Source organism: Pyrus communis, chromosome 2, assembly GCF_963583255.1.
Source record: "Pyrus communis chromosome 2, drPyrComm1.1, whole genome shotgun sequence".
In the NCBI taxonomy this organism is placed as follows: Eukaryota; Viridiplantae; Streptophyta; class Magnoliopsida; order Rosales; family Rosaceae; genus Pyrus; species Pyrus communis.
In genome coordinates this window covers 13268342-13409556 of record NC_084804.1, presented here as the reverse complement: position 1 = coordinate 13409556, position 141215 = coordinate 13268342, and the positions used below count along the sequence as shown (strand labels likewise).

General features: G+C 37.7%; 15 protein-coding genes and 7 pseudogenes across 16 annotated transcripts; 10 read left to right on the top strand and 12 right to left on the bottom strand.

The window, feature by feature from the left end:
* The first annotated feature begins 2870 nt into the window (after window positions 1-2870).
* LOC137726004 (probable xyloglucan glycosyltransferase 6) lies at window positions 2871-6650 on the top strand. Its single transcript, XM_068464854.1, has 5 exons — window positions 2871-3776; window positions 4101-4409; window positions 4943-5233; window positions 5313-5426; window positions 5616-6650. The coding sequence occupies exons 1-5, from the start codon at window positions 3051-3053 to the stop codon at window positions 6249-6251; spliced, it is 2076 nt and encodes a 691-aa protein (XP_068320955.1). The 5' UTR covers window positions 2871-3050; the 3' UTR covers window positions 6252-6650.
* Window positions 6651-8727: 2077 nt separating this feature from the next.
* Window positions 8728-15380, top strand: LOC137727096 (ankyrin repeat-containing protein NPR4-like). The gene is made up of 7 exons (XM_068466029.1): window positions 8728-8823; window positions 10014-10389; window positions 10519-10677; window positions 10997-11473; window positions 13518-13667; window positions 13745-14190; window positions 14644-15380. The coding sequence occupies exons 2-7, from the start codon at window positions 10053-10055 to the stop codon at window positions 15250-15252; spliced, it is 2178 nt and encodes a 725-aa protein (XP_068322130.1). The 5' UTR covers window positions 8728-8823; window positions 10014-10052; the 3' UTR covers window positions 15253-15380.
* A 1338-nt stretch (window positions 15381-16718) lies between these two features.
* LOC137725473 (peptidyl-prolyl cis-trans isomerase FKBP62-like) lies at window positions 16719-20209 on the bottom strand. Its single transcript, XM_068464165.1, has 13 exons — window positions 19886-20209; window positions 19687-19773; window positions 18990-19250; window positions 18825-18899; window positions 18653-18733; window positions 18368-18562; window positions 18183-18275; window positions 17926-18101; window positions 17689-17811; window positions 17456-17602; window positions 17244-17371; window positions 17034-17154; window positions 16719-16936 (listed from the first exon to the last, which is right to left on the bottom strand). The coding sequence occupies exons 1-13, from the start codon at window positions 20064-20066 to the stop codon at window positions 16886-16888; spliced, it is 1719 nt and encodes a 572-aa protein (XP_068320266.1). The 5' UTR covers window positions 20067-20209; the 3' UTR covers window positions 16719-16885.
* Window positions 20210-24188: 3979 nt separating this feature from the next.
* LOC137725371 (peptidyl-prolyl cis-trans isomerase FKBP15-2-like) lies at window positions 24189-27206 on the bottom strand. Its single transcript, XM_068464032.1, has 6 exons — window positions 27071-27206; window positions 26920-26963; window positions 26260-26322; window positions 25419-25509; window positions 24627-24731; window positions 24189-24510 (listed from the first exon to the last, which is right to left on the bottom strand). The coding sequence occupies exons 1-6, from the start codon at window positions 27117-27119 to the stop codon at window positions 24431-24433; spliced, it is 432 nt and encodes a 143-aa protein (XP_068320133.1). The 5' UTR covers window positions 27120-27206; the 3' UTR covers window positions 24189-24430.
* Window positions 27207-28732: 1526 nt separating this feature from the next.
* LOC137726807 (pentatricopeptide repeat-containing protein At3g25210, mitochondrial-like) lies at window positions 28733-30430 on the bottom strand. The gene has a single exon (XM_068465769.1). It carries the CDS (start codon window positions 30342-30344, stop codon window positions 29157-29159), a length of 1188 nt encoding a protein of 395 aa, XP_068321870.1. The 5' UTR covers window positions 30345-30430; the 3' UTR covers window positions 28733-29156.
* A 3248-nt stretch (window positions 30431-33678) lies between these two features.
* Window positions 33679-36089, top strand: LOC137725788 (probable glucan endo-1,3-beta-glucosidase A6). Its single transcript, XM_068464575.1, has 3 exons — window positions 33679-33977; window positions 34063-35361; window positions 35668-36089. The coding sequence occupies exons 1-3, from the start codon at window positions 33776-33778 to the stop codon at window positions 35703-35705; spliced, it is 1539 nt and encodes a 512-aa protein (XP_068320676.1). The 5' UTR covers window positions 33679-33775; the 3' UTR covers window positions 35706-36089.
* Window positions 36090-45473: 9384 nt separating this feature from the next.
* On the top strand, window positions 45474-47954 carry LOC137725720 (UV-B-induced protein At3g17800, chloroplastic-like). Its single transcript, XM_068464488.1, has 2 exons — window positions 45474-45858; window positions 46966-47954. Exons 1-2 carry the CDS (start codon window positions 45518-45520, stop codon window positions 47762-47764), a joined length of 1140 nt encoding a protein of 379 aa, XP_068320589.1. The 5' UTR covers window positions 45474-45517; the 3' UTR covers window positions 47765-47954.
* A 1900-nt stretch (window positions 47955-49854) lies between these two features.
* Window positions 49855-50835, top strand: LOC137724802 (chloroplast envelope quinone oxidoreductase homolog). The gene is made up of 2 exons (XM_068463490.1): window positions 49855-49954; window positions 50135-50835. Exons 1-2 carry the CDS (start codon window positions 49855-49857, stop codon window positions 50833-50835), a joined length of 801 nt encoding a protein of 266 aa, XP_068319591.1.
* An 8249-nt stretch (window positions 50836-59084) lies between these two features.
* Window positions 59085-60546, top strand: LOC137726901 (chloroplast envelope quinone oxidoreductase homolog; annotated as a pseudogene).
* Window positions 60547-64396: 3850 nt separating this feature from the next.
* LOC137724800 (uncharacterized) lies at window positions 64397-64849 on the bottom strand. The gene has a single exon (XM_068463489.1). It carries the CDS (start codon window positions 64847-64849, stop codon window positions 64397-64399), a length of 453 nt encoding a protein of 150 aa, XP_068319590.1.
* Window positions 64850-69168: 4319 nt separating this feature from the next.
* Window positions 69169-69864, top strand: LOC137724799 (chloroplast envelope quinone oxidoreductase homolog; annotated as a pseudogene).
* A 919-nt stretch (window positions 69865-70783) lies between these two features.
* Window positions 70784-77712, top strand: LOC137724798 (uncharacterized; annotated as a pseudogene).
* A 981-nt stretch (window positions 77713-78693) lies between these two features.
* On the bottom strand, window positions 78694-83364 carry LOC137727141 (chloroplast envelope quinone oxidoreductase homolog; annotated as a pseudogene).
* Window positions 83365-85260: 1896 nt separating this feature from the next.
* On the bottom strand, window positions 85261-87832 carry LOC137726414 (chloroplast envelope quinone oxidoreductase homolog). The gene is made up of 4 exons (XM_068465341.1): window positions 87719-87832; window positions 87411-87552; window positions 86144-86235; window positions 85261-86006 (listed from the first exon to the last, which is right to left on the bottom strand). The coding sequence occupies exons 1-4, from the start codon at window positions 87791-87793 to the stop codon at window positions 85311-85313; spliced, it is 1005 nt and encodes a 334-aa protein (XP_068321442.1). The 5' UTR covers window positions 87794-87832; the 3' UTR covers window positions 85261-85310.
* Window positions 87833-88210: 378 nt separating this feature from the next.
* LOC137724797 (chloroplast envelope quinone oxidoreductase homolog) lies at window positions 88211-90262 on the bottom strand (annotated as a pseudogene).
* A 10583-nt stretch (window positions 90263-100845) lies between these two features.
* On the bottom strand, window positions 100846-103527 carry LOC137726707 (chloroplast envelope quinone oxidoreductase homolog). Its single transcript, XM_068465642.1, has 4 exons — window positions 103428-103527; window positions 103108-103249; window positions 101888-101979; window positions 100846-101750 (listed from the first exon to the last, which is right to left on the bottom strand). Exons 1-4 carry the CDS (start codon window positions 103500-103502, stop codon window positions 101055-101057), a joined length of 1005 nt encoding a protein of 334 aa, XP_068321743.1. The 5' UTR covers window positions 103503-103527; the 3' UTR covers window positions 100846-101054.
* Window positions 103528-106874: 3347 nt separating this feature from the next.
* On the bottom strand, window positions 106875-107815 carry LOC137724796 (quinone-oxidoreductase homolog, chloroplastic-like; annotated as a pseudogene).
* Window positions 107816-108199: 384 nt separating this feature from the next.
* Window positions 108200-110082, bottom strand: LOC137725356 (chloroplast envelope quinone oxidoreductase homolog). The gene is made up of 4 exons (XM_068464013.1): window positions 109930-110082; window positions 109430-109571; window positions 109117-109208; window positions 108200-109020 (listed from the first exon to the last, which is right to left on the bottom strand). The coding sequence occupies exons 1-4, from the start codon at window positions 110002-110004 to the stop codon at window positions 108334-108336; spliced, it is 996 nt and encodes a 331-aa protein (XP_068320114.1). The 5' UTR covers window positions 110005-110082; the 3' UTR covers window positions 108200-108333.
* An 884-nt stretch (window positions 110083-110966) lies between these two features.
* On the bottom strand, window positions 110967-113761 carry LOC137725507 (quinone-oxidoreductase homolog, chloroplastic-like). Its single transcript, XM_068464222.1, has 4 exons — window positions 113602-113761; window positions 113300-113441; window positions 112076-112167; window positions 110967-111939 (listed from the first exon to the last, which is right to left on the bottom strand). The coding sequence occupies exons 1-4, from the start codon at window positions 113665-113667 to the stop codon at window positions 111250-111252; spliced, it is 990 nt and encodes a 329-aa protein (XP_068320323.1). The 5' UTR covers window positions 113668-113761; the 3' UTR covers window positions 110967-111249.
* A 1381-nt stretch (window positions 113762-115142) lies between these two features.
* Window positions 115143-128571, bottom strand: LOC137724795 (quinone-oxidoreductase homolog, chloroplastic-like; annotated as a pseudogene).
* Window positions 128572-129994: 1423 nt separating this feature from the next.
* On the top strand, window positions 129995-135834 carry LOC137725180 (serine/threonine-protein kinase MHK-like). Of its 2 annotated transcripts, XR_011067472.1 has the most exons (19): window positions 129995-130272; window positions 131014-131338; window positions 131442-131520; window positions 131821-131889; window positions 132034-132123; window positions 132261-132399; window positions 132484-132586; window positions 132753-132805; window positions 133012-133078; window positions 133304-133415; window positions 133493-133558; window positions 133650-133718; window positions 133813-133870; window positions 133992-134096; window positions 134587-134627; window positions 134821-134855; window positions 134966-135008; window positions 135167-135242; window positions 135522-135634. XR_011067472.1 is itself a non-coding variant. In XM_068463778.1 (18 exons), exons 2-18 carry the CDS (start codon window positions 131331-131333, stop codon window positions 135649-135651), a joined length of 1302 nt encoding a protein of 433 aa, XP_068319879.1. In that variant the 5' UTR covers window positions 129998-130272; window positions 131014-131330; the 3' UTR covers window positions 135652-135834. The 2 variants fall into 2 exon arrangements, 1 of the variants encoding a protein (XP_068319879.1); XM_068463778.1 differs by lacking the exon at window positions 134587-134627 and having other exon boundaries at window positions 129998-130272; window positions 135522-135834.
* Window positions 135835-140034: 4200 nt separating this feature from the next.
* Window positions 140035-140802, top strand: LOC137724794 (uncharacterized). The gene has a single exon (XM_068463487.1). The coding sequence runs from the start codon at window positions 140035-140037 to the stop codon at window positions 140800-140802; it is 768 nt and encodes a 255-aa protein (XP_068319588.1).
* The last annotated feature ends 413 nt before the right edge of the window (window positions 140803-141215 follow it).

Genomic DNA, 141215 nt, shown 5'->3' with positions numbered 1-141215 from the left:
CTGGCAGAAAAGGCCGGCTTTTTGACTGATTTTTCCAATTCGCATGTGATTTTCCGGGTCCGCATGTGAGTGTGCAAGAGCTTGAGTTTTCATCTTTGGGTATGGCGGCTATGGAATCTTTTTTTTTTTTTTTGAAAGCTGCGGCATATATTTCAAAAGGACAAAGTCCATGGGAAGCAGTACAAAAGAGCTGGGAGTTAACACCGGCAGCGAGTTCAAAACCAAAACAAAAGGCTGGAAAAAGAAACCAGCACAAAACACCATTAATTACTACTTTCAGACTGTAGGACATCAAGAATAACATCTGATGGTTCCTCGAACCATGCATGATCACATGAGGATGAGAGAGCAGAACATGCAAGACGGTGAGCAGCCTCGTTTCGTTGGCAACAAGCGTGGGCAATGAAGCTCCAGTGATCTCGATCAATATAACCTTCGAATCTTCGACGATATGCCGAATAAAAGACATGTAGGGGAAGATCGAATTTAATGCTGATGTGATATGGAGTGAATCAAACTCAAGGATAAAATTTTGTAATTTGGATGTGATTAATCATCTTCAATTGGGTGATGGACAACAATCATCAACTTCAAACGATAAAATTGGTTGATAACAGTGGAATGACTAAATTAGCTTGTGCCTGACGAAGACCTTGACGAAAATTTTAATCTTAAGCTCAATTGCTAACTCACTCTGCCAAAAGGATTTAAATTTTAGCTTTTTTTGCCACATGGTTATCATCGATGACTCTATCACCATGGGGACTAATTGTCCAATTTGGCCTCCAAATGAATAACTCAAAACAAATCAAAATTATCATCAACTTTGAATGATAAAATGGGTTGATAACGTTGAAATGATTAAATTAGCTTGTGCCTAAATAAGACTTTGACAAAAATTTTAATTTTGAGCTCAATTGCTAACAAACTCTACCAAAAGGATATAAATTCTGGTTTGTTTTGCCACAGAGCTATCATCCGATCCGATGACGCTATCACCACAAAGACTATTTGTTCAATTTGTCCCCCAAATGAATAACTCAAAAACAAATCAGAAGTTTGGGCCCTATCAGAAGTTGGGTTATAAGATTGCAACTGGTGTCTAGTTAGGCCGAGAAACCCAAACAAGTTTGGGTTGGAGTAGTTCAGATCTGCCATAAAAAGGCCTTTGGATTCATTAATCCTTAGTCTTCTATAGGCGGTGCTATTATTAACCACTCAGCTAGTTCGTTTTCGGATTCAGCCCCAATTTGATCAGAGACTTGGGCATTGTAAGATGCAAGAAGAAACAAACCCACTGTGGGTCTTGGCCTTAGCTTAGTTACTTGTGCTTTATTGCCAAGGCAGATTTTGTAAACCAAGCCGATATTCAAAACTACTATAATCACGTAGAAATGAGATCATTGAAACCAAATCTTGATGAAGAATCGAAAGAAAGATGGGAGCTCGGACCCAATGAGAGGCTTAACAAATCCACCTCCTCTTCATTTCATCCAGATGAGAGATGTTTCATCTGTGCATATTCATCTCTATTCGTTTCCCGTCCTATCAAGTGGATCAATTGTTTTAGGAATTATGTCCTTCATTGCAAAGTATTCGATTCCCAACTAATCAATTCTGAACATAAGCAATCGGTTGAATGAAGCTCGTTTACAAGAGTAGGTATGACAAAATTCAAAGTGGGATTGGAGGGGGGTTGAGCACATCAAATTCCCAACTAATCTATTTCAAGCATAAGCAATCAATCAAATGAAGCTAACTTATAAAAGAGGTCCAATAAAGTTCAAAATGAAGTGCAATGAGACGGCCATAACCAACTAATTTAATCTGATACTTATAATTTCCGCACATTAAGACAAAGCTATTATTGTAAAAGAGAACAATAAAAAAACGAACACAAAATTCATAGGTAAGACATAAGTTGGTAAATTAGTGAATCGAACCAAAAGGACAATTAGACAAATGATTGAAATTTTACTTTCCAACAACATCGTAAAATTTGAAAGTGAAAAAGCAGAACATGATTTCATAGTAGATAAATCATAATAACAACCACCACCAAATAAACTTGGGGGAAGAAAAGCACAAACACAAACAACTATATATATATATATATATATATATATATATATATATATATATATATAGAGTAAGAAGAAGACATTTTTGTACCATCTTTCCACTGCAAATGAAACTTACATGAACAATAAGCTTCACTTAATCACTTACATTTCATTTGATAGTTGCTACAAACTTGGTATAAAAATGTAGTGTCACTAGCCTAACAAGAATAGACTAATGACTTATTTTTAGTTCACCAAAATTTCACATTACTCCCATACTCTATCCTTATCACAAGCATTTTTCCTTGGTGTCCCAATTTTTTCCTACACTCTATATTATCACATTTTGTCACATGCACTCTTCCATCAACTAAGAAGAAGAGAAAATTGAATTTCAAGATTCAGAGTCAATTTTAAGTTTTCAGATCTCTTTGCAAAGATTGTTCAAAATACTAAAATTAACGACTTTTTTAACTTATTTGACGATAAAGTGTAAAGTAAATATTGCGGAAAAATGTATGTGAACATTCAGGAGTCATTCGATACTAAATTGGTAAAAATAAGTTTAAATTAATTATACAAAGTGACAGTGTTTACGAATTAGTCATTCGATTATACATTGGTACGCATGCCGCAGAAGGAAATATGAAAACGAAGGTGAAATGTCACTCACAACAAACTATACACCACAAACTTTTATGCAATATAAAATACCAAAAAAAAAAAAAAGAAAAAAAAAAAGGGAAAGTATTAAAAATGAAGGTGAAAAGTCACATTGGCCCACTTACTAAATTTAGCGCAAAAAAAAGCCCCCGCTCCTCTTTCGGCGACGCGCACAACAGAGTCATAGTTTTACACAGAAAATTTACAGAGATCTGGGAAGAAGAAGGAGACGACGACGACGACGACGACGAACTATTTATCTATGCCCATGCCAACTATTATTTAATTTAGTTTAATTCAATTCAATTTAAATTAATTAATTTAATGTCTCGAGCTCAAAACCACGAGTTTCAAGAATGGTGGAACAAGCAGAGAAAGTCCAACCACGACCTCCTCCTCTCCTCCGACGAATCCAGCCACCTCCTCACCGTCGATGTCCACAGCCCCGGCCCCGATCGGACTGTAGGAAAAGACCGCTCCCACAGCGCCCGCCAGCTGTCCTGGGTCTGCCTCCTCAAGTTCCAGCAAATCGCCGCATCCCTGACCTCCCTCGCCAACTCCTTCCTCGTCCTCCTCCGGACCGCCAATCGCCGCGTCACCTCCCCTGATTCGCCCGCTGACTCGGCCTCCTCGCGCCTTTACCGCGCCATTAAGGTTTTTCTGATTGTCGTGCTGCTGCTGCTCTGCTTCGAGCTCGTGGCTTACTTCAAGGGATGGCATTTCAGTCCGCCGTCGGTGAGATCGGGGGAGCTGGCGGAGCTCGTGTACGCCAATTGGCTCCACGTTCGAGTCAATTACTTGGCTCCGCCGCTGCAGAGCTTCACGAATGTCTGCATTGTGCTGTTCCTGATTCAGTCGGTGGATCGCGTTGTTTTGGTGCTCGGATGCTTCTGGATCAAGTTCCGTAGAATCAAGCCCAAGGCGGTCATGGAGTACAAAGCGACGTCGTCGTCTTCCTCGAACAATGTGGAGGAGGGGAATGCTGAGAATGTGAATTTGGAGGATTATCCGATGGTGCTGCTGCAGATTCCTATGTGCAATGAGAGGGAGGTAAGCTGATGTAGGTTTCTCCTCCTAACGACACCGTTTAGATGTTTCAGTTGCGCTTTAGTTATACAAGCTTCAATCTTTCATCTTTTTGGATAAAATGGTAGAATGGTATTAGATGAGCTTGAAATTTGAATGGCATTTCATATGTTCTAGATTTTAGTTGCGAAAACAAATGAGAAGTGATAAGTTAGAATCCGGCTTCATTCGTTATTCTTTTGGATATACTGATAGAATGATGGGTGAAAAGTGTTCCGCTTGCACTTTCTAGCTACTTCTTGTCACTCATTTGAGTGTTGATATGGTCTCGTATTGGGTGTTGAGCAGGTTTACCATCAATCGATTGCCGCAGTTTGTGTTCAGGACTGGCCGAAGGAGAGAATGCTTGTACAGGTTTTGGACGATTCTGATGATAGAGAGGTTCAACAACTTATTAAGGCAGAAGTAAACAAGTGGCAACAACGGGGCGTTCCCATATTGTACAGACATCGGCTGATACGCACAGGGTATAAGGCAGGGAATCTGAAATCTGCTATGAGCTGCGATTATGTTAAAAATTACGAGTTTGTAGCCATATTTGATTCGGATTTTCAGCCGGAACCTGAATTCTTGAAGAAAACTGTTCCTTATTTTAAGGTAACTTTTCAATCCCTACTAGAACACTCTATTCTGGTTAAACAGTTGAATGTTTTGGATAAATATATGTTGCATAGAATGGGACCATTCATTACACTCCGCTTGTGTAAGTGATTATGTTCACAATACTTCAAGGACTGGATATGTCTATTTTCCGCAAACACTAAGTCATGGTTCACAAATCACAATCTTCTCTGATGATGTCTAAAGTGCGACAATTAGGAGCTCACCCTCCCTCTCAATCTCACCCATCCGGATTGCCTGAAAATTTCAATCACACTCATTGACAATTTGGTATATGGATATCATATGTTTTATTCTAAACTTAATCCGTATCTCGTTTTTATACACTAGAACTGTGAGCTCAAATGTCAGTTTATGTTCAACTTAGCTCTTTTTGTAGTAATGTCACCAATGTGGTGCAGTGGGAAATACTAACTACCTCTTGACCTGGCGTTACGTAGTAATTGAATTTCATTGCTTGGGCTTCTTGTTTACTGGACTGAAAGTTGGTTTTATATTTTGTCTTGAAGGGGAATGATGATCTAGGCTTGGTTCAGACAAGGTGGACTTTTGTAAACAAGGATGAGAACTTGCTTACTAGACTGCAGAACATAAACTTATCGTTCCACTTTGAGGTTGAACAACAAGTCAACGGTGTGTTTATCAACTTCTTTGGTTTTAACGGTACAGCTGGTGTGTGGAGGATTAAGGCTCTTGAGGAATGTGGTGGTTGGTTGGAACGAACTACAGTCGAGGACATGGATGTTGCAGTTCGCGCTCATCTTTGTGGGTGGAAGTTCATATATCTGAATGATGTTAAGGTGTGCGTAGTGTCCGTGGTCAGAGTTTCTTTGTACAATTTGAAACTTGTATTGTTTGCTGACTTGCTGCTTTTTGCAGTGCCTTTGTGAACTTCCAGAGTCCTACGGGGCATACAAGAAACAGCAACATCGCTGGCATTCTGGTCCAATGCAGTTATTCCGCATGTGTTTCTTTGACATACTCCGTTCGAAGGTATAGAAGTTCTTTTCTGTTCATTAAATTATTAGAACAGTATGACAAAAAGAGACATCGGAATTATAACAAAAAGAGACTCGCGTGGTCATCTAAATCTCAAGTCAGGAATTATTTGGCTGTTTAATATAAGGGTTCTTTCCAATTTAAGTAAACATGAATGTAACCTTTGTTGTTTTCATATTCCAGGTGAGTGTGACTAAGAAAGCGAATTTGATATTCCTCTTCTTCCTCCTGCGAAAGCTCATACTGCCGTTTTATTCGTTCACTCTCTTTTGCATCATTCTTCCACTGACAATGTTCCTGCAAGAAGCTCAACTACCAGCATGGGTTGTTTGCTATGTTCCTGGAATTATGTCTGTCTTGAATATCCTTCCTGCACCACGTTCTTTCCCATTTATCGTCCCCTACCTTCTGTTTGAGAATACCATGTCGGTGACCAAATTTAATGCCATGATATCAGGATTGTTTCAATTTGGGAGTTCTTATGAGTGGATAGTTACAAAGAAATTGGGAAGATCATCAGAGACAGATCTAATTGCTTTTGAAAGGGAGTCTGAGCCTCTGGTGCCAACTACCGGTCTTCATAGGTCGGCCTCAGAATCGGGCCTTGAGGAGCTGAATAAGCTCAAGACAACTAAAAAAACCGGGAAAAAGAGAAGAAATCGTTTATACAGGAAGGAACTTGTAATTGCCTTTGTACTGTTGACTGCTTCAGCAAGAAGCTTGCTTTCTGCCCAAGGAATTCACTTCTACTTCCTACTATTTCAAGGGATCACCTTTCTTGTTGTTGGTCTTGATTTGATAGGAGAGCAGGTGAGCTAACCTCTGAGAAATGCTTTCGAGTAGTGTTGAGCTCTTCTCCGGAATGTTCCATGGGGTGCAGGTTATTATGACCGGAGCATTGAAGTCCATATCAGCGAGCTGATGACCGAGCTGTAATTGGCGGCCGATCCCCCTAACCGAAGCAATTCCGTTGTGCTTGTCAGTGCAAAACTGTATGTATCATTGTTTCCGTTGCCAAGCGACATTTTGTGAAATTTTTGTCATCAATTTAGACTAGGGAAAAGGGTTCCTAGAAATAGTTTGTAGGATTGGATTCATTAGCATATCCGATTTGTTTGTCCAGTATAATACCAATGCAGAACTGGGTGGCATTGTTTGATCATCACATTTGTTATTCTTTGTCGTTGCCATTAACAAATTGTGTATGATAAGTTTGCAGAAAGCTTTTGCAATTCGATATTTTGAAAGCATCATCGACCACGTCGTTTTGAAAAACCTAACCAGCACGACGTCGTTCCCTCTTGTCTAGTTGTGGAATATTGATCAAAGACCCATGCATATTCGTCTCCCGCATACGTCCTTATTCTTCTAGTTATGGATGTATTGGGATGGAAGCAGATCCTCTCCGGATCTACACATCCGGGGCTAAATGATCAATTAATTTTGATCCTTAAATTTGATTCTACGGTAAAAAAATCATTGTAGCTTTCAAAAGTTTTCCCTTCTCTTCTCTCTCCTTTTTCGATCATTTCCCTCAGTTTCCCTTGTCTCGCACTCCGGATTCTCTCTCTCTTTGTTTTCTCTCCTCTCTCCCTTTCTTTCGGTATTCTCTCTTCTCTCTCCCTTTCTTTCGATATTCTCTCTTCTCTCTTTTTTTTTTCTTTAATTGTTAAGATATAAAAATAATTGTAAATTTCATATCAACCAAGTTTTTAAATCTTATAAAACGCTACTCAAATCAAAATGCGGTCAACTCCACTCTCGTATCATTTCGATTTCAATTTTCTAAAGTTTGATAACGCCCTCCCCATCATTTCGTATAGTCTGAGTCCAGGAACACACCCGGCAGCTGCTCCCAAGATTACATGGTCACCAATTGTGTCCAACTTTGAAATGCTTTTATTTTTGTTTGTATCACAAATTGCCACACCAATGTTGCGTACAAATGCAATCTACAAGCTTTGACTTTAGGCCTTCCGGCACAATCCATTCTCACACTGGAAGTCTAAAGTCAGATTTATTTTATTTCATTTTATTTCATATATTAGCACACGCATGAATCTAGACGTTTTTGGCTTTATGGACTTCTGGCACCATCCAAGGTCATATTGGTAGTCGAACGTCGCTCACAGTCGGATCAACATTATAGTAATTGAAAACGTTTTTAGAGAAAATGTTTTAGATTTCAAAAGTACTTTAAGTGCTTTCTACAAGAAACATCAGTTATGCACTTTAAGTGATTTTCTAATATTTATTAGCATTTTTACTAAGGATTGTTTCCAAAAATATTTTTACAAAAAACGTTTTCAGTCATTTTAAAAACACATCTAAACGAGCTAACTATTTACATTTCTTAAACTATTAAGTTTTATCATAAGATATTTCGATACAACTAAAAGTAGAAACATTCAATATAAATTATAATTTATTATACTTCTCATATGAGATTGCATTCTTTAACCACTCATTATATTAAAAATTAGAAAAATGAGCAATGACTTTAGACAGAATCTCTTTGATGCTTCATCTTTTACCTTTCTGTGGGTATGAATACGATGTGTGTGTGTGTGTGTGTCTAGTATTAACTAATTAATAATTTGGTAAACTTGAACACTCTACTCTTTATTTTACTGATTATTAACGGTATACATGTATATATACCTTTGAAATTGTTAGTGTAAATGTAGAAATATAGAGAATAAACCGAACGATGACCTTGAGGTACAACTTGAATTGCTTCCTTAAAGTATTATTTGACCTCACTCGAATGAATTTGCTAAAGAGTTCTTGGCAAATTACTTTCAAGATACAATGAAGTATGAAATATTCGATTAGCAAAACCAAATTGTATTCCCTTAGAAATAACTAAAAAGAAATTGTATGAATGCGATGGAGAGAAGAAAGAGCAAGGAAATTGTGCAAACAACAAATTTCTCAATGAAATTTCTCTTCTACCAATTTACTAATATATAGGAGAGATCGCACCCGTTAGACATATCCTTTGATTTTGGATATGCCTTCTCGGCATGAGATACATCCTTTGATTTGTGTATGCCTTCTCACCATAAGATACAATTGAATTAATATTATAGCAATATGTCCAATACGCAAGTTCGATGCAAATACCAAAGGTTACGTCTGTTAGTAAACTGTGCACTAGTCAAATACCCAACTTTTTCCACGCAACAGAAATGAGGATATTATCCTTTTCCTTGCAATACCCACGAAACTTCCAGATTCTTTCGCGAATATATATATATACACACACGCACACACAGCATATGATTGTGCTTCAGCATTCCCATAGGACTGGGTTGTTAGTACTCCCTCCAAAGCTAGGGAAATCGCTTTTCTAGTTGGCTTGTGGTATCTAGTAGTTCATCCTTGAAAGGTGCGTAAATTTTGTAAAATTCACATCGCATTTATAACTAAATATATATATATATAGGTAATTGTTATTAGCATTTCAAAAATCTCATTCTACACTCTAAACTTTCTATATTAGAAAACAAAAATATACTTATGAGGAGTGTAGAATAAGATTTTTAAAATGTCAATAATATTTTCCTATATATATATATATATATAGGCTTATGAAATCAAGAAAATTATAGGAAATTTTAACGAAAAGCTCCCAATACTTTTCACTTTAACGAAAAATCATATTTTTATACTAAAAAGTCAATCCTGGTACTATTCACTTTATCATTTATTTTGTCCTTATCGTTAAAACTCAAAGTTTTCAAGTCATTTTCATTAATTTTCCTAAAATTTATTAGAAACAAATAACAAGTTAAAAAATAAAAAATAAACCTGTAAATGAGGTTTACACAAAAACAACAAAATTTTGTTTTGTGAAATCATGTTGCTACCCTTAGCTTTTTAATTATGATATATGACTAAATAATCTTTTCATCATCTTGTAATTTACAAAGAAAAATCTATTAACATGTAATTTAAATATTACTTCTTGCTTTAATTAATTGTCCTAACTGCATGGTCCACATGCTTGGAGATAATTCTACAAGCTGCATGGATTGTTTCAAGCCAGTCAAAGTACCCACGCATTCTATTTTTCTCCTGCAACACACCCATGCTTAATCTTCTTTGTTATTATTTGTTTTTTTATATGATGACAAAAAAGTTATTAAAAAAAAAAATGTTGTGAGAGCGGAAAACAAATGGAAAATAATTATCATTTCTCCTCGTCTTGACATATCATTAATTTTTTCGTGTTTCTAAATTGTTGAATTTAAAGCGTTTTTTTTTTAAGTATAAATTTATCGAAGTCTTACGTGTGAAAACAAATAATTTTTTATATGAAGTTATGACATATATTTTGACATCGTTTCAGGCCTCAAAAATCTCAAGACTAACCCTAATTACATGGCCTTGTTTTTGGGATTTTTTTAGATATTTCGGAATATGAAATATTCCAAATATTTTAACCCTTAGATCTTATTTAAAAATACAAAAAATTATCTAAAGGTTAAGCTACCCAGAGTATGACTCTGGAACCGTAATTTTGCTTCACGTCAAATTATTAAAAAACAACTCTAACATTAATATTTTGATACATAGAGGAAGGTAGTACAGGACATCCGATTCGATCGATCGATCATGTCAGAAAATGGTTCAACAGACGTTGTAGGGTCGTCTTCGACCCATCCGGAGCAATCTTCACAAGAAATTGAAGGGAGCACTACAATTGTAAGCTTTGAAGGCTACACTTTTCCAACGAACAAGGGGAGAGGTCGCCATCCATTACCACCTGGCCTCGGAACACCAGTTGTAGCAATCGTACGTAGTCCGAATCTGTCAATTTATAGCCCTCCACGACCTTATAGACCTCCACTATCTCCAGATCACAGACCAGGGGATGAAAATGCTTCAGGATTTACACATATATTTGATCAAGCAAGAAAAGAAAGGCGTGATGATGCTAAAGAAACAGAAAGTAAGCGTGATGCCATCACTACTTCTTGAGTTATTTTTATTTAATACAGGCACAACTTTTTTTTAAAATTTTGATTGACTTTTTTGTTCCTTTTGTTTTTCTTTAATTTTATGGGTTTTTTTTTTTAAGGAGGGAGTAGTTGGCTGCCGAGCAAATTTCTTGAATGGGGAAGGAGTCGAATGCATTTCAATTATGCTACAGTAACAACAAATGGGCGCGAGCCAAGTGACGTTGCTGCAGCTTCCACTCCACCAGCAGCACCTACACCAAATTCAAATACCATTTCATGTATGTGTCTCCTTCCACTGCATCACATATGCCTTATGCATATTTTCTCTTCATTGTTAATCACATCTCTAATACAGATGAGACTCACGTACAGAGGCGGACTAAGTGGTTCAACTCTATTAAGAGGTGCCAAATAGTCAGTATATATGGTACAAATTGTTAAAGAATAGTAACAAAAATCAAATAATCGTTATTTACTGAAGAAAAGGGAAAAAGAAACTCACATACCAAATTGTGTGTTATATACATTACTGCTTGTATATCCCTTCTCATTGTTTAATTAATTACTGATTATTGTTTGATTAAATAATCTTTCCAGCGTTGCCAATTAACGCCAACCTAGTTCCCTATGTCCCACTACATCTTGCTGCTCTCAATGGTGACTGGATTGCTGCAAACAATTTCTTGCTATCAAATCCTGAAGCTGCGAGGGCTAAGATCACAAAGGGTTCGGAAACTGCTCTCCACATTGCTGCCGGGGCCAAACATACATCGTTTGTTGAGGAGCTAGTTAAATGGATGATACCGCCTGACCTAGAACTGAAGAATGATGTTGGAAACACTGCCCTCTTTTTTGCTGCTGTTTCCGGTGTCAAAAGGATCGCCGAGATAATGGTGGATAAGAATCCAAAGTTACCCCAAATCAGATGTAGTAAAGATTCAACACCTCTTCATATGGCTACTTTGTTTGGGCACAGGGAGATGGTATGGTATCTTTACGACAAGACTGATACAATTTTGAAGGACTCCGACCGTGTGGGGCTTCTTATTGCCGCAATAACAGCAGATCTTTATGGTAAGTAAGTACCATTTCGATTTACATTTTCATCCTCAAGACTTATGATCAAGTCCAAGTACACAATTATAATATGATTAGGTCCAAAAACATGATTATACATGTAGGTATACCTTAAAATAATTTATCTGTGAGAATGTATCTACATGTAAGTTTGTACACCTAACAATATACTATGATCCCCTATGTACCTGAATTCGAATTCCTCTCTCCGCATTCCTGCAGTTTAGATTAGTTTTAAGTAGAATATCGCTCTTATAAAATGAGGTAAATTTTTTTTTTTTTTGGGAAAATCAGGTTCACATCCTTCTTTTTGTTACTTCATTGATTAAAATCCTATTCATTTTCAATTTTTTATCAAGGTCCTTGGGTATTAATAACATCATTAATTATTTGAATAATAAAATATTTTTATTTTTAAATATATTCCTTTAGTGTTAAAAATGTTACAATTAGTATATTTATATTTATGGCTAAATTTTTTATCATATATTTTTATTTTTAGTTTGTACCTATTTTTAATTTGCAAATATTTTTTAATTTGTACCAATTTTCTTTTCATTTTTAATTTGTACCCATATATTAGTTTCTTTTTGTGCCCATATTTTTTAAAGTTTTATTTGTGTTTGTACCCATGTGTATACTGTCACATGACATTGTATATTTAATCAATGATAGAAAAATTACGTAAGGTATATTTATGTAGAAAAATTATGTATGGTATATTTATGTTTTATGTGACATCCCACATCGCCCAGGGGAGTGATCCTTAAATGTATATTTCAATCCCTACCTAGCACGAGGCCTTTTGGGAGCTCACTGGCTTCGGGTTCCGTAGGAACTCCGAAGTTAAGCGAGAAGGGGGCTAGAGCAATCCCATGATGGGTGACAATTTGTCACATCCCGGCCTAGGTGGGACCACTGCCCGGGCCCGCTCCACCATCGTAGCACGATATTGTCCGCTTTGGGCTTACCATTCCCTCACGGTTTTGTTTTTGAGAACTCACGAGCAACTTCCCAGTGGGTCACCCATCATGGGATTGCTCTAGCCCCCTTCTCGCTTAACTTCGGAGTTCCTACGGAACCCGAAGCCAGTGAGCTCCCAAAAGGCCTCGTGCTAGGTAGGGATTGAAATATACGTTTAAGGATCACTCCCCTGGGCGATGTGGGATGTCACATTTTATGCCTAAACTTTGTATCATATATTCATATTTTTAGTTTGTAACATTTTTTTAAAATTTTTTTAGATTAAAATGTTCATAAAATTAATTTACGATAGTCTACATATTTATTTATTTTTTTTAAATTTAATTTAACAAAAAAAATAGCCTAAGTTCATTCTTTAATAATCCGGGCTAAAATTTTAGGGTAGAACGGTTGAAGTAGAAAAGTTGTTTTTGGGCTAAAAGCTAAATTTTTCGGGTTAAAAATTTTGACTTTTAGCCCAACCATTGGAGATGGTCTTAGCACCTATATTTTTAAAATTCATTTGTACTCATATTTTTTTAATCTTTTATCTGTACCCTAATTTATTTATAATGTACCCATTCTTCTTTATTAATGTACCACTTTGTTATATGTGAAATGTACCAATTTTTTTAACACTATGGATACACTCCTTTGCCCTTTATTATTTCTTATTTTTACATAGTTTTTATCCATTTATTCAATCAAAATGTTTGAATTTTTTTTATTGTAACCGTTTCTAATAATATTATAATGAGGGATTTTAAATTTATAGGATTATAAATCTCACAAAATATCAAACAATTAATGTCAAAACTATAAAAATAAAAATATTAATAGTAATATAATGAGGTGTACAAAGTCAAGGGACCTTGATCAAACTTTGAATGCTATTAAGATTTTGATCAAAGAATGTTAAGGATTAGGGACCACATCCAAAATATTCCTTCTTTTTTTTTTTTTTTTTTTTTATATCATCAAAATGAGTTATATATTGTAATCAAATTGTCTAGCTAAAATTTGTCTGTATATACACATATTATGAAAATTATTAATTTCATGATATAATTAACTACAGATCTTGCACTGGATATAATTCAAAAGCACCCTGAAATGGCTTTTGCTCGAGATGAAAATCGAGAGACTGCACTTCATGTGATGGCACGAAAACATTCAGCGTATTATAGTGGACGCCAACCGGGTTTTGTGCAACCATGCATATCTTCAGGTTAGGGTTTAGGGTTTAACATGTCATATTTTAACTCAACTCCTTTGCTTAACATGTTAATTTGCTGTTTTATGCAGTTCCTCGTATCAAGGTTTGCTACAACAAAATAGGAATGCAGACGCAAGCCACTGAGCTTGTGAAGCACTTGTGGAAGAAAGTACTTACTTTAGAAAATGATTCAAAAATTAGCGATTTAATCAGAGCACCCTCTCGCTTATTGTTCAGTGCTGCTGAGTTGGGGAACGTTGACTTCCTGGTCATACTTATAAGAACATACCCTAATCTTATTTGGAAAGTTGATGAACAAAATCGAAGCATATTTCACACTGCAGTTGTTCACCGGCAGGAGAAGGTTTTCAATCTCATACATGAATTAGGTGGACTAAAAGATTTAATTGCATCTTACAAAGATGAAGACAATAACAATATGCTCCATTTGGCCGCCAAACTTGCACCGGATGATCGATTAAATACTGATACGGGGGCAGCATTGCAATTCAGAAGAGAGTTACAATGGTTTAAGGTAAGATGTTTCCCTCAATAAACATAGATTTACTGTTTATAATCTTCCTAATCTATGTTGACTAAACTCTTTAGGGTAATTGCAATGAAATGATCTGAAATGAGGATAAAATTTCTCAATTCAATTGAGAGAGTAGTCATTTCTTGAGTCGTGACCTAGAGCAAATGTTTTGCCATTTTGGGGTAAAGGATTCATAGGCTTGAAAAGTTAAAGGTTATAGATGTTTACTAACTAGATCTTGATCCGATGGTATTTTTCTTCTTAATGCCTCTGATGGCCGGTTGTGCCGCATGAGCAGAATATCTAAAGTTCAAATCTCCGTCTCAAATTGATAAGAAAAAAGTGTCTTCTTGTTTACACATGATTTTTATTACTACTAACAATGTTTGTCATTTTACTTTGTTCAATACTTCTAATTAGACTAATTGAGATCACACGTGCATAAAATTTTAGGAAGTGGAGAAGATCGTCCAACCATTGTACAAGGAAATGAGAAACTCAGATGGAAAAACACCTCAAATCCTATTCACTGAAGAGCACAAGGACTTGTTACGAGAAGGAGAAAAGTGGATGAAGGGCACTGCATCATCGTGCATGCTTGTGGCAACGCTCATTGCCACCGTAATGTTTGCCGTTTTCTCCACAGTGCCGGGCGGAAACAACGACAAAGGCATTCCGATTTTTCTCAACTCAAGGGCCTTCATGGTTTTCACCATATCAGACGCACTCTCCCTCGTCTCCTCCACCACATCAATCTTGAGTTTCCTGTCCATTCTTACATCACGTTATGCCGAAGGAGATTTCCTCCATTCACTACCGAATCGGTTAATTGTAGGACTGGCAACCCTTTTCATCTCTATAGTTACCATGATGATCACGTACGTAGCGTCGCTATACATCGTTCTAGGCCATGGATATCAGACGATCAAAGTTCCAATAGCTTTGGCTGCGGGCGTTCCTGTTAGTTTCTATGCTCTGTTACAGTTTCCTCTTCTGGGAGATATGATCAGTCATGCTTATATTTCAAGGGTATCCTTTCGTCCCATGGGAACACTCAACTAATTGTCCAAGGCCAACTGGAAAGTTATGAAGTTTACGCTTTGTAAAATTATTATATTTTCAAGTGGGTTGGATAAATTTTTGGGTGATTTTGTATAAAATGAATAAAAAGTTAACAGTATTAACAATACATCAACAATAGTTATGTTCATTATAAGTAAGTCAATCATGTAATTCCTTTTTCATAATTTTTCTATTTTGGTATAAGTCAACATGAATCTGACACTGCAATGCCGTGTCCATTTCTTGGTTTGGTTTTTCCACCACTCACACATCCTACGTGACCGTTTTTATATTTAAATTTAGACACTACAATGCAATATTCATTTTTTGGTTATGTTTTTACTTTTGAATTCAAACATTGCGTTATAATATCCATTTCCTAATTCGTTTTTTCACCACTCACACGCCTCCTACGTGCTTCATATCTTTCAAAATAAATAGTTTTTACTTTTCTTCGTATATATTATGTCTTGCATTCTTTTATTAGTTTTGAAACTTTAACCGAGTATATCTTAACACTACAGCTTTCCATAAACTGGTTCCAATAATATAGTTTCATATATAATGCTCTTACACTATCTTGTACTAATTTTTGTTACACTATCAATCACTCACAGGTCATTTTATTCATACAGTGGTTCAAAGAATTCCAAAATCTTCATCCATCCAATTTCTGCTTTTCATATATAAATTCTTTAAAAAAGCTCAAACGTCTTTCAGCGTAAATACACGTGAACCTTCTTTAATAATCTCTAATAGCTTTGATTTTTTTTTTTTTTTTGAACAGTTACTAACCCCGCAGCAACGCGCGGGCTATATTTCTAATTAATTACTAGATGTGAAACAACGTTTATAACCCTAATTCTTGACTACGAAAGATTACTTAGAAGAAAATTAGTCCCAACGAACCAAATTTGCCTTTAAGGATAAAGAAGTCTCCAGACGTGGGTTGGCACTTCAGCCCTCAAAGCTCGAGCAATGAAGAAAAGCAATTCCGGCACGATTTAATTTGAAGAGTTAAATGAACACAATGTACAGAACTGAAAACAAGACAGGCTAGACTTTGAGAATGCGTTCACAGGCAGAGACAGATAGAAAACTAAAGTTAAAACTATTTATAATGGCATACAACAGCCCATGTGACATTTCGCATTTGACCCATGTCTAACCAAAAAATATATATATCATTAAAAGTCGAAAACAATAAAATGCCACTGATATTAGTTAAATAGTAAAAAATTTATTAATTTCAGCTAAATTACCTTAATTGTTTTTTTTTCTTAGTATATGGTTAATGCTAGTTTTTTTGTTTTTGTTTTTTTTTTTTTTTTTAAATACATCAATATTTTTCTATTAAGAAGGAAAGTTCAGTTAAATCACACAACGACAATCTAATTTCATATCAAATTCGTCATCCACGAGATTTAAACTTAAAATCTCTCACTTCCAAATGAAGAAGAATACCATTAAACAAACTAGAACTTCATTTCCATAATCCACGCAAAGAAAAATGCAAATCCATTAAACTTCTTTGTGCCAATACCAAGTAGTCCTACAAAATAAGAGAAAAATAGGAATTTACTCCTTAATGACATAAATGGAAGTCAAGGGGCGATGATGCGATGCCGTCCCCTTATGCCTTGCTGTCTACGATCATGGGTTCGGCGTCTTTATCCGCTGCTTTCTGCAAAAGCCAAAAAAATGAACCACCAATCAAAACCAAACGATAAAAACCCAGAACGCATGAGAAAACACCAGTCGATGACCGGAAGGATGCTTACATTGTTATCGGGAGAGTCCGACTTGGTCAATTTGGCAAACATGTTGCCATAGAACTTGGCCTCCTTTTTATTGTATTCTTTCATCTTCTCCTTCAATGTCTTGTGCTCCAGCTTCACATCCCTGTTTTGACAAAAAAACGAGTGTTAACATTTTCACTTCCCTACAAAACTGTGCGAGTGGAAACAAGGATCCAGATAAGAAGCACATACCTGTTGTTAGGGTCTATTTCAAGAGCTTTCTTGATGTCAAGCTCAGCTAAATCCAAATCTGCAAGCTGAATATATGCCTGAGCCCTTCTGTACAGAGCCTTCACATTTCTGCCCTCGAGTTCCAACACCTGTGTACAATTAGATGTTCGGTTAAATAAAAGTCGACAATAAAAAGGGACCTCTCAAGCATTTCTTAGTTCTAAAGTGCAGACCTTGGAACACAATTTTTCAGCCTGTTTATATTCTTTCAGCTTCAGCTTGCAAGCTGCATCGTTAAGATTGCAGGCAACCTTCAACGCCTTGGCTTGTTTTTTCACTTCTTCACTGAAGCTAGAGTCATAGTCGATGTACTTCACAGCCTGCATTGAAGAAGCTACACTTCAGTAAGCATAAAAGCAAAGGCCAAACCATCGGGTTTCACGAGTCCATATGTTCGTCATCCTACCTTCTCGTATCTCTTGGAAGCTCTTACATATTTACCCGCCTTAAACAAAGCATTCCCTTCTTCCTTCTTCTTACCAGCAGCTTCAATTTTTTCCTCAGTATTCATGTCCCACGATTCCTTATCCTGAAGGGTCGAAAAGAATTAAAAATTTGTTTGAAAACAAAACACACAATCTCACTAATTTGATACCAACGGGATACATGATGCAATGTAAACTAAACGGCATTATTGACACACCTTCTCAAAAGATGCAAGCTCAACCTCATAGTTGACAGTTGAGTTAGGAGGTACCACAGCCAACTCCTGCTGGGACTCCAACGAGCCAAATGCATACTCTGGTGCAATAGTCAGGAGTGCTACCTCACCCTTCTTCATTGTCAGTACAGCTCTATCAAGCCCGTCAATCACTTGCTCTGTCCAATACAAGCAATGGCTCAGCACCACTGAAGGCCAAAAACACAAAGAAACGTAAACAAAAGCGCAAGTATTATTACCTTCATCTGTTTTAAACTCAAACAGGTCTTCTCCTTCAGCATGACCTTTCTTCAAAAATTCCTTCCCATCTTGCAGCTTCCCAATCAATTTCACTGCCAGTCACAAAATCAAATAATAATTAATAACATCCAAATGTGCTAAAGATTTCACAGTACTCATCCCATATTAATGAACAAACACTTACATTTAACAACAGCCCCTTCATTTGGACGCTCATACCCCTCCCCTTCTTTCAGGATCTTCTTAATAACCTTCTTGTCATCTGTCACTTCGGATACAGTTCTCCATGATACCAACTCTAAAGTGATATGCAGAGTTGTATTTGGAGGAACTGCACCCTCGGAACCAGATGCAGGTTTGCCTTGATCCCCAAATCCATCTGCAACCACACACAAGTAGAAATACATATTTAATTATTGTTATTTTCAAATTTCAAATAAAATTAGACTGGTGGCTCAAGGCAGCTTACATTGTGGTTTAACCGTTAACAATACCTTCTCCCCCTTCTTCATTGTTTTAACAGCCTTTGAAATTGCAGGACAGAAGTAACCTAATTACATTAATTAGAAGATTACCAGTCAGTTAAAAACCAAAATTCTCTACAAAATTAATGAACTGATATATGACAAGCGAAAGGATACCGTCTTTGACAGTGAATTCCACATCTTGAGATTTTGCAACAAGTGTTTTATCTTCAAGCTGCACCTCAAAATTAACTGCATAACAAACAGGGAGGGAAGGAAGTTAACAGACAAAGGCGACAGTGCACAAGCAAACAATAACACACGTCGAAGAGAAACTTTTACCTATAACTTCGTCGAGGTCTTTTGGGTTCTCCCATTTTTCTCCCTCTTTCAAGATCTTCTTGATTACACCACCATCCTTGGATATGTCATTGACACTGGTCCACGATAGCAATTCAACGTCGAATTGCAATGTGGCACTGGGAGGGATAGTTGGTGGCGATCCAGACTCTCCATAAGCCAACGCAGGAGGAATGGTGAAAAGGGCACTCTCACCTTTCTTCATTGTTCTAATGCCTTCATCCCATCCTTTAATCACTTGCCCTGCACAACCACATCACAAAACTCGCTAAGTGAGAGAGCACTCGCCCGGAAGAAAAATTTAACTACTAAAATTCCCAGTTCAGTAGCACAACAACTAATCTTAACAAGGAACATCATATTCGATATCAATGCAACTACACCAAACACAGTTCCATCTTTTTTAACACATTAAAAAAGAGACAAACTTAACATACGACGGGGATGGCACTGTGTCAGTATCTCAAGCCAATCACGCAATGTCATGTGCTTAGCTTAGGATCCCGCCACAGTCATACTTACAAAAATTGCATCGATACACACTAACAAAGAAATTTAAATACAAAATCAGTGTATTTGTGCAAAACTAGCCTACCAACTAATCCAAATCAACCAGAAACTTAATCAAGTTCATTAATTTGATCAGATTGAAGCTGAAAAAGGAACAAAAAGCCCTCACCTTGTCCGAGAGTGAACTTGAACGGAGTCCCACTGTCGCGGCTCGAATCGAACTGAGTCCCGTCCAGCAATGTCCCGGTATAATGAACTAAACCCACAAACACCGCAAACAAATAATCAATCCTAATCCAGAACCAATCCCAAAAAATCAAAAATTTCCAAACAAAAAAATGAAAAATAAAAGAGATTAAAGCGCGAACCTTCAACTTCGTCGCCATTATTGGGGGTGTCCCAGCCTTCACCTTCCTTGAGTAGCTTCTTCTTCAAGCCCTGGTGGCCGATCTCCTTCTCCTCGCCGACCTTCAGGACCGGCCCCTCGTCGGGGAGATCGAAGTCCTCGTTCATCTCCTCCACCCCGGGCATATCGAAGTCCTCGTCCATTTTTCTCGAGAGCACGAGATGAAAAATTCAACCGATTCGAAAGCGTAGTTCGAGATTCTGAGATTGAAGAAAATTGGCGAAGAGTGAGAGTGAGGAAGACGAGACTTTTATGGTGTTATTTTTTGGAGTTCTAGAGGCTTCTACAAGGCTTTTGGGCTGCAGAGCGAGGTTTGTGACATGATTTGGTGCTTTGTCGATTTGATGTTAATCGTGCTCCGGGGTTTAACCGACGGCTCAGATTAATGATTCAGCAGAGACAACGTGTCCTTCCATTTATAGAACTTGGTACTTGGTAGGCCCGAATTGTTTCGGTTTGGCTCTGTTCGCTTTCATACGGGTTTGATGTCATTTCACAAGTGGATAAAATTTTTATAAAAAATGAATGAGAAAATAAGACAAGTGTAGCAATAAATTAATGAGAGTACTAGTAATTTTTTCATTTCTCTTCATATCACGTGCACTTCATTAGTACTCAAATTTAAAATTAATTATATTAAAATTCTAATCATTTTTTTTTTCCTTTTTAAAGAGAATAAAAATTTAGTTTGTAACTTAAAAAAAAGTAATTAAATTTTAAATTTTCTGTGCTAGGGCAATATACTTGCCATGAGTAGATTGCTAGCACTATCCAAGATCTATTTAACTTCGGTATTGAGATATTTTCAGTTTGAATTGCATATACGAGTTTATGTTTAGAAGAAGAAGAAGAAGAAGAAGAGAAAAAAGAAAAGAAAAAAAGGTGTTTTATTAATTTGGTACATAAAAAACACATAAATTCAAAGTATCTTATAAAATCCCTTGGAGTTAATCATATCCAAACCTTCTGCACGTCGTTTTCTTTGCAACGTTTGTGTTTTTGCCTTTTGATGACGGATTAGGATCTTCTCCTGAGCTTAGAAGGATGAGTAAACCATACTTGGCTATTCCATGATAAGTATAAACTCCTACTTAAAATTCTTAGTGTTTTAATCATAGAGTTTTGTGCTTATGATCAAAATCGTTCATACTATAAATCACACTGTAAAGATCATCTCTGAAAAAAATAAATTAAAATTAAGATCTTTTACTAATTCTTTTGTAGTAAATACAAAGACAGTTTGTAATGTTTTTACCAATTCCGTTCATTTGTTTTTAAACAGTTTGATGACTAAAAATGAGCTTAGTTTTAATTGTTTTTTTTTTTTTTTTTTTTTTTTGCAGAGCAATCTTTATATAATGATTTATAATATGAACAGTTCTGATTATAAACACGAAGCTCTATAAATTGACAACGAACAATTTTGAAATTTTTTGAGTACGAGTTTGTACTCATCTTTGAGTAGCCAAATATTATTCAGGTTGAGCCTCCTGAGAAACTCATCAGATCGTTGAAATTTGATCCAACGGCTACAATTATTATAACTTTAAAAGGGGCCCCTTGTTTGTAGCTATTAGATCAAATTTCAACGGTCTGATGAGTTTGCTCAGAAGGCTCAGTCTCCTAAGCTCAGCAGAGGATCCTGATCCTTTCAGGACATGCAAGGGCTCAATGACTAAGCAGAAGTAGTGTGTTTTTACGTGTAGTACAAATTCTGTAGTTTTAATGACCAGTAGTAATGTTCTAAAAATCGGCCTAGGCACTAGATGGTGAAGGCCTATCCCGATTTTAGGCAAATCATTTCAAAAATTCAGTCTGGAGCTAGCGGCCGCCTAAGTAGTCCTAGGCGGCGCTTATGGAAATGATGTATCTAATTTGCAAATGATGGATTTACTACAAGTTCATCCAATAATGAAACGAATTGGAGCACTTTTTAGGGGATACATACAAAGGAAAGAAATAAACTAGATACAACAAGGTTAAATAATTTAGTCTATGTCCAATCCAATGCAAGGATCATGATTCATCGTTCAATCGAGTATCGTTCAATAATTTAGTGTATTTTTCTACTTCTATTTTTGCATTTTATCATTTTTTTATTTATTATCTATACAAGTATAGTTTTTTTTAGGTGTAAATAGATACTTATTTACAAAATATATAATAAATTTACATAAATCTGCCTAGATGTTATGACCCTACTCGCCGCCCAACTAACGCTTAGTAATTTTTAAAACCTTAGTACTTAATAGCACTATTTACTATGTTCCGGTTCTTGAAAATCTGTTGATGGTGTTACTATCCGCACACACGTTTTGCTTTATTCGGAAGGAAAGCCTCCCCACCGAAATAGGCCAGAGGCTTTAGGTATAAATGCACCCCAAATCTATGAGGACAAACTTGATATTTCATCTATGTGAAAATTGGGCGTGGCTTCAATGTTATAAGTATTTTAACAGTAAGATTTGATTTTTACAATTATTCAGATTTTCTACTTTTAATCGTTCAATCATTCATTTTTTGTATCATTCAATGATACGGATTATTAAAGAAAAATCTGTGATGATACAAAAAATCTATCGAGAAAATTAAAAAGCAAATCAAGAATAATTGCGCTCGTTAGCATGAAATCGTATTGGTCAAACTTGAATGCTTTTCAGTTGTGCAAAGATTTGAACCGTACTGTTTGAGTTTACAACTCATTCAACATTCATAAAAACTCGTTTGCAAGTTGTAACAATAATATAAACTCTTCTGTTTCCGCTGTTTGCACTTTCTAAAACACTCTGCAAATGAAGAAAATCGCTGTTTGAATAAAATTTAAAGGACAAAATCTCGTCTTAATTAATTCGAACTCTCCATGATGAACTGAATCATATCTCGTCTTAATTAATCCGAACTCTTCATTACATGCAGCATACCCATCACAGATCAAAGTAGCTCTTTGGACGACAAATTTAAAACATTCCCAGATTTATTTAAAATTTGACAGGAATCGAAGCTATTAAGATCACACTGCGAACATATTATCATACTGAAGTACATTCAGTAGAGTATAGAATTCCGTCATAGAAAACACATAGTTACTGTACTGTCGGAAGCAGATTAAAGAGTATGTACAAGCTGAAAAACCAGTAAACTCTCATAGCCAGTGGAAACCACTATCAAATGTGAAATTGGTTACTTAGGCATAGGCTTAGGTATATGGCTTTAAATAGTACACAACATACCTTTCATAACTTGACCAGTCCCGAGCTCAAAAGATATTGGATCGCCCCTTTCAAAACTAGAATCGAATACAGTTCCATCAGTGGTTTCACCTGCGAAGGTCGAAGACAAAAACTTATAGTCATTTCAGTCTCATAAGGCCTTCAAGGGTGTAACCAGATGCCTATTTGGTTTCGCTTCGGGTGGATTATGAGCTCCCTTCTAACCATGACATATCAAAAGACGTATAAGATCAGGAGTAACAAATACATATATACATGGACAGCATAAGTCACATATATGTAAGAATATATATTTATTTGTTATTTTTCTAAAAATGGGTCAACTAGTGGCAAGTCACGATTATCCAATTATTCCAGGAGACGGGAAGACTCACAGAGGCATTTCAGCCTCCCTCTGGCCACAAGTTTAGCTTCCACACCAGCAGCAGGTTTTGAATCCGAAATCTCCAGTTCTTAATTTTAAAGAAGCCTCGTAATATGTAGGAATATATTTAAGAAACGATGAAATAACAATTGATTTATCGGGTTTCTTGGGCAACGCTTACATTAAAACCGGGTATGACTCTCATTTCCAAAGTTCATGAACAGTATTACAAGATTTTCAGTTCAAGTAATAACAAATAAACAAAGAATATGCTTTGTTTGGCAATCAAATTTATTTACGATGTGCTTATCTGATTTTGCAAGAATATAAGCTTGAGTTCAATTTGTTTTCATTTAATTTATTCAATTCAACAGCAAATAAAAAAACCATTTAGAATTTATGCGTTTAATTTATTTATGATATGCTTATCTGATTTTGCAAGAATACCTACGACTCCTCTTCACTTGTAAGTGAGAGATCTTAGGTTAGTTAAAAACGAATTTGAATCACATTATTGTTAACACGTTTTCTCTCCTTTAGTGTAAATGATATCGTTTGTTTAAAAAAAAAAAAAAAAAAAAAAACAAAACAAAACAAAAAGGAACGCGTGAGAAGCTATAAATGGTATGCAAAAACCGTCTCCCCAGTAATATGGCAGTGATATATGAAAGAAAAAAAACTCGCCGAAGCTTGCACGAACATTAACAATTTTAACTGTATCATGACATGACAAGTGAAGCCACTATTTTTTGGTCAATGTGAAGCCACAGACAATCGACGCTGATTACAAAGTTAAAAAAGTACACTAGAATGTAGTGTAGTAAAGATACAAAGGAAAATAAGGTTTTGGCTCCACTGGGTTGTGGATACAAGAAATTTCTTGAAGAAAACTAAGAACGGAATCATTCCCCACCTACAGTTCTTCATCTTCAGCTTTTGAATTTTTTCCCAGAATTTCCACCAGCTCGGTCTCGAATATCAGTGTTGCACCACCTACAACGTTCAAATAACAACCTCACTCATTTGATATTCTAATAAATTAGTACTTCTACACCATATGTTTCACGTTAAACGAGGTCTGGACACGCGAGGATGGAATAATTTATTACCTGGGATGGTTGGTGGAGAACCTTGCTCCCCATAACCTAGTTTTGCAGGTATCTTCAACTTACGCTTCTCACCTACGCACGTTCCCAACAATCCTTGGTCCCATCCTGCAAAGAAGAAATCCTTTATTATGTTGACATTCAATTGCGAAGGTAATATACTACTAAGTTTTCAGTAACAATATATATGCCCACCTCTGGAGATCTTAACCAAAGTATTAAGAGTGAAGAACTATATGCATGGTTCTAGTAAAAGGCTACCATGCCATTACATGCAGCATACCCATCACACTTGATCTTTTCCAAAAGTGCATGGCAACATAGATCTTTGGACGACATACTTAAGATTGTCAACGTGGATGGAAACAAAATGCAATGAGGACAATCTAGTAAGCATTCTTTACAAATCCAGCATTGGTTAAAAATTGAAAGGAATCCAAGCTATTAAGACCACGAGTTGAACAAGTATAATACAAAAGTACACTCAGTGAAATTTAGAAAATAGTCTTAATAAACCCATCATTATTAGACGAAGCAGGTTAGAATATTGACAAGCTGAAAAAAAACCATTAAACTCTTATAGCCAGTAGAAACAACTAGTGAATGTAAAGTATCTGAAATTGGTTACTTATGCATAGACTTAGATATGTAGAATGATCAAATGCTTCCTATACGAACAATTGTCAAGCTATGGGTTTGCCTATAACCTGCTATGCATTCCAGCAAAAGGTATTTTTACAAGAGTAAGAAAACTACATTAGAATATGGACACGAATTAAATAGCAAACCCCAAACCTTTTATAACTTGACCAGTGCCAAGCTCAAAAGAGATTGGATCGCCTCTTTCAAAACTAGAATCAAATACAGTTCCATCAGTGAGTTTCCCCTGCAAAGGTCAGAGACAAAAAACTATTAGTCTTTTCAGTCTTCACTATAGGATGAGACATTGGCTCAAAAATCAAACTTACAGTAAGACAACTACATGAATGCAGGTAGAGTTTAGATATTGAACGAAAAAGATTGCAAGCAATTAAGAAGAAGCTTCTGATGAGCTGAAACTGGTTATTAGTTTCTCTCAAATTCCTACATCTTATTGAAGGAGCTTTTTGGGCCTAATAAGCTCACCACATAGGGGCGGGATAGGGGGGATCTGACTGATAGAATAGACTAGCAAAAAATACGAAACCAATACCACAACGTACATTAACATCAGTCTCCACCAGATGCTATTAGTTTCACTTCAGCTGGAGTATGAGCTCTCTTATCACCAGGACATATAAAAAGACGTACAAGACCAGGAGTAACGAATATATAAGCAGCATAATTTACATAAGAAAAGATCCAAGAAATGATTAAATAACAATTGCTTGGTCAGGTTGCTAAAACAACGCTTCCAGTGTCATTAAAACCAGATATTACTCTCATTTTCAGCTCAAGTAATAATGTGGCGATCTAAAAGAATATGAATGCAAAGCTTGAACTTTGTTAAGAAAAACAAAACGTATGCTATGTTTGTAATCACATTTGTTAACAAAATGCTAATCTGTATAAGAAAGTATTTACACGCATATACCATCACACTATCATGACATCCATCGTACATATCACTGTCAACTGTTCCATAGATTCTACTTACCCGATAGTGTACCCTGACCGTATCACCTTTACGAGCCTTAAGTTCACAAGTTTCCGGCTTATACTGCAAAATAAAAGCAAGTTCCAAGTATCAATAATCAATAAAGGTGAATGAAGGATGAGCTCCAAGCCTCCAACCAATTCTAGCAAACCCTCTTCATCCAAGGTTCCATACATGAGCAGGGAACAACAAAGAAATAACAACAATTTCTGAAAAAATCAAACCCAAGAGTCAGCCAAATCAAAAGCACTTCATAGCATAATGATAGGAACAACCAACCCTTTAAAGAAAATGGCCCAAATCCAAAAAGCAAGCTGATCAACGAAAATAACGGGGCGCAAAAATTAACCTAAAGGTCTTAAACGAAATATACTATTCAAAAAGATCATAACTTGCACATGTGAGTTAGGCCATTTGGCCGCGCAAATCTTCGTAAATTGGAGTAGTTTAGAATACCGCTTTGTAAAGCAAAGATCATAATTCAATGAATCATAAAGTAAGAAACTTTAAACTCAACCAAGCAGTAGCCCCACACACAAATCACTGCAAATCAATCAGCTCCAGCAAATCATCCACAATTTCGACATAAACATCGTTTCGGATTACAAATTGGACTTGGAAAACAGAAAAATGAAACACAAAACGAAAAGGGTAACTTACCTTGACGCCAATCTGTAACTCTTTGACCTCCTTGTCCGCAAAAACTAGATTCAGAAACCAAAAAAGTAAACAAGTTAGCAAATGGAAATTGAAATTTTTGTCCAAACGAAATCGGAAATTTATATGATTCGGTGAAAGATTTGAGACCTACCGGAGCTGGAGAGGGACAGGAAGAAGAAGAGGATGGCGACGGCCCTCATTGCAGCAGCAGCGGTGCTAATTTTTTGCGATCTCTCTCGCGCAGTCTGAGTGTGTCCGAGTGCTTTTTCGGTGGGTCTCGGGTTTTAAACGGGTCTCAAATCCAGGATTTCTATTGGTTATCAATACGTCGATATAATTCTTTTTTGCTTACGTGGCAGTCGATTTGCACTTTGCTTTGCAACCCATTTTCTTTTTACTATTATTTTCAAGAGAAAAAGGTGTTAGCTCCCCTCTTCTTTCATGGGTTTTGCCGTTTTGGAATTGGGGCTACCACCATTTTTGAAGATTAATCAACCAATTAAAGCATTTCCAATGAAATTGGCAGCAACTTTAATTGTTGACATATCGGTTAGAGCTTCTTTCTACCTTCAAATTTGAATTGGATGACATTCCACTTAATATTTGATTTTCTTTGTAGATCAAATTAATCCCTTTGGTTGTCATTGACATGCTATTAACAATAACAAAGGTACATGAACTCTTGGAACTCCAATCATTTCAACAGAACTTCATTTGAACTTGCGTGTCTTTTAATGTCCCCAAACCTCAGAAGAGATTCCACCATACAACCAATAGTATAGACAGGGCCAATCTTGAGATTTTGAAGATCTTGTGCGAGGCTCAAATGGAGGCCCTTGCATGGTCTAAAATATTGGTTTCTCTTTTTTCCTTTATATTTTTTATTGTTTATAAATTGATATAACGAAAAAGAAAATAAATAAAAATGAAGCATGGTGTGATGGCTATATACCAATATGCATCCCCTATGTTTTTTGGTTTGAAACTATTTGTTTTTTAATACAAAAAGCTATGTACCTATCATATCACTATACAAATATTGAAATTAGAACCATTCTTACTCGTCCAAAGTTCATATTTTAATTTTTGAAATTCGCATTTTAAATTAATTAAACCAAATTAACCTAATGGTGATCGGTGGGAGGGGGTTACTTTAGGGATATCAGGAAAGTTGCACTATAATTTTCTTTTTGGAAGACTAAATGGATTTCAAATAGAATGAAAATTAAATAATCCTTAAATAGTGACCAAAAAATAAATAATTAAAGATTATATCTTCAAACTTTTAAGAATTTTAATTTATTATGATATTCCTAATTATAAATTTATCAGAAAAAGTTATCTTTTGTAATGAAAGAAATTATCTACATATATTTAAAACAAGAAAAAAAAGTAAAAAATAAAAAAATGGTGTAGCTAAAATGTGCCAGAAATGCCAAAATAAAAAAAGTGCCAGAACGAGCAATCAGGGATTCGAACCCGCTCACACGTAAATGGAAGAACCAGCACCTGCCGACTACGCTACACTACTTTACCGATATTTTTCACGTTTCTTGTATATGTAGAAATTATTGGAAAATGTAAAGATATGTTCAAATTATCCTTTCATCACCATTTTGTGGAAAATCGTTAAGTATGAATATGTTAGACACTTGAAACACGAGTGTTACGTATTTTATTATTAAAAATTGTGATAAGTTGATAAAGGTTTACATGTTTTGACACTACATCATTGTTAACTCATCCAGTCATACAGGAAAACAGATATAAACTTACAAGCATCCTCTTCCGGGATAAATTTATGACCAACAAATTCTTCAAGTCATGCAATATAACCCGCAAATCGCGGTAGCATCAATCTGAAAGCATGGCAAGATGGAAATACTAACAGACGACTGCAAGATCACTTCCTCCGAAAAAGAATTCACTCAGTTCCAACTTCTTGAAATTTGACATGTTTACCATGCACCTCCAGCATACATGTAAACTCTGCTATCCTCCAAATTACACTTCGACTCCAATGTATCCTTGAAAGGCATAAATTAACGTTCTGAGCGATCCCGACTCATCCTCATTAGAACATACATGCTATACATCTTCAAGCCGATAGTGGCATGGTTGGTCGCATTAGTACATCCAATCAGCATCGACCATATAAGATATTGTATCTCATATATGAATCCAACAAAGGAAAAGGCATATACGTCTTGAGCTGAACTCAGAGCACAAGAATTGAACTACTCCCCATTTACAAAATGCAAAGCATTTAACAAAGTCTTGTAAGTCCTTTCATTCATCATACTATCCTTCCTCCGCAAATCCTCTAGTAGATCAAATGCCTCGACGCCCTTCCCATCCCGGCACAATCCTTCCAATAACGTCTTGTAAGTTAACAAATCAGGAGACATGGCATTCCTCAACATATCAAGCACGACCTCAATTGCATCATCATACTTGCGTCCCATAGCGAGACTGCAAATCACAATCATGTATGTACTACTGCTAGGCACCAACCCTTTTCCTCTCATTTCCTTGTAAAACCCTAAACCCTGAGCTACCCTCCCCTTCTCACACAATACTTTAGCAATGTAACCATAAGTATAGGCGTTCGGCTCACATCCGTACAACCCCATTTCGCGAAATACCTGCATTGCATCATCAACCTGCAAACACTTCGAATACGCCTTTATGATCATATTCAACACAAAAGTATCCGGAATCACACCGCAAGCCTTCATCTGCTTCGACAAAGACCGCACGGCGCGCAAGTAGACATAGCAAACATGCATATTATTAAACCTCCTAAGCAAAGAGTTGAGCAGCAATGCATAAGTTTCCAGATTCGGTTTGCAATTCTCGGAATTCAACATTTTCTTATAAACATCAAAAGCACGATTGAAAAGCAGCTTTCTCCCGCAGCAAAATCGAATCATGGAATTGTAAAGGGGCACGCTAATTTCACAGGCGCCGGCGATTACCTCTTCCACCAGGGTTTCGGCGTGGCGGTAGCGTCTGCCGTCGAGCAAGATTCTGATCATGGTGAGGTAGGTGGCGTGGTTGTGCTTGTAGTTCCGCTGCTGGGAGGTCCACCGGAAAATGTCGAGGGCGAGATCCGGGTCCGATTGGGCTTTCAGTGCTTCGTTCACTTCGGGTGGCCCGAACCCGGGTTTGAGCTTCTGAACCCATGTCTCGAATTGTTTTTCTAGCGGGGTTCGGGTTCGGAGCAGGTTTGTTGGGATAAGGTTTTCGGTGGGTGAGGAGGAAAAGAGGCGGTGGTTGAGATAGAGTGACGGGAAGGAGGACGGAAAAGACGGGTGGCCGTGAACGTGGCGATAGGGGATACGTGGGAGTGGAGGAGAGGGAGCATTGGGGTTTCTGATAGTGGCGGTGAGGCCGGTGAGAAGGCGGCGTAAAGTCACCGTCATTGTTCTACAGCGAGGGAGGGAGAGTGTAACGGCGGGGAGTATTCAGTGAGGTGGGAAACAGGGACCAGCTACTGGGTTGGAAAGAGTGCTGTTGGCTGGTCCAATATAATTGGAGGAGTATTGGGCTGAGTCGAATTGGACTTAGGGTCAAATTGTTGACTTGGAGTTGAACCGGGCCGGTCGGTTGTAACCCGAGGTCCGAAGGGCTTGGCCCTATAGGGTCGAGGCGGCTTAATCGGTTAACTTGGAGTCAGAATATCCACTAGCCTAATGTCGAGAAATATTTCCGTTCTCAATATTGAAAGAACTTATAGGTCCGATTATACATTAATTTTGTATTATTAGCCCGTTTAATAATTCTTGAGTTAAATTTTTTTTTTTTCATATATTACTGCCAGTTTTAATTATTGTGGTAATTCTCTTAAAGAAATATATTATGAGCTTAAAGATGAGGACAAAACCGAAAGGGTTGTTCAATAAAAAAGTAGTCTTCATGCCATATTGGAGACCACATAATCGATTGGATTGTGACGTGTTTAACGAGAAGATAGACTTCAAGCTGGTGATGGGATTTTCACATGATGGTGTCCAGATTATGAGGGGATAAAATCTCAGTCGCATGGTGGACTTCTACAACTCGGCAAAATTGGACATCAAGGGATTTATTCCTATAAATACAAGAGGATTGACAACATAGAGAAGGTCTGCAACTTAATGCACAAATCAACGTTCTATGCGAAAACTCTCAAACTTTTGAGAAAAACATAAAGAGCTCACTGACCCCTAACCCAAATTCAATCTGGTTAGATAGGTTTGGGTTGGCATCCAACGGATGGTGATTGTCTAGTTAGACGGGTTTTCCAGAAATAACCAGTAAATGCAACTGTCTAGTTAGACGACGTTAGAGTTGTAGAATTAGTTTGGCTTAGGAGTTTTGGTTGTTTGGTTAGATAGGAAGTCTCCCAAGTTCGATTGATTATTTATTTCAAGTCTTTGTCGACGAAAGAGTCAAACGAGGACACTTTATCAACTTTCTCAGTGAAGTGAGGTGTTACCCAGTTATATCAGTGTTCAGCGCACAGGCAACCAAATCATTATTGAATTCACAGTAATAGGCATAACCTTGTCTTCAGATTATAGAACCCAAAGCCGAGAGTGTTCCTTCATTGCCTGAAGTTTCTCTATTCAAGAGTCAATAACGTGTAGTACCACACCACCACACTCAGACATATTCACCAAACTGAGCTCGTTAGTGAATTGGCAAGTCCACGTCAACAAACAAGTCATTGAAGGACGTAGTTAACTTCTAATTGCTTCGATCTAAGTGCTACATAGGCTATAAAAATTTTAGGACCAACAAGCTCAGATTGTTTTGTCTTATTAATCAAATAAATTTGGACTGGGAGTGTTTAGGGGCAGCATTTAGGTGTTCTTAAAGTTACCTTACTAGACCAGTTAGGTTGGACAATGGTCGATGATATGCCCTAAAAATATGCCTCTAGTATGGAAATATTTTTTCTTATTACAACTTTATATTAAGTGTGTTGGAAATTTAAGCTAAGTCATGTAATAAATCAACATTTATAGAAGTAAAAATCTTTCACTTACAACTTGTATAAAAAGAAGAGAGTTTTAACGAAAAACTCACGGTATTGTTCACTTTAACGAAAAACCACATTTTTACACTAAAAAGTTAATGCTGATACTATTCACTTTACCTTTTATTTTGTTCTTATTATTCAAACCCAAAATTTTCAAACCATTCTCATTAATTTTCCATAAAAAAAAATGCTACTAAATCTGCATACCTAAACTTATAACATAAAATTAGATATTTGACTACTATAGTACATTAGGTTACAAATCCAATGCCCAGTATTCGCGTACGGGTAACATGTTCCGCATTCCCAACGCCTTGACCCACTTTTCTCGCCAAGGCTAGCGGTCTTTTCCAAAGCAATAATCTTTGATTATTTTATGTGTGTTTACTAGTCCATTCGAACCCTAAAAATTAAATAGTAATTGGACATTGGTGACCTAAACGTGGACTCGGGGGCATTCTTTTGGGTCATTGGGAAAATATAAATAGAAAAATAACAAGAGTTAACAAAGGTTCAATAATATTTTTCTTTACTTGTAAGTGAGAAGTTTTAGGTTTGATTTTCGTTAAATGCAAGTTTGAGCTACATTATTATTAATCCATTATGAGGTTAAGTTCAATTTCATTCCTTTTAGTATAGATAATATTATTTGTTTAAGAAAAAAAGTTTTTTTTTTGGGTCCAAAACACATTAAAATGGAACGCATTGATGGACTTGGGTTCGCTTTTCTTAATTCGCTATGTCAATTATTCTATTTCAACACTCAAAATTTATACACTTGCAAATTCTTAAATAGAAATGTGTCTTATATCATATAGGAGACTCACATAATTAGATTGTATGTCAAAAAATGTTTAAGTTTCTTGTGTTACTTTGTTTCCATTGGCTAGCTATCTTGAATTTTTTAGATATAAAAGGAAAAAAACTTGGGGTGTAATTGGAAATTTATCTATTTTTCTATCTCTAAATAACAGAATACGAAAATAATTTTACTAGCGATACGCAAACATTAGGTAGGACTATGTAGAACCGGACAAGACTGAAATATAACAACACTATGTTTTTATAGATGGGGAACAACTTTCGTAGGCAGGGACACTCCTCTTGCCTGGCGCTCTCTCACTCTCACAAACACATGATCTTGATTAATTAACTCATTTCTTGTAATTTGCCTTACATAAATTTTTCTTCATAGGCAGATGCTGGAAATTTACCTACGTGCAACATGAAGGCCTCTGTGCTGGAAGTTTATGAAGCTGCCGACACTAAACGACTAATTGTACTTTTCGTCGGTATCTAATTAGACCCTTTCCTCCACCTTCGTGGAAACCAAGCAGACAAGCAAAAGCCTCATTAACTTTATATTAAACCCCTGAAACGGTAAGACAGACAGGCCCCACTGTTTCCTTCTCTCTGCTCTAAATATCTCAACTTTTCTTGCCCAGTATACTAACAGAGACGGATTGTCTACTTTTCTATTTCCATACTTTTCTTATGTTATTTTGTTTATATGATCACGGTTAAACGACGTTAATATTTTATATTTTTATTACTTTTTATTTTATTATTTTTATTAAAAAAATTAATATAAAAAATTAATTTTGATTTAATCGTAATCATACACCACAGAAAAGAATAGAGACAGAATGAAAATGAAAAGGCGGTCAATCCACCTCCGTCGGTAACTCCAACCATCTGATCTGATATTCCGTCTCCGTACTCTCTCTTTGCCTTTTCCCTCTTTCCTTTTCTCTTTTTTCAATAAAGTTATATTCCCAATCCTCTCTCACTCCTCGAAAACGCTGCAACATCTGATTGCCCTTTAATACAATGGCCAATAGCAGCAGCAGCAGCTCAGTGCTCCAGTTCCTTAATTTTATATCTGATTTTTCCTCAAATGTCCAATCTTTGAGCTCCAAAACTCACACATACAGAAAGTTTCTCTCTTTTTACTCTAGCAGCTCAAAACCTACAAAAATGGAGCTGGGTCTTCTTCCCGTGCTCATCCTCTGCCTCTCAGCTTCCATTTCCAGTAAGTTTCTTCCTGTAAATCTCAAAAATGGTGACATGGGTTTTGTTCATTGGTGTTTTTCTCTAACCCCGTTTGATTTTTTCAGGTGCGGAGCTCGCCGCCAAGGTGGGTGTGAACTACGGCCAGCTGGGCAACAACCTCCCATCTCCGTCGCAGTCGGTGAAGCTCATCCAATCCCTCAATGCGAAGCGCGTCAAGCTCTACGACGCTAACCCCAAAATCCTCACCGCCCTTCGCAACACTGACCTCCAGGTCTCCATCATGGTCCCCAACGAGCTCATCAACAACATCTCCTCCAATCAAACTCTCGCCGATCAATGGGTCCACACCAACGTCGTACCCTTCTACCCGGAGACCCTGATTCGGTACCTCCTCGTCGGAAACGAAATCCTCAGCCAACCCGATAAGCAAATCTGGTTCAATCTCGTACCCGCAATGCGGAAAATCAAAGCTGCTCTGAAGACCCACCGGATTACAAAGGTGAAAGTCGGAACCCCATTGGCTATTGACGTCCTCGAATCGTCGTTTCCGCCTTCGAACGGCACGTTTCGGTCCGATATTTCGGGTTCGGTCATCCAACCCATGTTGAAATTCATCAACAAAACCAAGTCTTTCTTCTTCGTCGACGTGTACCCGTATTTCTCCTGGTCCTCCGACCCGACCCACATCGATTTGGGCTACGCTCTCTTGGAATCCAAGAACATTACGGTCACCGACCCGGCTTCCGGCTTAACCTACCACAATCTCTTCGACCAAATGGTGGACGCTTTGATTTTCGCGATGAAAAGACTCGGGTACCCTGATACCCGCATTTGGATAGCCGAAACTGGTTGGCCCAGCGGCGGCGACTATGACCAGATTGGCGCTAACATCCGCAACGCCGCCACTTACAACCGAAACGTAGTAAAAAAATTCAACGCGAAACCACTGCTGGGGACGCCGGCCCGACCTGGTGCAGTGCTCCCGAGCTTCGTCTTTGCTCTATTCAACGAGAACACCAAACCGGGTCCCAGCACGGAGCGGAATTTCGGCTTTCTATACCCAAACGGGTCGAATGTGTACCCGATTGACTTAAGCGGGAAGACGCCCGATTCGGAGTACGCGCCGTTGCCGGTGGCGACGAATAACGAGCCGTATAAGGGGCCGATTTGGTGCATGGTGGCGAAGGGAGCCAATCAGAGCGCGGTGGCGTCGGCCCTATCGTACGCCTGCTCGCAGGGGAATAAAACTTGTGACCCGATTCAACCCGGAGGGAAGTGCTTTAAACCGGATTCGTTGGCTTGGCACGCGAGCTATGCGTTTAGCGCGTATTGGGCTCAGTTTAGGAAGGCTGGTGGGAGTTGTTACTTTGGCGGGCTCGCTACTCAAACCATCAAGGATCCAAGTAAGCATAAATTTTCTCTTTCTTCTAGTGATACGCTACTCCGATTTAAATTACGGAAAAGAGAATTCGAACTTGTATGCATAGAGGATGTGAGTGGTCAATTAACTGCATTGTACCAATCAACCGGCCACTCACATCTCGGAAAATGCATCATACGTTGTAAAAAAGAAAAAAAAAAAAAAAAAAAAACCTCTGTTTATTAATTATTCCTAGTTGTATGCAAATTTTAGGGCATATTGTTCAAACAAGTCCTTTCAAGTGCAATTGTGTTATGCTTCTTATGCGTATTCTCCTTCTCTGTTTCAGGTTATGGATCCTGCAAGTTCCCCGGTGCCAAACTATGAGCGACGACGGATACAATGGCAGCATGACGGTCTCTTTTCCGTGAATAAGCTGAAATTTTTTTTCTTGGGACAGTTGTTTTGGGTTCCCCCTTCATTCTTGTGATCTAATCTACTTAAGATTTAGATGATTTATAGAGCGTATCATTTAGTTCTTCTCAAAGGAGTGACCTTTTAGTTAGTAGTACAAGTTTTAGATCAAAAAATTGTCACTCACCCAAGTGAGCCACATTTGGATTCTTTTCCATCCAAATGCTATATTTCTGTTCCTACTGTGACCGTTCTTCTTCTTTTTCCTTGTACTTTCCCTTGGCTTTCTTAGTATTATTGCAATATTTATATTGGCTATGGAGATTTCTCTCCATTTTTTACACTTTTTGTTTGCGCTCATTTGCGCATGGTTCTAGTGCTTGTCATTCAATGTTCTGAGCGAGCGAGACCCCCATTGTAAAGGAGAATCTGCGCTGTAACTCAGATATATTTCGTTTGTGTTTACAAAACTACAATATCGCCTTATTCGCATGACTAGTGTTTTAGAGACAAGATAGAATTGTAGTGACAACACATTGTCTCTGTTGCAACCGAGTCTCATCATAGTTTTGTGGGATAATACTCTTATTCTATATACCCATAATCCAATTATATATTAACACATGTTTTACTGTGTTAAACAATAACGAATGTGTTTTTTTGCTTTTTGTTTTTGAACTTTAAAAAACAAGTAACACGTGTCATCTTTTGATTCGGCCAAATAAAAAAGTGAGTACTACTTGACCTAAATATTATGCAATTCTACACTAATATTCCAAATTCAATAAGCACCGCTATACGCAAAAATTAAAGCACATAACGTGCATTATCTGTATTACAACGTGAAAAACTAAAAACACATGTCAAAATGCGTTGTTTGATTTGAGACAGACGCTATCAGTGTTGCGTGCTCGGTCTTTATACATGTTTCTTCCCAACATGATAGCACATCATGAATGCTCACCGAAAGTGTTTCTGCTGCTGCATTTAGTGGACTTCAATTATGTTATTTGCCATTTCAAATCCAATGTTCATTTGACTGTTATTTGGATTATCACATTGGAATTCATTCAAAGATGACGTAACATTATGATTACCACATGATCATCGCTTAATACATTTTGATTAGCATTGACCTTTAGATAATTAAATTAAAAAAAAAGGTAAACAATCTAGGGGTGGAAACTTGTTTTCCTTTTTGGAGGCTCTGTTGAATGCCTTCCCTACTTGGGCTAAATCCTTTTTCCTTGTCTTGCTGGGCCTTTAAGTACACAAAATAGTTTCACAGACTCCAGCTTTCATAAACGAATTCTGGAGAATAAGTCGCAACAAGACTATAAGAGAGATTCTGCCCTAATATCAAAATCGGATAATATTATCCCGACAACATCCGTGATTATGTTTGTTTAAAAAATTTAAAACCCTGTTAGCAAAAAATCGAATCGATAGCTAGATTGTCACTCTAAATACGAATTCGTAAGATAAACCTATATTAAACGTCATGTTTCTCTATTGAAAATTGGATCAATTCTTGATATCATCATAATACGTGTCTCCTATTAGCCAAATTCCGTATAATAAGTCGCAGTAAGAGAGATTGTGCCTTAATATTAAAATCGGCTATATTACCCCGACAACTTCCGTGATTATGTTTGTACTAAGAAATTTTGGTATCTAATATGTACACGTTGGAAGGTGATTCACAAATCTAAACCCTATTAGCCAAAAATCGAATCAATGGCTGGAAAGTTCACATTAAATACAAATTCGTAAGATAAACCCATACGGAATTTTATCCTTTAGTCATAGATGTCCGTGCTTATACTACATTATAGGAAGTAGAATACTTTTTCTTTCAGTTTTCAATAGGGAAGTGTTATTGACACTCCAAAAATTTCATTCTACACTCCTCACTAGTGTATTTTTCTTTCCTATTATAGAAAGTTTGGAGCGTATAATGAGATTTTTGGAGTGCTAATAACAATTCCCTTTCAATAAGGTTTTTTATACAATACACATAATACACCCAAAGGATTTCTCACCAAGAAAGACCCTTATTGTCGTTATAAAAAAGAAACGAAGTACGTGAGAGTTGCTACAAAAATATGCAAATGTTTTCCCACAATCTTCATCCATCTAAATCACTTCCTTTATCGTCATTAACCCTTGTGATTATGCACTAATCCTGACCATGGCGACACCGAAGAATTATTGAGCAACCTCGGTTATAGGGGTTTATGGGTTTGCGTGGACCTTCGGTTTCATGGTAACAACCTGGATGTGGCCCGCCTGGTCTTCTGCATCGGTCGAGGACTCCGGGGTCAATGCGGTTCCTTTCACCTTTGACTTCGGAGTTTAGCACCACCATGCTAACGAGGAGCAAGCAGAGGATGAATGGTTTCATGTTTGAAATGCCCTTGAGTATTAATTGTAAATGTATCTCTAATAGTTTGTATTTGTACGTTCACTCTTGGCAGAAGACTGTCAATTTATATGAGTTTTCGCCATGGTTGAGTTAGAAACAATGGGTTTTAACAGATATTTGTGTTTGTTTCTATGGTTTCAGTTGTTGATCTTGAGAGGTATATGCAGCAGTTACATAACAGACTACTATATAAAGGCCATGGGTTACATGTCAATGGTTGAGCACTTATCTCTGTGTCAACGATATGGTGGAAGCATAGAATGCATGGCAATTACACGTAAAATCTCAATTCCAAACAAAAAAAATTCTCAATTCAAGGACGATTACAATATCGGGAAATATTTTTTTATAAATGAAAGTGCTTTTAGAAAAAAATATTTTGGCTTGTTACAGAAAGTACTTCAAGTGTTTTTCAAGGATTCACTTGCATTTTTACTAAGAATTGGTTCCAAAAACATTTTCACCAAAATCACATTCAGCCATTTTAAAAGCATTTCCAAACAAACCCTAAATTTGTAATAGGATTTTTCGAACCAAACAAACTCAAGTGTGATGTCGTTATAGAATATTGTAACTGAAATAGAAAAAGTAAAAGGAAAGAAAATTGTTGTTAGCACTCTAAAAATCTCATTCTACACTCTTCATAAGTGTATTTTTCTTTTTATAAGTGTATTTTTCTTTCTAAAGATCAATTAATTGTGTGACACACCCCGACCGAGATCAGGGCGTGCTGGCCGTCACACGAAGGTGACGTAACCATGTGCACGTGCGGAAGCTAATAGAGTAGTAATATAAAAGTACGAATAATTAAAAACTAGCATAAGTGAGATACAAATTCAGAGCAAGACTATAACAGTCCAAAAGAAAAGTTGCGACATAAGTACACCCGAAGGTGACCATACGCTGGTGAGTATCTGTCAGAAAAGCCGGAAGAACCCTCTAGGAGACCACCGAAACTACTAAGCAACTAGAACCTGGAGGGGCGCAAAAACAAAAGCGTGAGTGGGCAAAAACAAAGCTCTTTGAAAACCATTAGCAAAAACATTCTAACCCCTCGCCGTAAAACCTGTATACTTCCCAGAAAATAACATATATACGTATGTATACATATGCCAAACATGCTCAAGGGTATATCAATCCTGCTCAAGATATGCCATGTCAAAGCCTCATAATGAAATGCAAGTGCTCAGGTATAAATCACATCAATAGCATAACATCTGGCAGCCGGAGTCACCTAACGTGACCTGTACGGTTGCATATAGAGCTCAAATCTCAACTCAATAACTGAACCTGCCCACGAGTCGGAACCACCTAAAGTGGTCTGTACGACAGGCCTGGGTGTAATACATATATTCGCTATAGTGCTACGATCACGTGAAGACTGTGCGAATAATCGCGGGTCACCTACGAGTCGGAACCACCTAATGTGGTCTGTACGACCGGACTGTGCACCTAACTTGGATCCAAGCTGAGCGTGTGGTGCGAGAGGTGAACATCACGTGAAGGACTGTGCCCTACTCTGGGCGGGAGCACTAACACCGGGGGTGCAGGTTATGAGCTCTCTAAGCATCTCAAACTACTACTGAATATAAACATGCATACCACTTACCTGGCACTTACCTGTGCGTCCACGGCACCCAATACGCATATATAAATGTATGCCACTACTAATGCATGTGATGATGCAAAAACAATAATAATATGGTGCATGGCATAACATAAATAACCCTTTTTTAATCAATTTCTGGGAATATAAATGTATATAGGTATATACGGAAAAACAAAAGCCCACTCACTGATAAGTGGAAGGGTCGTAGCCCTCCTGCCTCGAGTGCGAACGCTCGTCCTCGGGGTACGTGTCACCTATATGCGAAATAACTATAAAAACGTTAACTTTAAAGCACATAACCAACTTCTCGTAATAACTTCTCATACATTGCTCAAAATGGACAAATGAATATACCAACGTGCTCTACACAACCTTAGGATCCCAACCATATTTTTAGAAAAATTTTCCTCCGCCGCACGCGCCCCACGCGCCGGCCAAGGCACGGCCACACGCGCCGGCCACGCGTAGGCACGTGCGGCGCACACTGACGGCGTCAACTGACGCCGTGAGGAATATTCCGTTAGTTCTAACGGATTCCGTCAACGGCGTCAGGAATATTCCATCAGATTTGACGGAATATTCCGTCTCCTTCTCCGGCGAGCCTCCGGCGCCGTCGCCGGCGCCGGAAAACTGGGAAAATTTCAAACTGAGTTTTCTCACTCGTTTCTCAACCATTTTTCATGATTCAAACGCCAAAATGAAGCTTAGGACTAGTAGAATCACGATATACCACATTTAAAGGCTAAAAACCACGGGATCATACCTGTCTCCAAACTCGAAAATCGGCCAACTTCGAACCAAGCTATTCCGACGTCCAAATTTGTCCAACGAAGCACTCTGAGGCTCCTTGGGACCTCACTAAGACATCTACGAGCTTCAAAATTCCAAAAACATGCTAGATTAAGGTTTGCATGAACATTACACAAATCGGAGCTCGTGAAATCGACGTGAAAACGTCGGAGTTCTTACCTGAAAATGGTACGATCGTGCTCTTCTCAGCCTCACGAGTTCAATGGTGTAGTTGGTTCCCTCGATCTACCAAGGTTTGGGTGAGTTGTGTGTTGTCCGTACGTTTATGGTGAATGGGAAGGGAGAGAGAGAGACACGGGACAGAGACAGGAGCAAGGGATAGAGAGACAGAGAAAATGACAGTGTTTGTGTGTGTGGCCCAACACTTGCCACACCACACAAAACCACCAAACGACAAAACGAAACGAACTAGGGGTAGAAAAGTCATTTCACTAGTACGTTTTAAAAATCCCGGGACAGGATGTCACATTGTGTATGTTCATCGTATATCGTGTAGTTAATTTTTATTAGGTACTATTTATATTCAATTTTAAATTTTAAATTTAAATAACTTTTAACCGCACGATGTACGATGAACGAACACGATTGATTGATTCTCTGGATCCCCACAAAGATGATCTGGAGAGGATCCTATTCCTCTGCATAAGACGTGTCTCCTTCTTCATGTTTAATCATCGAAGGGACTGTCATAGTGGCATCCGGTGCTAATGAAATAAAGGCATGTGTAAGTTATTTTTGTCTAAATGTCTTTGTTTTATTGGCTCGTGATGTCACGTGACGGTAAACCCATGATATGTAAGCTGTTGTCCAATAACGTATGTGACAAATGTGAAGAAAACCAAGAAAATGGTTATATTTAATCTTAGGTTAATTTTTATTTTATCAAATCAAATGATACATTTTATATTTAAATATTTCCACCATGTGCAAAAAAACCATCTTATTTAAGATGACAATTTTTGTATATAAACGAAAAGATGACAATGTAATTTCTGAAAGAAAGAATAAAAAGTTTTAAGGGCATGACAATTTCTTATTTCCAATGAATTCATGAAATCTGATGATGGTGGTTCGTGGAATCAACTTCAAACTATATAACTTTCAAGGCTTCATGTCACCATAAAATTGGACCTTCTGGAGAGAGTGGTCTTCCTACATTCGGTCCACCTGTATCAAAGATCCTACGTCAAAATGCATGGCAATGTTTTCCACATATAGGCTCCCTTACTAAAATTTCATTATGTTTGCATAGCTAGCACTAAGATAGAACATAATTAACCTCTCTTATGGCCATGGCGACACTGAAGCATTGTTGAGCAACCACGGGTATAGGGCCTAGAGGGTTTAGGAAGAGTAGGACAACCAGGATGCCACCCTCCTGGTCTTCTACAGGGGTCGGCAGCTTCGATTTCGATGAATTTTTTCCTAGCTTCCACTCCTTTTTTCATCACCACCATGCTGACAAGGAGCAAGCAGAAGATTATTGACTTCATGTTTGAAAAGCCCTTAGTTGTGTTTCTGTATTGGCATAAGACACTGGCCATATATGAACTTTGTCTAGGGTTTTATTTGCTCTTGACCTTGAGAGGTAAGGTAGCAGTTACATAATAGGAGTTACATGTGGAAAGAAGTGAAAACATGAGGATTAAGTTTCAAATTTTAACTTTAATAGTTGAGTAATTATCTCCACAGAAACTGTAAGAAGAAAACATGAGGTTTAAGTTCCAAGTTTTAATTAGGATCTCTATGCATGCACTGCATTATGCTCTTCACCTTGAGATGTAACGTAGCAGTTACAAAATAGTAAATACATGTGGAAAGAAGTGAAAGTGTAACAGGGGGTTTGTGTAGGCAGTGTATTCGAGTTATAAAAATTGCTCTATATCTTACAACTATAATGCCTTTTAGGTCATTTTTGTTGTTATTATTAGAGATCAACATTCTACATACTTTTTAAAAAAAAAAAACATACTACATATTACATATATAACGAAGTTTTTTTTTTTTTGAAAAGAAGAAAGTAGGGATAAACAACATTGCAGTAGCCAACTTAGATGAACACACAAAATAAGGATAAACATTTCTTGATTAGGTGCAATTGACAAAAAACAACAATTTAAAATATGATTAAATGGTTTGGCCAATGTCAAGGGTATGATGGTGTTATAAAATCGAGTAACAAAAATTCACGTTAAATATAAATTCATACATGAAATTATCGTCGATCTCTATGGAATGTTAGGCTTCAGTCATGGATGTCCATACTAGTATATAACAAATGTTAGGCTTCAGTCATGGATGTCCATGTTTATACTACATTATAGGCAGTAGAATACTTTACTTTTTTTTTCCTCAATTTTCAATAACGTTTGTTATACAATACACATAATAGTATTACACCCCAAGGGTTTTCTCACCAAGTAAGACCCTTATTCTCGTTATATAATAGAAACAAAGTACGTAATAGTTGTTAAACTCACCATTCTCTCATTTAGTGTAGATAAAAACGTTTCCTTCAAAAAAAGAAAAAAAAAAAAAAAAAAAAAACCTAATAGTTGCTACATAAATTTGTAAAATAATGTTTCCCCACAATCTTCATCCACCTAAATCAGCTTCTTTATCGTCAATTAACCCTTGTGATTATGACCCTAATCATGACCACCGCGACGCCAAAAAATCTTTGAGCAACCGCGGTTATAGGGGTTCACAGGCTGGGGAGGACTTTTGGCGTTACCATTAGGCCATCTCCAACCGAAGGGTCCAAGTGCCGAAAATAGTCCGAAAATCATCTCCAACCAAGGGTTAGGCCAGAGGACTCGTGGGCCCAACGGAATCTCAAAGGGCCAAAGGGTCAAAGGGCTGGCCATAATTTTTTTTTTTGTCGGATTTCCTGTCGGTTATATCCGACAGGAATCCTTAAACAAAATTTTGAATCCAACGGCTAGCTAACATCAAATAGCCGTTAATTTTGAATTTTTTTTTTATAGTTTTATTTAATTTTTTTCTTTGACAAAAATTTTCCTATAACTTCTATTTTACAAAATTTGTTTCATAGTTTTTTTAAATTCTATTTTTTTCCTATAACTTCTATTTTACAAAATTTGGTTCATATTTTTTTTTTTAAATTCTATGTTTTTCCTATATTTTTTTGACGTCACTTAGCCATTGGATTTGAATTTAAGTTGTCGTAGTTTTTAAATTTAAATAATAAATTATGTTTGGCCCTCTGTTGGAAACAATTTTTTATGACAGGGTTAAAACGAGCCCTTTGACCCTCAGTTGGAGATGGAGGCAAATATGGCCTTGTACTGTTCATTAAAATATTAATATCTTGGAGGGCCAGAGGGCTAAAACAAGCCCTCTGCCCAACCTTCGGTTGGAGATGGCCTTACAACCAAGATGTAGCCCTCCCGGTCTTTTGCATGGGTCAAGGACTTCGAGGTCAATGCGGTTCCTTTCAGCTTCGACTCTAGAGTTTAGCACTACCATGCTAACAGTATCATGTTTGGCCCTCTCACCACATCCTGGGCTCGACTCTACCGTAGCATGATATTGTCTTCTTTGGGCCCCGACTATGCCCTCACGGTTTTGTTCTCTTTGATCTTTCAATAAAGGGAATTTTAATAAAACACTCATGGTATTGTTCACTTTTAACGTTAATGATATTTTTAGCCTAAAAAGTTACTCTTGATACTGTTCATTTACACCTTTATTTTGTCCTTTTGATCAGAAGCTAAAATTTTCAAATTATTTTTGTTAGTTTTCCTTTCAATTAAAACTACCGATTCTTCTTAAAAAAAAAAGAAAACAAAGAAAGCATTACCCGTAGTTGAGTACAACTCCAAAAACACAAAAATGATAAAGAATTGGGTTAGGTCTAACGATTCATCATCCATTGATTATTATACTATTACTTCCCATCTCACAACAACTTTACTACTTAATAAAGCGACTTATCCGAATCTTTATCAAAAATTAATAATTGAGGTTAAGTGAGCGGTCATTGGTCAACGTGGTGGAATCAACATATACAAACACATAGGGTCCACAGCAAACCAATGTGCTTGTGGGCCATACATTATCCTCGATTTGCTTATTCCTCAAACATCAATGAATACCAACCATCTTGTGATATTTGTTCCATTGACCAGTGGAGGTACTAGGGAATATCTCAAATTCGGAAAGTCTTTGCGTTAGCTCTAATATTGTCACGTGATGTTATTATTTTAAGTATTACACTAACGTGAATGATAAATTTGATATGTGTATATTAATTAAAAAAATTACATATGTTTTTAATTGGAATGAAACAAATGATGATATCAAATTATAGTGTTTTGTGCAATTTAGAGTAGTACTTATCAAGTTCGGCTAACATATAGTGAGGATAATATATACTCGTTAAGAAATTGATACTTAGTTATGTATAAATTTTTATGTTTGATAGTCGAACCATTTAGGTTATTTAATTGACTCATATGAACGACACATTTAAATTGAGGTTTGTACGAATAAAATAATGTGTTATACATTTTACTTGCCATGATTGATGGGCGGAAGAATTTCTCTAGTTACAATTAAACCGCATAAAAGTCTTATAAACGCGCTTATCCTTTCTCTACAAAAATTTAATCGAGTTCAAATAACATTGTGAAACCAAATTTTGGCTTGTTAAATATTACTGATTTTTACAATATGAAGTATGAAAAAATAACAACCTAAACCTTCAATCTTTTCTTACATCGGTATAACACGGACGGTTAGGATCGCGCCACGTGTCCCAACGCAACACTACTACCGATCGCAGCCGCCCAATCCCTCTCCCTCTCTGACTCAACCACTCTGACAACCCTATCCAAAGTTTCTATATATTCCTCTCCCCCTTAAAAAAAAAAAACAGCTCTCAACTTTCACTCCCACTCTCAAAATCCGCCATCGTTGATGGACCATTGTCTCTCCCCGCTCTCAACCGTCAAGCTCTGCATAACCCCCGCCTTCGCCCCGCCCCGCTCCGCCGTCCAATCGCCGACCGCAAATCGGTTCTTCAGGCCGTTGACCGTCGTCGCCGGAGCCGGGGCGGGCCACTGCGAGTTCAGCAGCCTCAACTCGCCGCTCGACCCGCGGACCCGACCCGGAAAGGACCTCTGCACCGTCTTGCAGAACCATCCGCGGCTGTTCCACCTTTCCGTGGCTCAGGAGCTGAAGAAGTTGGCCGATGATCGGGAACTCGCTCTCTCTCGTGCGTCTCTCAGCGCCGCCTCTCATGAAGCCTGCCTTCATAGGTATTTGCCCAAATCTCATCGCTTTATTTATTTATTCGTTAATTTTTTCTGGTTAGATATTGAAATATCACTTCTCTGTTTTCTTATGAACATGTAAATGTGCTATTTTTACAGTTATTTTTCCCGATTAATGTGTTTTTTTCCTTCTGATTTTTCTCGTACAGATTGAAACTTTTTAGTTGATACTTTTTTATTTGATGTTTAAGCAATTTAACTGAAAAAATTACTAGAATCTAAATTCTAATCCCTCTAACTGTTCATCTCCTAATGAGTAAAAAAGGGTAACTTTTTATTTTTTTTCGCAAGCATTTGTAATGAACATAATGGGTTTTCGGCGTACTGTAATTTAATGCTCTACCAAGATGATCAAGTGCTGCTTTTTAGTATGCTATGTGATATAAGCTGCGGTAGTGATTTTTGCAATCCCCGTTTCTCCCCATGCACTCCTCCCTGTTTGTCTAGCCTTTGGATTGAATAATTCAAAGGGTGAATTAGGGACGGAAAGAAAGACAGGTGAAGTGCAGAAGGATAAAACCGGAGTGTGAAAGTCACTACCCTAAGAGCTATTCTACAAAGTTTTGTTTTTTGTTTCTTCCTTTTCCTTTTTGCTTTGTTCAAAATTCTGCTTGGACGATAGATGGATAGACTCATAATTGACTATGATTTACGGTGTTGGAGGATGGAGAGGTTCCTTTGCTGTATCTTAGTTAGGAAATCACTATGTTCATATGAAGGGCTCGATTGCCCTGTGGTTTATAATGATATGCGAAAGCTAGTTCATCAATAAGGAAATTGTTGCTTTCTTTGTTGTTACCTTTTAAATTTGTCGTTGTAGGAACGACAATGATGATCTTTGGGTAGGGCATTTGTGAATGCACTTGCTATGCCTAACATGCACTTTTTACCTGTGCACATAGGCAGGCGGTGACTGCAGTAATGTTGCTGGGTGTTCTTGCCTAGCGACCCTTACCCTATTAGCGTAAGTAAATTGGTGAACGAATCCTTGTAAGTTCTTGGTGGGTTGAAGCTCTCGTATGTGGAATTTCCAATTAGATTTCCTTAGAATCATATCTATTTCTTTGACCTAATATATTACTGAAATGCCAGGAGGATTGCACAACTGAAGGAGCAGGAGTGCGAGACTGTTGTGGAAGATTTCATGTACCTCTTAGTCTTTTACAAGTTTTCCGAGATCAAAGTTCATTTGGTTCCTAAGCTCTCTAGATGCATTTACAATAGGAGACTGGAGATATGGCCTTCAAAGGATTGGGAGCTAGAGTCCCTTTACAGCATGGACGTTTTGGAGATGATAAGGGAACATGTAAGCACAGTCATTGGCTTGAGAGCAAAGTCTAGCGTCACAGACAATTGGGCAATGACAAAGATCACGCGTCAAACACTTGGTCAAGCATATGTGGCTTCCATCTTATATGGTTACTTTCTGAAATCTGCCTCATCGAGACATAGCCTGGATCACATTCTAACTCTGGAGAGCCAAGACCTTCCTCTGAATCACAGAACCTCTCTTCAATTTCTGGAAATGTGTCCTAATGGAAACAAAAATCTTCTCTTTGGCCGCATTGGCAACATTCAAACGAAGTTTCAAGGGTCAAGTAGGCAGGAGAAGACTCATGGAGAGTTGAGGTGTTATGTGATGGGGTTTGATCCTGATACACTTCAGAGATGCGCAAAACTGAGATCCAAGGTGGCTGTGAATTTAATTAAGAATCACTGTTGTGCACTCTTCGGCGATGATGAGAGCATGGGTTCGCCCGAGACCGATGAAGTTATCTTAACTTCGTATTCAAGCCTGAAGAGGCTGGTTCTAGAGGCTGTCGCCTTTGGTTCATTCCTCTGGGACACCGAAGAATGCATTGGGACAGTATATAAGCTTAAGGAGAACTGATTAGTAGATATGGTTAGTTGTTTTTTTTTTTTTTCTTTTTCCCCCGAATGTGGTTTGGGTTAATTATCTTTGTAAATAGCAAGGATTTCGTACTCCGCTTTTTGGCTCTGCCATGGAAGCACCCGGTGACTTTCTATTGTATAGTGTATATCATGGTTATAAATAAAACATAGTTTTGATTCCCAGTCAATGTTCACCCTTTCTATGGGATGGTGGTTTGCCATATTTTGCATGAGATTACTTGGTGGAATAAGTAAACTTAGGACCCAAGGCAATGAATTTGATAGGCATTCGCTATGTGTGATAATTTTAGACACAACATGTTACACAATTCGAAAGTCACACGATTATAGGATCTGATGTCTACATGAGTAACTTTGTTCGACGAAAAAATCAATAAAAATGACACGACCTGTTGATACCCCGAACTATTCGCTCTCTAAATTCTGAACCTTTCAATGTTTGACACTCCAGTCAACAATTACAACTTAAAACCATATATAGTATCTTGAACTCTTCCGGTCAACTAATGTCACATCCCGGCCCAGGGGGACCACTTCCTGGGCCCGCTCCACCACCATAGCACGATATTGTCCGCTTTGGGCCCTGACCACGCCTTCACGGTTTTGTTTTTGGGAACTCACACGAGAACTTCCCGATGGGTCACCCATCCTGGGAATGCTCTCGCGCACTACTCGCTTAACTTCGGAGTTCCTACGGAACCCAAAGCCAGTGAGCTCCCAAAAGGTCTCGTGCTAGGTAGGGATGAGAATATACATATAAGGATCACTCTCCTGGGCGATGTGGGCTGTCACAATCCACCCCCCTTAGGGGCCCGACGTCCTCGTCGACACACCACGGCTAGGGTTAGGCTCTGATACCAAATTGTCACATCCCGGCCTGGGGGGGACCACTTCCCGGGCCCGCTTCACCACCGTAGCATGATATTGTCCGCTTTGGGCCCCGACTACGCCCTCACGGTTTTGTTTCTGGGAACTCACACGAGAACTTCCTGATGGGTCATCCATCCTAGGAATGCTCTCGCGCGCTACTCGCTTAACTTCGGAGTTCCCATGGAACCCGAAGCCAGTGAGCTCCCAAAAGGCCTTGTGCTAGGTAGGGATGAGAATATACATATAAGGATCACTCCTCTGGACGATGTGGGATGTCACAATCCACCCCCCTTAGGGGCCTAACATCCTCGTCGGCATACACGCGACCAGGGTTAAGCTCTGATACCAAATTGTCACATCCCGGCCCGGGGGGACCACTTCCCGGGCCCGCTCCACCACCGTAGCATGATATTGTCCGCATTGGGCCCCGACCACGCCCTCACGGTTTTGTTTCTGGGAACTCACATGAGAACTTCCCGATGGGTCACCCATCCTGGGAATGCTCTCGCACGCTACTCGCTTAACTTCGGAGTTCCCATAGAACCCGAAGCCAGTGAGCTCCCAAAAGGCCTCGTGCTAGGTAGGGATGAGAATATATATATAAGGATCACTCCCCTAAACGATGTGGGATGTCACAATCCACCCCCCTTAGGGGCCCAACATCCTCGTCAGCACACATGCGACCAGGGTTAGGCTCTGATACTAAATTGTCACATCCCAGCCCGGGGGGACCACTTCCCGGGCCCGCTCCACCACCATAGCACGATATTGTCCGCTTTGGGCCCCGACCACGCCCTCACGGTTTTGTTTTTGGGAACTCACATGAGAACTTCCCGATGGGTCACCCATCCTGGGAATACTCTCGCGCGCTACTCGCTTAACTTCGGAGTTCCTACGGAACCCGAAGCCAGTGAGCTCCAAAAAGGTCTCGTGCTAGGTAGGGATGAGAATATACATATAAGGATCACTCCCCTGGGCGATGTGGGATGTCACAGCTAATGTAGTAAAGAGTGATCAGTTTTGACACTCAATTAAGGATTTTTGATCTGTATAAACCAATCATTAGTTGATGCATACGACTTATCTGTGTATGTTTATCAACATTTCCACTTGATTGTTGATTCAATGTGTTTTGCGATCTATGAACTCAATGTCTTTGAGTCATGGGCTAATTGGTTGGCTTGTGAACTTTGGCTGATGAAATTATCCGGAACAGCTTGTGATGTGGCCGGAGAAGTTGTAACGGTTGGAGGAGTAGAAAAGTTAAAAGCCGGTGACAAAGTTGTTGCAATGCTCAATTTTATAGTAAGTTTCGAAAGAAAAAAAAAAACAATTTCTGAGGAGCTAATATTGCGCAATCCTCCATCTTAATATATATTCAAGTTTTTGTGGTTACTGATATAAAGGGAGCTTCAATTGAGTGAGTCTATTAGCTATGATGCCTCACTTCGTGTGACCAGTTGTCATATTGCCATACATGTTTGTAGAATAGGTGGACTGGCTGAGTTTGCTGCATCCAGTGAGAAATTGACAGCAGCTAGGCCCCAAGAAGTTTCAGCAGCTGAAGGTGCAGGCTTTCCTAGTTCCGGCCTCACAGCTCACCAGGCTCTAACCCAAGCAGCCGGGATCAAACTTGACGGAACTGGCCAGCTCAAGAACATATTGATCACTGGTGCCTCTGACGGCGTCGGTCACTATGTAGTCCAACTAGCCAAGCTTGGAAACACTCATGTTACCGCCACTTGTGGAGCTCGTACTGTTGACATTGTCAAGAGCTTAGGGGCAGATGAGGTTCTTGACTACAAGACCCCGGATGGGGCAGCTCTCAAGAGCCCTTCTGGTCGGAAATATGATTTTGTGATTCACTGTGCATCAACAGGCATTCCACGGTCAACTTTTGAGCCGAATTTGAGTGCAAATGGGAAGGTTATAGACCTTACTTTCGGTGCAAGTACCCTGATCACTACTACTCTACAAAGACGCACTTTTTCAAAGAAGCAGCTGGTGCCGATGATCATAAATCCGAAACGTGAGAACCTGGACTATCTTGTTGAGTTGATGAAGGAAGGAAAACTCAAGATGGTGATCGACTCTAAGCATCATCTGAGCAATGCTGAAGATGCTTGGGCTAGGAGAACTGATGGCTATGCTAATGGGAAGATCATTGTGGAGATTTAATCACGCAAAATATCTTGGGATTTTATAAAATTCATGTGCAACAGAATAATGTTTGGTGATTTGTGTATGTGTGTGTATTTTTTTTTTTTTTTTTTTTGTGACACACAAAATCTGTTAGTGTAAAATTGATGTTTTGGTACGGAGTTCTAAAGAAGAAAAAGACTGAAGGATGAATGCTGCTCTCTCTATAAGTCACAGAGAAACACAGAATTGTATTAATATTTTCTCACTCACCTCTGCACACAAAACGTGCAGTAGGGAATATTACAGCTAACAAAAGCTGAGCTGGATCAATTCATCAGATCAAAGGATCTCAACCATTCATCTAACTAATAATTAGGATCTAAGCCCACAAAGCATTCAAGGCCTTTTACACATAAAAACAAAACATTACACTTAGCATTCTTTGCATAAGTGAGTACACCAATTAAATCAAAGCTTTATTCTAATTCATTTTCAGCTCAAATACTTATAATTCAACTCTCCCCTTTAAGTTTTGAGCTGATTTCACACCAAGCATGTCTCTAAGATAGTTGAATCGATCATTGGTTAAAGCCTTAGTGAATATATTTGCCACCTACTCATTTGTTGGACAACACACCAAGTCAATTATTCCTTCTTGAAGTGCATCCTTAATGAAATGATACCTTCTGTTGATGTGTTTGGTTTTCTGGTGGAAAACTGGATTTTTAGTGATTGCAATTGCAGCTGCATTGTCACAATGCACTGGAGTTGCTTCAGTTTGTAACTCACCAAAATCTTCAAGCACGAATCTAAGCCAAATGGCTTGTGCTGTTGCTTCAGAGGCACTGATATACTCTGCTTCTGCAGTGGAGAGAGCTACACAATTCTGTTTCACTGAAGCCCAAGAAAACACTCCACTACCAAAAGAAAAAGCATATCCAGAAGTACTTTTGCTGTCATCAACTGATCTTCCCCAATCACTATCACGAAACCCAATTGGCATTGCATTCTTTCCTTTCACATATTCCAATCCATAATCCAAGGTACCTTTAATATATCTTAGCACTCTTTTAGAAGTACCAAAATGTTTATTTGTGGGACTGTGCATGAATCTGGCAAGGAGACTAGCAACATACATTATGTCTGGTCAAGTGGCAGTAAGGTATAGTAAACTTCCCACAATTCTTTTGTATTGTTCCTCACTTGCTGGTCCACTACCATCATCTTTACACAGTTTATCAGATGGGACAAGAGGTGTGGCCATAGATTTGCACTCACTTAGCCCAAACTTACTCAACAAGGAAACTGTATATTTCCTTTGATGAATAAAAATGCTTGAGTGAGTTTGAATAACTCCCATGCCAAGAAAATGGTGAAGAAGTCCCAAGTCTGTCATTTCATATTTGATCTTCATGTCCTCCTTGAATTCATTCAATAACACATTGCTGTTCCCAGTATACACAATGTCATCAACATAGAGTGAAACAATTAGGAATTCTTCTCCCTTTTCTTTGGTGTAGAGAGTAGCTTCGCTTTGGCTTTTAACAAATCCACACTGCACACAATAGGAGTTAATTTCACTATACCAGGCCCTTGGTGCTTGTTTTAAACCATACAAAGCTTTATGAAGCTTGTACACCTTATCTTCACTCCCCTTGACTACAAAACCATCCGGCTGATCTACATAGACCTTTTCTTCTAGTACTCCATTTAGAAAAGTCGATTTGACATCTAGTTGATATAGTTTCCAGTTCTTTTGTGCAGCCAAAGCAACAAGAGTCCTAATTGTATCCAATCTAGCAACTGGGGCAAAAGTCTCATTATAGTCTATCCCTGATTTTTGAGCATATCCTTTTGCAACAAGCCGTGCCTTATTCTTCTGCACAGTTCCATCAAGGTTGAGTTTAGTCTTAAACACCCACTTCACACCAATTATAGGCTTGTTTATTGGTCTATCTACCAATTCCCATGTTGCATTCTTTTCAATCATTGACAACTCATCTTCCATAGCTTTCATCCATGATTTATCTTTGGCAGCTTCATCAAACTTTTTAGGTTCTACAATGCACATATTGCATTGTGCCAGAACATCATCCAAATTTCTCCATTTCAGTGGAGTGTGGTCATATGTTTGAGACCTTTTCATACTGCTAATTATATCACCTGTTGTTTCATGAGAAGATGACAATCTTGGTGACTGAATATAGTCATGACTTCCAAGAGTTGTGTTAGGTGATGAAAATTGTGATTGTTCAGATAAGTCTTCATGATTGGGCATAATTACATGAGTATCAGAGATCTCCTTCCAATTCCAAGCTGCACCCTCATCAAATACTACATCCCTTGACAACAAAAGTTTATTCTTGATAGGATCATACACTATGTACCCTTTTTCACAAGTTGCATATCCTACAAAGATACCCTTGGTACTCTTGGCATCTAGCTTCTATCTCAATTCACTTGATATATGCACATAGCACAAGCAACCAAAGATTTTAAGATGTGTAATCCTTGGTTTTCTCCCACTGAATGCTTCAAATGGGGTTATATCTCCGAGAGCTCTTGTAGGACACCTATTCAGTATGTAGACAGCTGTGTGTACAGATTTTGCCCACAGATAATAAGGTAACCCTTTATCATGGAGCATGGCTTTTGCCATTTCAACTATAGCTCTGTTTTTCCTTTCCACCACTCCATTTTGCTGTGGAGTATAAGCCATAGAAAATTGCCTTTGAATGCCTTCATCATCACACAATTTGTTAAACTCACCAGATGTGAATTCCCATCCTCTGTCACTTCTCAGACATTTCACTTTAAAACCACTCTGTAATTCTACCATAGACTTGAATTTTCTAAAACAATTCAATGCATCTAACTTGTACCTGAGGAAATAAACCCACATCATTCTTGTGCAGTCATCTACAAGAAGCATAAAATACTTGTTACCTGCAATGGACTCAGTTTGCATAGGCCCACATAAGTCAACATGAACTAACTCTAGTGGATTGCTTGCCCTCCATGCCTGATTCTTTGGAAACCACTCTCTATGTTGTTTTCCCAGTTGACATCCTTCACAGATTTCATCAACCTCTTCTAATTCTGGAAGTCCATGAACCATTTCTTTCTCTTTGAGTTGCGTTAACCCCCTTTGGTGTAGATGACCTAATCTCTTGTGCCAGATCCAGGTAGATCGAGATAAGCTTGTTTTCAATGCAACTTGATCATTAGGTAATAATGCTAATGGATAACATCTATTCCTCTTCATTTCTACTTTGATTACAAGGCAATCCAGTGAGGGACCATCAAAGATGCTGCACATTTTACCTCCAAACAACAAATAATACCCATGCTCATCCATTTGTCCCACACTTAGTAAGTTCTCCTGCAATCCAGGTAGATACATTACTTATTTGATGTACTTTCTGCCTTTACTAGTATCAATCACTAGATTACCCATTCCAACCACATTCATAAGTTCTCCAGTTGGCATTTATACCTTGCCTACCACATTCCTCCTTATATCAACCAATAACTTCTTACTTCTAGTCATATGATTGCTAAAACCACTGTCAATATACCCTTCACCATTGACAGTGGATTCAGAGATGGTGCTGTTAGCAAAGAATAAATTCCCTGTCACCTCTACTTGATTAGCATATCCTTTTGCAACAAGCCATGCCTTATTCTTCTGCACAGTTCCATCAAGGTTGAGTTTAGTCTTAAACACCCACTTCACACCAATTATAGGCTTGTTTATTGGTCTATCTACCAATTCCCATGTTGCATTATTTTCAATCATTGACAACTCATCTTCCATAGCTTTCATCCATGATTCATCTTTGGCAGCTTCATCAAACTTTTTAGGTTCTACAATGCACAGATTGCATTGTGCCAGAACATCACCCAAATTTCTCCATTTCAGTGGAATGTGGTCATATGTTTGAGACATTTTCATACTGCTAATTATATCACCTGTTGTTTCATGAGAAGATGACAATCTTGGTGACTGAATATAGTCATGACTTCCAAGAGTTGTGTTAGGTGATGAAAATTGTGATTGTTCAGATAAGTCTTCATGATTGGGCACAATTACATGAGTATCAGAGATCTCCTTCCAATTCCAAGCTGCACCCTCATCAAATACTACATCCCTTGACAACAAGCCATGTCCAAATCTCTAGCTCAGTGTCCAAATCTCTCACAATTGTAACATTTAGGCTTCCCCTTAAATCTACACTCACCAAAGTGAAATTTAGAGCACACCTTACACTGTGGTTTTGTACTTGACTGATTCATAGACTGTGAGGAATATGCATTCTGAGCAGCATTTGTAGTTGTGTTAGGTGATGAAAATTGTGATTGTTCAGATAAGTCTTCATGATTGGGCACAATTACATGAGTATCAGAGATCTCCTTCCAATTCCAAGCTGCACCCTCATCAAATACTACATCCCTTGACAACAAGCCATGTCCAAATCTCTAGCCCAGTGTCCAAATCTCTCACAATTGTAACATTTAGGCTTCCCCTTAAATCTACACTCACCAAAGTGAAATTTAGAGCACACCTTACACTGTGGTTTTGTACTTGACTGATTCATAGACTGTGAGGAATATGCATTCTGAGCAGCATTTGTAGAAAATTTATGCTGGAACTTAGGTCTCGAATCCCATTTTCTGCCTTTAGAATTCCAATTTTTCTGAAGCTGAGATGGACCAGATTGAGATCCACTACTATTTTGTCCTTTTGGACTCACTGTGAGGGATGAGAATGCCTTCCCAGTAGTATCAACATTGTGCAAATCAAACCGTTGTTCTTGGCTCTTTAAAATTGCAACAACTTCCTGCAATTCTACAGTCTCTAGACACTTTGTAGTTTCTATAACCAAACAGATCGAATCATAAGGTTTACTTAAACTAATCAGAACCTTCTGCACAAGTCTCTCATTAGAAAGAGATTCACCAAATGTTCTCATTTGGTTAATTAGATCATTCAGCCTTCTGAGATAATTAAATAGAGACTCATCATCTCGCATTCTAGCATACTCAAATTCTCATCTAAGATTCTGAAGTTTACGGATCTAACCTAATCACCACCATGATATTCTCCATACAGCATATCCCATGCCATTTTGGCAGAGTCGGCGTTGGCAATCCTAGGAAAGATTTGATCAGAAACTGCATTTTGTATAATACCTAGAGCCTTTGCATCCCTCATGAGCACAACAATCATTTCTTCATCACCGTCGTCTTCCGATGACTCTTCAGCTTCCTTCTTCTTCTTCTTCTTCGAATCGGGTGTTGGCAATCCCTTTTCTACCAGATTCCATAACCCGAGACATTTGAAGATTATTACCATCTTAATTCTCCGGAACTCATAGTTCTCGCCGGAGAAGATTGGAGTTCTCACTTCCGAGCCTCCAGATCCAGACATCTTTGCAAACCTTTCGTGAGCTTTGATTGAGCTTGGTGACCTCACAGATTTACGCCCAGATTTTAAATAGCGTAACTTGGCTCTGAGGCCATGTTAGTGTAAAATTGATATTTTGGTATGGAGTTCTAAAGAAGAAAAAGATTCAAGGATGAATGCTGCTCTCTCTGTAAGTCACAGAGAAGCACATAATTGTATTAATATTTTCTCACTCACCTCTGCACACAAAACGTGTAGTAGGGAATATTACAGCTAACAAAAGCTGAGCTGGATCAATTCATCAGATCAAAGGATCTCAATCATTCATCTAACTAATAACTAGGATCTAAGCCCACATGACACTCAAGGCCTTCTACACATAAAAACAAAACATTACACTTAGCATTCTTTGCATAAGTGAGTACACCAATTAAATCAAAGCTTTATTCTAATTCATTTTCAGCTCAAATACTTATAATTCAACAAAATCATCATGGAGATTTAATGGGAAGATCGTTGGGGAAATTTTGATAACTAGCCATATTTTTGTAGAGTTCTTATCGTTGTACCACGAAATGATTTTTGGCCTATCTTTTGCAATTCTCACAAATTTAACCAGAAATCCATGCAAGAAGTAGTGTTTGATTACCAGCGAAATCTCTTTTGCGGTGTATGTGTGTGTGCAAATCTTGGAACAATTTAGTCAGCAGCTCTAGTTTCATAAACCTCCATCTCGAAAGGAATGCTGCGAAAAGTTCTTGTGATTATCTGCTTATCAGCAATGCTAAGCTAAATTGCTTGTCACTCTTTGATGCTAAAACATTTGCCTAGTGTTTGGATTTAGAGCCTCCTAAGGACAAGCCTGATTTTACCATTCATGGTTCTTGCAATGAATTACTTTGTATCTCTGGTGTTACAAAAGCTAAAAGCACGAAGGCTCCTCTGCTCCTGTATACCTTTGGAATCCACCGATTAGAAAACTCAAGAGACTTACCAAGGGCCTCATTCAGCCCAAAAGCCAGTTTGGTTGCTCTCTGGTTTGGGTGTCATGGTGGGGCGAACGACTATAAGGTGGTGAGCATTCAGAGGTGGTGCAAGAAACTTGGCGTTGAGGTTTACAGCCTAATTGAACTCTTGAAGAAAAATTGTTGCAGTTCCTAATGTTTCACAAGATGTCAGTTTGTTGCAAAACAGGGGTGCATTCATGGGTGGAGTTGTATATTGGATTGTAAAGCGGAGTTCTGAAAATCGCTCATTCATCTTATCTTTTGATCTGTGTAGTGAGGTTTTTCAAAAGATTCTGTATCCTGATAAATTGCATGGAGTGCTCGCCTTAATCAATCCTCAAGTGTTTGGGAAATCACTCTCTTTTTTTCCATCACAGACTAGACCTAGATGACGGAAGGTACCGGTATTGTGACATGGGTAATTTTACTTAAACTGAATTCTATGTTCTCGGTTCCTATGCATGCCTTTGGTATAATGTACTAGTAATATGTGTGATAGTAAAGTTCTCATGCTTGAGTTGGATTTTGGATCCTAATCCGCAGATTGGTACTAACGCGTTTAATGTATCCTAAGGAAACTTCATTGTTCATGTTGTATGTGAGACTTCAACTCATTTAATTAATTGATAACCCCGACTTGATTCGATTTTGTTTTGAGTAAGCAATTACATCGAAACCATTTGATTCAGTTAATTACTATTAGATTTAATTAGAATCAGTCATATGAAAGCTCCATTTATATTTCTTAGTGACTTTTTGCAATTTCCCGGAAGATAACGATTCAACAACTGCTTCTTAAAAAAATTACGGCCAACAAATTAAAATTAAGGGTTTACCACTCCAATGGTAAACAACTAGCATTGCGTATAAGCCAGCGTAGCCTTGTGACCTCAACTCTGATCACAAGTATATAATAAACCAAGTCGCTTCCTACACTAAATGCAACCCCGAAGACTCGAAACAATCAGCAAAGATGGTTGTGTTCCTTCTCAAACTCATCTTCTTCACATTGAGCTTCATATCGAACTTGGTTACGCGCTTGATCTTCTCTGCGACGGCTCATCTTCTCGTGTTATTGATCCAGGGATTCAGAACACCAGCCCAAGGCATCCATGGCAAATTGCAACTAGTCACCGAGGTTATCAGGTCATGTTCTGAGTACTTTGCGGGACTTGTAATGAAAGCAATAAGTGCTACAATCTCTACTTTCTTTGATTTTCTGAAAGGAAGTGTCACCGGTTCTGCTGGCGTTACCACTTCTGCGATTGTAGGTCTCGTGGAGAAAACAAAGACTTCTCTTGAATCGGTCGATGGGTTGCTCACTGATTATCCAGAGGTTTCGAAGGGGTTTTCGGAGATGGTTTATCGTATTGTGAATGATATGTGGAATAATTTTAAGGATGCGTTTGAATATGTAACAAAGAATGCTTGATTGTTTGTAAAGACCTATTCAATTTATTGTAATATTTGTGCATCCTAAAGCATAAGAATGAAATTTGTATCGATTTTGAGATAGAAAAGAAGAAAATATTAGCATAAGAAAATGTTAAGTCGCTCGTGCACTAAAATGATTTCTAACCATAGATGCATGTGAGTTACAAAATAGGGCCGCCTAAAGGGATTCTAACATCTAGAAATTAGTAACCTGAGAGCAGTTTTCGCAGCACCAATGTTGTCCCAACCTTCACAACTTGATGTGTGAGGATTTGTGTCACACAAAATTACAAACTTAGGATATTCAATTGCTTTCTTTATTCATCTTTATTCAATACATACTAATGTGAAATTACCCTTGAATCAAAACAAAATGCTCAAACCTCATCGTTGACTCATCTGACGAACCAAAGTTGTCCAACAATTGATAAATCACTTGATGGGGCTGCAAAAATTTCTATATCGCCAATCTCATTCTCTCTGTTTCTAGTTATGGCAGCTGTGCCGGTGGCGCCCAAACTTATGCACGCAGTTCAGTACAACTGTTATGGTGGAGGAGCTTCTGGTTTCAAGGTTTCTTAACTTTTCTGCTTCTTTAATTTGTCTGCCTTTTTTTTGCTTCCTGTTTTGATTTTTGCTTGTGGACATTCTCTAATCTGCTAAATTGCAGTTTTGAGAAGAAATCATTTCACCATCTCAACTACCAGAATCTTAAAGTTGATTTATGTTTGTTGCAGCATGTTAGCACACCAATTCCCGCTCCGAAAAGAGACGAGGTGTGTCTGAAACTGGAAGCAGCTAGTCTGAATCCATCTGATTGGAAAGTTCAAAAAGGGATTCTATGGCCTGTTTTTCCCGGAAAACTCCCCCACATACCTGGTAATTTCGTTACACCTTTTTACCCATAATCCGGTTTTGAATCATAAGCTGGTTGGTTGCTTTGTTATGTTTGGCTGATGAGATTATCTAGAACAGTTAATGATGTGGCCGGAGAGATCATAGAGGTCGGACAAGGCGTCAAAAAATTCAAAGCCGGCGACAAAGTTGTGGCGTTGCTCAATCTTTTTGTAAGTCTCATTTTATCTTAGGTATAAGTTTCACATGAAATTTAATTTGTTTGTTATTGATATCATCTCTGCTGTCATATTACATGTTGAAAAAGAATGGAGGTGGACTGGCCGAGTTTTCGGTAGCTAGTGAGAGACTGACAGTTGCTAGGCCCCCAGAAGTTTCAGCAGCAGAAAGCGCTGGCTTACCTATTGCCGGCCTAACAGCTCTCCAGGCTCTCACCCAAGCTGCAAACATCAAGCTTGATGGATCTGGCCAGCAGAAGAACATACTGATTACTGCTGCCTCTGGCGGTGTAGGCCACTATGCAGTCCAGCTAGCAAAGCTCGGAAACACTCATGTCACAGCCACTTGTGGAGCACGTAACATTGAATTGGTCAAAAGCTTGGGGGCAGATGAGGTTCTTGACTACAAGACCCCTGATGGGGGCATCTCTCAAGAGCCCATCTGGTAGGAAATTTGATGCTGTGATCCACTGCGCATCAGCAGGCATTCCTTGGTCAACATTTGAGCCTAATTTGAGTGCAGAAGGGAAGGTTATAGACATTAGCGTCACTCCTAGCGCCTTGCTTACTTTGGTACTAAACACAATCACCTTCTCGAAGAAGCAGCTGGTGCCGCTGCTCATGAATGCCGAGGCTGAGAACCTGGAGTATCTTGTTAAGTTGGTGAAGGAAGGAAAGCTCAAGACTGTGATTGACTCGAAGTATGCTCTAAGCAAGGCTGAAGATGCTTGGGCTAAGAGTATAGATGGGCATGCTGCTGGAAAGATCATTGTGGAACCTTAATCAGAGAAATTATCTTTGGATTTCTAAATTTTAAGTACTAACTTTCGGCTTAATGTTCATTTTAAAGTGTCTTGGATTACTCGAAACGTTTAGGAATAACGAATGAGTAATTAAGAAAACAATACTGTTATTCAACAATATATAGTCTGGTTAGATTTTGCTTGATGACCAAGCCAGAGTTACAGATATATGCAGGACAAGTTCAGAATCCAATCGCCTTAATATATGTGATTGGAAGACAATTTTCATAGAATAAATGAAAAGATAAATCATGTTCAATTTTGTCAAATGAGATCATCATTAATAAAAAAAATGTTCCAATATAACAATTATCAGGGGTTGACTTTGAACGCACAGAAAATTTTCGAACAATTTCTCAGATTGGGTAAAAAATAATACTTCATTGATATTCATGTATAACAATAGGAAGGTTATATATACAGAGCCTAGGAAACTAGAAAGTAATTATGAACCTATAATCTTGCAAAATCAAATAGTTGACTTAGACTAATTAGGAATGTATAGCTCATTGACACTCCCCCTCAAGTTGGAGCATATATGTCGTCAATGCCCAACTTGCTAAGTGTGCTGTGAAATACTCTGCCTGTGATTGATTTGGTGAGGACATCTGCAAGTTGATCTTCAGATTTAATAAATGATACCTCAATGATCTTTGCCTCGAGCTTCTCCTTGATGAAATGTCTGTCAACTTCAACATGCTTGGTTCTATCATGTTGCATGGATTATGTGCAATGTCTATTGGGGCTTTGTTGTCACAATTCAGTTGCATGGTATGTTTGGGTTTGAACCCCAATTCCCCCCCCCCCCAACAAATTCCTTATCTAGAGTAGCTCACATACTCCGTGTGCCAAGCCTCGATATTCTACTTCAACACTTGATCTTGACACTACTTTCTGTTTTTTGCTTCGCCAATATACTAGATTGTCTCCCACAAAGGTAAAGTATCCAGATGTAGATCGCCTGTCAGTAACAGAGCCCACCTAGTCTGCATCAGTGTGACCCTCAACATCTAGATGACCATGTCGTGTGAACATCAATCCTCTTCCAGGAGATGACTTCAAGTATCTCAGAATTCGGTTTATCGCATCCATGTGGGCTTCACTTGGTGCATGCATGAACTGACTCACCATACTTAAGGCATACACTATATCAGGTCTAGTATGTCCTAGATAGATTAACTTACCCACGAGGCGTTGATATCTTTCTTTGTTGGTGGGTATCTGATCAGGATATTCACCAAGTTGATGATTTAACTCCATTGGCGTATCTGCTGGTTTGCTGGCTAATATTCCAGTGTCAGTCAAAATGTCAATGATATGTTTCCGTTGTGAGAGAAATATTCCTTGTTCTGAACGAGCCACTTTGATGCCTAAGAAATACTTCAAAGTACTAAGATCTTTCATTTCAAACTTACTTGCCAAGTGGTGCTGCAATGCTGCATTTTCCTTTGGGTCATTCCCGGTAACTACCATGTCATCAACATATACAATAAGGGCAGTGACTTTACATTTCTTATGTTTCAAGAAAAGAGTATGATTTGAGTTACTTTGCTTGTATCCAAAATCCTTCATTGATTTGTTGAACTTTCCAAACCATGCTCTGGATGACTGCTTCAATCCATAAATAGACTTTCTCAGTTTACACACCATGTTGCCAGTATTGGGCCCGATCTTGCATCTTGGAGGGGAATCCATATAGACTTCTTCTTCTAGGTCGCTATGCAGGAAGGCATTTTTGACATCGAACTGGTGTAATGGCCAATTTAGGTTTGCTGCCAGAGAAAGAAGTACCCGAATTGTGTTTATCTTGGCTACAGGGGCCAAGGTCCCCCCATAGTTAATCCCATAAGTCTGAGTATAACCTTTCGCCACCAATCTTTCTTTGTATCTTTCAATGGTGCCATCTGGGATCTTTCATCGCTTGAGTCCACTTGAGATCTTTTCAAAGCTTCATGCATATTACTTGGAATAGATACAATGGATAATTAACATACAAATGATGCACATGACAGAGACAACCTATGTAGGGACACATGATTAGCAATAGGGTATTTAACTTTTGTTTTTGGGTCTAGGTCATACTGTTGTCTAGCAATCCTTCTAGTGGTACGAGGAGGTAACTGATAACCTGTGTTTCCTGTATGACTCGACTCGGATAAAGTGCTTAAGTTGGAGTTTAATTGTTCGGTTACTTGCGGGGAATCTTCAGGACCTGATTGGATGATTGGTGATGGTACTGTAGTAGGAGGGAAATTATCTGAACCATTATCTAGAGTTTCTAGTAACTCTTGATCTTGTTGCACCACTGTAGCTGGTTACTCGGACACTAACTGCTCTAAAACATTTTGTTGAATTTGGATGATCTGAGTATCTACTGCAAATATAGAGCTCTCCCCCTGTAGATGATGCTCAAAAACTCCCCCTGAGTAATAAAACTCACTTTTGTGGAAACTCACATCTGCGGTAACATGCATGGTCTGAGTGGGAGAATGGAAACACTTATAGCCCTTATGAGTGTCCCCATACCCCACAAAGACATAACACAGTGCACATGGATCAAGCTTGCCACGTAGATGTGGATACACTTGAACATAAACAACACAGCCAAAGAGACGTGGTTCGAGATTTGATGTGGATGGCATAGTGAGGAGAGTGGTCAATGTCTGAAATGGAGTTTGATACTGAAGAGTGTTGGATGGTGTTCTATTAATGAGGTAAGCAGCAGAACAAAGAGCCTCCTCCTAAAAATAATGAGGCATACGGGCCTCAAATAAAGAGGCACGAACAACTTCCAAGAGATGTCGATTCTTACGCTCTGCGACACCATTATGTTGTGGTGTATAGGCATATGTGGTTTGATGAACAATACCATGCTGACTTAAAAAATTATGTAGGTCATGGTTGACGTACTCTCCTCCATTATCAAACCGAATTATAGTGATTTCTTGTCAAACTGAGTAGCAACATATTGATAAAATAACTTGAATTTGGCGGTGACTTCACTTTTCTGTTTTAAGGGAAAAACCCAGGTCATTCAGGTTCAATCATCAATAAATGTCACAAACCACTTAAAACCACTAATAGTGGGAACTCGTGATGGTCCCCAAACATCAAAATGGACAATCATGAAAGGCAGAGAACTTTTATTCAATCTTAATGAATAAGAAATACAATGGTTTTTCGCCAAAATGCAAGTTTCACAACAAAAGTCTGATTCAGCAAATAGGGAAAACAAATATGGAAATAAAAGTTTTAGATAACCAAAAGAAGCATGCCCTAATCGTCTATGCCATAGCCAAATTTTCTTCATCATGATAGACTCATCTCCTCTTACATGATGTGCGTTACTCAATCTCATACTGTTGTCGTCTGTCAAGTCCAGATAATACAACTCTCCCCTCCTAGTACCACATCCAATCACGTCCCTAGTGAGAAGATCCTGAAATAGACAATACAATGGCCAAAAACACACGATACAATTAAGGGAATCAATGATTTGAGGAACAGATAACAAGTCATTGTCGAGTGACGGGACAACTAAGACATGATGAAGACTTAATGAGGATGTAAGAGATAAAGAGCCTTCTCCCATAACTTGGGAGGTGGTTTAATTGACACTGGTAATAAGTGTTTGGCTTGATGGTTTGGTAGAGTGCAACCCAGTAAAACTAGATGTCATGTGATCAATAGCGCCAATGTCAATAATCCATGATCTATTACAAGTGAAAGAAGATGTGCAAGAGGTACCTGAGGTGGCCAAGGCCTTGGAGCCAGATGTACCTGATGGAGGTTCTAATGCAGTCTCCTCGGATGACTGAGCGGATGCAAATGAGGCTATGGTCGAATCTTTTTTCGCCCTTTGTGGACCCTTCCTTATGGATAACCAAAGATCTCATAATAGCCCTTAATTGTGTGGTTATCTAAACCACATTTGGTACACTTCATTGGAGGCCGGTTACGAGTAAGGTTGACACTGTAGTTGTTCGGCAGAGATTGTTTGGACCTGGCAGCAGCCAAGGCTGTGGCTTCGGAGGTTTCACCAGCTTCAGACATGGTTCCCTGTCGGTTACTCTCTTGTTTAATATGTGCATATGCTGCCTCAAGTTCGGGCTTAGGCTCCATCCTCAAAATCTCTCCTCGGATTTGATCGAAATTATTGTCCAAACCAGCAAGAAATATATAAACTCGGAGACGATCAACCTCCTTGCGTCTAGTCTCAACATCTTTCGGATGCTCCATGGTGCTTGGACTTAATTGATCAAGCTCTTGAAAAATCTCAGTGAGCTCACTGTAATATTTGGCAACTGATGCACTAGCCTGCTTCATTATGAATGACCGTCTGTGAAGGTTATAAATCTTGGCTTCATCAGCACCATCTGAATAGGCTTGATTGCAACCTAGACTTGCTTTGCTGTGTCATAATGAATAAATTGTTTAATCTGATTAGGTTGCATGGCGTCGAACAACCAACTCTTGACTTGGCAATCCGATGCACGCCATTTATTAAATGTGGGATCTGAGTCTGCAGGCTGGGCAATATTGTTGGATAGTGGCCAAATTAGGCTAGGAAACAAAACAAAATTGATGAGGGAACATCATGATGAGGATTATGTTTCCTTGTTTTGTGGCTTATTTTGTGGCTTAATTTGCTCCTTGTTTTGTGGCTTGTTTTGTGGCTTATTTTGTGGCTTAATTTGCTCCTTGTTTTGTGGCTTTTTCAAAGCCATAATTATTTGGCTAGGATGAAGAAAAGCATAAAAAGAGATGGTGAAAGCATTTGGCTAAACAAGGGGGCAAGGGTGAGAAAAAATCTAGAGAGCTAGAGTGAAAAATCTCTTGTGAAAGAACTCTTGGGGTAGAGTGAGGCTCTTGGGAAAATTCTGTGAGAGGGTGTACAAGGGATATGGGATTGGGTTATGTCGATTTAACTCATGTGTAACTTGTACTGTTTTTCTCATAGTGAAGAGCAATATCTCTCCGAGGACGTAGGCAGGTTTTTGCCGAACCTCGTAAATTTCTCGGTGTCTTTATTTCTCGTATTTTAAACTATTCAACTGTGGGTTTGTATGTTGGTGAAGATAATCAACCAAGGCAGAACAATTGGTATCAGAGCTTTGTTGGAAGCTTTGGTTCATTGAAGGTTCAGATTTATTATTCACCATGATGACTACAAACATGTCGTTTTCAGTTGAGAAGTTTAATGGGAAGGGCAGTTTTACTCTCTGGCAGATGAGAGTAAAGGATGTCTTGACTCAACAAGGCTTGGTTAGAGCTTTGAAGGGAAAAGATGGGAAGCCTAAAGAAATGACAGATGACCAGTGGGATGAGCTGGAGTCGCGTTGTGTTAGCACGATTCGACACTGCATAGCTGATAACATTATCAACAATGTTATGGATGAAGATTCTGCGCCTGCACTGTGGGAGAAGTTGGAAAAACTCTATATTGCTAAGAGTTTGACCAACAAGTTACATCTGAAGAGGAAGCTGTACAAGCTGAAGATGGATGAAGGCGGGAATCTCATGGACCACATGAATGTGTTCAATGGATACTTGGATCAATTGAGGAAAGTTGATGTTAAGGTTGAGGAAGAAGATAAAGCCCTCTTACTTCTTACCTCACTTCCAGATTCATATGAGAATCTTGTGACAACCTTATTGCATGGAAAAGATACAGTAAGTTTGGAGCAGGTGCAGGCTTCTTTGGTGTCTTATGATACACAAAAGAGGAAGACCATTGTTGATGGTGGGCACGAGACTGCTTTAGCTATTCAAGGTTGGAATCATGGAAGAAAATTGGGAGGAGGATTTGAGAGAGACAGCAGGTTCAAATCAAGCTCCAAAGGCAAGGGACCACAATGCTATGACTGCAAAGAATTCGGGCATAAAAGGATAAATTGTCCTTTGAGAAAAAGAAAGGATGATCTTGGTCCAGGTAGCAGCAATTTTGTGGCGGAAGACTTCGAGTATGCCCTCTAGGTACTCGAAGCAACACATCTCCTGGTGATGTATAGTCTCAAGTGTTGCAGGGGTTTTGCAGCAGGTGGAGCTATGGGATTCACAGGTGATGAGATGGTCCTGAAGAATGAGAAGTGTGAGGAATGTTTGTCTGGCTCGACGGATGTTGCTGGAAATGGGTGCACTGACAAGTTTCCAAGTTGCAGACAATGAAGAGGAGGAAAACCTGCTGGAGGAGACGAGGATGTGTCGAGATCCTGTCTGAAGTTAAATGTTTTTTTTTTTGCTTGCAGCAGCTGCACATGCATTGGCAGTGACTGAATCGGAACAGGACCAACGAGGTTGATTCAGAGTGTGCATGCTGGTACGTAAGGCCAATGGACTTTGGTACAATTTGGCCAAGGTGGAGATTGTTGGATAGTGGCCAAATTAGGCTAGGAAACAAAACAAAATTGATGAGGGAACATCATGATGAGGATTATGTTTCCTTGTTTTGTGGCTTGTTTTGTGGCTTATTTTGTGGCTTAATTTGCTCCTTGTTTTGTGGCTTTTTCAAAGCCATAATTATTTGGCTAGGATGAAGAAAAGCATAAAAAGAGATGGTGAGAGCATTTGGCTAAACAAGGGGGCAAGGGTGAGAAAAAATCTAGAGAGCTAGAGTGAAAAATCTCTTGTGAAAGAACTCTTGGGGTAGAGTGAGGCTCTTGGGAAAATTCTGTGAGAGGGTGTACAAGGGATATGGGATTGGGTTATGTCGATTTAACTCATGTGTAACTTGTACTGTTTTTCTCATAGTGAAGAGCAATATCTCTCCGAGGACGTAGGCAGGTTTTTGCCGAACCTCGTAAATTTCTCGGTGTCTTTATTTCTCGTATTTTAAACTATTCAACTGTGGGTTTGTATGTTGGTGAAGATAATCAACCAAGGCACAACAAATATCACTGGTCAAGTGGCCATGTTTTTCTCGCCTAGCTATCTTCATCTCTATTTTTGATGCCATATAGAATAATTATTCTCATCCAGTTTGATTCATGTGGAGAAGCTGGAGGTGTCACTCTACAAAGTGACGATTTGTGTGGTAGTTTTGGAGCCTCCTGACATCAAGGATTGATTGGTGTTTGCTGACCCATCATTGTTGGCCATGATATTGGCTTACACGTGAAGGTTGTAGATGGAATATAGGCTGGTTTGACAAACTGATTTGATGAAGGTGGACAAACGGATTTGACTGAGGGAAACGTTTGAATTGCAACAAGACTAACTGATTTGCAATAAGAAGGGGGGAAAAAAGGCAAGGGAACTCTTTGAGTGATTTGCTGGTGTTGGGTTTGTTGACGGCTGCTGTTTGCGGAAGCGATTGCTAGGGTTAAGTCAAGAGACAATCATGATCGACTGCTCTGATACCATCTCAGATTGGGTAAAAAATAACACTTCATTGATATTGATGTATAACAATAGGAAGGTTATATATACAGAGCCTAGGAAACTATTCTAGGAAAGTAATTATGAGCCTATAATCTTGCAGAATCAAATAGTTGACTTAGACTAATTAGGAATGTACAGCTCATTGACACAATTTATAAACGGAGCACGTCACAGTATATATATGTGTGTGTGTGTGTGTGTATGCAGTTCACATGATGAATATATATTTGTGTGTGTGCAGTTCACATGATGATGCATTGGTCTATATAATATGGGGTTCACTTGATGAAGCATACAAAAATTTCTTTCCTCTGAGTTCTCGCCATCTCAGTCTCCGAGTTTGGCAGCCATAGCAGCGAAGCTTATGCATGCAGTTCAGTACAAAAGCTTTGGTGGAGGACCTTCTGGCTTGAAGGTTCTTTGTTATCTGCTGCTCCTTTTCTTTATGTTTTCTATCATACTTTTCTTCGTAGAATTCTTGGAACTTTTTTTTTTCCTCTTTTTATTTTTATTTTTTTTATCCTCACATAACCTACTTAGATTTCGCCTCAGTTTCGCATTTATGTTTCTAGTATAGGCAAATATACCAAGAGGATTTTTCGGTTAAGAGTGCATCAAAGATATGTTTTGCAGCTGGTTCTTTTAGGCCATCTGTGTTGTGTCTCTTTAATTATATTTTCGTTGCAGCATGTTGAGATTCCAATCCCTACCCTCAAGAAAGATGAGGTTCTACTGAAACTAGAAGCAGCTAGTCTGAATAGGGGTGATTTTAAAATTCAGAAGGGCCTGGCACGCCCTTTTTTACCGCGCAAATTGCCTCACACACCTGGTTATTTGGTTCTCTTTTGTGTCAGTGGAAATTACAAAGATAATGAGACCTGTTTTGTGATTTATGAATTTGATGTCGTCGAGTCTTTGGCCAGTAGGTTGATTTTTGTTAACTTTTGCTGATGACATTACGTGTCGGTTATAGTTACTGACGTAGCTGGAGAGATGGTAGAGGTTGGACAAGGAGTCAAGAAGTTCAAAGTGGGTGACAAAGTTGTGGCATTACTTAGCTATAGCGTAAGTTCTCGTTTTATTCCTTTCTTGAAGTGTAAGTTTCACATGTGCAAGGCACTTGTAACTCAACTGGTAAAGAATATTTACTCGTGCACCTAAGAACCTGAGTCAGGATTCCCCCCTTCCCCCACTACCGATTGTATCAAAAAATAAAGTTTCAATAAAAATTAAGGTCATGTTTTTGTTATTGATCATATCAATAAAATGGTGGTGGACTAGCTGAGTTTGCCGCAGCCAAAGAGAAATCAGTAGTTGCTTGGCCTCCTGGAGTTTCGGCAGATGAAGGTTCCAGCTTACCTGTTGTCGGTCTCTCAGCACACCAGGCTCTCACCAAGGATGCAGGGATCAAGCTTGATAGAACTGGTGAGCTGAAGAACATACTGATCACTGGGGCTGCTGGTGGCGTTGGTCTCTAAACAGTTCAACTAGCAAAGCTCGGAAACACTCATGTAACAGCTACTTGTGGAGCAAGAAACATTGAATTGGTCAAGAGCTTAGGGACAGATGAGGTTCTTGACTACATGACCCCCGAGGGGATAGCCCTAAAGAGCCTGTCTGGTCGGAAATATGATTCCGTGATCCACAGTGCTTCACAAGCAATTCCTTGGTCAGTTTTTGAGGCCAACCTGAGTGCAAGAGCGAAGGTAATAGACCTTACTATTGGTGCAAGCAATCTGTTTACTTTTGTTCTCAAGAAAATCACCTTCTCCAAGAAGAAGCTGGCGCTACTGATTATAAATCCCAGGGCTGAGAACCTAGATTGTCTTGTGAAGTTGGTGAAGGAAGGAAAACTCAAGACGGTGATCGACTAGACACATCCTCTGAGCAAGGCTGAAGAGGCTTGGGCTTAGAGAATCAATAGCCAGTGCACTGGGAAGATCATTGTGGAGCCTTACTAGGCAGGCAAAATTTCTTCATTTCATGATTTTTATTCTCTTTTTTCTTTTAGTATTGTAAGGCTTGTAAACTTCATAATGCTTTTTATTCTCTTTTTTCTTTTAGTATTGTAAGGCTTGTAAACTTCATATGCAACAGAATAAAGCATATGTATAAATTATGGATTTTATTTTATTTTAGGTTTTTTTTCATGATTTGATATTATAAATGACAAGGTTTAGGATTAATGTTCTTTTTCAACTGTTAAATAGTTTGTTCAAATGATGATGATAATAATTATTATTTAGTAGAATAATCCACTAGAAAACTCTCAAGAATTTCCCAGATGATGATGACACAAGAAAACAACTAGTCCTTATAAAACAACATGTAAACGCATCAAATTAATGGGTTTCCAAATGTTTTATCATAGAAACTAATCCCAAAAGCAGTTAATTGTTTTATATTCTCTTCGGACCTTGAGTGTAAGGGTGAATGCTAAGTCTTATCTAACCGAGTTGCACACCTAACCCTTAGTCGTTAAATTTAAATTTGGGCTGAAGTTGCGGGATCCAAAGGAGCAGGGCCGGGCGGCTTCGTGGTTAGATTTTGCTTCGTGATCAAGGCAAAGCTTCAACAAGTTTTGAACTCAATTGCTTTATTATATTCTATGCGTTTTCTTCAACAAAGTCAGGCTGAAAGAACCGTTCACATGACATATTTGTCTCCTGAACGAGTCTTTCTTCTTTAATTTTTCAATATTGACAAAAAAAAAAAAAAAAAAAAAAAAAAAAAAAAAGAGCTACGAGATAATCATACTAACTGAACAAGTTGCTCCAATACAACAGTTATAAGTGTTGACTCGTCACGCGCACAAAGCTTTCGAACAACTATAACCAAAAAGTCTCACATTTCTTAAACTGTCTCGGAAGTTTGGCAACCATGGCGGAGAGCTTATGCACGCGGTTCAAGTACAACCTGCTATGGAAGTGTTTAAAGATTGAGATGAAGTGGTGATTCGTTAAGTAAATTTTATGTTTGTTGCAGGCATTGTTTTAAAAACTCCCATCTAGGTGTCAGGCAGCTGGCCACCGTCCCAATTAATCTCTAAACGTTTGAAAATAAAAAATAGCACCTAGACCTACCTAAGCGCCTACTTAGACTACCCAAGCACCCTAACCCACCCAAAACCGCCTAGGTCGTGACCCACTTAGAAAATAGATAACTTTCGTTTTGTTTTTTATTTTTTTCAATAAATTGTAAGAGACTAGTCGAATACTTAGATGAACACATATTATATGCTTGTTCTCCATGTTTTTATTATGATTCAATACTTTATAATATATATGTCATTCTATTTTGCAGTTTATCGTGAAAATATATATTTTTTAAGTATAAGCAGAGACACTTATTTATACGATATATAATAAATTTATTTAAATCCGTTTAGTCCGTCTAGTCCCTTATCTAGCTGTCTAGGATCTGACCCCAGGCCACCGCCTGGCCTAGCGTCTTTTAGAACTTTAGTTGAAACACATTGAGGTTCCACTTCCCGCCCTGAAGAAGAATGAGGTTTTGCTGAAATTGGAAGCAGATAGTCTCAATCCAGTTGATTGGTATTGGAAGAAGTGCCATAAATCAAGGATTTGCTTTTCCATGTTTTATGATTCCATGTTTGCTGCTGCTTTCTTTTTCTTGTTTTGTTGCTTTTTGCTTTTCCTTGTTTTGCTGATTCCTTTTCCTTGTTTTGCTGATTTCCTTTTCCCTTGTTTTTCGGCTTCTGTTGCTTTTTCTTCCGCTCATTTATATGAGCTCCTTGTACTTTGTTTTCACATATACAAAAATAGACATTCAAAAATTCAATATGGTATCAGAGCAGTGACCCTAACCGGCCTGTCTCTGTGGTGTTCTCTTGAGAGATTTGTGAGCTTCTTGTCCTTCAATCATGGCTGAAGAAAGCTTAGTAAATTTGGAAGGAGACGACTTTCATGCTACTCCACCATCACCACACTCAGATATTGATATCAACCCAAATCAACGTCTTAGTTCTGTCTTGCTAAATGAGTTTAACTATCTTCCATGGGAGAGAGCAGTTTCTCTTGCTCTGGGAGGACGATCAAAGCTTGGTTATGTTAATGGTGCTATTCCAATGCCTGAGACTACCTCACCGGAGTATGATGCTTGGCTATGCAAAGACCAGTTGGTCATGTCGTGGCTACTCAATTCCATGGATCGTAAGATTGCAGAAATTTTTAGCTATGTTGAATCCTCCATGACTCTTTGGAAAAATCTCAAGGAAATGTATGGAAATCAGAACAATGCGGCTAGAGTGTTTCAGTTAAAGAAGGACATTGCTGGTTTGCAACAGGAAGAGAAGCCATTTGTGCAACATCTTGGAAAGTTGACCACTATGTGGAACGAGCTGAATGTGTATCGACCACACACCATCGACGCTGCTGTGCTAACTAAAAGAGCCGAGGAAGACAAAATATTCCAACTCCTAGCAAGCCTGAGCCCTGAATTCAAAGATCTTCGAAGCCATATCCTCATGAATCCCGACCTGCCTTCTTTTTCAAGTGTGTGTGCCACAATTCAAAGAGAAGAGGTTCGAAGGAAAGTCATGACCTTGGACATGAAGGCAAATATACCAGAAGCTAGGGCTTACTTCTCTAACCAAAAACTTGGTGAGGAGAGAGGCTACAAAGGAAAGAAAACTGGCTTAAAATGTAGCCATTGTGATGCTGGTGGGCACTCAAGAGACCGATGCTGGATTCTTCATCCAGAGTTAAAACCAAAGTTTCCTAGGGATAACAAAGGTGTCTCGAAAGGCTCGTACAACCCTTCTTACAAGGCAAATCATGTTGCCACAACTTCTTCTGATGGAGCACTGAAGTTCACCACTAATCCAGCTGCACTGATCAACGAGTTTGCTATGTTTCTTCACAAGAAACAAGGTCTTGGAGATAGTGAAGGACCACTAAATCAGTGTGACAACAATCAAACTGCACTACTAGGACAATTTGCTGGCTTCCTGGCTGGAAATGAAGGCGTGGTACAAAAGGACATCCCAGGTATCTTACACTCCTTCTCAACTGCTCTCAGCATTGGTAATGTGCATGATTATTGGATTATAGATTCTGGAGCCACTGATCATATGACTAACAAGTCTACAAACTTGCATAAATTTGAAAAATTTTCTATTCCATCCCAAGTGTCAGTTGCCAATGGAAAAAATGCTATGGTTGTGGGAAAAGGAAAAATACATTTGATCTCAAGTGATGTCGAGTCTGAGGCTCTTTATGTTCCCTCATTCCCTTTTCAACTTTTATCTGTTAGCAAGATCACAAACTCATTAAATTGTCTTGCCATTTTCTCTCCCAAAAATGTGATCTTTCAGGATGTAGTCACCAAGAAGACGATTGGTGAAGGATTTTTCTTAAATGGTCTCTACTATCTTTCCAAGCATATTCAAGTTCCCAAGGTTTTTCAAGTCACTTCAAGCTTAGCTCAAGAACAACAACTTTGGCACCAACGTCTAGCACATCCTTCTGAAAAAGTTCTATCCACCTTGTTCCCAAATATGTGCAAAGTTACAAGTCCTTGTGATGTTTGTCATTTTTCTAAGTTTACTAGATTACCATTTACTTCCTCTTTGTCTAGGGCTAGTAACCCTTTTGAAATTGTGCATTCCGATGTTTGGGGACCAACTATAGAGTCTTTTGATGGATATAAATATTTTGTAACTTTTGTGGATGATTTCACAAGGATTACTTGGTTGTATCTTTTGAAATTTAAAAGTGAAGTGATGGAAGTTTTTCAAGATTTTCATAGACTTGTGGCCACCCAATTTGCTTCAAAAATTCATATTTTACGATCAGATAACGGCACAGAATATATGTCTCATAACATGTCACACTACTTGAGCACGCATGGTATATTACACCAAACAAGCTGTGTTGGAACACCTCAACAAAATGGGGTGGCCGAGAGGAAGAATAGAGATCTACTTGAGAAGACTAGAGCTCTTATGTTTCACATGAATGTGCCTAAGAAGTTTTGGTCTCAAGGAGTCCTTACTGCGGCATATCTCATCAATAGATTGCCTAGTAAAGTGTTGAATTTTAAATCACCTTATGAGGTCTTGAAAAATAGAAAGATCAATTTTTCCCATTTGAGAGTCTTTGGGTGTACATGCTTTGTTCACATTCAAACTCAAAATCGTGACAAGCTAGACCCAAGGGCTGCCAAATGTGTCTTTCTAGGTTACTCATCTACCCAAAAAGGTTACAAGTGCTATAATTCAACAACTAGAAAAATGGTTGTTTCAAGGGATGTTAAATTTGAAGAACATGTTCCTTACTTCTCACAATCACTGGATTACTCTAGACAGGGGGAGCATTTGATGGACTTATTTCCTTTTCCATGTCCAAACGGAGAAGATGCAACATGCATTCCTAGTGATCATGTGCCGGATGATGTTAACCTTCACTCGGTGGAACATCTTGAAGATGAAAACCCTTCCTCATCAGAGATTCACAATGCACCCTCCAGTGATCCTTCCAACCATGATGTTGTTCAAATACCTGTAGTTCAATCTCCTACAGTTCGTCGCAATCCTGCACGAGAGAGGAAACTTCCATCCAAGTTGCATGATTATGTGACCTACACTGCCAGGTATCTCGTGACTGATGTTATTGATTATAGCAAAGTTTCATCTTCTTTTGCTACATTCCTAAGTGCCATTAATGAAGCTCGAGAACCTCAAAGTTTTCAAGAAGCCAATCTTTACAGTGAGTGGAGAAATGCTATGGCAGAGGAGCTTCAAGCCCTCCATGAAAATAACACATGGACTATAGTGAAACTTCCAAAAGGAAAGAAGGCAGTGGGGAGTCGTTGGGTGTACAAAACTAAGTTTCATTCAGATGGCACAATCGAAAGGAATAAGGCTCGCTTGGTTGCTCGAGGTTTTACACAAACCTATGGCGTCGATTATAAAGAGACATTTGCTCCAGTGGCAAAAATGAACACTGTTAGAGTATTGTTGTCGGTTGCAATTAACAATGCATGGCCTCTCTTTCAAATGGATGTTAAAAATGCTTTCCTGCATGGTGAACTTGAAGAAGAGGTTTACATGAAGCTACCCCCAGGTCATCCTCAATCAAACAATCCAGAAATGGTGTGCAAACTCCATAAATCCATTTATGGTCTCAAGCAAAGTCCACGTGCATGGTATGCCAAGCTCAGTCATGTTCTGGAAAGGGTTGGTTTTTGTCGAAGTATTGCGGATTCTTCCCTATTTGTTCGTTCCAGCTTAGTGGGTAAACTAGTTGTGCTCATTTATGTTGATGATCTAATTGTGACAGGTGATAATATGTCAGAGATTAATGCTCTTAAACAGTATCTCAACAACAAGTTTGCTATCAAGGATCTTGGCATTCTCAAATACTTTCTGGGCATCGAGATGGCACACTCTCACAAGGGTTTCTTCCTCAACCAACGCAAGTATGTCATGGATCTTCTTCACGAAGCAAAAATGACAGATTGCAAGCCTGCTCGTACCCCCTTGGATAGCAACTTGAAGCTAAAAACTCACGGTGATCCAGTTCCCAATTTAAGTTACTATCAAAGAATGGTTGGCAAACTCATTTATCTGACTATCACACGTCCTGATATATCATATGCTGTCAGCATTGTTAGTCAGTTCATGCATGCTCCAAACACAGATCACATGAAGATTGTTCACCGTGTGCTTCGCTATCTGAAGGGTTCCATTGGTAGAGGGATCCTCATGCGCAATAATGGTCATACTCAGATCTCGGGATATACAGATGCAGATTGGGCAGGGAACTCTCTCGATCGCAAGTCTATCACTGGTTTTTGCACATTCGTAGGGGGTAATCTTGTCACCTGGAAGAGCAAGAAACAAAGTGTGGTTGCACGCTCAAGTGCAGAGGCAGAATATCGTGCTATGGCATCAACGACATGTGAACTCACTTGGCTCAAAACTCTACTCTCGGATCTAGGGTTTCCTCACCCGCAACCTATGTCCCTTCACTGTGACAATCAAGCAGCAATGCACATCGCATCAAATCCTGTCTTTCATGAGCGAACTAAACACATTGAAGTTGATTGTCATTATGTTCGGAATCAAGTGCAGTCCAAGGTAATTGCTACACACTTCATTCGCAGTCATGACCAGCTAGCAGATATCTTCACCAAAGGACTGGCATTTACTACTTTTCATCATCTGCTATCCAAGCTCGGATCAATTGATCCCTTTGATCCAGCTTGAGGGGGAGTATTGGAAGAAGTGCCATAAATCAAGGATTTGCTTTTCCATGTTTTATGATTCCATGTTTGCTGCTGCTTTCTTTTTCTTGTTTTGTTGCTTTTTGCTTTTCCTTGTTTTGCTGATTTCTTTTCCTTGTTTTGCTGATTTCCTTTTCCCTTGTTTTTCGGCTTCTGTTGCTTTTTCTTCCGCTCATTTATATGAGCTCCTTGTACTTTGTTTTCACATATACAAAAATAGACATTCAAAAATTCAATAATTGGAAAATCAGAAAGGCGAGCTGCGGCCTCTTTTCCCTGACAAATTCCCTCAAATACCTGGTAATTCTGTTTCTCATGTGATTTGTGACGTTTATATAATTTTTTCTCTTCAACATTTGTAAATAAAACTATGCCAGAACACTAAATATAATCTCTCATTTGTGCTCAATTCGTACGTGGAACACTGTCCAGCGTTGTGGGTTGATGGATTAGTAGGATTCTGTAACAAAATTATGTTGAAAGATGAGTTGTTTTGGGAATTTAAGCATTCAATGTCCTTGAGCTCTAGGCTGCTATCGGTAGTGCAAAATCTTTAGTGTAGCGGGTTTTTAATTCTCCTCTCTCTCACATGACATGACCAGCAACTGATGTGGCCGGAGAGGTTGTAGAAGTTGGACAAGGTGCCAAAAAGTTCAAATTCGGTGACAAAGTTGTACTGCTCTGCCATTTCGTAAGTGCTCGATCGACTTATTCCCCTTTTCTTTAAGAGCTACTTGTTTATACTGAGGATTTTCACATGTAAAATTCATGTGTTTGATAGAGTGGACGACTGGCTGAGTTTGCTGCAACTAATGAGAGATTAATGGTTGCTAGGCCACCTGAAGTTTCAGCTGCCGAAGGCGCATGCTTACCAGTTGCCGGCCTCACAGCTCCCCAGACTCTCACCCAAAGTGCAAGGGTCAAGCTTGACGGAACTGGTCAAAATAAAGAACATATTGATCACTGCTGCCTCTGTTGGCGTGTGGCACTATGCAGTCCAACTTGCAAAGCTTGGGATACTAACGTTACAGCCACATGTGGGGCGTGTAACATCGAATTGGTCAAGAGCTTAGGGGCAGATGAGGTTCTTGAATACAGGACTGCGGATGGGGCAGCTCTAAGGAGCCCATCTGGACGAAAATATGATTTTGTAATCAACTGTGCAAAAGGCATTCCTTGGTCAACTTTGAGTCTAATTTGAATGCAAAAGGGAAGGTTGTAGACATTTCTCCGAAGTGAGTTCTTTAGCTACTTTTGTAATGAAGAACCTCACCTTCTCGAAGAAGCAGCTGGTGCCACTGCTCATGATTCCCAAGGATGTGAACCTAGAGTATCTTGTTAAGTTGGTGAAGGAAGGGAAGCTCAAGCCAGTGATTGACTCGATGCATCCTCTGAGCAAGGCTGAAGATGCTTGGCTTAAGAGTATCGATGGCCATGCTACTGGGAATATCATTTTGGAGCTTTAAGTAGACAAAATATATTCAGACACTGCACTTTTTTTGGGACTAAGTAAAGTTCATGTACTTCTATACAACAATGTATTAGTACCCCATGAGTTGAGACCAAGCTTTAAGCTTAGCTGAAGCATTTAGTTGAACATTTCCAAACAAAGATCATGCCTTTCAATACCTACAAGTATACAACTAATCGCGGTTTGTCTGTCATCTCAACGCAAACACAGCAGACAGAAAGTAACCAGAACCCAAATGAAAAACCTTCAAACATTGTGGTGTCCCAAGTTAAAATCTTATTCCGCCACAATATTAAGTCTCGTTGCACTCGCAAGAAGCAAGATCAAAGCCTTTTCCTTTGATTATTTCAATCTTACAAACAACTCTGCAAGTCAAAATTTTTAATTCCCTGCCCCCATCCTAATCTTGTTCAAATCTTCGAATGTAAGAAACCAACTTAAAAGCCTAATTCCCTCCATCAATTCTAACCCTAAACATGAAAATACAAACTTAAAAGCTATCCATATACCCTAAAAAGAACCAAATTTTAGAATGTAATCGTATCAGTTTATAGGATTTGATTAAAGCACAACAATCAACTCCACTCATCTAACCCTGGTTCCACTGTTGCGAGTGCATTTTCGGTCACCACCCTTGAGAACTCCCGTTGATTTCTTTTCTTATGTCTGTACTTTCCTGCTGTTTATGATTCATTGTTATTACTCGGCGCAAAATTGTTAATTTTTTCAAAGTACTCAAAGCATTATCATTAACTTACCAAAATTTGGTACTAACTATTGTGGCCTATTTAACTGAAAGGGAATAGGGGGTGTGGCAAGAGAGAGTATAGAGAGAGTGTAATGATTTCTTATGTGGATGTTATTCCCTTTGCACAGTGTCTGTATTTATAGTAGAAAATAAGGAGAGGATTAACTTGTCCTCCAAGTAAAAACAATCCTATAGGAAAAGAATAACTAGTAACCAAATCTATCTAGGATTTCTCAGTCCAAGAATATCTATAACAGTAACGAAATTATTTGTAAAACCACACATCATAATCACAAACTTCTCATATAACTACATAACACTGCAATTCAAAACATAGCATGGCCAAAACTAAGGCTCCACAATTATCTTTCCGGTAGCATGGCCATTGCTGATCTTAGCCCAAGCGTCCTCCGCCAAGACCAGGGGATACTTTGAGTCAATTATAGTCTTCAGCTTCCCTTCTTTCACCAACTTAATAAGATACTCAAGGTTATCAGCCTTGGGAGATAAGAACAGTGGCACCAGTTGCTTCTTAGAAAAGGTAAGTTTCTTCAGTGCAATGCACAACAGAGAGCTGAGGGTGGGAGTAATATCTATTACCTTACCGTTTGCATTCAAATTAGGCTCAAAAGTTGACCAAGGAATGCCTGTTGCACAGTGGATCACAACATCATATTTTCGACCAGATGGACTCCTAAGAGCTGCACCTTCTGGGGTCTTGTAGTCAATAACCTCATCAGCCCCTAGGCTTTTGACCAGTTCAATGTTGCGGGCACCACAAGTGGCTGTAATATGAGTATTTCCGAGCTTTGCCAACTGAACCGCGTAGAGACCTACACCACCTGAAGCAGCTGTGATCAGGATATTTGCTTGCTGACCACTTCCATCAAGCTTGATCCCACCAGGTTGTGTAAGAGCCTGGTGAGCTGTGAGACCAGCAATGGGTAATCCTACAGCAGTGGCTGCTGAAACTTCCGGTGGCCTTGCAACAGTTACACTCTCCATTGTCACGGCAAGTTCAGCTAGTCCACCTCCAGTCTTTTATTCATTGTCGAAGAATAGAATGAGACAAAAACGGACATGGTATGTATCAATGAATGATGCATGAGATATCTAGGTGACACATTCTGTCATTGGGTTTGCATATTAAGCACACCAAAAGTGGTTTTTACATGCAATAGTTCAGTCTCATGCCGACTGGAATGACACTAGGTAAAGAGGCACACAAAGTCGATGAAGGGTTAACGAGGGTTTACAAATACAACAACTCAGATTGGAACAAATGGATTGAACTTTTCAAATTAGTAGATACTTATTCAGACATCATTGATGAAAATAATAGTTCTAAATTAAGTTATGTCCATCTATATGCATGTTTCCTAGATGTATGTGGAGCCTAAAAGATGCTATTTCCAAAACATGAAATGGAAGCTTAATTCCCATTTTCTGAATTATGTTATCCTTTCAGTTAAATTTTACTTCGCAGACAACGAAGACTAAATTTGAAGAATTTCAAGTGAAACAAAGAAAATGAGCTAGTATATAAGGGAACTTACGAGAGTGTTAACCTTTGCAACAACTTTGTCACCAGCTTTGAAGTTTTTCACTTCAGGTCCTACCTTTACAACCTCTCCTGCCACGTCGATACCTGTTCCGAGTTCCACCAATGAATATCTTCAGTTAACAAAACGACTTCTCACAAAATGTGGTCCTGTGAAAACTTCTACATAAAACATGTTAAGAAATGCATCCCACCCTCTCCTTTTGAAGAACTCGAAAAACTATGCTGTCCCCGTTGCATATCCCTTTACTCTCTCTCTCTCTCTCTCTCATCAGGATAATATCAATGTTTACGTAAGAATCTCTCCCCGGAAAACACACAAATTCCACTCCAGAAGTTTATTAGATGAAATGAACAAGAAACAGTACATCCAAATGCAAAGTATTAGCGTGTTTAAGCATTTATCGAACATTCGTACTACTTCTCAAGAAGAAGATCAAATAATACATCGAATGAAGCATAATTACGTAAAGAGTTATAAACACAAAATGGATCCCCTAAGTAGCAGCGTCTCAGGACAGCAAACCAAATTACCAGGTATGTGCGGAAACCTGCGAGGCAACAAAGGCCAGAGCATGCCTTTCTGAGCTTTCCAATCAATTGGGTTAAGACTAGTTGCCTCCTATTTCAGCAACACCTCATCTTTTCTCGGATTTGGAATCGGAACTTCAACATGCTGCAATAAGGCCAATGTCATGACAAGAATGTGTTCTGCAAAGTTCTTCAAAGAAAAAGTGGCAAAATGCAATGTATCCATATAATAGACCAACAACTTTGTTTAACATTTCATAAGCATATGCAAATGGTAATTTTCTCGACAACAAAACCTAGTAACGAAGTAAATCCCTGTAACTATTTCTTTCATCACGTGGTTCAGATAAAAACAATAAAAGTAAAAGATAAAACCTCTTCCTTTATTCTTTCCTTCCTAACATTGCAATGACTCAATCAAGTACTCGTAATCCAAGTGGGATTGCAGTTATTAAACTGAAAATATGACTTCACCCCCTGGAACATAGATTTTTCATCTAAAATCCGACATAATTGTTTTACCTGATTAAAACCCAGTGATTAGGATCCCCATAAGCATATTCCTTAATTAAGCATGAATTCAAATATTTTACATGTTTCCAATGGCTAAGGGCATGTTTGGTACTCTACTTGAATCCGATTTTTTAAGAGTGTTACTAGACCCACCCCATTATCCTATTTCTACACCCACGTTATAATCTTACTCACCATAAAACATAAGAAAAATAAAATACTATCTTCCCACCCACCATTATCCCAAAAGTACCCTTCCAATCTCCACCCTTGACACCGTTCAACCTACCCCTTGACATCCATATTGCTTCTCTAGCGTGTTCTCCCATCTATTTTTTCTAATTATTTTAATATAAGGAAAATGATTATATTTATATGATTGAAATAGAGGGAAGTAAAACAGCGACCACCCTTCTCCACTTTTTACCACCATCCCGACTATCCCCATGGCTGACCACGGAGGCGAAGCAACAATAGAACGAAGAGTCAGTCGCTCAACCAATCATAGAATCAAAGCCGAAAGAATAAGAAGTGAAATCGGTAGAGAAAGAAACTCCGATGACATCCATATATGGTTTGATGCATTCAGTGTGTTTGGGATTTGTACTACAACGAGCTCGACGAATACAAAGATCAATTCGTGATTCAATAATTTAGGATCCAATAACCATAAATTAAAATTTAGAAGGAATAAAGTGACAACGAGAGTTTGGGAATTGAGATTACGAGTTGCTGGGAGTGTGGGTGGAAGTGAACGATCTGATCTTGTTTCCCTTAGTCCTTATTTGACATTTTACATGAGGATAAATTGGTAATTAACCTTTTTAATAAAGAGTGGGTGTAGAAATAAGACAAAGGGGTGGTAATAGTAGTACTCTTTTTTAAACTCAAAAATAATTTTCAAGTTTTAGGCCTTAAAAACTTGTTTGGTAGAACTATTTTCAAAAACTGAACTCAAGATTAACTCAAAAATATAGTCTATTATCCAAAAAAAAAAAAAAAAAAAAAAAAAAAGAGGAAGTTTTTAGAGTTTTTAAACTTAAACTCACTTCTTTTTTTCTCTCTCCCTCGTTCTCTCTCACTCCAAATCTATCTCTCTTTTCTTCTTTGTCTCCTCCTTTTTTTTTTTTTTTTTTTTTTTTTGACCTTTTTCGTTTCTCCTCCAATCCGTTTTCTTTATTCTCTCGGTTATTTCTCTCACTCATCTTCCTCTCTATCTCATTCAATCCTCTCTTTTCTTTCTTTTTACTTCAATCATCTCTTTCTTTCCTCCTTTCTCCTCTTTCTCTCTCTCCTGCGACCCCTCTTTTTAGATCTCTTTGTCTAGTTTAAGTCATAAGATTTAAAAATTTTAAATCGCAAACCAATCAAATTTTTGAATCTTAAAGAAAGTTGTTTTCAAGAAATGTTTTGAGAAATAATAAAAAATTTCAAAAAGGATACCAAACAGGCCCTAAATTATCCCTAATAACAATTGGATTTAGATATTTCTATTTACTGCATTCAGTTTATTGTAGAAGTCACTGGTCATTAATTGCGTTGAATGTGGGATTACCTGTTGCACTGTGCCATTTATTTTCCTATTCCATATCAAGTTCTTTTTTTTTTTTTTTTTTTTTTTGAACAAACAGTATTTTTTACACTAAAGGGGAAGAGATGAACTTACCTCATAATGAGCTAGCAATAATGAGGTCCAAATTTACGAATCAAAGCTAAGACCTATCTCTTTCACAATTGTACTTGCTTCCTATTTTTTGTTTGAAATTGTTTTATTATATGCAACTAGGTAAATTTGTTTTTTGTAAATATAGATAAATTAGTGTAAATATAGGTAAATTAGTGTATTTATTATGTGATGTCATAAGATAATGTATCTATTATTTTCTACCCTTTAGTTGTAATATTTCTTTGTATGAAAAGACTGTACCTATATTTCGTGTTGGTAGGAAAATTATTGCACATGAAAATGCAGGTAAATAACTTATATATACCATATAGGTAAATTAGTGAATCAACAAATTCTAAATGGGTACATTAATGATCTATAAATAGACAAAACATTATGAAACTCATTAAAGGCGCAAAACAAGGAGTAAATCATCCTTATTGACATGATTGGAGAATACTTGCAATTTTGTAAAATGATTGCAGAGGTCAACTATTTATCTAGCTTGCAACTCATATTAAATTTTGGGTTTTATTTAGATGTTAAGAAGTGTGCGGGTATTTTGAACTCCTAAAAAAAAAAAAAAAAAAAAAAAATTCAAACAGGTGGATTTATGTTTATGAAATAAGAGTTACACGGGCTTATGTCTAGAAATAACCTTTAAACCAGAAGTTCCGCCGCCATTGTTGTCGTACTGAACCGCGTGCATGGTCTCATTGGCCATAGTCTCTCAGTTGTCAATCCAACCAACGTTCCGAATAGGCGCAGAAACTTGAAGCTCCTCCCTCCCAGATTCTATGAAGAACAGAGCTTATGCTAGTACAGCAATTGACCCATTAGCCCATGTCTATTGTGGAACAAACTAATACACGTGATTCGTAATGATGTAGGCACTACAATAAGTATATGGTCCCTATGTTAAATATACAATACATATTTGGTCCATATGTTAAATATACAATAAATATAGGGAATTGTTATTGGCACTCCAAAAATCTCATTCTACACTCCAAACTTTCTATATTTGGAAAGAAAAATACACATGTGAGGAGTGTAGAATGAGATTTTTGGAGTGCCAATAACACTTCCCTAAATATATGGTCCATATGTTAAATATGGATGTTGATGGCTTCTCATCTAGGGTTAGGTTGCATTGTAACTATAATTAGGTTGCATTATAACTATATATAATATGTTATTAATTGTCTATTCTACGAATGTAAGGTAACCTCCTATTTAAAGGACTCCATATGTAAGGTTAAGTAGTGAATTAGTGAACTAAAAGTTAATTGAAGACGAGGGATGAGATAACCTAGGAATTACTCGACCAGGGGCAATGGTTCACTCAATGTTGCTAATCATGGATTCACTCGACACGACCAAGTGCAACACTTGATTTAAGAGGGAAAAATCACTCTCTTCTTCGATTAACATTTAATTCACTACTTAACTTTACATAGGGAGCCCTTTAAATAAGAGGTTACCTTACGTTGGTAGGATAGACAAATAATAACATATTATAGTTACAATGCAACTTAATTAAAATAGATCAAAGCATGATATTGGTAGATGAGAAGCCACCAACATCCATATTTATTATAGGGACCATACTTATTGTAGTGCCTACATCATATAACCATCACGAGGTGGCTTAGTGGTTGAGTATGAATTTCAGGCGCATATTCCACACAATACTTCTTGAGTTCGATTCTTGATGTTGATAAATTATACGATGGTGGTCGTCTATGAGTTTTCCTGGCTCCCAAAAATGTGGACTACTGTGATGAAGCCAGCTAGTCCCTTTTTTGAAAAAAAAAAAAAAAATACACATGCATGATTCATGTTAATATAATAAAATCAGTATTTTGTCGAACTTGTATTTCCACAAAATAATACATGTGGTTCATGTTATTAGTATTTTTTCGATCTTGTATTTCCACAAACTAATACACATGTTATATGTTATCAGTATTTTGTTGATCTTGTATTCTTGTTGAAATTTCATCTTCTAGAAAATTATGTTGGCCTGTCATATTTTTTTGACACTAAACCTAACTTTTCGATAAAGTTGCACATTTTGAGAAACGAAAACCATAATGAACAATAAGAATGAAAAAATAACAGATAAAATAAAAAATTTAATGACCGAGGCAATAGCGGATTCAAAATTTAAACTTTGGCGCTTTTAATTTTAAAAACCTAAATTTTTAAAATAAAAATTTTAGCTCATGAGCAAATTTCAGTTGATTCACGGAGATATTTCATTGAACACTTAGTGAGCTTGTTGTCGTCAGATGAACTATATTATGAATATGTTAACAGATATCAATATTTGCCAAAACTATCTGCTGAGTGCTATCAAGATATACTTAGAAGGGATTACATCAAACACTGGTCCCAATGTGCATCTGTCCTTGGACTAACATGGTCATTTTATTTTGGATGGAAAATTAAATAGAAATTGGATGTCAAAGATCTTCGGCCAACTTTGTATAACTTGTTCAAATCAAAACCACTGTCAAATATACTTTACAAGAAAATGAATATAAATCAAATAATCCATATCATTAACAATAAAAGACCCACACATTCAACTATTAGACACATTATATAGCACACAACTCTTGCATTTATAATTTGTTTGAGGTTACAATACTATATTTCGTCTACTTAAGCCTCAACGATGACCTTCCCGGTTGCATGTCCATCGATACTCTTAGCCCAAGCTTCTTCGGCCTTGCTCAGAGGATGTGTCGAGTCGATTACCGTTTTGAGCTTTCCTTCCTTCACCAACTTAACAAGATACTCAAGGTTCTCAGCCTTGATATCAGCAAACAGTGGCACCAGCCGCTTCTTCGAGAAGGAGAGTTTCTTCAGAGCAAAAGTAAGAAAGGCACTTGGACCGGGAGTTATTACTATGACCTTCCCGTTGGAACTCAAATTAGGCTCAAAAATTGACCAGGGAACACCGGTGTTGGTTGTGCAGTGGACCACGACATCATATTTCCGACCAGATGGGCTCTTCAGAGCTGCTCCTTCTGGGGTCTTGTAGTCAAGAACCTCATCTGCCCCTAAGCTCTTGACCAATTCAACGTTACGAGCTCCACAAGTGGCTGTAACATGAGCATTACCGAGCTTGGCTAATTGGACTGCATACTGACCCACACCGCCAGAGGCAGCAGTAATCAATATGTTCTTTTGCTGGCCACTTCCGTCAAGCTTGACCCGAGCAGCTTGCGTGAGACATTGGTGAGCTGTGACGCCAGCAATAGGTAAGCCTGCAGCTTCAGCTGCTGAAACTTCGGGTGGCCTGGCCACTGTCATGTTCTCACTAGCTGTGGTGTACTCAGCCAGTCCACCTCCAATCTATCCATATGTAACGTGACAACAGAAAATTGAGGCATAGATATAACAAACGAGATCTAAATGCTAAACTTCTTATATGCACAATGAGCCATTCAAAAAGGGGAAAAAGTAACCAAAGGATTAAGATAAACACTCACAGCAGCGGTCAGATATGCCACAACTTTGTCGCCCGGTTTGAACTTTTGGACGCCCTCTCCAACTTTTACAACCTCTCCAGCAACATCAGTAACTGTTTTCAATGATATCATTACCCGATGTCAACAAACCAACCTACCAGCCTAAGACTCACAGACATGAATGCATAAACCACAAAACAACTCGTCTCGCAATATAGGAGCAATATCCATCCATTTTAAAGTCTAAGCATAAATCTGTTTCATAATCCAGCTTTTTTTTTTTTTTTTTTTTTTTTGGGTCAATCCAGCTAATTTATCTACCGCACAACTCTCCAAATACTTCAATGTATGATGAGAGTTTTATCAACAACATGAACTAATCCGTAACCATTATGCCCAATTCTTTAAAGAGGGCAATCTCTTTGGGACACCGAGTAGTGCATGATTTTGTTTCAAACGCCGTAGTAATTAATCAACATCAGGTAACTTTATTAATCAGTTCAATGTTGTCGTAATTAATCAAATTTAGGTAACTTTACTTTATCATCAGTACATTGCCTGGCCTGCGGCAGCTTATATGACACGAATTGATTTATGAAGGACCCTCAAACGTTAATTGACTGGAAGGGTGATTATTGAAGAATTTAACAAACCTAAGTAACTAAACTTCCCCAAATTCTACATGCACTGATAGAAAAATTGCAAAACAAGCAGTGCATAGTCATATGAGGAAAACTTTTGAAAATGAGGCAGGTAAAAAGCTCGAGTCTTCAGTTATTGTCGAGAAATTTTTCAAGGTGCCCAAAACACGAGGCGGAAGATCACATGTTATTATACAATTGGAGGAAAGTTTTGTTTTTTTTTTTTTTCAAGTCTCTCTAATTGTAGAATGAAATATGGTGTTCCGCCTTGTGTTTCAGGCACACTAAATAATCTGTCGTTATTGTCATTTGTGTAAACAGTTTTTACCAACGTCAACTTCAAATACATTGAACAGGTAAAATACACAAGTACAAAGGCCTTGTTTGGCGTCAAGGGTTGGACATGAATAAAAATGGATGTCAAACTTTTCAAATGTTTTGTAAGTTTAAGGTAAAAGATGGGTTATTCAAGTAGGAAACTTAATCCATTTTTAAACTTCAACTGAAACAACATTTGGGAGTTGTTGACTTGCATTTCTTTTTTATAACATACATTAGAATGTCGAGTTATCCCTTTCATTTTCAACTCAATCTTTGATACCAAACAGGTCAAAGTTCCTAACAAGGTGATCAACTTGATTACGTACCAGGTATATGAGGAAATTTTTTGGGCAAAAATGGTCGTGCCACGCCTTTCTGAATTTTCCAATCCAGTGGGTTTATACTAGCTGCTTCCAATTTCAGCAAAACCTCGCCTTTCTTCGGAGTGGGTATTGGAACCTCTACATGCTGCAACAAATTTCATAAATAAAATACAGATACAAAAATTATAAAACTCTTCTCTTTTTTTTTCCATTATAGAACTTGACTTTTTTTTGTTTCGCGGCAACGAATATTAAGCACTTCGTAGATAAAAAAATAAAATGAAAAATGTAATAGATAAAGAAAAAGGAACCTGTAAACCAGAAGCTCCTCCACCATAGCCGACGTACTGCACCGCATGCATACGCTTCGACGCCATGCCTGCCATGCAAACCCTAGTCGGAACTGTTAAAATATTAATGTTTAAGTTGCTATTTATATCAATCTCTATATATAAAGCCAGCAGGCCAATATATACAACCAGAACCAGGACTTGCAATGTTGAGAAAAGTCAGACAGATGAAAAGTCAAGCCTTGCAGAAGAAGTTGAAGTCAGAATTTGCAACTCTGTACAATAAAGGGTGATGAAAAGAAAAGTCACAAGTGAGAGAGTACGAACTTAAAACTCTCCACCACCACACAAACGATGGCCTTAGCTGTGTAGGGGCCATATGATCAGAGAGGCGGAAAGAAGAGTCAGCCTCCCGTGTGGTGAGAGAAAAGTCTAAACCAAATCAAAGCTTGCAAAAGAGAATTTTGGCATATCAGAATCTATTTACAAGAAAATGTGAACATTAGATCCCAAACCTTATCATTTACAATACAAGACCTACACATCACTGGAAGATATAACAAATGACACAACTCTAGATAAGTACATAATGTTTGCATATCCCATTAAAAACCACTAAGATGTATCTTGTCTACTTAAGGCTCGACAATAATCTTCCCAGTTGCATGTTTATCGATACTCCTAGCCCAAGCATCTTCAGCCTTTCTCAGAAGATGTGTCGAGTCGATCACTGTCCTGAGCTTTCCTTCCTTGACCAACGAAACTAGATACTCCAAGTTCTCAGCCTTGAAATTCATGGGCAGTGGCACCAGCAGCTTCTTTGAGAAGGTGAGTTTCTTCAGAGAAAAAGTAACGAAGGCACTTGAACTTCCCGCTGGCACTCAAATTAGGCTCAAAAGTTGACCAGGGAATGCACAGTGGACCACAGCACCATATTTCCGACCAGATGGGCTATTCAGAGCTGCTCCTTCTGGGGTCTTGTAATCAAGAACCTCATCTGTCCGTAAGCATCTGGTGTTTCCGAGCTTTGCTAGTTGGACTGCCAGTACCCACACCATCTGATGCAGCAGTAATAAAAATGTTCTTTTGCTGGCCACTTCCGTCGAGCTTGACCCCTGCATTGCGTGATAGATTGGTGAGCTTGAGACCAGCAATAGGTAACCCTGCAGCTTCAGCTGGTGAAACTTCAGGTGGCCTGGTCATTGTCATGTTCTCACTAGCAGCAGCATACTCGGCCAGTCCACCTCCCTTTTATATGGTAACAAACAAAGTGAGGCACTGATGATAGCAGTGACAAACAAATGGAGACCGAACTTAACCAAAGGAATAAAATGAACATGTACAGCTTGGGAAAGATATGCCACAACTTTAATTGTCGCCCGGTTTGAACTTTTGGGTCCCTTCCAACTTCTACAACCTCTAGCTCCAGCCAGTAACTGTTTCCAATAACATCATTGGTCAATGTCAACAAACCAACTTACCAGACTCACAGACATGAATGCATAAACCACAAAACAACTCAACTCGCAATATAGGAGCAATATTCATCCATTTTAAAGTTAAAAGTATAAATGTGATGATAATTTTATCGACAAAATGAGCTAATCTGTAACCATTATACCCACTTCTTCAAAGAGGATTGGACCAGGCCGTGGGGCCTGATGTGCTCGTTTCTTTTTCTTTTTTTCTTTTTGTCGTCTAATGATTCTTCCTCGCGTCTTTGTAGAATTTCTTTGAGCATGTCTTCTTCAAGCCACAAGAGTGATGATGGTGTGCTACCATTGTATCATCAAGGTGGGTCTTTGAGTAAAGTGGGGTGACACGCCCCGATCCAGATGTCCGTAGGACATCGGAATAGTCACATGTTGGCCGACACCTGAGGATGATGAAAGTCATTTATTGAAAACATGAGAACCAAAATATGAATAAGATAAGAGAAATTTAAATATAATTAATATGCAAATGAGGAACGTATCCAGAACATACAACTAATCCTAGACACTACTAAAAAGGACTAACATAAAATTGAATGAACAATGGGATGGATCCTACGCCAAGAGGACTTGAAGATACTGTTGCGGAAGTGCCTTGATGCCGAGATTGTAGGCCTCGATTCTAAATCCTAAGGGGGTGCAAAACAAACATGAGTGGATCAAGTTGATATATATATATATATATATATAATAATAAAACATTTATCAACATATTAACCCCCAAAATTTTATGAAAACTCAATAGCAGAATATATAATAGGTTTTCCGAAAACCCTAGCATGTCATAAAACATATCTCGTATATAGTATGCTAAATAGTGGTATCCAATAATAGTAATATCTCCCGGCCCGCAACCAACACCATGTCTCTCGACCCGAAGCCAGAGATTATTCTCTCCCGGCCCAATGCCAATTAGGGATGGCAACGGTTCGATTTGGGGACGAAAATGCTATATCCATCCCTATAACCATGAAAATTAGCCATATCCATAACCGCAAATTAACCATCGGGAATTATCCATAACCATATCCACTGGGTAACGGATTTTCAATCGGTTATCGGTTATATCCATCTTCGTCAAAAAAAAAAAATTATATTTATCCAATTGACGCATTATAAATTTTAGTAGATACTAATTCCGTTATTAAATAGTAACATCCAATTACAAAAAACTAAAAATATATTTGAAGTTGTTCATGATAACATGCACCAATTTCTTGACAGTGAGACTTTTGAAGAGAGATGAATCTGATAAATTTGTAATATTTGATAATTGATATATAAAATGATTCAATGAATTAATTTGGTTAAGTATAACAATAGGAGTATTGAATTGATGAGGTTGTTGGTATGCCCCATGCATGATGTTTGGTGCATAATAAAGATATTATATGCATGCATAATGAATTAATATAGGGAGGGTTCGGTAAATTGAATAAAATTATATTATATATCAATATATATATATATATATATATATATATATATTCGGGTTGGATTGGGAACCCTTATAACCATATCCAAAACCATAACCGAATAAAGTTCATGGTTTTTCCCCATATCCATACCATACCCAAATTTTCATATCCAAATTCAATCCATTCGAGCGGTTATCCACAGTTATCAGGTATAACGGTTAGAATTGCCATCCCTAATGCCAGCTGCATGTCCCTTGGCTCGAACCCAGGGGTTATTTCTCTCAACCCGCATCCAACACCAGATCCTCGCCCCTGGCGGAATAATGACCACTAGATATGCACAAAAACATTTAACATAATCTTTCCAAACATAGGTATGTATATTTGAAAAACATCTTCATAGTATAAAGTTATCCATCATCTATACTATAAAGAAGTGTGTAAAAACATGTTCTAAATAGTATATCGTCATCCATCAGATATCCTATAAAGAACATAGGTTCGATAGTGGTATTCCAAAATATTCTAAGTAAGCATAATATCTCATAAAACATTTCATACAACGTAATCATTAAATCATGCTTTTCATGTATGCATTCCTACTATTAAAACATGCATTTTAGAAAGGGTTCACTCATAGATACGCTGTCAAAGAGCCACACAAAACTAGCGAAGACGGAATCGTCACAATATATGCACCTAAACACATAAAGGGTCCAATTAATAAAACTATATTCAAATGATTGAATTTGGAAAAATAGACGTCAAAAACGAATTCAGGACATCGAAATTAACCTAGGAGGGGTCCCGGACGAAACCCGAAAAAGTCAACAAAAAGTCAACTATGACGGGTCAAAGTCAAAGTCAATTAGTCAACGGTCAAACCGGGTCTGAGTCAACAGGCCTGGGTTTGGTTCGGGTTGGGCCTAGGGTTAGTGGAACGAATCCATGGCCTAAAGGCTTGGATCCAATAGGGTTTTGGGTCTGGGCTTCGACGAGCTGGGCTTAAGTTCCACGGGTCAAAGGCCCGGGTTCCATATAGCCGGAAGACCTTGGATCTTAGGGTTTTAAAAAGGTTTCACTAGGTTGGGCTTAGATGCAATGGCCCAAAGGCCTCATATCTACACGGCCCTAAGGGCCGGTTTTAGAAAATATTAAAACAAAATAAAAACTAATTAATAAATAGATTGGGCTCAGGGATTTAGCGGGCCAAGGCCTGAAGGGTCTGTCTCCTTGGTTTTGGGCTTGAAGGCCCTTTCCTTACCGGGGAAGAAGGTCGGAGTCTTTCGATCTTTGGTCCCTGTCAACACACACACCTAGGCTATGATCTAGGAGCCAAAATGAAGAGTAAGATGAGGGGAAGGGATTCCATACCTTGGACACATCGAATGGTGCCCGGAGGTGGCCAGGATCTTGCTCGAAACCCACAGGGGTTCGCCGAACTTGGGTTGGGTGTCCTCTGGGTGCCCATGAGCTCCACAGAGACGGAGAGAGAGAGAAAGAAGGAAGGTCCACGAGGGTGGTGGTGGTGCTGTGCCGTCATCAAGGTGGCTCCGGTACCTCGGTGTGTGGGTTTAGGTTCAATCAGTGAGAGAGAGAGATCGGGGCGAGTGCGAGAAAAAGAATGAGAGTTAGTTGAAAGAGAGAGAAAAATAATTGACTCAGGGAAAAAAATGAGAAATAGGTGAATGCTTGCCACGTGGCAAATAATGATAGGATGAGAGGTTTAGAAAATCTGAAAAATGAGATTTTGATTGGATGAGGATAGGGAACTAAAATGCAAAATTTAATAAACCTTTTGGGGAAAAAAGTGAAATTACGAAATCTTTGGGGGTGGGGTTTCACATGGGCTACGTTAAGGCTGCTTACTTCAAAAATAATTCTGATGACTTGTTCAGAGACTTCCTTGAAGCGTATAGGCATGCAATTCTGTCAGGGGTGCATGTGAAGCGTGCCAAGGAAAATAACAGTCATGAGCCATGTAATGGGGCTTAGAGAGCCATCAAGTTTCACCCTTACTACTTCGTGTTAGGATTTACTTTTTCTATGCCTCATTTTTTCCAAGAAGTGATTTGCTCCATGAAGTGTCCCCTCACTCAATGTTTTCCCAATGTGGTCTGTGTGATGGTGGGATTCCTCAGTCTAAGCCAATTCTTTGACTTGGATCTGGTCATCATCGAATTTTGGTACTTCTTTGACATAGGCCACATTGATGGAGTTGGGCAATTGTAATCCTGCCATAGGCTCTTTGATCATTCGAGCAAGGAAGATCATGACTGGGTCAAAGAAACTTTGGAGATAAGTGGAGAGTGAGAGTTTGATTCTTCTCCTGAGGTGCCATTTCTAATGATTTTTATCACCAGTAAGTAGACTGCTTAGTCTCCAAGCTACTTTATGTTTTTGCTGAGCTATTATCTGATTTGTTGATTATCCACATTTGCTTATGTAGATTCAGAATTCGGCTCAACTCCTAAGATTTCTCTAGATATGAAGAAGGTGTATGTTGCTCTAAGTATCCCTGCTAAATATAGTGAGTGGCGTTGGTTGCTTAGTCCTCTTCGTAGAGAGAAATGTGGGTTGCCCCTGAAAGATGAGATAAAACGGATCAAGACGGAGGCATTAACTCGTTCGGTTAAGCTTACTATGAATGAAGGTGAAAATAAGAGATCTTCCCCGCTTGCTCAAGAGATACCGGCTAAGAAAAAGCCAAAGACTTCTTCCGCTGCTCGTGAAGGTTCGCCTGCTGCCGATAGGCTTATGATTGACTTGACTTCTTCTAAGGGGAAGAAAGATGTGGCTGCTAGATCTGAGCCGGTGACGTTTGCCATCAAATGTGGCTATTACGATTGCTGATAGGATTGCTCAGTGTAGAGGTTCTGTCATGCCCCCAGTGCCTAAATATGTGCCAAAACGTCCGTTGAGAGCTAAGTCTGGTTCACCTTTGGAGAAGCTTGCTACTATGAAGAGTAATGAGGTGGAATCTACTGCTAAAGTGGTGCCAAGGCCCATTCCCCTTGCTGCTGAGATTGATTCACTTATTGAGAAAGAAGAGACTGGTCGTATAGGCAATTGTGAGAAATCCACCAAGCCTGTTTCTAGGGACGTTGCTGAGATTTGTGTGCTCTTGAAACCAGATTCCAAGTTCCTTCGCGAAGCACACGACCGAATATAGAATGACCATTCTGCTTGCTATGATGCAGAAAACGATGATTCTGGCAGCAGAGTTTATGCTCCTTGACCAAGAGGATACCAAGGCTGCCAAGGAGGTGGCAAAGACTATGACAGCTGAAGTTTATTCTTCTACCGAGAAGATGAAAAGGTTGAAGTATGAGCTCATCACTTTGAAGGGATCTAATATCTTTGCCCTTACTTCTCTACAGCTTGAGACTGCTCGCCAAGTGACGGAACTCCAAGGCTCACTGAAGATCAACGAAAGTCTCAAGAAGGAAGTGGATAAGCTGCAACGCATCCTTGTTAGTCTGCTCGAGGAGAATAAACTGCTGAAGGGTAAGAAGGCTGGGCTCGAGGCTTGGCTTGTTCAAAGTCAGGCCGATTTCTACAAGCTGGGTTATGTAGATCATCTCTTTGGTAAGCCGTTTGACTTTGAGTTTGATAGGAAAAACTTTGAGACTTTCTCTATTTCTTAGGAAGACTTGCTTACTTTTACTTTTGAGGCTTCCATTGGTGAAGTAGTCGGAGAAGTTGGTACCCAGGCTGGGGCAACCGGGGGTGAAATGCGGAATGATGTCGCTGGCAAGAATGTTACAGTTGTTGAAGGTGTGGCGACCGAGTAGTCGTAGGATGTCCAAGCTGCTGAATAGTAGTTTTCTAAGTAGCCTTTAGGATTTTCTTTGTTTTCCTTATTTCTTTTGCTTTACTTGAACTTATTCGACCTTTGTTTTTTGTTTATCAATTTTGCTAGAAAATTCAATAAACTTGCTTCTTTCGTTTTTCTTCATCTTTTCTTCTTTGGTTTACGGCCAATCTTTGACCTTTAGACCAGCAACAGGCGTGCTGCTTTTCTATAAACAGACAAGCCCACGTAGCCTATGCAGTTGCATGTGTTGGTGTAGAACTTTTGCAAAGTTGTTAGTCATAGGGTCACCAACCAGATGCCTTACTTACAGGAGCAGACGAGTCTGAATGACCACTTGGCTGTTAACCTTGGCTTTCTTCAATCCTTTGAGCTGTGTGGCATGCATCACAACATACTAAAGATTTTTGGGTTATGAAATTCGCTAACCTTTCGTATCAAAACGGTTGTATGGAATTTCGTAAGCAAAGGTTCGAGAGAACTCCTTGCTTTTTATATAACCAATTTCGTGGGTTGTGTAGCAAGTATCACAACACTTTATGAATTAGTGTAAACATAAACGATCATTCCGTGCTTGGCTGAGGTGAAGCTTATCGACTGCGTAGCATGTCGGCAGTGGATAAAGCTTCATATATGCACGCTAACTTGTTTAACCTTTCACAAAAATATGTTGTATAAGTTTAGCGCGGCTTATTGCTCGAAGGGCAAGCCGTAGACAGTCTTCTGGAAACCGCAGGCTACCTTAGTGCACTCGGTAGCAGCTTTAAGGTTCCAGGGTAGCCATCCATAGAGCGTACTGTGTAATGTGCCTCGTTAGTCTCTGAGGCCCGGTTCCCCATGGATTAGGCCAAGATACCCAAAATCCTTCAATTAGTTAAGCCTTGAAAAAGACCATTGTGGCTACTTCTAAGAATCCTAGCGCATGTCATCGTCCACCTAGTTATACCAGGGCAGCCCAACTCATCCATGTCTGGATATTCGGAGTGTATAGTTTATCCTCCCGTATCGGATAGAATGGTTAGTCCCCAAGGGGGCGCAATTCCTGCGATTAGTCCTTAAGAATGGCGCAATCTTCTTTTGAAGTGCATGAATGATCAGTTGTTGTAAGCATGCAGCCGAGCCAAGTTGTAAATTACATCTGAATTCCTCATTGAAAAACAAGGGAAACGAACGAAAACTTAGTTGTAAGGTAGAAACTCCATAACAACTGGATTGTCTTCAATAAACTATGTTTTGTTGACCAAGTTCTAACACCCACTTCATTACTCATTAAGAAGTGTCTGGACCATGTAGGATTGATCGTAGAGGATATTGAATCATGACGATGATTGTATGAGCTTGAAAATATGGTCTGAGCTTCCGAGCTGCAACAACTAGCTCCAAAATTAATTTCTCAATCTTCGGATATCTAGTTTCCACATCGAGAAAAGCTTTAGAAGTGTTGAATACCAGCAGTTGGGCCCTTAGCTCTCCTCGTATGAGGGCAGAGCTTATTGCTACTTCCGAGACTACCAAGTAGATATATAAGTCATCCGCTGCTTCTGGCTTGGATAGTAAGGAAGATGATGTGAGATACTTCTTCAGGTCTTGGAAAGTTCTTTCGCACTCATCATCCCATTTGTCTCATTATGCCCTTTCGATTGCTTTGAAAAAAGGCTTACTTCGATCAATGGACCGCGAGAAGAAGCAGTTGAGCGTGGTTACTCGTCTGATCAAGCTTTAGATTTCCTTCAAGGTAGTTGGAGATTTCATCTCTATGATGGCTTGGATCTGTTTGGCATATGCTTCGATTCCTTGTTGGGTTACTAGGTACCTTAAGAATCGTCCTGAAAATACTCTGAATGTGCATTTAGCGGGATTGAGCTTCATCTTGTACTTTATAAGAATATCAAAAGTTTTCGCTAAGTTGCTAATGTGGTCTAATCGCTGTTTGCCCTTCACCATGATGTCGTCAACGTAAACTTCCATGGTTACTCCAATTTGCTTCTTGAACATCATGTTTACCAATCGTTAGTAAATGGCTCCCGCGTTCTTGAGGCCAAAAGGCATGACTTTGTAGCAGTAGGTGCCTCGCTCAATCAAACGCAGTTTTCTCCTTATCGGGCTTATGCATAGCTATTTGGTTGTAGACGAAGTATGCATCCAAGAAATTGAGCAACTGGTTCCTAGAAGTTGAATCTACTAATAGATCAATTCGGGGAACTGATAAGGATAAGGATCTTTTGGGCATGCTTTGTTGATGTTGATGTAGTCTACGCAAACCCTCCATTTTCCTTTCTCTTTCTTCATTACTAGTATGACGTTGGCAAGCCATGCTGAATGTGCTACCTCTTCTATGAATCCAGCCTCCAATAGCTTGTTGATTTTTGCTTCTATGATCCCTACTCGTTCAGGTGCGAAATATCTTTTCTTCTGGATTACCAGTTTGGCAGTGGGTTTGATGTGCAACTTATGGCAAGCTATTTTATGGTCGATGTCGGGCATGTCGGAAGGTTACCACACAAAGACGTCATGATTTTCTTTAAGGAAAGTCGTAAGTTCCTTCTTTTCTTTCAGGCTCATACGTAAGTCGATTCTAGCAGTGTTCTCCAGTTGTTGTGGATCAATAATGATGTGTTCGGCATCCTCTTTGGATTTTCATCCCGTCTTGTTTGCTGGCATGTAGATTTGGACACCATCTTTTTGATCTGTCTACTGTAATTGCTATTTTGTAGCTTTGTCTTCCCTTTAGACCTCAGTAGCCTCTATGAGGGTAAGGGTCCTCTTTTTTTTACTCATTCAGTACTTGCACACTGCATTGTCGAGATGTGGCTTGGTCAAACTTGCTTTTTCTGACTCCTCTTCCTGGGATGCGGAATCTAATTTTTTGATACTTGACGGAGGTTACGGCATCCATCTTTATCAGCCAAGGTCATCCTAGAATCTCATTGTAAGAAGACGGGTCACTTATTATTGTAAACATCTACTTTGAGACAACTAGCGGTGTTTTCATGTTAAGTATAATGTTGCCGATAACAGTCCAGGTGTGTCCATTGAATCCAGTGATACCTCCGTTTTTCCAAGCCTATCTTCTGAATTATTGAGAGCTGAAGTAGGTTGACCGCACTTCCGTTGTCAACCATCATTTTGTCGACTATAGTGTGGGCTAGTTGGACAGATACCATTACAGTGTCATTATGTGGGAAATTGACGCCCTCATCATCTTACTTAATGAAGCCAACGATGGGTTCAAGTTAGGTATTGACTGCTTGGACCTATGAGACTAGTAGAGCCTGCTGGATCTTCCTTTTCTTGGAGTTATTAGTGGCCCCCAAGTGCTCGGATTCGGTGAATATGTCATTGATCCGAATTGTCTTGGTTGGTGGCTCTTCATCGGCGTCTGCGTTTCTCCTAAGATGCACAGATGGCTTGTCTAAGTATCTGTCAACCTTGCCTTCTTTCACCAGCTTCTCTAGGTAGTTCTTCCAAGTATAGTAGTCGTCAGTTGTGTGACCATGACTTTGACGGAATGCGCAGTACTTGGTATGGTCCAACTTGGAAGTATCTCCCTTTGATTGTTTTGGCAGCTTAAACCATGGTTCGCTCTTAATGTCGCGGAGGATTCGGTGGGATCACGATCGAGAACTTAGAGTAGTTCTTGGGCGTCGGGCCTTCTTTAGTCGTGGATTGGTCCCTACGCTTGGCCTCCTGCCTATTTTTGTTATTGTACTACTTCATTTCCTCATTCTTCTAAGCTACTACCGATTCTTTTCGAGGCTACACGAGTACCTTGTCTACTCACCGATCCTCGTCCCAAAGTGCATATTTCTCTGCCAGAGCAAAAGAGTCTGCCAAACTTAAATCTTCTTTCATGATCAATTCTCTAAACAGTGGGTAGTCTACTAGGAGTCATTTTTGGAAAGCTGCACTAGTTATCGAGTCGTTGCATCTGACTATCTTTGCCCTCTCTGCTTTGATCCTCTTCACATAGTCGCGAAGTGACTTCTTTGGGTTTTTCTTAACGTTGAACAAATGGTCGGACTTCTTCTTGATCAAGAGGTAAGATGAATACTCCTTGGTGAAAACCAAAGAAAGATCATCGAAACTTCGGATGGATTGTGGCGGCAGGGTGTGGAACCAATCTTGCGCCTCGCCTTGTAAAGTGGTGGTGAATATCTTGCACATAAAAATGTCATTGTTCCAATAAAGGACCATTGTGCTTCGGTAGTGCTTCAAGTGTCTCTCCGGGTCTCCATCTCCTTTGAAGGATGTGAAATGTGGCATGCTGAACTTGCATGGAGGCTTTACCTGCTCGATCTCGTCCGTGAAGAGTGACTGGCTTATGTTGGTCATGTCTCGTCGTAATGGCTCGTCTGTGACCTTGTTGCGTTGGAAAACACATAATCACTCGGTCATGAGCCTCTCTACTTCTTCCTGAATTTACCTTTCTTGGGGTAGCAAAGTGTTGTGTTCCTTTCATGTGCAAATATAAGGATAGTATAGTGGCACAAGTAAGGGTGTCGTACCACAATGACTTATTAGACCTCTACAAGTTACGAGCTTTATGTGAACCGACCCTAAATAAACAATGAAACTAACAAATTGAGTTTGGATTTTGATTTGAAAAGTAAAGTAACTTAAAATGCAAGAGAATGTAAATATGAATAATAGAATGATTCAGAAATGATGGGAACGGAATTAGGGATACCGATTTTAACATTTACAAACCAATTCCATGAAAATTAAGTCAAAACGCATTCAACTCTCCTATCTGCAACTATGGTTTGTTTTACTCATTTATGATCATCCATTTGATGTGTGGTTGTGATTAAGTACTCCTAATTTGCAACCTAGTTGTGATGTTTAACTTAGATTTCCAAATAAGAATCCATTAAGAACAAGAAAACTTCAAAGAACCAAAGAAATCACATGGCAGGATGTATGCATAGCATTTTCTTCAATCATTCACATGTCTACCAAGATTCAGCATGATGTGTACCATAACCTTGATCAAATAATTCATAAGCAGCCCTAATGGTAATCAAACATTAAGATTAACAAACAAATTAAATTATAAAATCAGTGAAAGAAACAAGAAAACAGATTGATGAATCGAAAACTTTAACTTAATAACAAAGAATAGTTTTGCAAGGCTACATCGAAATCCCTAGTTATGAACTTAATTACACAACATGATTATAGAATATATAAATATCAAGAACAACATGAGTGAAACTAAAGTTCATAGAAGAAACCCCCTTGAAGCAATTCTGATGTTGAACTTCTCCAATAACAACGTGGCTGCGTGGTTTCTTCAGTGGCAGCGGATGATGAAGGGAAATACAGTTTTGTTTCTAGAAGAAAGGCCAATGAAAGAGAAGAGAGAGAGCTCTGGGCGTCCCCAAGGGGGGCTTGTCCTAAAGTGATATGAAACCCTAGTATTTATATGCTAAATGGGGCTGCAAGATATTTCAAAGTGATCCTAACAACTTAACCTTTATTTTGCATGTTTTTGCCTTATTTGGCACCTCCCAATCAGGCTAGATATCCCCATTCCTTTCCCATTCTGTTCCTGGTCTTCTAACAAGCCAGATTTGTCTTGGATTCCTTATTTGGACTTCAAACAAGTAACAACTTAATTTGGGCTCCAAAATAGGCCACTAAACTTCTATCCACGTTTGAATAAGGGTCAGCTCCAAAAATGGCATGGTTTCACTTCTTTTGCCTTCAAATTGATACTAAAGTACATGTAATTGCACACTAACACAAAATAAGGTAAAATGCAACCAGTTTAACTCAAAAACATCACAAAGAGACTAGGAATGGATGATATAAATGCATGAAATATATACGTTATCAAAAACCCCCAAAACTAGTTTTCGCTAGTCCTCGAGCAAAACTATAACTAAAAACACACAAAACTATAAAATATAATTATACCACTTTTGTTGGCTGAACAATTGCACTGAGCATGTGCAACAAGCCTTTAAACCTCTAGGTGTCCCTAGTCGGAGGAGTTGTGTCTCCTGATGATTTACAATGATGATGCCCACAAACTAATAAAAACTAATGAAAGCTTAGTCATACATCCAAACCAAAAGTCTACCACTTCAAAGAATTGTATCCTGTGTAAAGTGTAAAAATATTACTCCATGTCTCATGAGTTCAAAGACACCATACTCAAATGTCAAAGATTGAATTCACCTCAACTCTAGTCTTCACAAATATCACTCAAATTTTCACTCAGATCTTAAGGTGTAGTCTCTCCACAAATACATGTGAGTGAAATTATGTAAAAAGGATTAAAAAATTCTCACATATGAAATATGAAATAAATATTACATCAAACACTGATCCCAATGTGCATCTGTCCTTGGACTAACATGGTCATTTTATTTTGGATGGAAAATTAAATAGAAATTGGATGTCAAAGATCTTCGGCCAACTACGTATATAACTTGTTCAAATCAAAACCACTGTCACATGTACTTTACAAGAAAATGAACATAAATCAAATAATCCATATCATTAACAATACAAGACCCACACATTAAACTATTAGAAATATCATATAGCACACAACTAAAGCAACTGTATCAGACAACTCTTGCATTTATAACTTGTTCGAGGTTACATGACTATATTTCTTCTACTTAAGCCTCAACGATTACCTTTCCGGTTGCATGTCCATCGATACTCTTAGCCCATGCATCTTCGGCCTTGCTCAGAGGATGCGTCGAGTCGATTACCGTCTTGAGCTTTCCTTCCTTCACCAACTTAACAAGATACTCAAGGTTCTCAGCATTGACATCAGCAAACAGCGGCACCAGCCGCTTCTTCGAGAAGGAGAGTTTCTGCAGAGCAAAAGTAATAAAGGCACTTGGACCGGGAGTGATGTCTATGACCTTCCCGTTGGAACTCAAATTAGGCTCAAAAGTTGACCAGGGAACACCGGTACTGGTTGTGCAGTGGACCACGACATCATATTTCCGACCAGATGGGCTCTTCAGAGCTGCTCCTTCCGGGGTCTTGTAGTCAAGAACCTCATCTGCCCCTAAGCTCTTGACAAATTCAATGTTACGAGCTCCACAAGTGGCTGTAACATGGGCATTACCGAGCTTGGCTAATTGGACTGCATACTGACCCACACCGCCAGAGGCAGCAGTAATCAATATGTTCTTTTGCTGGCCACTTCCGTCAAGCTTGACCCGAGCAGCTTGCGTGAGACATTGGTGAGCTGTGACGCCAGCAATAGGTAAGCCTGCAGCTTCAGCTGCTGAAACTTCGGGTGGCCTGGCCACTGTCATGTTCTCACTAGCTGTGGCGTATTCAGCCAGTCCACCTCCAATCTATCCATATGTAAGATGACAACAGAAAATTGAGGCATAGATATAACAAACGAGATCTAAATGGTGAACTTCTTGTATGCACAATGAGCTATTCAAAAAGGTGAAAAAGTAACCAAAGGAATAAGATAAACGCTCACAGCGATGGTCATATATGCCACAACTTTGTCGCCCGGTTTGAACTTTTGGACGCCCTCTCCAACTTTTACAACCTCTCCAGCAACATCAGTAACTGTTTTCAATGATATCATTACCCGAAGTCAACAAACCAAGCTACCAGCCTAAGACTCACAGACGTGAATGCATAAACCACAAAACAACTCGTCTCGCAATATAGGAGCAATATCCATCCATTTTAAAGTCAAAGCATAAATTTGTTTCATAATCCAGCTAATTTATCTACCTCACAACTCTCCAAATACTTCAACGTATGATGAGAGTTTTATTAACAACATGAACTAATCTGTAACCTTTATGCCCAATTCTAAAAGAGGGCAATCTCTTTGGGACACCGAGTAGTGCATGATTTTGTTTCAAACGCCGTAGTAATTAATCAACATTAGGTAACTTTATTAATCAATTCAATGTTGTCGTAATTAATCAAATTTTGGTAACTTTACTTTATCATCAGTACATTGCCTGGCCTGCGGCAGCTTATATGACACCAATTGATTTATGAAGGATCCTCAAACATTAATTGACTGGAACAGGGTGATTATTGAAGAATTTAACAAACATAAGTAACTAAACTTCACCAGATTCTACAGGTAGTGATAGAAAATTTGCAAAACAAGCACTGTATAATCATAGAAGGAAAACTTTTGAAAAGGAGGCAGGTAAAAAGCTGGAGTCTTCAATTATTGTTGAGAGATTTTTCAAAATGCCCAAAACACAGGGCGGAATATCACATGTTATTATACAATTGGAGGAAAGTTTTTTATTTTTTAAAGTGTCCCTCTAATTGTAGAATGAAATGTGGTGTTCCGTCCCGTGTATCAGGCACGCTAAAAAATATGCCGTCCTTGTCAAACAGTTTTTACCAACATCAACTTCGAATACTTTGAACAGGTAAAATATACATGTACAAAGGCCTTGTTTGGCGTCAAGGGCTGGACATGAATTAAAATGGATGTCAAACTTTTCAAATGTTTTGTAAGTTTAAGGTAAAAGATGGGTTATTCAAGTAGGAAACCTAATCCATTCTTTAACTTCAACTGAAATAACATTTGGGAGTTGTTGACGTGTATCTCTTTTTTTATAACATACCTTAGAATGTAGAGTTATCCCTTTCAAGTTTCAATCAATCTTCGATACCAAACAGGTCAAAGTTCCTACCAAGATGATCAACTTGATTATTTACCAGGTATCTGAGGAAATTTTTTGGGCAAAAAAGGTCGTGCCACGCCTTTCTGAATTCTCCAATCCAGTGGGTTTATACTAGCTGCTTCCAATTTCAGCAAAACCTCGCCTTTCTTCGGAGTGGGTATTGGAACCTCTACATGCTGCAACAAATTTCATAAATAAAATACCGATACAAAAATTATAGAACTCTTCTTTTTTTTTTCCCTTATATAACTTGAGTTTTTTTTTTTTTTTTGGTTTCACGCCAAAGAATATTAAGCATTTCGTAGAAAAATAAATAAATAAAAGGAAAAATGTAACAGATAAAGAAAAAGGAACCTGTAAACCAGAAGCTCCTCCACCATAGCCGACGTACTGCACCGCATGCATAAGCTTCGACGACATGCCTGCCATGCAAACTCTAGTCGGAAGTGTTAAAATATAAATGTTTAAGTTGCTATTTATATCAATCTCTATATATATATAAAGCCAGCAGGCCAATATACAACCAGACCAGGACTTGCTTATTGAGAATAGTCAGACGGATGAAAAGTCAAGCCTTGCAGAAGAAGAAGTTGAAGTCAGAATTTGCAACGGATTCTTTCCTCCCCTTTCCTCCTCTCCGATTTGAACGGTTACAGTTAAGTCACGTCGATATTTTATATAATTCAAAATAAAAAGAGAAAGACAAAATAGAAAATGTGAAATGAGGAAAGGGAAAAGAAAGGAACGAGGAGAGGAGAGAATTCTAGTCCTAAAAGGTGATGAAAAGAAAAGTCACAAGTGAGAAAGTACGAACTGAAAACTCTCCACCACCACACAAACGACGGCCTTAGCTGTGTAGGGGCCATATGATCAGAGAGGCGGAACGAAGAGTCGCATCCACCAAATCAAGGCTTGTAAAGGAGAATATTGGCACGGAACAACCAGAATCTATTAACAAGAAAATATGAACATTAGATCCCAAACCTTATCATTTACAATACAAGACCTACACATCATTGGAAGATATAACAAACGACACAACTCTAGATAAGTACATAATGTTTGCATATCCCATTAAAAACCACTATGTATCTTGTCTACTTAAGGTAGCGTTTGGTACGCAGACGGGACGGGACGGAACAGATGTTCTGTGTTATGTTTGGTACGTGCAGGACGGAACAAGACGGTTGTTCCGTCCTGCGTTTGGTAGCACATGGACGGAACGGAACCAAAAGATTAAAATGACTAAAATACCCATGTTCCGCTGTTGTTTGGTACAATTTTATGGGCGGAACGGGACATGACTCTTTTTTTTTTTTTTTTTTTTTTTTAATAACTTGTTCAAATTTGAACACTATTATCCATTATTTGTTTTTCTTGGTCCAAATTTTAATAGGTATATGTTGTGTTTCACATGCAAACCCCTTTAAAATTTGTAATTTTTCCCGTTTTCTACACCTCCATTCTAATTTTCACCACAAACCCATCAAATTTTATTGTGCAAATTGCAAAACCCACACCCCAATTCAATTTTTAGTCCCTAATTTTGGTCCTTTCAATTGTGGGTTGTTGTTGTTAAGGATGGATTTATAAGATGTTACAATCCTATCACTAAGGAAATAAATAATTTACATAAAATCATAATAAACTACGAATCCCAAGAATACAAGAATATATACACAAAAGTTAACAAATTGTTGAAGAGAGCTGGAGTATTCAAAGTAGGTGTGGATGGTTGGAGAAATGGCAACGAGAATTAAACTCTTCTAGTGAAAATTTGATGAAATGGAGTAGAAGAAAATTTAACAGAGGAAGGGAGGAAATTGATCATCTAATGCATTATTTGGGTTGCCTCCATGATAATTGGGAGGAACATGGTGAGCAGATTAAGGCCTTGATAAAGTGTATTAACAAATTGAAAGAAAGAGAAAAGAAGTTTTAACTAGGTCTCGAATCAAATGGATGCAGGTTGGGATTCTAACTCAAAGTTCTTTCACTAGACCACCATATAGAATAGATGATTTAATACAATTGAAAAATTGCAAAACATTCAAGGGGTATGGATAGAGGAGGCGAATGTTACATGGTAGACAGTGGAAGAGCATTTCAGCAACTTGTTCATGTCTGGGGGTTAGCAAGATTGGGGGGCTATCCTTGACTATGTTATCCTAATAATATCAGAGAAGGTGAACAATGATTATACAAAGCCAATTAGCAATGACGAGATCAAGGATGATTTGTTCCCAATAGGGTGTTTAAAGGCTCTAGGCCTTGACGGTTTTGAAAGAGATTTTTCCCATTCCTTTTGGATATTATCTCGGAAGAGATCAATGGCCTAGTTCAGGATTTCTCGAGTGGGGGAACAAGCCCCAAGCACCTTAATAGGTTCTACAAACATTAGAATTGGCCTTGTTTAGAAGGACACCCCTCTAAATATTCCCCATTGCAGGAACAAGGCAAACCACATAAGAGCACATGACAAATGTTGAAAAATATATAAGTTTAATGATCATGCATATCGTAAACATTTTAGGGTTTAAACATTTAGAACTTAAACAAAGAAAATGAAATATGCATAACTTAAACATGAAATATCCGAAATCAAACATTCGTCCTGACTTAAAAAACAAATAATGTCTTGCTAAAGTAATAATGAAAACACTTAGAAGTTGATAAAGTTCCCCATACTAAAACCACAAATACTAGAACCTCAAAGGCTCTCCATAAACACTTTAATGAAATCTGGCTTCAAACACTACTATAAACATCATGCTTGAAAATAAGTCTTGCATAACCGACATCAACCTTTTAATGCTTATAACCGACATCAACTTGAACAGCTAAATCCTGAAATCCACTAAGACCTAAAGGCATTAACAAAACCAGCTCACTCACTTCAAATCAATATCCATACAAATATGATAAAGTCAACAAAACCCAAATTGCTTACCTTTCCTATGAGATAGAAAGGAGAAAGATTTATCTTTCAAGCAAACACCCACAGGAACAACAACCATGTTGCCCAGAAAGCAAGAAAAGCACCTCAAAGGAGAAAACCTAAATCAAATCAAAGTACCAAAACCCTGATGCCCAAAAATCCCCTTTTTTTTTTTCCCATTTCACAAAATACAAATTACAGATTGATATGTATTTACTCAAGAAACAAAATCAGAACCATACAACTCAACAATCAAGAACACAAAGGCATCCAAGAAACACCAAATTGACCAAACTGACCGTCCAGAAAGACAGATTGAAAGCGGAAACAGAAACCAAAGAAAAAAATGTACCATACCCAGATGAGAAATCGCCAAAAAAAACTAGTATTTTGCTGCACTCTAGTTGATACAAAATATCAAACACAAACAGAGAACAAATACATAAACAGAGAACAAATAAAAAATATTTGAACAATCGAAGAAAGAGAGACCGAGAGCTACACGAAAACAGATCGAACCTGGAACCGAGATGCAGAGCTGAAGATGCTACGGAAGAGGATGAGGAGGAAGGTTCGCAGAGCTGCTACACGGAAGATGCAGAGGTGAAGAGGCTACAGGGAAGAAGATGAGGAGGAAAGGGAAGATGCAGAGGGAGGAACACGACGGCTGAGAAGAAGAGGGATAGTTTTTAGGGTTTGTTATATGATTTTTTATGTAAATTTTGAAAAAGACAAGGGGCATTTTTGTCTTAAAATTTTGGAAATTTCTGTCCCACAGACGTGGAACAACCCGTTCCAGGGTGGGGGTGTGGAACAGAAAATCATCCAAAATCTGTTCCATGGAACAGCGCGTTCCACTCATTTTAGGCACACCAAACGCGGGACGGAACGCCTCGTCCCACTCTGTTCCGTCCCGTCCCGCGTACCAAACGCGACCTAAGGCTCGACAATAATCTTCCCAGTTGCATGTCTATCAATACTCTAAGCCCAAGTTCTTCAGCCTTGCACAGAGGATGTGTCAAGTCGATCACTGTCTTGAGCTTTCCTTCCTTGACCAACTAAACTAGATACTCCAAGTTCTCAGCCTTGAAATTCATGAGCAGTGGCACCAGCTGCCTATTTGAGAAGGTGAGTTTCTTCAGAGCAAAAATAACCAAGGAACTTGACCTTCCCGCTGGCACTCAAATTAGGCTCAAAAGTTGACCAGAGAATGCAGAGTGGACCACAGCACCATATTTCGGACCAGATGGACTATTCAGAACTCCTCCTTCTGGGGTCTTGTAATCAAGGACCTCATCTGTCCGTAAGCCTCTTGACAAATTCAATGTTACAAGCTCCACAAGTGGCTAACATGAGTGTTTCCGAGCTTTGCTAGTTGGACTGCATACTGACCCACACCACCTGATGCAGCAGCAATAAAAATGTTCTTTTGCTAGCCACTTCCGTCGAGCTTGACCCCTGCATTGCGTGATAGGCTGGTGAGCTGTGAGACCAGCAATAGGTAACCCTGCAGCTTCAGCTGGTGAAACTTCCGGTGGCCTGGTCACTGTCATGTTCTCACTAGCAGCAGCATACTCGGCCAGTCCACCTCCCTTTTATATGGTAACAAACAAAGTGAGGCACTGATGATAGCAGTGACAAACAAAGGGAGACCGACCTTAACCAAAGGAATAAAATGAACATGTACAGCTTGGGAAAGATATGCCACAACTTTAATTGTCGCCCGGTTTGAAATTTTAGGTCCCTTCCAACTTCTACAACCTCTAGCTCCAGCAACATCAGTAACTGTTTTCAATAATATCATTGGTCAATGTCAACATACCAACTTACCAGACTCACAGACATGAATGCATAAACCACAAAACAACTCAACTTGCAATATAGGAGCAATATTCATCCATTTTAAAGTTAAAAGTATAAATGTGAGGATAATTTTATCGACAACATGAGCTAATCTGTAACCATTATGCCCACTTCTTCAAAGAGAGCAATCTCTTTGGGACACACAGCCAAACAATTAACATATTTACATCAACCCCAACAATATTTACTTAACAATAACCCTTGGATTAGTCCACCAAAACAAAGCTTGTAAAAGATAAATGTTTGCAGGAAACTATCAGAATTAGTGTATTAACAGGAAAATATGAACATTAGATCCAAACCGTGTCAGTTGCAATACAAGACGGAAGACCAACACATCATTGGAAGACATATCATAAAGCGCACAACCACCTGTATGAGATAACTCTTGTTTAAGTACATGAAGATATAAGTTTACATTCCATTAAAAATATCAGTAAGATGTTACATCTTGTCTACTTAAGGCTCGACGATGATCTTCCCGGTCGCATGTCCACTGATACTCTTAGCCCAAGCATCTTCAGCCTTGCTCAGAGGATATGTCGAATCAATCACTGTCCTGAGCTTTCCTTCCTTCACCAACTTAACGAGATACTCCAGGTTCTCAGCCTTGGCATTCATGAGCAGAGGCACCAGCTGCTTCTTTGAGAAGGTGAGTTTCTTCAGAGCAAAAGTAACCAAGGCACTTGGACTGGGAGTAATGTCTATCACCTTCCCGTTGGCGCTCAAATTAGGCTCAAAAGTTGACCAGGGAATGCCGGTTGCACAGTGGACCACAGCATCATATTTCCGCCCAGACGGGCTATTCAGAGCTGCTCCTTCTGGGGTCTTGTAGTCAAGAACCTCATCTGCCCCTAAGCTCTTGACAAATTCAATGTTACGAGCTCCACAAGTGGCTGTAACATGCGTGTTTCCGAGCTTTGCTAATTGGACTGCATATTGACCCACACCACCAGAGGCAGCAGTAATCAGTATGTTCTTTTGCTGGCCGCTTCCATCCAGCTTGACCCCAGCAGCCTGCGTGAGACACTGGTGAGCTGTGAGGCCAGCAATAGGTAAGCCTGCACCTTCAGCTGCTGATACTTCAGGTGGCCTGGTCACTGTCAAGTTCTCAGTAGCTGCTGTGTACTCGGCCAGTCCACCTCCCTTTTATACGACAACAAAGAAAAGTGAGCCACAGATGATGGCAGTGACAAACAAATGAAGATAGAATTTAACCAAAGGAATAAAACGAACACTTACAGCTTGGGAAAGATATGCCACAACTTTGTCGCCAGGTTTGAACTTTTGGACCCCCTGTCCAACTTCTACAACCTCTCCAGCAACATCAGTAACTGTTTTCAATAATATCATTAGCCAATGTCAACAAACAAGAGTGTACAAACCACAAAACAACTCGTCTCGCAATATAGGAGCATAATTTGTTTCAGAATGTTGCTAATGTATCTACCTCACAACTCTCCCCAACGACACGAAACTGATCAAATTCCGGTAAATTTATCAATCAGTTCAACGCTGTAGTACTTAATCAAACACCAGGAAAAACAGAAATTACCGGGTGCATAAGGGAATTTGCGGGGCAAAAAAGGCCGCAACATGCCTTTCTGAATTTTCCAATCAATTGGGTTTATACTGGCTGCTTCCAGTTTCAGCAAAACCTCGCCTTTCGTCGGAGTGGGGATCGGAACCTCTACATGCTGCAACAGACATACAATTTTGCATTAACAATTTTTTAAGGTAGCTCTCACCGGTACTACTTTCTCCATCGATTTTTATTGCCCTTCAAAATCAAGGGCACATATGCATTGCAGCATTTTCTCACGGGTCCTCAATCATTTCTTCGGTTTTTTTTTTTTTTTTAAATTTATTTGGGATTTCAGGGCCTAAAATTATACAAGTAATACATTTTCATTTTACACCGAAGAATATTGAGCATTAATGAAATCCCAGAAGCAAAAATCACCAATAAGAATAAAAGACATGAGAAATCTACAAAATAATGTTTTTACAGAAAGTAGAGAATCGAAAAGAAGGAGGCAATCGGAAAGAAAGAACCTTTAAACCAGAAGCTCCTCCGCCATAGCCGTCGTACTGAACCGCATGCATAAGCTTCGACGCCATTGCTGCCATACCCTGAGTCGGCAGAGAGGTAGAGAGGGGCGAGAGAGAGTGCGTGTGTGTTTTGCTAGATTCTTTGTGGGAGAGGCTTTTGACGTCTTGTATACCAGACGTGGACGCACAGCAAGTTGCCAAGTGTTATATTGATGTGAATGACGGAAAAAACAACCTGTTATTTTATTATATTCATTCGGTTTTCGATTTTTATCGATTTTTTTATTACCAAAATATAAAATTTGGTGTTTTAAGAAATTCTATGTAATTAAATATTGATCACTTATCGATTAAATAGTGAAAACGAAGTCAAATATATGTTGACCTCAAATCGATTAAATACTAAAGCATTGTATCGCACATTTTAAGGACCTAAAAATGCACTTATTCAGAATTTAAAAGGTCATCCAACATTATTTCTTGAAAAATTATGATCAAAAAATGGTATGCGGAGAGTATATCGAAAAAAAGAAAATTGTAGGCGAAGAGTACTGACTTTTTAATAAGGAAAATTAATAAAAAATGTTTGAAAATTTTAAATTTTAACGATAAGATTCAAATAAAAGGTAAAGTAAATAGTATCCGGATTGACTTTTTAGTATAAAAATATGATTTTTCATTAAAGTAAACAGTACCTGAAGTTTTTCGTTGAAATTTCCTTTTTAATATAGTAAGCTAACTACAATTTACATGATTTTTAAAATTGTATCAATTTATATCTTTTGAATATTTGAACGTATTAATGTTCATTAAGCTGATGAGTTTTTCGGTCAATATGATGCAAATGTAACTTACAAATCATCGCAATTATGAATTTCATAATCACCATATCATCAACTTAATGAAGATTTAAACACTAATAAAATGGTACAAGTAAAAACCTTAGGGGGCAATGCGAAAAAATATAGAGGGTGTAAAATGTAAATAGCCATAATATAATAGGATGTACGGGATGCACACCTAACAGACTCACTATAAAATGTACTTAACAATAAAATTAACATTAATTCATATCCAAACCTTATCATTTACAATACAAACACCCACACATCAATGGGCGATATCATAAAGCACACATGAAATTTACATACCACTTAAGAAACACTAACGCATATATACATGAGTGGTGTTATCCACACACCTTTATTTACTTTTCACATACCCTTCTCAATTTCCAACCGTCGAGCTGAATGAATTGAAAAGGATCAAAAGATAGAAATTAACAAAGGGTGTGTGAATAGAACTACCCTGTATCTTGTCTACTTAAGGCTCGACAATAATCTTTCCAGTCGCGTGTCCATCCATACTCCTTGCCCAAGCATCTTCAGCCTTGCTCAGAGAATGCGTAGAGTCGATTATCGTCTTGAGCTTTCCTTCCTTCACCAACTTAACAAGATACTCCAAGTTCTCAGCCTTGACATTCAGAAACAGTGGCACCAGCTGCTTCTTCGAGAAGGTGAGTTTCTTCAGAGCAAAAGTAACAAAACCACTTGGACCAGGAGTTATGTCTATGACCTTCCCGTTGGTGCTCAAATTAGGCTCAAAAGTTGACCAGGGGATGCCGGTTGTGCAATGGACCACAGCATCATATTTCCGACCAGATGGGCTAGTTAGAGCTGCTCCTTCTGGGGTCTTGTAGTCAAGAACCTCATCTGCCCCTAAGCTCTTGACAAATTCAATGTTACGAGCTCCACAAGTGGCTGTAACATGCGTGTTACCGAGCTTTGCTAGTTGGACTGCATACTGACCCACGCCCCCAGAGGCAGCAGTAATTAATAGGTTCTTTTGTGGGCCGCTTCCATCCAGCTTGATCCCAGCAGATTGCGTGAGACACTGGTGAGCTGTGAGGCCAGCAACAGGTAAGCCTGCACCTTCAGCTGCTGATACTTCAGGTGGCCTGGACACTGTCAAGTTCTCACTAGCTGCAGCGTACTCAGCCAGTCCACCTCCATTCTATCCATATGTAAGATGACAACGAAAAATGAGGCACAAATATAATAAATGAGTTCTAAACGTGAAACTTCTTATATGCACAATTAGCTCTTCAAGACGGGGAAAAAGTAACCCAAGGAATAAGATGAACACTCACAGCATGGCTCAGAAAGGCCACAACTTTGTCCCCTGGTTTGAACTTTTGCACTCCTTGTCCAACCTCTACAACCTCTCCAGCCACATCAGTAACTGTTAATATCATTAGACAATGTTAACAACAAAAACCTACGAGTCTAAAAACTCAGACATTGATAACTTAAATCATCAAACAGCTGGCCTTTCAATGTAGGAATAGATGAATGCCATTTTAAAAATCAATACACAAATTTATTTCAGAATCCATCTAACTCAAGCACCAGAAAAATCATAAAAAAAAAAAAGCACCAGAAAATTCTCCCAAGATTACAAATAGGAATCAAGTGTAAATGAGAAGTTTCATTAAAAACACGATATCATCCTTAAACCATAATGCTTACTTTTCAATATTCAGTTTTTAAAAAAAGTCTCATCCGCACACCTAGTTATTCAATGATGGAGCAAACCAGTCACACCCAGTACCTTGTACAACAGTTGGCATGTTGCAGCTTATAACACCAGTTGAATGTTGTCATGGTACCTCAATATTTTAAGTAGCCCGGTGCAGAAAATTTATCGGATAGTGAGTAGACTACACATCAGTGGCATTACCAAATCATCTTCCAATATACTATCTAATCGACTCGAAGACTCACAAAGAGGATGATCGATCATTCTAAAAACAAAGGCCTTGTTTGGTGTCAAGCATTGGACTGGAAGAGGTAACACGCTTGACTCAATGGATGTAGAACAAAAAATTGGATGCCAGCTTTCACATGTTGTCTAAGTTGAAGATAGATGATTGATTAGTCAGAGACTCACAGAGGATTAAGTTATCCTTTCAATCCCCACAAAACGGTAAGAGTTAATTTTCCTCCATTACTAATCCTCCTTCTAACTTCAACTTAGACAACATTTGAAAGTTGCATCCAATTTCTCTTTAACGTACATTGAATCTAGTAAGTTATCCATTCCAAACCAAATCCTAGACACCAAACGAAGGCCAAAGTTCCTACCAATACGATCAACTTCTTGTGTACAACACTACAAGTTAATCTGAATTTATAACAAACAGATCACTTAAAATCTTATTAATTTTACTAGACGCTATGATTGGACTGTCAAATTATTTACTCAGGAACTCACAAGCACAGAATTACCGCTGGGAAAGTTCAAGATTGATTGTAACTTGTAAGAAAAAGAATTTGGTGAAATTCTTGCAAGCAAAGAAAGCAGAATCATTCACCAGGTATGTGAGGAAATTTTCGGGGATAAAGAAGCCGAAGCATGCCCTTCTGAATTTTCCAATCAACTGGGTTTAGAGCAGCTGCTTCCAGTTTCAACAAAACCTCCCCTTTCTTCGGGGACGGGACCGGAGCCTCCACATGCTGCAAAACACAAATTACAGGAATAAAATACACATAAATTCCAGAAGGAAATATCAAAGAAGGTAAAACATATGAGATAAATCTACAAAATGTAAGACCAAAAAAATTTGCAGAATAACAAAAGGGAAACTGTAGGAGTTGAAGAAAGAAAAGTGAGAACCTTTAAAGCAGAAGCTCCTCCGCCATAGCTGTCGTACTGTACCGCATGCATAAGCTTTGATGCCATGTTGCCGTACCCTCCTGAATCGGCAGAGACAGACGAGACAGGATTCAGATTTGTAGAGAGAGAGAGAGAGAGAGAGAGGGAGGGAGAGTTGCTAGATTCTTGTGGATTGGGTTTCTGACGTCTTGTCAACCACACTTGGAATTAGTTCAGTTTGCCACGTGTTGAATTATGATAATCGACGGAGATAACCCTCTGATTTTGATTGACTTTATTTGAATTTCAATATCTTCCTCCTAATTCATCTGAGAATTGGTTATTGAAATTTAATTCAACGATTACAAACAAATATCTATTTTTAAAATTATTATAACTTTAGTCTTTAGATATAATTTCAATAGTTTGAATCCTCAAACTTGATAAATTAAATGGAAAGGTTCCAGAGATGATTTCTTTCAAACTGTATTCACTTGTAAATATATCATTATATAAAAATAAGTTTAGAACTATTTTGAAGTTGTGGTGCTTTTAAAAAAAAGTTATTAAAAAATTTGGACACCAAATGTGTTTAGTAAAATAAAAGAAAAATGTTTCTTTTTTAAGACTATGTTAATGACAATAAAAAAGTAGAAGTATGGTCTACCATGCTATTATGCTTTTTCAAAAAAAAAAAAAAAATTCTTCAAAATATTGTGAATAGTGTCTATTTAATGAAACTTTCAAATGATAAGTATACTCATGTATACTACACAAGATTACAATTTTTATCCTTGCATTATTCTCTTTGAAAATTTTTATAAGGGTGTGATATCCACACATCTTATTTTACTTCTCACACACTTTTTTAATTTTCGGTCGTCGGATCGGATGAATTGAAGAAGATCAACAAACAGAAATTATCAAGGAGTGTATGAGAAGTAAAATAGGGTGTGAATATAGCACACCACAATAATAACTCGTTGAATATTATAGTCTTTGTAATCATTTAACATATTCACAACAGTTTTATATAAAAGTTTACCAAATATTTAAAATATTGTTTTTTTTTTTTTTTGTTAAAAGCATTTTTACAAAAACAAAAAATTTATCAAATACTCAACAACTTTATTTTACAGCTATTTATTCTTACAGTATAACAAAAGTATTTTTTTCAAAAAACAGCAATACCAAACTAACCTTTAGTGTTAGAGCTCGTGAAGGAAGAGTAACTCGATTAGCCTATTTCATCTTACATCTATCATATTATTAATTTAAATAGATAATCAGACGATTAAATAAACACATCCATTAATACAATTTCAAAATCTTGTAAGTATTTATAATGGGACAAAATTGACACCCAGCAATAATAATAAAAATTGACAGGTAACAACCCCAAGGGGTAGGTCGATGAGGGAGCAAAAGTTTAGAACTCACAACCTGAACCGTAGTTAACATTGCCGACTGTAAACCGTAGTTAACAACAAAATGAACGTTATTTAAATCCAAACCTTATCATTTACAAAACAAACACCCACACATCAATGGGAGATATCATAAAGCACAAATGAAGTTTACATACCACCAAAAAAACATTAAGACTTGTATGTCATGGATCATGACAACCACATCCATTTATTTAACATTCACACATCTTTCTCAATCTACAACCGTCAAATCAAATAATGTAAATTAACAAAAATTGTGTGAATAGCACTATCCTATATCTTGTTTACTTAACCTCGACAATAATCTTTCCATTCGCGTGTCCATCTACACACCTAGCCCAAGCATCTTCAGCCTTGCTAAGAGGGTGCGTCGAGTCAATCACTGTCTTGAGCTTTCCTTCCTTCACCAACTTAACAAGACACTCCAAGTTCTCCGCCTTGGCGTTCATAAGCAGTGGCACCAGCTGCTTCTTCGAGAATGTCAGTTTCTTCAGAGCAAAAGTAGCAAAAGCACTTGGACCAGGAGTGATGTCTATGACCTTCCCGTTGGCGCTCAAATTAGGCTCAAAAGTTGACCAGGGGATGCCGGTTGTGCAGCGGACCACAGCATCATATTTCCGACCAGATGGGCTAGTCAGAGCTGCTTCTTCTGGGGTCTTGTAGTCAAGAACCTCATCTGCCCCTAAGTGGCTGTAACATGCGTGTTACCGAGCTTTGCTAGTTGGACTGCATACTGACCCACGCCCCCAGAGGCAGCAGTAATCAATATGTTCTTTTGCTGGCCGCTTCCGTCCAGCTTGACCCCAGCAGCTTGCGTGAGACTTTGGTGAGCTGTAATGCCAGCAACAGGTGAGCCTGCACCTTCAACTGCTGATACTTCAGGTGGCCTGGCTACTGTTCAGTTCTCACTAGCTGTAGCGTACTCAGCCAATCCACCTCCATTCTATCCATATGTAAGATGACAACGAAAATTGAGGCACAAATATAATCAATGAGTTCTAAATGGGAAACGTCTTATATGCACAATTAGCTCTTCAAGACAAAAGATTTTTCAGTGTGATTGGTACATGGGATAATATATCATGTGTCATTATACAAATGATGTGATATGTGTGTTAAAAAGTTAATAACTTAAAAAATAACATTTCTCACAATTTGTATTAAAACACGTGATGTATCACTTGTATTTGCGTCACAATAAAAAATTTCTCCTTCAAGACGCGAAAAAGGAATCAAAGGAATCAGATGAACACTCACGGCATGGATCAGAAATGCCACAACTTTGTCCCCCGGTTTGAACTTTTGCACTCCTTGTCCAACCTCTACAACCTCTCCAGCCAGATCCGTAGCTGTTAATATCATTAGACAATGTTAACGACAAAAACCTACCAATCTAAAAACTCAAAGACATTGATAACTTAACACCAAACAACTCGCCTTTCAATGTAGAAATATCAGAAAAATCATTAAAAAGTCGACAGAAAAATCTCCCAAGATTATGAGAAATTTTTTGTTGTGACAGGAATACAGATGGCATACTACGTATTTTTATGTAAATGGTAAGAAATTTTATTTTTTAAATTATTAACTTTTTAACACACATATTCCACCATTTATATAACGACACGTAGTGTACCATTTCGTATGCTTATCACATTGAAAAATCTCTCTATAATTACAAATATGATAAAGTGTAACTGAGAAGTTTCATTGAAAACACGAAATGATCTGTAAACCATTATGCTTACTTTACAATATCCACTTTTTAAAAAGCGTCTCTTCGGCACGCCTAGTTTTAAAATGATGGAGTAACCAATCACACCCAGTACCTTGTACCTTGCTTGTACAACAATTGGCATGTTGCAGCTTATAACACCAGCTGAATGTTGTCAAAGTACCTCAAACGTTAAGTAGCGCGGTGCAGGAAACATATCGAAAAGCGAGTAGACTACACACATTAGTGGACTTACCAAACACTAATGACAAGCACTGCACTGCAATGTTAAGTGCACAAACACGTCGTAAACGGAGGCGGAACAACTAGAAAGCAGGTTCTTTCGGTGAAAAGGGGCCCAAACAAACTTCCACAAATCCATGACTGGTAAGGCTTGTTGGAGTTTGAGATCCACTTATCCCACATTGGTCAACAATATTTTTTCACTGGCCTTTATATAGGCTTATTCATTTTTCTTAGTAATTAGAACTTGGACCATTTGGAAATGGATTGAAGGCTTGAGCCTTATGGTTGTTTGGATTAGATTTGATGATTATACTATAATATTTATATTAATTAATATTAATTAATCAAGACAAGGGCCTTGGGACTAGGGCTCTTGGGGCAAAGGAATTAAAACTAATCTGATCAATTAGTTTTAATTTCGAATTAAGTTTTTAATTAAATTAATTAAAAACGTTTTGATTAATAGACACAACTCTTTAGAAAGAGTTGTATCTTTTTGGAAAGAGCTGTAAAGCTTCAGATACATCCAAAAGGTGTTTGAAGAGGTATGAAAGATCCTATATAACTAGAGTCCTCATTTCCATCAATTATTATCTTTTTCTTCTCCTTTGTCTTCCGTACAAAATTTCCAGAGAGTAAATACACAAAACAATTCGCTAGAGTTCTATAATCCAATCCGGATTGTAGAATGGGCCTTGGGGCCAAGGAATTAAAATTAATATGATCAATTAGTTTTAATTTCGAATTAAGTTTTTAATTAAATTAATTAAAAACGTTTTGATTAATAGACACAACTCTTTGGAAAGAGTTGTATCTTTTTGGAAAGAGCTATATAGCTTCAGATACATCCAAAAGGTGTTTGAAGAGGTATGAAAGAGCCTATATAACTGGAGTCCTCATTTCCATCAATTATTCTCTTTTTCTTCTCCTTTGTCTTTTGTACAAAATTTCCAGAGAGTAAACACACAAAGCAATTCGCTAGAGTTCTATAATCCAGTACGTGTTGTAGAATGGGTCTTGAGGCACTTGGGGCCAAGGATTTAAAATTTAATCTGATCAATTAGTTTTCATTTCGAATTAAGTTTTTAATTAAATTAATTAAAAACGTTTTGATTAATAGACACAACTCTTTGGAAAGAGTTGTATCTTTTTTGAAAGAGCTGTATAACTTCAGATACATCCAAAAGGTGTTTGAAGAGGTATGAAAGAGCATATATAACTGGAGTCCTCATTTCCATCAACTATTATCTTTTTCTTCTCCTTTGTCTTCCATACAAAATTTCCAGAGAGTAAACACACAAAACAATTCGCTAGAGTTCTATAATCCAGTACGGGTTGTAGAATGGGCCTTAGGGCACTTGGGCCCAAGGAATTAAAATTAATCTGATCAATTAGTTTTAATTTCGAATTAAGTTTTTAATTAAATTAATTAAAAACATTTTGATTAATAGACACAACTCTTTGGAAAGAGTTGTATCTTTTTGGAAAGAGCTGTATAGCTTCAGATACATCCAAAAGGTGTTTGAAGAGGTATGAAAGAACCTATATAACTGGAGTCCTCATTTCCATCAATTATTATCTTTTTCTTCTCCTTTGTCTTCCGTACAAAATTTCCAGAGAGTAAACACACAAAGCAATTCGCTACAGTTCTATAATCCAGTGCGGGTTGTAGAATGGGTCTTGGGGCACTTGGGGCCAAGGATTTAAAATTAATCTGATCAATTAGTTTTAATTTCGAATTAAGTTTTTAATTAAATTAATTAAAAACGTTTTGATTAATAGACACAACTCTTTGGAAAGAGTTGTATCTTTTTGGAAAGAGCTGTATCTTTTTGGAAAGAGTTGTATCTTTTTGGAAAGAGCTGTATAGCTTCAAATACATCCAAAAGGTGTTTAAAGAGGTATGAAAGAGCCTATATAACTGGAGTCCTCATTTCCATCAATTATTATCTTTTTCTTCTCCTCTTTCTTCCGTACAAAATTTCCAGAGAGTAAACACACAAAGCAATTCGCTAGAGTTCTATAATCCAGTGCGGGTTGTAGAATGGACCTTGGGGCACTTGGGGCCAAGGAATTAAAATTAATCTGATCAATTAGTTTTAATTTCGAATTAAGTTTTTAATTAAATTAATTAAAAATGTTTTGATTAATAGACACAACTCTTTGGAAAGAGTTGTATCTTTTTGGAAAGAGTTGTATAGCTTCAAATACATCCAAAAGGTTTTTGAAAATGTATGAAAGTGCCTATATAACTGGAGTCCTCATTTCCATCAATTATTATCTTTTTCTTCTCCTTTGTCTTCCGTACAAAATTTCTAGAGAGTAAACACACAAAGCAATTCGTTAGAGTTCTATAATCCAGTGCGGGTTGTAGAATGGGCTTAGGGCGCTTGGGGCCAAGGAATTAAAATTAATCTGATCAATTAGTTTTAATTTCGAATTAAGTTTTTAATTAAATTAATTAAAAACGTTTTGATTAATAGACATAACTCTTTGGAAAGAGTTGTATCTTTTTGGAAAGAGCTGTATAACTTCAGATACATCCAAAAGGTATTTGAAGAGGTATAAAAGAGCCTATATAACTGGAGTCCTCATTTCCATCAATTATTATCTTTTTCTTTTCCTTTATCTTCCGTACAAAATTTTCAGAGAGTAAACACACAAAACAATTCGCTAGAGTTCTATAATCCAGTGCGGGTTGTAGAATGGGTCTTGGGGCACTTGGGGCCAAGGATTTAAAATTAATCTGATCAATTAGTTTTAATTGCGAATTAAGTTTTTAATTAAATTAATTAAAAACGTTTTGATTAATAGACACAACTCTTTGGAAAGAGTTGTATCTTTTTGGAAAGAGCGGTATCTTTTTGGAAATAGTTGTATCTTTTTGGAAAGAGCTGTATAGCTTCAAATACATCCAAAAGGTGTTTAAAGAGGTATGAAAGAGCCTATATAACTGGAGTCCTCATTTCCATCAATTATTATCTTTTTCTTCTCCTCTTTCTTCCGTACAAAATTTCCAGAGAATAAACACACAAAGCAATTCGCTAGAGTTCTATAATCCAGTGCGGGTTGTAGAATGGACCTTGGGGCACTTGGGGCCAAGGAATTAAAATTAATCTGATCAATTAGTTTTAATTTCGAATTAAGTTTTTAATTAAATTAATTAAAAACGTTTTGATTAATAGACACAACTCTTTGGAAAGAGTTGTATCTTTTTGGAAAGAGTTGTATAGCTTCAAATACATCCAAAAGGTTTTTGAAAATGTATGAAAGTGCCTATATAACTGGAGTCCTCATTTCCATCAATTATTATCTTTTTCTTCTCCTTTGTCTTCCGTACAAAATTTCTAGAGAGTAAACACACAAAGCAATTCGTTAAAGTTCTATAATCCAGTGCGGGTTGTAGAATGGGCTTAGGGCGCTTGGGGCCAAGGATTTAAAATTAATCTGATCAATTAGTTTTAATTTCGAATTAAGTTTTTAATTAAATTAATTAAAAACGTTTTGATTAATAGACATAACTCTTTGGAAAGAGTTGTATCTTTTTGGAAAGAGCTGTATAACTTCAGATACATCCAAAAGGTATTTGAAGAGGTATAAAAGAGCCTATATAACTGGAGTCCTCATTTCCATCAATTATTATCTTTTTCTTTTCCTTTATCTTCCGTACAAAATTTCCAGAGAGTAAACACACAAAACAATTCGCTAGAGTTCTATAATCCAGTGCGGGTTGTAGAATGGGTCTTGGGGCACTTGGGGCCAAGGAATTAAAATTAATCTGATCAATTAGTTTTAATTTCGAATTAAGTTTTTAATTAAATTAATTAAAAACGTTTTGATTAATAGACACAACTCTTTGGAAAGAGTTGTATCTTTTTGGAAAGAGCTATATAGCTTCAGATACATCCAAAAGGTGTTTGAAAATGTATAAAAGTGCCTATATAACTGGAGTCCTCATTTCCATCAATTATTATCTTTTTCTTCTCCTTTGTCTTCCGTACAAAATTTCCAGAGAGTAAACACACAAAGCAATTCGCTACAGTTCTATAATCCAGTGCGGGTTGTAGAATGGGCCTTGGGGCACTTGGGGCCAAGGAATTAAAATTAATCTGATTAATTAGTTTTAATTTCGAATTAAGTTTTTAATTAAATTAATTAAAAACGTTTTGATTAATAGACACAACTCTTTGGAAAGAGTTGTATCTTTTTGGAAAGAACTGTATAGCTTCAGATACATCCAAAAGGTGTTTGAAGAGGTATGAAAGAGCATATATAACTGGAGTCCTCATTTCCATCAATTATTATCTTTTTCTTCTCCTTTGTCTTCTGTAAAAAATTTCCAGAAAGTAAACACACAAAACAATTCGCTAGAGTTCTATAATCCAGTGCGGGTTGTAGAATGGACCTTGGGGCACTTGGGGCCAAGGAATTGAAATTAATCTGATCAATTAGTTTTAATTTCGAATTAAGTTTTTAATTAAATTAATTAAAAACGTTTTGATTAATAGACACAACTCTTTGGAAATAGTTGTATCTTTTTTGAAAGAGCTGTATAGCTTCAGATACATCCAAAAGGTGTTTGAAGATGTATAAAAGAGCTTATATAACTGGAGTCCTCATTTCCATCAATTATTATCTTTTCTTCTCCTTTATCTTCCGTACAAAATTTCCAGAGAGTAAACACACAAAGCAATTCGCTAGAGTTCTATAATCCAGTGCGGGTTGTAAAATGGGTCTTGGGGCACTTGGGGCCAAGGAATTAAAATTAATTTGATCAATTAGTTTTAATTTCGAATTAAGTTTTTAATTAAATTAATTAAAAACGTTTTGCTTAATAGACACAACTCTTTGGAAATAGTTGTATCTTTTTGGAAAGAACTGTATAGCTTCAGGTACATTCAAAAGGTGTTTGAAGAGGTATGAAAGAGCCTATATAACTGGAGTCCTCATTTCCATCAATTATTATCTTTTTCTTCTCCTTTGTCTTCTGTACAAAATTTCCAGAAAGTAAACACACAAAGCAATTCGCTAGAGTTCTATAATCCAGTGCGGGTTGTAGAATGGGCCTTGGGGGACTTGGGGCCAAGGAATTAAAATTAATCTGATCAATTAGTTTTAATTTCGAATTAAGTTTTTAATTAAATTAATTAAAAACGTTTTGATTAATAGACACAACTCTTTGGAAAGAGTTGTATCTTTTTGGAAAGAGCTGTATAGCTTCAGATACATCCAAAAGGTGTTTGAAGAGGTATGAAAGAGCCTATATAACTGGAGTCCTCATTTCCATCAATTATTATCTTTTTCTTCTCCTTTGTCTTCCGTACAAAATTTCCAGAGAGTAAACACACAAAGCAATTCGCTAGAGCTCTATAATCCAGTGCGGGTTGTAGAATGGGCCTTGGGGCACTTGGGGCCAAAGAATTAAAATTAATCTGATCAATTAGTTTTAATTTCGAATTAAGTTTTTAATTAAATTAATTAAAAACGTTTTGATTAATAGACACAACTCTTTGGAAAGAGTTGTATCGTTTTGGAAAGAGCTGTATAGCTTCAGATACATCCAAAAAGTGTTTGAAGAGGTATGAAAGAGCCTATATAACTGGAGTCCTCATTTCCATCAATTATTATCTTTTTCTTCTCCTTTGTCTTCTGTACAAAATTTACAGAGAGTAAACACACAAAGCAATTCGCTAAAGTTCTATAATCCAGTGCGGGTTGTAGAATGGGCCTTGGGGCACTTGGGGCCAAGGAATTAAAATTAATCTGATCAATTAGTTTTAATTTCGAATTAAGTTTTTAATTAAATTAATTAAAAACGTTTTGATTAATAGACACAACTCTTTGGAAAGAGTTGTATCTTTTTGGAAAGAGTTGTATAGCTTCAAATACATCCAAAAGGTTTTTGAAAATGTATGAAAGTGCCTATATAACTGGAGTCCTCATTTCCATCAATTATTATCTTTTTCTTCTCCTTTGTCTTCCGTACAAAATTTCTAGAGAGTAAACACACAAAGCAATTCGTTAGAGTTCTATAATCCAGTGCGGGTTGTAGAATGGGCTTAGGGCGCTTGGGGCCAAGGAATTAAAATTAATCTGATCAATTAGTTTTAATTTCGAATTAAGTTTTTAATTAAATTAATTAAAAACGTTTTGATTAATAGACACAACTCTTTGGAAAGAGTTGTATCTTTTTGGAAGTAGCCGTATAGCTTCAGATACATCCAAAAGGTGTTTGAAGAGGTATGAAAGAGCCTATAAAACTGGAGTCCTCATTTCCATCAATTATTATCTTTTTCTTGTCCTTTGTCTTCCGTACAAAATTTCCAGAGAGTAAACACACAAAGTAATTCGCTAGAGTTCTATAATCCAGTGCGGGTTGTAGAATTAGGTAGTTGTATCCTGGTCGAGCAGACGTTGTAGAACCACAAGCACGCGAGTGGAACGGAAATACTGTTCGAAGGACATAGCGTTTGTGCTAGCCTCTACCTTCAATTCATTCAAGTTAGTATCATATTAATTTTTTGTAATTATTGTGTTATTGCATTCTATATTGCAACTATTTGTGAATAATAAAGTATAAGTATTTTGATTCTGTATTTCTGTTATTTTATTGTTTATAAATTGTTCTCCAACAAGGCCAACGAAATCATCTTCCAAAATACTATCGAATCTACTCGAAGGCTCACGAAGAGGATGATCGATCATTCTAAAAAGAAAGGCCTTGTTTTGTGTCAAGCATTGGACTGTAAGAGATCACACACTTGACTCTATGAATGTTGAATGAAAAATTGGATGCCGGCTTTTGAATGTTGTCTAAGTTAAAGGTAGATGATTGTTTTGTCATAGAGGATTAAGTTATCCTTTCTATCCCCACAGAAATGGTGAGATTAAGTCTCCTCCATGACTAATCCTCCTTTTAACTTCAACAGTTCAACTTAGACAACACTTAATTTTTCATTGACGTACATTGAATCCAGTAAGTTGTCCATTACAACCCAATCCTAGACATCAAAAGAAGGCCAAAGTTCCCACCAATACGGTCAACTTAATCTGACTTTATAACAACAAACAGAGCATTTAAAATTTATTAATTTTTTTAGGTGCTATGAATTGGACTGTCAAATATCTTTTTACTCGGTATATCACAGGCACAGAGTTACTGCTGGGAAATTCTTGTAAGAAAAAGTAACTCACAAGCACAGATTGATTGTAACTTGTAACAAAAAGTATGTGGTGAAATTCTTGCAAGCAAAAACATCAGAATTATTTACCAGGTGTGTGAGGAATTTTTCGGGGTTATAAGGGCCGAAACATGCCTTTCTGAATTTTCCAATCACCTGGGTTTTATAGCACCTGCGTGCAGTTTCAACAAAACCTCTCCTTTCTTCGGAGAGGGAGTCGGAACCTCCGCATGCTGCAAAAAAACAAATTAACATGAATAAAATACACATAAATTCCACAAGCAGGTTCTTTAGATATAAGTTCTTGAAACTCTTATTTTTCAAACAAAACCCCATCTATTTTTAAACATTCAAATTCAACCCAAATTTCAAATAGACTGCTATGTCGACAAATGTATAACCAACTATTACAACACCTTTATAACTTATGCCACAAAATCCTAATTTGGTTAATAAATGTTATTATTCATCCTAATTATGATGAGCAATTAAATCCATGTGGATATTTTACATCTCTTGTATCATAAATATTAGTAACATATATAATTTAATGGATCAGGATCCTCTCTTGAGCTTCCTGAGCAAATCACACGGCCCTTTGGATTAAAATCCAACGGCTACAATTATTATAACTTTTAGAAGAGTCCCTTGTTTGTAGCCGTTGGATTTTGATCCAACGGCCCGTGTGATTTGCTCAAGAAGCTCAGCCTCCTAAGCTCATGAGAGGATCCTGATGCTAATGTAATTTACCATATTAAAAAAATAGACATATCTCGTAGGAAAAAAAAAAGGGAGTTTTAACGAAAAACTCGCAGTACTATTCACTTTAACGAAAAACTACATTTTTACACAAAAAAGTCAAACCTGATATTATTCACTTTATCCTTTATTTTGTCCTTATCGTTAAAACTTAAAGTTTTTTAGACATTTACATTAGTTTTTCTAAAAAAAATTGTTTGAATCATGAAATTACCTCCCTATAAATTAATTTACCTACTTATAAAATATTTATACTAATTTACATACCTTTAAATTAATTTACCTATTCCAATAAAAATTAGTGATATAGATAATGTTTCAATGTTGTAGGTTTGTGCTTGTAGGCAATTAAATAAACTTGTAATCTAATGCGCATAAATCATGTAGGTAAATTAGACTATTTTGGAAGTAAATTAGACTCTTGAAATTCGGTTTGATGTAACAGGTTTTGTAGGTAAAAATTGCACGGAACATATAGCTTTTGTTTTGGGCATTAGGGATTGGAGTATATTTGCAAGAGCTGAAGCTGTTTTAGGTTTATTGTTGTGTTGGTTGGTGAATTAACTTGTATATTTAATGCACAAAATCATGAAATTAGTAATTAATTTTCAATCGACACCTTATAACAAGTAACTGATCCAAAATTTTGAAAGTTAATACATTACAATGAATGGCATGAAATATTTTGTAAAATAAATATAATTAATTAAATGGATATAACAAGTAACTGATCCAAAAATCCAATCCAAGTTTTAATAGGGTAGTTTAGGCATTCGGAAAATACACAATTTGAAAGGTCAAACTTAATTAAAGAATTTACTTAGTTGGAGCATAGTGCATGAGCTTTAATCAAGATAACAAAAGGGAATAGGTTTTAGTTAAAGAAAATATATTTTCAAAGAGTAATGTCAAATTTACAAAATAATAAAAGGAGAAATGTAGGAGATGAAGAAAGAAAATAGAGAACCTTTTAAAGCAAAAGTTCCTCCTCCATCTCCATAGCTGTCGTACTAAACCACTTGCATAAGCTTTTGACATCGGAGAATGATTCTCTTCCTTCTTAATCTCTATTTCCTTCATACTTGAACGATTACCATTAAACTATATCAATATTTCATATTAATATTTTTATACAAAAAACAATGTATAAGAAAAGAGAAAGGAAGAGAAAAAAAATAGAAGAAAAGCGAATCTTACTCCTTAACACCATGTTGTCGTACCTTACTAAGTCGGAAGAGACAGACGAGTAGATTCATATTTGTAGAGAGAGACAGAGATAGTGTGACATCCCACATCGCCCAGGGGAGTGATCCTTAAATGTATATTCCCATCCTTACCTAGCACGAGACCTTTTGGGAGCTCACTGGCTTCGGGTTCCGTAGGAACTCCGAAGTTAAGCGAGAAGGGGGTTAGAGCAATCCCATGATGGGTGACCCACTGGGAAGTTGCTCGTGGGTTCCCAAAAACAAAACCGTGAGGGAATGGTAAGCCCAAAGCGGACAATATCGTGCTACGGTAGTGGAGTCGGACCCGGGAAGTGGTCCCACCTGGGCCGGGATGTGACAAATTGGTATCAGAGCCAATCCCTGGCCGGAAATGTGCTGACGAGGACGTCGGGCCCCTAAGGGGGGTGGATTGTGACATCACATATCGCCCAGGGGAGTGATCCTTAAATGTATATTCTCATCCTTACCTAGCACGAGACCTTTTGGGAGCTCACTGGCTTCGGGTTCCGTAGGAACTCCGAAGTTAAGCGAGAAGGGGGCTAGAGCAATCCCATGATGGATGACCCACTGGGAAGTTGCTCGTGAGTTCCCAAAAACAAAACTGTGAGGGAATGGTAAGCCCAAAGCGGACAATATCGTGCTACGGTAGTGGAGTCGGGCCCGGGAAGTGGTCACACCCGGGCCGGGATGTGACAGATAGAGTCGCTTTATTCTTGCCGGATGGATTTTTGACGTATTGTCTACCGCACACACGTGGAGTTACTTTGGTTGCCAAGTGTTGAATTAGGAAAATGCTGGAAATAACCCTCTAATTTTGTTCGGCTTTATTCCATCACAATTTTTAGTGTATATCGTTATATCAAATAAAAATGTAATTTTCACCATTTATTTGTATTATTATGTATATTATCTTCTTAATAGAGATCCGAATCATAAGTGTTGGTATGTTCTACCTTTATTAAGAGCACTTCAACTCTTACAAAGTTCTTTGGGCAATAGGCAATTCAATCCCCAAGTGAATAGTAACTGCGTCCAAGTGCATCTCCATCTTAACTAAATAGCCAGGCCGTTGGTATTAAAATATTATTATCATTAAAATAATAAAAAATTATTTTTAATTTCGGATAGCAATAAAATATTAGTTCAAAATATTTATGAATATTGAAATGTTGTGTAAGATGAAAGAACATGATTAGGTATTTACAGAAAAAAAAATATTTTTTTCTATTGTTAATTAATTTTTAAATTTTGTTTGTATTTTTAACAAATTTTTATAATCTTTTGCATTTTTAATTAGTTTTTCTAACTTTTTTATTGATTTTTTTTTTTTTTTTTTTAAATTGATTGTGGCAGATGTCACGCTCATGTAACCTTGCCTCACATGGCCTAGGGGCTGGGCCAGTTGATTTTGGCATGGTGAGCAACTAGGCTTCCTCGAGCCCAGTGGATTGGAATGGGCTGGAAGAGTTTTAGAGGGAGGGGATTTAATCCACTATCTCATAGGGAATTTGAAAGGGTGGAATTGTTCTAAGAGATGGTACAAATAGATGGTAAGTGTAGTGCTCACAAGTATGTGTACTATTTTGGGATGCCTTAATTATATTTACGACCAAGAGCAGTATTATATTGACTAGAATTATCGAAATACCGTAGCATGATTATACAATCATACTTATGTTACTGCTCATCATACATGCTTACACTAACGTTTGTTCACCTGAGGCCAGAGCCAGTCTTTACGTGTATGTTCACATCGAATTGAATTCACTTACGTTGGATCTATTGTAGGTGAAGTAACATGTCCTAGATTGCTATGGGCAATTAGGACTCGTATGTGATGCATATAAGGCCAATTTGCACGTGATTGTAGTACTAGAGCTTAAATCGGTATTACATCCAATCTTATTTATGTCAGAATATCTCTGCATAAACTTGTGTGTTAGCATATGTTGATCAGTACCGGATGTTATATGTTTTATATGCGAAGTATTGTGAATTATTGCATTCTTGGGGTATTACTATTTATGGTAAGTGTTTTCATACTATGCGTAGTATGATATTTGTAAACTATACTTGTTTTACGGCAAAGGTTAATATGTCTTCAAAAAGGTTTTACAAAGTTTTATTTTTAGGCCCACTCACTCCTATTTTTCGCCCCTCCAGGATTTAGTAGCAAAGTTTTTGTATCGACAAGGATTCTTGGCAAATGTTGATATTGGAGATTACTTTCGATGGTATAATTCTTATTTTATTTTTACTGTGTATTTTACTTATGCTCTGACATCACGTGTGAAATGGATTCAATTCCACGTACACGCGCACTCTTGCATTTAGTCACTTCTAGGTTTAAATTTACTCACATTTTCCACGTCAATACACTTTTTATTCGTTACCTTCCTGATATCGGCCAACATAGCTCGATTAGAGTCCAGGTGGACATTCCTGGTCGGGGTGTGTCAAAAATAAGTTTGTTCTCATTTATTTTGTATAAATAAATAAATAAATAATGAAAATTCAATTTTTAATTTAAAATGTACCCATTCATGTTATTTTCCAATTTTTTATTGAATGTACCCATTCTTAAATATATCAAATTGTTATATGTAAAGTATACCATTTGTTTAGATGTAAAATAAATCCATTTTACGTAAAATTCATTAAAAAAAAAAATTCTAACCCATTTTTTAAATTATATGGGTACATTTCTCTGGTTGATTTAAGAATGTATACATGTCAAGTTTATTCGAATAAATTTACTAATATAATTAAGTCTAATTTATATTATTATTTTTTTGGTTTTGTGAATGTACCCATTTTTCTGGTTTGACGAATCTTCCAAACGGTTTATGGCACAATAATGTTTTGGTTAATTTATAAATATGCCATGTCGATATATATATATATATATATATATATATATATATATATATATATAAGGGAAGAGATTTTCATTTTATTATAAAAATAGAGATCAGTTGTGGGATCTACACCACGTCGAACCTTAACAATTTGAAACATTTATTTTTCAAGTTGCACCTCATAGATTATCCTTACAAAATATTAGCCAAATCAGAAATATTTAAAACATCTAATTGGGTTAAAAAAAATTAACGAATATTTTGTTATATAAAAACCAATGAAATTTTATCTTAATAATTAAATAAACAAATGATTTCGGATTGAATTGAATTTTTGCAAAAATAATCTATGAATTGAAAATTACAAAATAAACAATTTGAATTGTTGAAGTTTGATGTAGATTGTAGTTCACACCTAAGTTTTATTTAAATTCTCATTAATAAAATAATGACCAACATGGAAATATGTGCTTTATTAATGTCAAGGCTTTAATAAAAAGCTAAAAACTAATAAGTTTTTTTTTTTTGAACAAATGATACTACCTATATTAAATAAATGAGAAGTTAACTAAGTTTTATACTGAGTTAGCTAATATAATGTAGTTCAAATTCGTTTTTAACGAGAATTGAACTTAAAAAACCTCTGATTTACAAGTGAAGAATAACCAATAAACTTTTAGTAAAAAAATTTAGTAGCTAGAAACTGTATTCAAAGTCTTGTTTTTTTTATTTTTAGTCTTTATTAATTTAACAATTGAGATTTGTTCTTTACTATTTTCATTAATTTTCTTTAGTTTTTTATAATTAAAAATTAAAAAGTAATCGAGGACAATAAAGCGCGTAACCAATGAATAAGCCGCGGGACCACCTGGACCACCATCCTTCCCCACCACCACAACAAAGCATTTTCTATTTCTCATTTTTAATTATATTAACGAAACCCAATAAAAACTTTATACTAACGAACCGATAAAATCATTAGAGCAAATAATTTATAATATTTCGGATTTTAATAACAATTTTTGCTTGGTTTCTTCTGCCTTTGCTTCTTATGCGGAATCCTTCTCCCTCTCATGGCTTCACAAGCAATCCAAATTTTCTCTCTCTCTCTCAAGTTTCCTCTCCTCTCAAACGAAATTTTCTCTCTGAAAAATTCCCTCTTTGTTTTCCCTGGAAAACTGTTTGTGCATTGTTGATCTGTTTACCTTCCTAATTGTTTCTCTGGTTATCTCAATTATTAGCTTCAATTGTAAATTTGTAAGTTCATCCTTCAATTTTTCTTGTATTATGTTGAGCACTTTTATGAATTTTTGGATTGTTTTTAGCTGTCTGCAACTTGAAATACACGAGGTTTTCATTTTTGGGCTCTGTTTGGTTCTTAAGAAAATCAGAAAAAGCAAAAGAAAGAAAATTTAATTCTGGGTTTCTAGTTTTTGTTAGTTTTGGTACCAATATATAGTCTAACCATGGTTGAATTGGTGGAGTTGATTGTTGGGTTTTAATCAAATAGTACAAATTATATGGTGATATTGTAAAGTTTGAATCTTTTTAGTGTATTTGGATTGCTTGTCTAGTTTGAGTTTGTTGTTTCATGTTTAGGATTTGAATTGATGGGATGGGATATGGATTTAATAGATTTGTTGTGTACGAAAATTTCGTTGTTTGATCTTTTGAACAAGGTATAGGATGGGGAAGGGCTACAAAATTTTGGCTTGTGGAGTTCATTGTAACATTGAAATAACGAAAGGAAAAGGCTTTGATCTTGCGATTCTAACGAATTTAGTATTATTGTAGGGCTCAATGTTTTAACTTGGGAAACCAAAATGTTGTATGTTTTTTTATTCGGGTTCTGTTTTTCTTTCTGTGTCTTTTTTTTTGTGTTGGCCAAGAAGGCAAACAGTGATTTGTAGGCTTGTAGCTATTAAAAGACATGATCTTTGTTTGATGTTGAATGGTTGGGTTTGTTAATTTGACTTCTGACTTTGCCATCTACTGCAGCTCAATTGCCCCGGTTTTTGATACGAGGCTATAAGTTAGTGGGTGTAAAGAAAATGGATTAGCCGAGTTTAATGCTTGGTCCCTGGAGTTCACGTGGAGGGTTGCAAAATGTTGATAAACTTCTTCCCGACTGTTAACCGCTCCTCCAATGACAAGTGGATGCTTGATGAAGCCAAATGCTGGATGCTAGACTTAAGCACTATACAATGCCTACAAGCCAGTGATCAAAACCGTGTTGTCAGCGAAGACACCTCTTTTTGGAGATTGTTTAAATTCCACTGAACGATTGTTGGACTGTTACTGTTCACACATAAAAAATGGAAAGGTTATTTGCTTTCTAATGCTTTGAATTGTTTAAAACCAATAGTTTTTCATTTTTTTTTAATTCTTATATTTTTTTTTTTTGTTTACTTGAATTCTTTTCCCAGATATAAAATTTTGGAAGAGCTTGGTGATGGCACTTGTGGTTGTGTATATAAGGCTCGTGATTTGAGAACAAAGGAGATTGTATGGTTCTCCTTACTAAAGAAATGATTACTTCTCCTAAGATTTGTTTGATCTTGACCTGTGAATTTATTTGTTTTTGCAATTAACCCCTGTGAACTTTTGGTGATATGCTTTTGATTTTATCAATCTTGTGGTTTATACAAATATTGAGGGAGAATACGGACTCAATATTAATTGTTGCCCTCAATATTAATTGTTGTCTCTAGTATTGTAACATGAATGAATTAGTTAAGAGTATAGAGTAGGCATTTATACGAAAACGATATCCTTCCTGGTATTACTTAACCTTTCTGACCTCAGGTTGCTGTCAAGAAGATGAAGAGGAAGTTCTATTTCTGGGAGGAATACTGGAGGTTACGAGAGATTAAGGTATGTCCCACAGTAACTTTAACAGTTCAATATTGTTGTGCCATACGCATCAATATGAGCTTTTACATTTTGCATATTGCTAAATGAAATAGATAATGCTATCTGGTTGTTTCCATTGATTCAAGTCAAAATCTTTTTTCCCAGGTACTTCGTAAACTAAATCATCCCAATATCATAAAGTTAAAGGAGGTTGTCAGGGAAAACAATGAGGTGTTCCTCATTTTTGAATATATGGTGAGGGACCTTTTGCCTTCTCATTTAGTTTTGTTTACGTTATAACTTATATATCATATAAAATGATATCATCCTCTTAATTTGAAAGTTAATCTCATTATGTAAGATGTGTTTGATTCCAAATTTCATGTTTCCAGAACTATAATTTGTACCAAATAATGAAAGAACAAAGAAGACCCTTTTCAGAGGATGAGATTCGTAGCTTTATGTCTCAACTGCTGCATGGACTTAGTCACCTTCATAAAAGTGGATATTTTCACCGAGATCTAAAGCCAGGTAAATTATGTTTGGCAACATTGTGTTTTCTTGCATCTCTATATTTTTGTTAAGAAATTAATCGAACATGATTTTCCCTTGAAGAGAATTTGCTGGTGACAAATGACGTTCTTAAAATTGCTGATTTTGGCTTGGCTCGAGAAGTATCATCGATGCCTCCTTACACTGAATATGTTTCCACACGCTGGTGAGTTAGTCATCTTCAGTCATCTTATCTTGTTTTTCGCATTTGTGAATGTATGGTTTTCTGGAGAGGGGGGTTAATGTCGAGTCGTGTTATCTTATTGTGTGCATAAATGTCTTTGTATGCACTCTGATCTTTTACATTTTACGGTGCTTGTTTGGCATCCTAGGTATCGAGCACCAGAAGTCTTGTTGCAGTCCAAACTATACACTCCTGCAGTTGGTAAGCATGGTCTTTATTACTTCTTCATTGAACAGCTCCTCGCCCAGAAGTTCTGTAATTTCTGTGTTGAAAAAGTTTCAACTGAGGTTTATACTGGTTTTGTATATCTATGATTAGGCTGCATGAGATTTTTCTATATCAAGCTTTAGATCAATTATCTCTTTGTGCTTCTTTGAGTGGCGATTAACAAATGAAAACATATGCAGACATGTGGGCAGCTGGCGCAATCCTAGCTGAGCTTTTCACTTCATCCCCTATTTTCCCTGGTGAAAGGTGATTATATCATTCTATATTTATTGTTTGTGGTCTTGGTGAGAAAAATGTGCATAAAAATGATTCTTTTGCAGTTACCTCTACGTAGTCCATTTATTTTACCTGTCGTACCGCACAAAAAAAAATAAGTGCACTATAGATGTGTGCTAAGTTTTCCTTCTTTAATATGAAGATATGTTGGAGAACTTCTTTACATCTTACAAATCTATTTTCTTCAATGGACAGTGAGATAGATCAATTCTTCAAGATCTGCTGTGTGCTTGGTACACCAGACTTGACTGTCTTTCCTGAAGGGACAAATGCCTCTCGATTATATAGCTTTATCAATTATGAAAAGGTAAGCTTTTGCATCGATCTGTTTACTATCAATTCATAATGCTTGGCTTTCACTCACTATTTCATTCTTTTTAATAGATCTTGCCTGCTAACCTCTGCGATATCATTCCAAATGCAAGTCCAGAAGCAATTGATTTGATCTCGGTAAGAGTTGTTTATACAGTTCTCTTTCATCAGTAATTCCTGACAATATTTGTTAAATGCTTTAATATCTTGATTTCTTGATTGTCGGCAGCAACTATGTTCATGGGATTCCTCGAGGAGGCCAACCGCCGATGAATCATTACAACATCCTTTTTTCCAGGTAAGATGTGTTCTCAAGTTTTCTTCTCTTCTTCGCTGTTGTTCTATTTTGCTATGTTATAAATTTGATCAGCTTACTAACATAAGATGGATAGGTGGGCTGGATTCCTCGTTCACTTCCTGATTCACTTGACCTGAAGCTGAGTAACATGGGTAAGGTTCCGTTTTCCCATTCTTTCATGCGTACCTACCTCCCTTATTAGTATCCTTTAGTTTTTTTCTTTTTTTTTTTTATCTTCATTTTCATGTATGATTTTTCTCCATTATTTCACAGGGGCAAAGCCAACACTCGAGTTGAAATTATCGGACTTTGGTGCTGAGCCTGAGGACTGCTTTCTTGGCTTGACGTTGGCTGTGAAACCCAGTGTTCCAGACTTCGGTAATTATGTTTATTCCTGTGGAGTTAGTTTGTAAGGCATGGATAGGGATGGCAATGGGAAAAATAAAACAAACTTTTGGACAAAATTTTTGTTTTATTGCAATGTTTGCAATGTGTCTTGTGTGCCTTGCATGCTTGGGCTCATTCCTAAGTGTAGTAGCTTATGTTTTAGCTTTTTTCTCATCCAGTTAGGTTCAGGGTGGCGTTCTTGGTCCATAACCTAATTTACTTCCACTTCTGCTTTAGCACTAGTCGACCACTCAAAGTTTAAGACAGGCCTTGTGTATTAGGAATTGCTAATAGCAAGTCTGGATGGACTGTTGAAGTGAAAGTATTTCAACCTCCCCATGCTTCCGCTTCATTTACTTAGTACATTCTTTTGTCTCCCATGCATCATTATTTAGACATCAGGATATGGAATTTCAAGTTTAAATGGTGTCATTTCTGTTTGACTGGAGATAATTCCCTTTTTCTCCTTTTTATTTTGTAGCTGGAGTATTGATTATTCCACGGAGTTCAGCTGAATCATAAGTTAATATTTCAAGGATCTATCTTTAATTTTTTGAGCAAATTCAAGGATCTATCTGAGCAGTCATATTTTATGGGAAATTTTTAGACTTTCCCTCCTTTTTGTAAATTCTTTATATTTTGGTTTCACCTCATATTTATATCTTTTCTGGAGGGCTATATTCATCTCACTGTGTATTGTAATTGTTCCCTGCAGATGTGGTCCATGATGTATCTAATCATATGAAAGACGTGAGTGCACGGGCTTCTTTTGGGAATGTTTTTGTGGAATCTTGTAGCATTAGAACCCAAATGCTACTTAATTTACCATTGTTTTGAATTATGTTTGTTTCATTTTGCAGGATGCATTATGCTCTGGTTTGGAAGATCGTCCTGGACGATCTGGTAATTCTTTGGATCTTTCTTTAATATCATCGTTTCAGATTAGAAGGCTTGCCTTAATTAGGGAGAGAAATGTGGATTAAGACAAGAAAAAACTATTTGCCTTCTCTTCTTAGCTTCTTTTTTCTTGAAACTGATGTGTCGTTGCAACTGTTCTCCAGTATTTTGGTCTCTGATGCCCCCCGACCAACGTGGAATTTGTGCCCCAGTAGAGCCTTCCTTTTCTTTGTCATTCAGGTCAGTTCGCATGCCCGTATAGTAATATTGTTTATGTGCTCATTGTGTAAACGGTCTACGTGGTGATAACGTACACAATTTTGTTTCCCTTCTGCTTTAATAATATGGCTTGTTGACCATCTCTCTTATGGGGATATTGATATGATGGTACTTCCAATACACCAAGAAGCTGTAGATAATGTTATAGTTGTCTTGAGGTTGACTTTTCGCAGAACTGAGTTTTATCCATATTGTTCTGGACTAACATGCTGTCTGTTATTCCCCATGCCTTTCTTGCAGTTCAATTCAACATCCATCCGTCAGAGTTCCACAATCGGCTGGTTTCTCCATCCCATCCTTGCAGCCGAACATCTTAGATGGTCGATTTTTGACCGTCTCTCCTCCCTTCCCACAAAGCCATTGCCTTTAAGTGAGATGATCTAATAAACTGCTATTGGAATGAAACGCGGGCTTTAATTTATTACACATGTTAATATAGAGTTGCATTGAGCACTGTCATACAGTCTGCCATTGTATCATGAACATGTAGAGTGTATTCAGAATATTCTTACTCGAATTCTTCAATATTGTAAAGCCAATCGACATTGTACCATGACAATTTAGCTTCTGAGATCGAATTACGTTGACAACTTAGCGATCACTTGACTCCTTAATTCGTGCATCATTGAAGCTCAAACAGTGTTACAAATCGACGTTTTTCAACTACTTTTAACGGATGCAACCGCACACTGTTTAATTGACCAAACAAAGTAACTCACTTCTTTCACCGACGAGCGGAGCGAGCGGGCGACTCAAACTTGGGATCTCTTCCTGCACAAGTGTTTTGTTTTAATGCAGGCAGCAGGTGTTGTGGATTTTGGTGGTGCGATTGAGGGGAATGTGGCATGTTTAATTGAAGCGGACAGACGTTCAGATTGCGACAGGGAATGGATAGTGGCAATGGAGATGTTGGAGAGGGAATGACAAAGCAAAACAAGAACAAGACAAAGACAAAGGTGACGCCGCCGAAATTGCTTGGCGTAAACGCTGCAAATGGGCGGCAACCACACGTGCTTTTGTTCGCAAATGCATCGCATCTGAAGGGTAATGGCCGGTTTGGTTCAGTTTGGCTCGATTGTGAGTTCGAGTTTTTGTGAACCGGCCAAAACCAAATTAGATTAACCATTTATACATTATTCCTCTCATTAGCTAGTACTCTTTCGTTAAAATCGAGATGAAACAAAAACATTTACTGTAATTGGTCTGGTCACGATTTTAATACAAGACTGGTACAATTTATATACGTCTACGGCATTTTAGTAGTTTGAGTGAGTGTAATACTTACATATAGAAATCACGCACTTTGAGTTTGATACATATAACTACTATTATACTAGTATGAGTTCAAAATATTGACATCACATTCAAATTTTCCCGCTTAATAGAAGAGTGTGGTTCCAATATGAGTTAAGTATATTAGTATCCACTCACTTTTTTCGACCTATTGACCACCCTTTCCTTCAAACCAACTAACTAGAAGCCGACATAAAGATAGAAAAAGGATCAAGAACAGCTTAAAAACCACAAATGCCAAAACTCTATTAACATGTAGATTATTAGATCAACAATAGTGTTATTCTTACCAATTATTTGTACGAATTTTCTAATAATAAGGATGAGATCTGCATGTGTCTATTGCCACCTGGTCCTTTCCTCTGCCCTTTTTAGGGGATTTGTGAGACTCAAAGAACATTCGGAGAAAGAGGAGAGGAGAGAGAGAACCCTCCTCCTCATAGCACATCGCGTCCAACAATTAGAAGATCTAAAACTATAAAGCCCAAATTACACAAGAACATCCCTTTTTATTTCATGCATACTCTCTTAATTTGCTGTCGTTGAATTGACTTAATTAAAAAAAATCAAAGGATATAAATTAATAAGAGGAGTATGAGAAGTAAAAATAAATGTATGGATAAACACAAATACACTCTCATACAAAAGATAGAGGTAGACGCATTTACATACATATACAGAGAGACGGAGAGAGAGAGAGAGGGACTCAGATAAATCCCTCTTTTCTTTTCTCTCTTTTTTCAATGAGATCTTCATATTCTTCTCCAACAATGTTTGCTTTGTAAAATCCAATTATCTGTGTTTTCTCATCCATTTTGTGAAATTTTCTTTCTTTTTCTCTTCCTGGAAACATAAAATCAAAACCCTTAATCCCAAGTAGACCTGACAATTTTTTACACGACTCGTTAACATGATATGTAAATGAAAAGAAAATAACGGGTTTCGGGTCAACATGATAACTAATTGGGTCTCTATCAGGTCACACGAGAAGAACCTGTTAATAACTGGTCCTTAACAGGTTTACACGTATGTAACACACGAGTAACCCGATTCGACACATTAAGAAAAAGTTAATTTGATGGTTTTATATTTCTAAACTACTAAAAAAACTTACTATATAATACAGTAGCCATGGTGTGACATCCCACATCGCCCAGGGGAGTGATCCTTATTTGTATATTCTCATCCTTACCTAGCACGAGGCCTTTTGGGAGCTCACTGGCTTCGGGTTCCGTAGGAACTCCAAAGTTAAGCGAGAAGGGGGCTAGAGCAATCCCATGATGGGTGACCCACTGGGAAGTTGCTCGTGAGTTCCCAAAAACAAAACCGTTAGGGAATGGTAAGCCCAAAGCGGACAATATTGTGCTAGGTGGTGGAGCGGGCACGGGAAGTGATCCGCCTCGGGTCGGGATGTGACACATGGTGTATATGTATATATTGTATATTAAATATGTATTATTGTATTATTATTCTATATAAAATTAAAAAATTTAAGTTTTATTTATTTTTATAGTATACTATAGGCAAAGAGTGAGATTTAAAAAATTATAAAACAAATTAAAAATAAAAATAGCAAGTAAATAAAAAATACCAAACACATTACAAAATTATAATAATTAATTTACAAGTGCAAAAAATGTGAAAAATATATATATATGCAAACGCTTGTGATAACATTCTCTAGCTTTGAGTTTGGGTATATCGTCGTTTGAATTTTTAAAACCATACAAACCCTCGTGAATAGTTTTTTTTAAAGGAGTTCAAAATAAATAAAATCATGATCATTAATGTACAAGTCTAAAAAATGTGAAAACATATATAAACGTGTAAGGTTCCTCAATTTATTTTGCATATCCATGAACATTTGATATTTTGTAGTAATGTACTAATGTTTTTTTTATTAGGCTCTATTTTTGGAGTATGTAATACTTGAAAGACAAATGTTTTATTTTTATGTTTTGAAGTAATATATATGTGACAATATAATATGCGTATACTAATTTAGTATTATGTTTTTCATTTTTTGTTTGTCAAATTATGTTTTTCATGTTCATTATTTATTGATTTAAAATATATCTTCTTTAATTGGTAACGGGTTGGGTCATATTACTTGATAATATTAACGGGTCAATTTTGGATCGGGTCATATTACCCATTTACTTTAACAGGTGTTATACGACACAACTCGTTAAAATATCAAATATGTCACGAAAGCGACACGAACACAAAAAACACGATACAAATGACAGATCTAATCCCAAGTCTTCAACTTTAATTTTTGCTTGTTTGGTGGGATTTTATTATTTCATTTAATTACATCGGTTTTCACGTAAATTGGGATTGAATTTCTTGAAATTGGTCAATATTGGCAATTGGGTTTTGTTTTGTTTTTTTATTTTTTTTATTTTTTTATTTTTTTATCAAATGATAAATTTGTTAGATTCGATGTTAGATTACAAAGTTGACAGGATTCGAACTCACGTCTTGGTATAAAAGCAACACTTCTAATCAGAACTGTAGTCCCACCCTAATTGTGATTTTTATAGTAATTTAGGGTTATATTTTACAAGAAATTCAAAGTTGTATTTAGAAACTGAGGCTTTGGATTTTGTAACTTCAATTTAAAGCTTTTGATTATGTTGGACGATTATCTATATATTTAGTAGCTCTAATTATAAGTCTGCACGTTGATCTGCTAGTTTTGGAAATTGGGAACTGTAATAAGATTTATGCTGGATTGTGACGGTGCACCGAGAACTTCTTCGAATTCGAGGTTGTCGTCTGTGTTGCATTTGTTGTAATGAATTTTTGGCCTTATAGTCAGGACATGTTCCTGATGTTGGCTTTTGCTGATGAGCAGCTGATCAGTCTCTATTAGATGAGCAAACGACCAAAAATTAATATTTTCAGGTACCAGTTCCTATTCGAGGGTGGAACTTGATAGAGATAGGTTGTGTGACTGAGATTATGCCACTTGTATGAAGATTAGAGAGTCAGTTGGTTAGTTAGGTTGTTAGAAGTATTGCGAAGTGTATAAATACTATTGAATGTACTTGCTTAATTGCTAAGAAATTAATACACTGAAGTTTCCCATTTTTTACTTTTTTCTCTAAAACCTCTCGAGTTCTCTCTCTTTCTCTCTCACACTACATTTCTGAAGGTTAAGATGGTATCAATCAACCATGAAAGCTCCCCTTGATCTTAATCCAAGTCTTCCGCCGTTCTGATTCTTCGATCGATCTTTGTCTTCATTGATCTTCTTGCTTCTTGTTCGTGGTTCTTGATCGAATTCACTTCGTTTGCTCTTTAATCTAGGGTTTTCTTCGTCCCTAAGGCTTTGCAACTGCAATTCCGGTTGTGACTTTGTCTTCGACAATTTGTGCCCTCCAGGTGTTTGGTGCGTGTTCTCAGAGATATTTCTGCCAAATTATAATAGTCTTTCACTCGTAATACAGCAACAATGGTAACTGCTTCTCAATTACAGCTCCTTCAATCACCGATAACTGTTTTGGTTTCATCGATTTCCACATCTGTGAGTGTTAAACTTGATGATTCGAACTATCTAAATTGGCATTTTCAATTGAAATTATTGCTTGAAAGTAATGGAATCCTAGGGTTTGTTGATGGCTCGCATCCCTGTCCTGCTCAATTCATCTCTCAGTCTGGAGAATCTGATGTAAATTCGTCAAATTCATCGTCTTCCTCTGTTAATGATGAGTATTTAGTTCGGATGATGCATGATAAAGCCCTGATGCAATTACTTGCTGCATCTTTAAGTCCTGTGGCAATGTCATGTGCTATGAGGAGTACCAGTTCTAAGGATATTTGGATTCGACTACAAGAACAGTTTTTAACTGTCTCTAAGACCAGCATTTTTCAGATGAAATCGAATCTGCAAACAATCAAAAAGGGCTCTCATTTTATCACTCAGTACTTACAAAAGATAAAGCAAGCTAGAGATGATCTTTCTGCTGCTGGGGTTTACTTTCTTAATGAAGACATTGTTATACTTGCATTAAATGGTTTACAAGCAGAGTACAATACATTTCGGACTGTGATAAGAGGGCGTGAAAATGTCATTTCTTTGAAGGAATTTCGAACACAATTGCTTGCTGAAGAAGCCATTCTTGAGTCCACTGTTAATGCACCGTTTACAGCCATGATTGCCAATACTCCAACTCAGAGAGGGTCTAATCAATCCAGTTTTGTCTCTGGTGGATTCAAGTAGTTTAATGCCAATATGAACAAGGGTAAGGGCAGATTTAATCAACATCCAAGAAGTTTTTCACCTAGACAGTACATGCCTACTCAAACACATGTCATTCAAACTCCAAGTCCTGGTATACTTGGTTAATTTTCAAATTCACAGCAGCATTTTCCTTCTGCCCTACCTGAGAAGCTAAGATGTCAAATCTGTGGGAGATTCAATCACAATACCTGGTTTTGTTTCTACAATGAGAAGGGTCCCAATTATATTGGTGCTGGAGCTAATTCGACTTACTCTCCGATGTCTTCATATTCTTAGCAAGGATATCAATACTCTCCGGTTAATGCCTATCCACAACAAAAGGCTCAATCATAGTTCATTGGACAATAGTCTCAATCACAGGCTCCATTGCATGTCTACCATACTATGGCATC

Bases quoted from the DNA above. Each gene is read 5' to 3' on its own strand.
- LOC137725720 (XM_068464488.1), top strand. From the start codon at position 45,518: ATGGACCATTGTCTCTCCCCGCTCTCAACCGTCAAGCTCTGCATAACC. The intron at 45,859-46,965 runs GTATTTGCCCAA...CTGAAATGCCAG, and splicing joins CATGAAGCCTGCCTTCATAG to GAGGATTGCACAACTGAAGG.
- LOC137725371 (XM_068464032.1), bottom strand. From the start codon at position 27,119: ATGAGGGCCGTCGCCATCCTCTTCTTCTTCCTGTCCCTCTCCAGCTCC. The intron at 25,510-26,259 runs GTAAGTAGAATC...TGACCTTTGCAG, and splicing joins CGGTCAGGGTACACTATCGG to GGGAAACTCACTGATGGAAC. The intron at 24,732-25,418 runs GTTTGGGGTTTG...TCTTCTTTGCAG, and splicing joins CACTGGTCAAGTTATAAAAG to GATGGGACCAAGGATTGTTG.
- LOC137724802 (XM_068463490.1), top strand. From the start codon at position 49,855: ATGAAATTATCCGGAACAGCTTGTGATGTGGCCGGAGAAGTTGTAACG. The intron at 49,955-50,134 runs ATTTTATAGTAA...ATATTGCCATAC, and splicing joins CAAAGTTGTTGCAATGCTCA to ATGTTTGTAGAATAGGTGGA.
- LOC137724794 (XM_068463487.1), top strand. From the start codon at position 140,035: ATGGTAACTGCTTCTCAATTACAGCTCCTTCAATCACCGATAACTGTT.
- LOC137725473 (XM_068464165.1), bottom strand. From the start codon at position 20,066: ATGGACGAGGACTTCGATATGCCCGGGGTGGAGGAGATGAACGAGGAC. The intron at 19,774-19,885 runs GTTCGCGCTTTA...TTGTGGGTTTAG, and splicing joins TAATGGCGACGAAGTTGAAG to TTCATTATACCGGGACATTG. The intron at 17,812-17,925 runs GTGTGTCAATAA...TCGACCCTTCAG, and splicing joins AGCTTGCATCTTTTGAGAAG to GATAAGGAATCGTGGGACAT.
- LOC137725180 (XM_068463778.1), top strand. The intron at 133,719-133,812 runs GTAAGATGTGTT...TAAGATGGATAG, and splicing joins TACAACATCCTTTTTTCCAG to GTGGGCTGGATTCCTCGTTC. The intron at 135,009-135,166 runs GTAATTCTTTGG...ACTGTTCTCCAG, and splicing joins AGATCGTCCTGGACGATCTG to TATTTTGGTCTCTGATGCCC.
- LOC137726004 (XM_068464854.1), top strand. From the start codon at position 3,051: ATGTCTCGAGCTCAAAACCACGAGTTTCAAGAATGGTGGAACAAGCAG. The intron at 3,777-4,100 runs GTAAGCTGATGT...GGTGTTGAGCAG, and splicing joins CTATGTGCAATGAGAGGGAG to GTTTACCATCAATCGATTGC. The intron at 5,427-5,615 runs GTATAGAAGTTC...TTCATATTCCAG, and splicing joins TTGACATACTCCGTTCGAAG to GTGAGTGTGACTAAGAAAGC.
- LOC137726414 (XM_068465341.1), bottom strand. From the start codon at position 87,793: ATGGCAGGCATGGCGTCGAAGCGTATGCATGCGGTGCAGTACGTCGGC. The intron at 86,236-87,410 runs GTACGTAATCAA...CATTGAAAACAG, and splicing joins AAAATTTCCTCATATACCTG to TTACTGATGTTGCTGGAGAG. The intron at 86,007-86,143 runs GTGAGTGTTTAT...ACATATGGATAG, and splicing joins TGGCATATCTGACCGCTGCT to ATTGGAGGTGGACTGGCTGA.
- LOC137724800 (XM_068463489.1), bottom strand. From the start codon at position 64,849: ATGAAGCAGGCTAGTGCATCAGTTGCCAAATATTACAGTGAGCTCACT.
- LOC137726707 (XM_068465642.1), bottom strand. From the start codon at position 103,502: ATGGCAGGCATGTCGTCGAAGCTTATGCATGCGGTGCAGTACGTCGGC. The intron at 103,250-103,427 runs GTTCCTTTTTCT...AATTTGTTGCAG, and splicing joins GAGGAGCTTCTGGTTTACAG to CATGTAGAGGTTCCAATACC. The intron at 101,751-101,887 runs GTGAGCGTTTAT...ACATATGGATAG, and splicing joins TGGCATATATGACCATCGCT to ATTGGAGGTGGACTGGCTGA.
- LOC137725356 (XM_068464013.1), bottom strand. From the start codon at position 110,004: ATGGCAGCAATGGCGTCGAAGCTTATGCATGCGGTTCAGTACGACGGC. The intron at 109,572-109,929 runs GTTCTTTCTTTC...TGTCTGTTGCAG, and splicing joins GAGGAGCTTCTGGTTTAAAG to CATGTAGAGGTTCCGATCCC. The intron at 109,021-109,116 runs GTAAGTGTTCGT...GTCGTATAAAAG, and splicing joins TGGCATATCTTTCCCAAGCT to GGAGGTGGACTGGCCGAGTA.
- LOC137727096 (XM_068466029.1), top strand. From the start codon at position 10,053: ATGTCAGAAAATGGTTCAACAGACGTTGTAGGGTCGTCTTCGACCCAT. The intron at 10,678-10,996 runs GTATGTGTCTCC...TAATCTTTCCAG, and splicing joins AAATTCAAATACCATTTCAT to CGTTGCCAATTAACGCCAAC. The intron at 11,474-13,517 runs GTAAGTAAGTAC...AATTAACTACAG, and splicing joins AATAACAGCAGATCTTTATG to ATCTTGCACTGGATATAATT.
- LOC137725507 (XM_068464222.1), bottom strand. From the start codon at position 113,667: ATGGCATCAAAGCTTATGCATGCGGTACAGTACGACAGCTATGGCGGA. The intron at 112,168-113,299 runs GTGAATGATTCT...TGATATTAACAG, and splicing joins AAAATTTCCTCACATACCTG to TTACTGATGTGGCTGGAGAG. The intron at 111,940-112,075 runs GTGAGTGTTCAT...ACATATGGATAG, and splicing joins TGGCCTTTCTGAGCCATGCT to AATGGAGGTGGACTGGCTGA.
- LOC137725788 (XM_068464575.1), top strand. From the start codon at position 33,776: ATGGCCAATAGCAGCAGCAGCAGCTCAGTGCTCCAGTTCCTTAATTTT. The intron at 33,978-34,062 runs GTAAGTTTCTTC...TGATTTTTTCAG, and splicing joins CCTCTCAGCTTCCATTTCCA to GTGCGGAGCTCGCCGCCAAG. The intron at 35,362-35,667 runs GTAAGCATAAAT...TCTCTGTTTCAG, and splicing joins TCAAACCATCAAGGATCCAA to GTTATGGATCCTGCAAGTTC.
- LOC137726807 (XM_068465769.1), bottom strand. From the start codon at position 30,344: ATGACGGTGACTTTACGCCGCCTTCTCACCGGCCTCACCGCCACTATC.